We start from the raw sequence: 144179 nt of genomic DNA on the forward strand, positions 1-144179 counted from the left end.
TCATAGAAGCAGAGAATAGAATGGGCTACCAGGGGTTTGGGAAGGGAGAAAAAAAAAGAGGTACAGAGTACCTTGTACTCCTTTAGTCAAAAGGTACAAGGTTTTAGTTACAGAAGATGAAGGAGTCCTAGAGATCTACTACATAGCATAGAGCCTGTAGTTAACGATATAAGATCATAAACTTAAAATTTTGCTAAGAGGGTAGATCTTATAAATGTTATCACATACAAAAAATTAATAAATAAAGAGGACAAGAAACTTTTTGAGGTGATGGGTATGGTTATGGCATAGATTGTGGTGATAGTTTCACAGGTATATACTTCTCTCCAAACTCAACAGGCTATATACATTAAATATGTATAGCTTTTTGTATGCCAATCATACTTCAGTCAAGTTGTTCAAAAAATAAAAATAAAAAATGTGAATCACATCTAAAACACTCATAATCTAACCAAAGTAATACATAAAATTAAGCATCACAATGGACAAAGAAGATGTGGCATATATACACAATGGACTATTACTCAGCCATAAGAAAGAATGAAATCCAGCCATCTGCAATAACATGGATGAACCTAGAGGGCATAATGCTAAGTGAAATAAGTCAGTCAGAGAAAGACAAATACCATATGATTTCACTCATATATGGAATTTAAGGAAAAAAAACAGACAAAGAAAAAAAGAGACCGGAAAAACAAGCTCTTAAATATTGAGAACAAACTGATAGTTGCCAGAGGGGAGGTAGGTGGGGGGATGGTGAAATAGGTGAAGGGGATTAGGAGTACACCTATGATGAGCACTGAGTAATGTATAGATTTGTTGAATCACTATATTGTACACCTAAAAACTAATATAACATTGTGTGTTAATTATATCTGAAAAAAGAAAAGTAAACACCACAGTGGGGAAACATATGGCCATAGATGACTAGTGGTAAGTTTATATATTTGTTTATGTATCTGGAGATCTGGAAGGAGTAGTGGGCTGAATAACTTGGCAGCCAAGTGAATAAGTGGTAGTTGAAGTTATGAGATGAATGAAATATGCTATAAAGAATAATAGTGTGAGATAAGGAGAGCACTAAGGATGGATGGTAGAAGACATCAACATCTTAGGGATGGGGTAGATGAGGAAAAGTGATGTCTTTGAAGGAGACCAAGAAGGAACTGTCCACAAAGCTGGAGGGGTACCAAGGGAGCACGAAGTCACAGAAATCAAGAGAGGAAAGAGTTACAACAGCTGCTAGAGAAAGACCAAGGGAGATAAGGACTGAAATGTTTCCACTGGATCTTGCATTTAGGAGGTCCTGGCAACTTCAGCAAGAAGAGTTACTCCTGAGAGAGAGGTGAGAAAAGAGATTGCCTGAACTTAGGCATTTTTCTAAGAAGGTTGGCTATGAACAGAAGGAGGGTGAGACAATGATGGTAAAGGGGGATGTGGGATGGAAAAGCTTGGGTTTTGTGTTGTGTGTATGTGGGGTGGGGGTGGGGTTAAGGTAGAATAACATGTTCATGTTCAGAGAGGAAAGGGCAATAACAGAGACAGAGATAGAAGTTAAAAGGGGGCAAGGGGGCTAATTGACAAAGCAGGGTCCTGGATAAGGCAAGAGGGGATGAGATCTAGAACACAAATATCCTAGGACTATAAGATGGGTGGTGATACATAACAATTCTCATAGAAAGGCAGGGTTCTATGACTGTAGTAGAATAATAAATCCTAAAGTTGGAGTGGGCTTTAGAACATCTTACTTAGTCAAGTAGTGCGCTAATGTCTCCACTTGATAAATAAGATGGCTGTGGCCAAGAGTCCATAGTTTGCCTACTCATATGATATTATCTTCAGAACTGTATTTAATTTTATTTTTCTAATTTTAAGTAGGCTCCACACCCAGGATGGAGCCCACCATGGGGCTTGAACTCATGACCTTGAGATCAAGACCTGAGCTGAGATCAATGTCGGATGCTTAGCTGACTGAGCCACCCAGGCACCCCCAGAACCATATTTTAAACCTTTGGGTAATAAGATTTCCAATTTTGCCTTCCAGAAAGAACAATACTGCCTAACACAAATCTGTGAAAATAACAGGCTATGCCTTATTTTGCTATTTTTCCGATTCTCTGTAAGAGAACCCACTACTACTTATAAGCACCACTGACTCTTTGGCAGTATATAAAGTAAGAGTCTAGTTGCACTTGGGTGGCTCAGTCAGTTAAGTGTCTGACTCTTGGTTTTGGCTCAGGTCATGATCTCAGGTCCTGGGATCGAGCCCTGCTATGGGCTCTGCACTCAGCACAGGGTCTGCTTGTCCCTCTCCCTTCCCCTCTGCTCTTCCCCCCACCCTCTCTTTTTCTCTCTCTTTTTCTCAAATAAATAAATAAAATCTTTAAAATAAAATAAGAGTCTAGTAAAGAGTTTTTGCTCTCACATTAGACGTGAAGATGTTTACTTTCTTGTTATTGTTATGTATCACTTGTTAAAAATATTATTTTAATAAAAAATAATAACCCCTTTAAAACACTTTTATAGAACCATGGCTATGACCAAAGTTTCTACTCTTCCAAAAAGTTAAAATGTCTTTAAGTCTGTTCCTGACAGATAAATTCAGAAAAGTGACAAGTGGAACTCAAGGTGCCCTTCAAAATTGAGATTGTTATATTGTATGTATACTTTCTAACAGGACTTAATTCCCTTTAAAATACTATCGGTGGTGTGACTCCCCTTCCGATTCAGCATTTTTCATGGGGGTTAGAGAAGTTTTGAGCTAGACTCTGACCATCTCATGCTGATAGACAAGGAGTTTTACCCAGAAAATTGCAGATTATCAGATTATCAGCTGTGGACTCTAATATGTTCCTAATGATTGTGTAAGCAACAATTACGTAACCTTCAAGTGAGGCCATTTGTGAATTGATCATTATCCTGTCCAGCACTCATAGACTATAGTTTTTTGGAGTTTGTTTCCTATTTTTACCCACATTCTACAATCTAAATCTGTCTTCTAAATTATACTTTCAACTAGACATTGGTCAGGGATGGATGACTTCACAGAGGATGGCCAACCAAAGAAACATTTTTCCTTCAATGTCATAGACTTTTCTACACAAGGTGCTGCTTTGAAAAAAGCATCTGTCATCCAACAGACTTTTGTTGTTTACCAGACTTTCAACATCAGGGTATGTGGCTTAAGGATGGGGGTTCAGGTAGGAATAAAAACAAGCAGGGAGGCACTGAGAGGGAAACACAGAGGTTCTACTGCTCTGTGGCACATTGCTCCTAGAATATTATAAAATTCTTGTTAACTTGCTAGTGTGTGACTTACAAAGCAACAACAGCTGAGGTGCACCAGGACACGGTCCCTATTTCTTTAGTATCTGTTCTCCTGACATCACTGAAATGCTGTGATTTTGAAGACATGCCTTGTAGTATGCCCAGCTGTGATAAGAAAGCAGCTGTCCATGCTGGGACATTAGCCCACCCTGGGCTCAAGGGCTCTGACCAGGTCTGACTCTGAAATCTGGTGCTCTCTCCTTGCCCTCAGTGCCCAGTCCCCATGTATCCCACTGGCTCCTGCATTAACCCAGAAATGCATAGCTTGTATCTTTGCATTTTGCTGGGAACTTATTCAGTTTATTTAATAAACTGAATAAATTGGTTGTAAGCAAAAGCAAAACAAAACAAAAACCTGGGGGACCTTTAGCACAGGTACTTTCCCTGGTGCTCCCCTGTGTTCTCCTCTGGTAGGGAGGAGTTCATATATGCAAATCCCTTCATGCTGCCTCTCAGGTGCCCAAAGCCTCCTTCTGAAACCTTGGTTCTCACAACACTCCCATCTTCCTTATTTTTACCTTCCAAATCCTATCAAAATTTACCTGCCCAGTGATTAATCCTTTCTTGTTAGTAGAAAGCTGCCTGATTTTGGATAATAGCTTAATGCTAGGAGATAGAAGGTTTTCTCAGGGATATAACATTTTCATATGAAGGGGCGAGTCTTTAATGATGGCATTTCAGATTCCATGATAAGTCAAAGGAAGAGATTTGCAGATACAGGGATTAAAAACGACTTTGTCTGCCTGGTCTTGCTACTAAACCGAAGAACAAATTAATTGTGGAAGACAAATAAATCATGGAAAGAAAGCAAGATTATTTCAAAACCCCAAAAGAAAGCAAGATTATTTCAAATTGTGGAAAACAAATAAATCATGGAAAGAAAGCAAGATTATTTCCACATCAGTGGGTCAGAGAGCCATTGGCAATTCCGTAGTTTGTATATAGAAATGCCTCTTTCAAATGGCAGGCTTGGAGTTGCTTTCACACAGTACTTCACAAAACAAAATTGATAAAAATGTTAACTGACCCCATTAAAGAATGGGGGGGTTGCTGTTATTGAAAAGTGTTAAACCACTCCTCAGTTTTCCCTCCTAGATGCCAGAAACCTTTGCAGTGAAGAACATATTTATTGAACACCTGTAATGTGCCAGGCATTTGTTAAATCTTTTTGTGACATAAATACAGGATTTTTTTTTCATATGCAAGGTCATATGAAAGTCTTGCGTTTATCTATATTGAAACATAAGTTGTAACACTAGGAATTATCTATATAATCTATGAATGACATTATGCACGTTTATCCTGCATAGGAAGAAAATAATCACTTGACTGTTATATCTTTTCCATATAGCCCAATCATGAAGCAGTGAAAAAAAATCTATGTATTTCCCCTATCCCAAATCATCACATTCCTAAACACACATAGATAAATAGGCTCATCCAGTCATCCCATTTTTATTCATGAATATACTATACAAAGACAGACACAGAGACACTCACTCTATTACATTCTGAAATACCCTCACTTCTCTGTAGAGGTACTGCATATTCACTGAGGTACTTACTCTGTTTACAGACTAATATGACCTGCTGAGAGGAGGCATTGGAAGAAACATCAACCAGAACAATGGCAACTGATTTCACACAAGAAGAACCATTGAAGATCACTGGAGCCTTGTACCTCTGCACTTGGTAGATTACAGAATGACATTCTGATGGATTTGGAATGCTAAAATATTCCAGAGATAAGATTATAAACTCCCCAGTAATTATATCAAGAATCTCATTATCTAATTAAAATTGCAAAAATCTTCCACAAGATTTCTCACAGCTATTTATTTATTTATTTTAAGATTTTATTTATTTATTTGAGAGAGAGCAAATTAGAGAGTGCAAGCAGGGGAGTGGCAGAGGGAGAGGGAGAAGCAGGCTCCCTGCTGAGCAAGAAGCCCAATGCAGGACTCCATCCCAGGACCCAGACGTCTGCACAGACAGCTATTTAAAAAATAAATTCAGATTGGGGGCGCCTGGGTGGCTCAGTTGGTTAAGCGACTGCCTTCAGCTCAGGTCATGATCCTGGAGTGTGGGGATCGAGTCCTGAGTCGTCATCGGGCTCCCTGCTCAGTGGGGGGTCTGCTTCTCCCTCTGGCCCTCCCCTTTCTCAGTCTCTCTCTCTTTCACTCTCTCTCAAATAAATAAATAAAATATTTAATAAAAACAGTTTCATCAAGGTAACCCTGCCTCTTAAGCACGCTCATCAGCTAATACTGAAAATGCCAAGGCCCGCCCCCAGATTTCTGTGAATTTCCTAGGAAGATTCTGATTTTTTTCCTGCTTTCACCACCTTCGTTCAGTTTTGTAATCATCTCATCTTGTGCCTGGTTTGTCTTCTGCACCTGTTGAATCACATGTGGAACTTCTCCCTAGTTTTCAAAAAAACTCAAGCAAATTTGACTGACACTTTAAGGAAGTGGGAGAAATTCCACTTATGGGGGGCGGGGCAATTGAAGCAGTTAGAGCAACAAAAACAACTTTAAGTGAATGTTAGAGTCTTGTTTCTTTTTTTTTTTTAAAGGGAAGGTTGACAGACATCTAGAGCTTTCTGCACAACTGTTGTTGGTGTTTTTTTTTTTAAGATTTATTTATTTATTTATTTGACAGAGAGAGGCACAGTGAGAGAGGGAACACAAGCAGGGGGAGTGGGAGAGGGAGAAGCAGGCCTCCCACAGAGCGAGGAGCCCGATGCGGGGCTCGATCCCAGGACCCTGGGATCATGACCTGAGCCGAAAGCAGACGCTTAACGACTGAGCCACCCAGGCGCCCCTAAAGAGTCTTTTTTCTTCAACTCTTTCTGCCACCCCACCATAAGAAACTCTTGATTGGTTAATTCATTCTTATGGTTTCTCTTTTTCTCCATCACCTCACATTCCTGGTGTCCTCTCTCTTAGATGGTCTCCAGAGAACTTCACATTCTTCTCCCCGTCTTTGGTTCCTACTCCCAAACTCAGCTCTGGGTTGGTGTTTTTGTTTGTTTTTTAATACTCAAATTCATCAAGGTACTCAGCAGAAAAAAACAAAACACACAAAAAACCTCCAACAACCAACTTCCTTTCTTAAGATCCAGCTTCAAAGGAGATGCAATTGTTTTCTTAGTTATGAAAAGTTTGCTAAGGTTAGTAGTTCTAAGCAGTACAGTATATTTCATATCGTTATCAGTCTTAAATCTTTTGGGAAAACAGTGCATGGCTTAGGTATAAAAGAACTACCATATTTTTGCGGGTATTTCATTGTAACAGAAAGGAAATTAACATTTATTGAAAGACTACTATATGTGAAGCACTATATTTATAAATTACAAATTTACTGGACCCCTATCTGGCAGACACTTTTACTTAAGGCATTTACTAGACCTTACCCTCCAGTTTTCCCATCCATGAGACACCTGGACTGTCCCTGGGGACTTTGTGACCATGGTCAGCAACTCCATCCATGCAACTTAATGTTTACAGATAATTGGAGCATCCAATCACTTTTCTCTAAGAGAGTACAAAGATCACCTTACGAGAAAGTTCAGACCTCTTGTTTTGTTTTTTGTAAGACTGGGCCTTTAACTGGTGTTAAAATGTGTATATATAATGTGTTTTAGGATCATGTTCCCTCTTTGACTAGAGGCGTGGCTTCGGAGAATGTTAACTTTTAGCCAGAATTTGAGGGGCTTGAAATCCCTTTTCTAGTCCTAAATCTCCACTCTGAAGAGTAAAATACGTAGTAGGTAACAGGCACAAGAGTCCCTGCTTCCTCCGCGGCGAAGGCCAGGATGCGAATAACACCAGGGTGATCGAACAGGCCCGGACAAACACTGGGCCAACGCGACCAGCGGGAAAGCGCACGGAAGCTCAGTCTAGCCTGGGCCCTGCCCTCGCCGCCCACCCAAAACGTCCTTTTTACCCCTCCCACCTCCCTGGCGTGAGCAAGACTGCGGAAGAGGAAGTAGTCACCGGCGGGCGGGCGCGCGCGGGCGCAGCCCCGCCTCTCCGTGACGTCGAAGACGCGACGCGTCGTAACGCAGTGAAAACTGGGAAAAGGGGATGAGCTGGGCTGGTTTCCGTCGGGCTAGCGAAGGCTAATTCTTCTTCGAGTTGGTGGAAGATGGGCCTTTGGAGAGGAGGCCGGCGTTAGTCAAGCGCGCCTGGCGCCACGGTGAGTGTAGGTCTGGGTCCTGGCCTTTGTTCCTCGGGAAGCCGTCTGCATTGAACGGCTTTTCTTTTCACAACCTGCTCGTCACCGGGGAGACAGGTCCTGTCCGCCGAGAGGGATGGTACAACCCCGAACATAGAATCGGCTTTTAGAGGAAGGGCCCAACCTCGAGTCTTTCCCGCTGCCTCCCCAGGGTTGTGCAGTGAGTTTCGTGTAGTTTTTTCAGGTTTTCCGGTCTTAGAAGGTGGCCTTGACCATCCCTCGTTCTTCAACACCTAAACCCGACTTTGACCTCCTTCCTCTGGCCTCCGTTTTCTGATTTTCTGCTATCGAGCTACAGTCCCAGGCCTTTAATACAGCCCCTCACAGTGTTTCCCAGTACCTTCTTTGTCTCAGTCGAACTTAGTTTTAGTGCAGTCCAAGTATGAGTTTAAAGAACCTATAAGCTCATCAGTTAAAACTATGACTTCCGTAAATAAAAGCTTTTCTTTGCTAAAATGTGGCCTCTCCTAGTTGTGGGACAGGTAAATTTCACCTCCACTCCACCTTGGAAATTTCAGAACCCTGAATCGCAGTGATGTTCATTTATACATAAAGCTGCAGACTACACTTCGGGTTTAATTCTTTTCTCCAGTTCATTCTGTGACCTTGAAGCAAGTCACTTAATCACTAACAAAATATTTACCTGAAGGAATTTAGTATTTCTTAAGCACCCTGAGGGTTTCAGATGAAAGGGATGTTACTGTTTCTGAATCTGCCAGCAGTGTTAGTTTTGTGTATCTTTTGCTGAAGCCATTAAAAATGTCAAGTGGTATTTGTTAAGGAACTGTACCTGTTCTGGGCTTGCTCTGTGGCTTTGCTATGTAAGCAGATTTTGCATTTCAACATTCTGCTTAAGGTTCCCTGATGAATGTCTTTCCTGATGGATTTAGATAGTTTGTCATGACTCCACAGTACTGGGCCATTTTATCTGAAAGGTGATGTAGGTTGTGCTATGCCTTTATCCTATTGCAGTGGCTGCCTTGAAATGTGTATTCTTTTTCTTGTGACACATTGAGTACATCTTTAAAATTAGATAGTAGGAACCTTATAATAGTAAAACAACAGCTTGTTATTAATGACATAAATATGCATTAATTGCACATAAGTGTGTAGGTATGTATTGTATTCTTTGAGAAAGCAATGCATGAGAAAAACTAACAAAAACATTTTAAAGATGTCTCTTTAGTATTTAACTTTATATATTTACGTGACGTTTAATAATCATTATAACTATTTGTTTATTAATATGAACATATTGGGAAAGATCCAAAATGGCTTTTGTAAAGTAAGACAGTTGGAAAATAAATCCAGCACATCAAATTTTTTTCCATAAAATGTCTAGCATTATATTTCATTATGAATTTTTTTACATGAAGATACAGTTATTTTTGTAGAGATTAAAAGAAAAATGTGCCCGTCAAATATGAGTTGTTAACTATATTGGATATACTTAAGGAAACATTTTTTTTTTTTAAATCTTGGTTATTGTCCCAATTACCTATTGATATATAACAAATCACTCCAAACAGAGTAGCTTCAAACTGTTATATTTCTCTGGGCTAACTGGAGTCAGCTGGTTGGTTCTCACTTAGAGTTTCATGCATTTGTGGTCAGATAGGCAGCCAGGGTTGAAGTCATCTGAAAGCTTAACTGAGTTGGACATCCAAGATGGCTCATTTGCATGAATGGCAGTTGATGTTGGCTGGTAGTTCAGCTAGGGATGTCATCTGGAGCGCCTGTGCATGGCCTCTTCATGGGGCTTGGACTTCTCGTAGCATGAGTTTGAGTTTCAAAAGCAAGTATTTGAAGAAACAGAAGTGGAAGCTGTCTCTTAGCTTGAACCCAGAAATTGGCATAGCATTACTTCCAACATTCTCTATTAGAGCAGCCAGAGTCCTCCGTCCCACAGATGATAGACCCCTTCATATTTTGGAGAGAAGAATATCATCTTTAGCCTACCATAATTTTATTGATAAAGTTGTATTAAAGTAATTTTGGATTTAATAGTAGATGCGGAACAGGACACACTTCTGATTTCTTTAACCGTAATATTTTGTATTTTCATGGCACATTATAATTTTCAGAGCATTTTTCTGCAGTCAAATGCTCTACCACTGAGCTATACCCCCTCAGAGCATTTTTCTGTATGGACTTTTTCATTTGATACCTATGAGAACTCTGTAGAAGCAGGTGACTCATTCCCATTTGCAGATGGAGGTAAACTGAGGAGTGGCAGTGGGTGTTGGGGGGAGGATTTAAGGAATTTGCTCAGAGTCATGTGATAATGGAAAGTGAGACTAAGACCTACAATGCTTTCATAATATAAAGCTTATAGTAAATGTTGAAATGTTATAATTAAGCTTATTTGGAATTCCATATTTATCACCATACTAATTCAAGTAAAATCGCACTCAAGTGTAGTGAATAAAGTCAGTGTCTCTAACACATTACAGTTCAGTTTTTCATGGTCCTAAATTCTCTGAAACGTACAAATAATGATGTGAACCTGTATGTCTTTCTAATATAGTGAAATGAAATTGTTACACATTGTAATACCAATTTCAAAACAAAGACCTTAAACAGTTATGGGTCTAGGAATCTTGAACGCTTTATTTTCTCAGTTACAGAATTTTAAAAATGAAAATGATTTCTCATAATTTTTATACCTTGGAAATTATATGACTTAAAATGTTGATTTCAGCTAGAACCTAATTGTCATCTTCGTACCGTTTCACTACTTCTAGTACCATGTTTATATCCATTTTTTATGTCCATGGATCTCTGTCTTGACTGCATGGTAGAATTTACCTGAGGAGCTTTTAAAAAATATCTAGGTGCAAGTCCCATGCTCTGAGATTCTGATTTAACCATTTAGGAGTAGGTTCTGAGCATCGTTATTTTGTTGTTCTGAAGGTGATTCTAATATATGGCTAAGAATGAGAACCATGTCTTTTTTTTTTTTTCTACATACTAAGTATGATCTGGTTCCCTACTCATTTATTTTGCGTATGCTAAAAAAATTAAGGAGATAAGGAGGGAGAGAATGTATGAAATGGATTATGGTTATAAATATAAGTAGACACCTGTTATGGAAAACAGTTACCCTTCAGGTTTTTTTCTAGGAATAGTCTTAATAAAAGCTACAGATTTTGGCATGGTTTGTTAGTACCTATATGATGGTACTTTGCTTTGTATTAACATTGTTAACTTATCTTTCATCTTAAGAGGTAGAAACTTTGTTAGGAGGTATATATATATTTTTTATTTTTTTATTTTTTTTAAAGTAGACTCCATGCCCAGCGTGGAGCCCCACACGGGGCTTGAACTCACGACCCTGAGATCAAGACCTGAGCTGAGATCAAGTCAGACACTTAACCTACTGAGTCACCCGGGCACCCCAGGAGGTATATTCTTTATATTCCCTATAGCTCCTGACACTACACCTTGAATAGATGTAGATACTCTAAATGTTTGCCAAGTAGAAGATAGTTTATATAGTCAATCTTCAGAACTAGGACTAGTTATTTTCCTTTTTTTTTTAGTTTTGTAAGAACTTTATGAAAATTCTTTGAAGTTCTTTTTCTGTGGTGTCCATAATATCGCACTTTCCTGGTTTTTCTTCAATCTGTTTCTTCCTCTTTGGGGAACATTGCCCTTCATCCTCCTCCCCACCAAGCCCTTCAAGTATCTTGTCAGTTGTAGAGAAACAAGATTTCATTTTCTTGTTGATTCATTCTCCTGCTTTTAGTTACTAGTATAAATAATGTCTGTGTTTTTAAAAATATACATAAAAGCCAAAAAAAAAACCAAAAAAAAAAAAAAGAAGAAGAAGAAAGGGCGCCTGGGTGGCTCAGTTGGTTAAGCGACTGCCTTCGGCTCAGGTCATGATCCTGGAGTCCCGGGATCAAGTCCCGCATCGGGCTCCCTGCTCGGCGGGGAGTCTGCTTCTCCCTCTGACCCTCTTCCCTCTCGTGCTCTCTGTCTCTCATTCTCTCTCTCTCAAATAAATAAATAAAATCCTTTAAAATATATATATATATATATATACATAAAAGCCAAGAAAATCAGATTATTTTAAGTCATATCCCAGATAATATATCATTTAAGCATCAATGCTTTGTTACCTCCCAAAACAATAGGGATTATCAAAATTAACGTTAATGCCTTAATAGTTGGTTTAATATTTGTCTGGTCTCTCTGTGGACCTGATCTCTGCTTACATATTTACATCTCTATCAAGGCATCTTTAGATGTTCCTTTTGCATACATGTTTAAAATTTCCTGTGAATCAGTGATCATTATTTGGGAGTAATTTGCCCACCAGGGGACATTCAGCAATGTCTGGAGACATTTTTGGTTGTCACAGCTGGAGGGGGATGAATTACTACTGGCATCTAGTGGGTAGAGGCCAGGGATGCTGCTAAATATCCTGCAATGCACAGGGCAGCCTCCTATAACAAAGTTTTGGGTTCAAAATAAGAATAGTGCCCAGGTTGAGAAATGCTGCTTGTACACTGATCAGTTTTTTAAACTAGTGTTGGTTTGTTGTTGTTGTTGTTGTTAAACAGCACTACCATTCTGTGTGTGTGTACACACAAGAGAAGATTTTCTGTTTCAGTCAGTCTGTTCTGTTACAAAAGCATATTTCTCCCTTTTTGTGTTCTCTTTTGCAATGGCCTGCTGGTTATTCTTATCCAAAGTATTATTCCTTGTTCCTATTTCCTTCAAATCCGTCTTGCATATCCCCACTTTGACCCGACCTCAGGTATCATTTTCCCCTTCAAGAACTGGCTTGTTGCCTGTTGAATAAATTATAAACAATTCTTGATGGCTTCAGAAGCCCTCCATAATATGACTCCATCTCCTTACCTAATATAATTTATTGTTAGCCAACAGTTATTAAGTGTTGACAGTAAGGACTGAGGTCAGTGCTAGGGATCTAGCATGTCAGAGTAGTGACATGTAAAGAAGATATGTACTCGTAATCCCTTGATCAAATTGATTATTTCCCTGTACTCATGGTCCCCAGTTTACAATGGTTTGACCTAGGATTTTTCAACTTTATGATGGTGTAAAAGTGATACACGTTCAGTAGAAACTGTACTTCAGATTTTGAATTTTGATCTTTTCCCAGGCAGCAATATGTGGTACTGGGCAGTGACAGTGAGCCACAGTGCCCAGTCAGCCATGTGATGGTGGGGGTGAGCAACGATAGACTTCCAGCTATTCTGTTTTTCACTTTCAGTATAGTATTCAATAAATTACCTGAAATATTAACACTCTGTAATAAAATAGCTTTGTGATAGATGGTTTTGCCCAACTATTGGCTAAGGAAGTGTCCTGAGCATGTTTAAGGTAGGCTAGGCTAAGCTGTGATGTTTGTTGGATTAGGTGTATTAATGTATTTTTGACTTAATGGTATTTTCAACTTCTTACGGATTTATTGGGACATAACCCCTTCATGAATTGAGAAGGATTTGTAATTCCTATAGTATTCCTTATTTTTCTCATTGCCTTCCCATACTTAATTCCTCATTTTGTGTCTTTGTTCATGTTGGTTTCCTTTTCTGGAATACCCTCCTTTCTCACTCAATTCATAGCTAAATCTTATCCTTAGGGATAGTTCTTGTCTCTGCCTCATCATATCATCATGAGCACTTCATACTTATGAGGGTCTTAAAACCTAGTCATAATTGTCATTTGGTTGAAATAGTATACTAAGGCAATGACATAGATTGTACATACTATAGAATTTAGACCAAGAAATGAACTCCCAATAGCTGGGACCATCAAGGATGAAAGAAGTGGAACTTAAGTTGGTCCTTGAAGGAAGAGGGACCAGCACCAAAGAGAGTGCACTCTAGGCTGGATGAAGCTACACCAAATTTTCTCCTTCTTTTGGGGCACCTGGGTGGCTCAGTTGGTTAAGCAACTGCCTTCGGCTCAGGTCATGATCCCAGGGTCCTGGGATCGAGCCCCACATCAGGCTGCCTGCTCTGCGGGAAGCCTGCTTCTCCCTCTCCCACTCTCCCTGCTTGTGTTCCCTCTCTCGCTGTGTCTCTTTCTGTCAAATAAATAAATAAAAATCTTTTTTTTTTTTTTAAGATTTTTATTTATTTATTTGACATAGTGAGAGAGAGCACAAGCAGGAAGAGCAGCAGAGGGAGAAGCAGGCTCCCTGCTGAGCAAGGAGCCCAATGCAGGACTCCATCCCAGGACCCTGGGATCATGACCTGAGCCGAAGGCAGACCCTTAACCAACTGAGCCACCCAGGCATCCCTGAATAAATAAAAATCTTTAAAAAAAAAAAATGTTCTGCTTTTTTTGACTTCCCAGTGACTGGAGTCACATATTAATATACAGTGTAGCAATTAATTGTTGGCTTATTATTTAATAGGTATTAGTTTGGTCTTGGTAACTAAACTAAGACATTTGGATCAGAAGCTCTGTGTTAGTCTTGAAGCTTGTACCACAGTATAAATTAGTGGACTGCTTTCTTCACAGAAAAGTTCTTGCTGCTAGTGTGCTTAATTGATTTACATCTGTCATAAATTTCTTATTTTATCACAGACTGGTAACAGTTCCCCAGCTGTCTCTGGTCTGTGGGCCACGCTTGAAGTAGCATTGCTCTGCAGAACTTTTACACTTTTTCAGTTGTAACCTATAGTAAGAAATAACATTTTACATTTCAATCCAGTGTTATATGCATACACATACACAACCCAAACTGAAGTTTCATGAAACAATACTTAACCTTACTATATGTGACATGCTCTGATATTTTCTCTTCAATTTTATTTTTTTTAATGCTGATTGTGACCTTATGGATTTGGAAACACTGCCCTTGGGGCACCTGGGTGGCTCACTCGGTTAAGCATCAGACTCTTGGTTTCAGCTCAGGTCATGATCTCAGGGAGGTGGGATCCAGCCTCCGTGTGGAGCTCTGTGCTCAGTGGGGATTCTGCTTGGGATTCTCTCCCTCTCTCTCTCTCCATCTGTTCCTTCTCCCCCTCCCTCCCTCTCTCTTTCTCTGCCTCCCTGTCCCTCTCAAATAAATAAATAAATAAAAACAAAAAAACGCTGCTCTCACACAGTTATTAGCTCAGTGCTAGACATATAGTAGATACTCAGAAAATACCAGAAGTTTTAGCAATGACTAATTCTTAAAAGGGTTGAGCCTTCTTAATACTTTAGGATTACTTTAAAATAGTTCATGATTACTTACTTGTCTGTGGCATTTAAACTAGAATGAGTATAGATTGGATTATGTGAAATTTAAGGCAATCAGAAGATATAATGAGTGCTGTTGCTGTTTAAGGGGAGAAATGGACTGAGATGATGGATGCCCAATGGAGACAAACTTTGCTCTACTTTTAGCATTGCCAAGGACCTAGGCAGTGGCTGGTGTGAAGCCCTAGTTAAGATATCAGGACCAGTTTGAATGACCACAAACCTCAGTCTTCACCTTTTTACTTTTTAGTCTTCACTCTGGTTCAAGTCATCTATCTTTACTCTTTCTCTTTGGAAGAATCAGAAGGCTGTCATAAACAGAGGGGGATACATATGCCTTCCTTCCCCCCCCGCCCTATTTTGTTAACTGATTTTCAGCACTGTCTGGATTTCACTTTTGGAGCATTGCTGTGTGACTAAAGCTGAAGTATTTAATCTTTATCAGATTTACACATCTTAAGAAAATTATTTTTTTAGAAGAACTTTAATTTTTCTCGCATATACTTTGTTTTTATTTTTTAATGCACAATCCTTTTTGAAGCATAACATAGTTTTAATAGATTGTATGTTATATTTAGTTCTAGATATAAACAAATAGGTTCTATAAATTATTTGAGTTCTATACTTATTGAACATTCTTTTATAAGTATCAGTAGGATTGTTACAACAACAAAAACTGCAGCTGCTCTTTTCCTTGTTTTTACTGTTTTAGCCAAAATAAAGAAATTGTGAATTCATTCAGTCATATATTTTATGTCAACCTATTTTGAAATCTTTTTAAAGGCAAAGTGCAGCAGAATGATCAAGAATTTAACACATTATATTTCACGTAGATTTAAGTTGCATGTGTATCCTTCTTTGCTTTCTCATTTGATTAGGGGAAAATACCCTGTACATTGTACTTTGACTTCTGCAGAAATCTGTGATTGTAGAGGCTGAAACAGCAATTAAAGTAAGGCTGTAAGTATTTTTAACACCAGGCATCTTATTTGACAGTGTCACTTATATAATTTTGTAAATGAAAATGAAAACAACTGTGGTCCTTTGATGACATTATCAGAGAAAATTGTTACTTATTTCAGCTGTTCTCAAAAATCATATAAGGACAGGAGAGCCTGACTGGTTCAGGTCAGTAGAATGTGCTGCTCTTGATCTCAGCATTGTAAGTTTGAGCTTCACATTGGATGTAGAGATTACTGAGGGGCACCTGTGTGGCTCAGTCAGTTGAGCTTCTGACTCTTGATTTCAGCTCAGGTCATGATTTCACGGTTGTGAGATAAAGCCCTGTATTGGGCTCCGCACTCAGCATGGAGTCTGTTTGTCCCTCTCTCTGCTCCTTCCCTCTGCTCATGCTTCCTCTCTCCCTCTCTCTAAAATAAATAAATAAAAATCTTAAAAAAAAATAAATCTTTAAAAAAATCAACTAAGGGTAGAAAAGTTAACTTTAAACTGTCAGTAAAAACTTTGTCACTATAATCTTATACCTTCCCTCCATGTGTCTAATCGTTAGCCAAGTCCTCTATCTTTGCAGTGTCTCATGTATCTGCCTCCTTCATTTCCATCTCTCCTGCCCTAGTTCTGACCTTCATCATCTTTCCTTAGGATCATTATCATAGATTACTAGTGTCTTTCTTGTCTTGTCTTTTAAAGCCTAACTCTGTAGCATTTCAGTTTGGATCACATAACTCTTCTTCAGAACCTTATGGTTTTCTATTACGTTTAGAAAACAAAGTAAATGCTTTATTGTGACATTTAAGGTCTTGTATTTTCTGTTCCCAGACTATTTTTTTCAGGCTTTCCTATCTAGTAGCTCCTTGCTCATTCTCTGTATTGGCTAGTTCCTAAAGATGTTCTTTACTCTCGTGGTTTTTTTCCCCTCATACAGTACCTCTTCTCTGTTAAAAACCTTCTCCTACCAAGATTCACGTAAATGTTGTCTTTTCCAAGATCCCTCTAGTCATACTTAATCTTTCTTCTTAATTTGTCTTATTGTATGTTATTTATAACTCTTTAGAGTTAGATATCTTACTGTGTTGTATTACCACTGCTTACAACTTTTTCTTTCACATTAGTTTTTTTAAACTTTTTGGGGAAAGGTATCACATCTAATCTTTGAGTTCCTGGAAGCACAATGTCTTCTATACAGCATGATATCTGTGAATGTTTGAATTGAATTTAACCTTGAGATAGGTAATGGTTTACAATTTTAAGTTACCTAGGTAGCACATGTAGTTTTTATATTAGTTTTTCCAAGAGCCAAGCTTTAAAGGTAAACATGAGAAACAGATTCACCTGAGAGTATATTCTAGACCTTTATTTTAGAAGGTTCAAATCAATAGCTTTCTTTCCCCAGCCAAGAAACCTAACTGTCATGAATCAACAAAATAGACTCTTGACTTTTTGAACATACATTCTGTGGTTAGACCACTAGCACTTGTGACCCAGATAGAGGATAGAATTGGAAAAACAGATACTTTCAGACTGGTACCTGGCTAATCTGCCTAATTCTGGCTTCAGTCCCTTTCTTAGTACACTTAGTAGTATCACCAACAAAAAGTGATTGGGCTTTTGGGGAATTACATTTCAAGAGGTAGCCTGTATCAGGGGAGCAAATACTGGCTTTCTCTTGGTTAAGTAAGCTTCACATCTTAGCTGAACTAGTTGAGGGCAGAAAAGTCAAGAGTAGCTCTTGTTACTGTTATCTTACTGTCTTCTGGCCCTCAATAATAGTCCCACCTCCAATGTCCCCTGCCTGTACCACAGGTTTCCTTAAACACCTTCCCAAAGAGTTAGTTTCTTGACCTTACTTTGCTTCCCCTTAGTCAAATGTATTTCTCCTCAACTGTTGCTTCTTCTTATTTCAGTAGAAATCATGTTTCTGGAGAACCATCCCACTCTATCCCAGCATTCTCTTTTTTATTGCCAGTTTGTTGTTGTTGTTTTAAGTTATCTACAGCCTGCTTCCATTTCTTTATTCCTTAATGCTCATGTTCTTGCTTCCATTCACACCACTGTATGGAAGCTGTCTGTACTCCAAAAGTTTTATGTATCAGGCTCTTCCAATATTCCAAATATATTTTTAAAATCAATATTTAAATATTTAAATAAAAATATTTAAAAACATACATATTTTGTGTTTGCTTGTGTTACCCATACTTCCTAACTTTCACATGTGTCTGGGTATTATCATGTTTGTAAGCAATTGCACATTTTTATTCGTATTTGCATTGTTATACAATATAGTTAATAGTTTTCTTTAAAAATTTTTATGAAATATAAGTATGTTACTTATATTCTTTTATATGTTATAAAGCATTATAGTAAAATGATTACCCTGTGATCACCTTTGAATGTGCCACCCAACTTGAGGAATAAAACCTTATTGGTATCCCTAAAGCTCCTTGTATGTGCCTCCTGATTACATCCTCTGCCTCCCCAGAAATAGAATTTTCTGTTTATCATTTCCTATCTGCCTTTATAGGTTTACTTTATTTGTATCCTTAGGCAATACACTGTTCAATTTAGTTTGTTTTTAAACTTTATACAAATGGTGTATATGCCATACACACCATGTGTATTCCTGTTTTTTCACTCAGAGTTGAGGGGATAAAGCAGGAGGTGAGAATATGGTGGGTGTGGGGAGGAGAGGGTGTTCTCTGGTTAAACTGTTTATCCTGCGACGTCAAGGACCATGTCTTATATACTTGTTGTATCTTTAACACATAGCTTAGTGTTTCTTGCAAATTAAGATACTCAGATGATGCTGTTGTCTCTGTAATTGTGAGGAAATCCAAGGGATCCCTATCATACTCTTTACTTAATGGGTGCTCTTAGCTGGTTTGGTGATGAATTGTTAATGAATTAGATATCTAACTAGAAGGACATATTTAGTGTTTGTTGATCCATTTGGGTGTAATGGTGTGGTCCAGAAGTTTTTTTCCTCTCCTATCACTATAGCTTTAGAGACAGAACACAGCCGGGAGTGAAAAGTGTAGAAAGTACTTATGTATGAAATCATTGTCTCTAAATGCATAGATCTGAAACTACTAAATAAAGTGTTTGGCTAAACATGTTTGTAGACACATAGAGCAAGTATAGGTGGAAAAAAATGAACATTTAAAAAATGTAACATATAGAGAAAAATAGCTAGGTTTGGTGACTAAGAGTGGGTTAATTTCACAGGGTTAGAAGGGATGAGTTTCAAATCACAAAGTATAAAACATGACTCAAATCAAAGCAAATCAGGGCACCTTGGAGTTTCACGTAAGTGAACAGATGCCTTCCCCCCCCCCCCCAAGTTGTACCTTAGCTTTTCAGGATTAGATATTTATGGATGACCATTCATCTAATAAAAGTGAATTGGTAAAATAAAGAGCATTAAGATAGTGAAGTGATAGGGGAAAAAAGTTATAATCTTTTAAATGCATTTATGTAACTACAGGCATACCTTGGAGGCATTATGAGTTCAGTTCCAGACCACTGCAATAGAAGAAAAATCACAATAAAAAGAATCAAATGAATTTTTTTGTTCTGCAGTGTATATAAAAGTTATGTTAACACTGTACTGTAGTCTAGTTAGTGTGTGATAGCATTATGTCTAAAAAAAAATGTACAGTCCTTAATTAAAAAAATACTGTATTGCTGCCTGGGGAGATGGTGGAGTAGGAGGACCCTAAGCGCACCTTGTCCCAGGGGTAGTACTAGATAATGCTCACATCAGCATAAATAACGCAGAAAACAATTTGAAGACTGGCAGAACAAACTTCACAACTAAAGATAGAGAAGAGGCCACATCAAAGATGGTAGGAAGGGCAAAGACACGGTTTGAGAGCAAAATGGCCTGCAGCTGTCTGTGTTGGGGAGGGAACTGGTGGTGAGAAGGGTGAAAAACAGACTTTCACACCAGGGAGCCCACAGGGAAGATGATTCCCCATAACCATTTGCTTTGAAAGTGAGAGGAGCTGCATTTTCAGAGTTCCAACAACCAGTGAGACTTACAGTCTGGAATTTTATTTTATTGTATTTATTTATTTTTTATTTTTTAAAGATTTTATTTATTTATTTGACAGAGAGAGACACAACGAGAGAGGGAACACAAGCAGGGGGAGTGGGAGAGGGAGAAGCAGGCCTCCCGCTGAGCAGGGAGCCTGATGCAGGGCTCGATCCCAGGACCCTGGGATCATGACCTGAGCCGAAGGCAGACGCTTAACGACTGAGCCACCCAGGCACCCCCTCAGCCTGGAATTTTAAAAATCAGCAGGCTTGGTTCTGGAAGAGCCAGGAGGGCATTAGGAAGTGAGTCCCCAACCTTGAAGAGACAGCACAACAAACAGCTTGCAGAGATACAGACTGAAAGCAGTAGTGAAAAATATTGGGGGCAAACAGGAGGGAGAGTAATTTACTCATCTCAGAGTGTGGCCTGGAGAGGCAGGGGATCACGGGGAGACCGCATCAGGAACAAAGGAGCTGGTACATGCCATTTCCTTCCCCTACCACCCAGTATAAACACACTGCCAGCTGCAGGAACCAGCACAGCCACCAACATTCACTACGTAACTTGCATACACCAAGCCCCAGCCCCATGCTTCAGCAGATCTGCCCTTCCCAGTCATACTTGGCTCAGTCCGGGCACTGCAGACCCCACCAACACTTTGTCTCTTGACCCTCGCATTTTGTGGGACCTCAGTTCTGCCGCAGCAGTGGTACATCTCATTTTGCAAGCAGACCACCACACACCTTGTTAAAACACACCCCACCCAGCCTGGACCAAGCCCTGCCTACAACAGGCAAAGAGCCTCTGCTAACAACTGGACTGAAGGAAAAAGAGGCTAGTTTTCAACAATAGAGCACATATAACACACATAGGAGACACTTCCTGAAGCACCAGGCCCTGGGGAACAGGGGACATTGCACACAGGGCACTACAGGACCTCTTCTTCATAAGGCCGTTACTGTGAAGAGCAAGAGATATAGCTGACTTTTTGAAAACACAGAAGCAGACACAGAGAGTTAAACAAAATGAGGAGATAGAGAAATATGTCCCAAAAGAAAGAACAAGACCAAACCACACCAAGAGACCTAAGTAATATGCCTGATAGAAAATTTAAAGTAGGGGCGCCTGGGTGGCTCAGATGGAGCATCTGCCTTCAGCTCAGGTCATGATCCCAGGGTCCTGGGATTGAGCCCTGCATTGGGCTCCCTGCTTGGCAGGGAGCCTGCCTCTCCCTCTCCCTCTACTGTTCCCCCTGCTTGTGCTCTCTTGCTCTCTCTGTCAAATAAATAAATAAAATCTTTTAAAAAAGGAAAAAGAAAATTTAAAGTAATTATCACAGAGATAGTCACTGGACTTGAGAAAAGAGTGGAGGACATCAGTGAGACCCTTAAAGAGAGAAAAAAATCAGATATCAAGAACATAATAAATGAAATTAAAAATACACTTGATAGAATAAGTAGCAGGATAGATGAAGCAGAGAAATGAATTAATGACCTGGAAGACAGAATAATGGAAAGTAATCAAGCTGAGCAAAGTAGAGGAAAGAAAATTTTTTAAATTGAGAAGAGTCTTAAGAACTTGGTGACTCCATCAAAGTGTAATAACATTCACATTATAGGGATCCCAGAAGAAGAAGAGGTAAGGGGGCAGAAAATTTATTTGAAGAAAGACTAGCTGAAAACTTCCCTAATCTGGGGAAGGAAATATATCCAGATCTAGGAGGCACAGAGATTGCCCCCAAAAATTCAGTGCAAGGAGGTCCACCCCAAGACACATGGTAATTAAAAAAGCAAAAAGTAGGGGCACCTGGGTGGCTCAGTCTTTAAGCACCTGCCTTCGGCTGAGGTCATGATCCCAGGGTCCTGGGATTGAGCCCCGCATTGGGCTCCCTGCTCTGTGGGAAGCCTGCTTCTCCCTCTACCACTCCCCCTGCTTGTGTTCCCTCTCTCGCTGTGTCTCTGTCAAATAAATAAATCTCTTTAAAAAAAAAATTAAAAAGCAAAAGGTAGTAATAAAGAAAAAATTTTAAAGCTGCAGAGAAAAGGATAAAAGGGAAACCCCATAAGGCTATCAGCATATTTTGCAGCAGAAACTTTTCAGGCCAGAAGAGAGTGGCATGATATATTCAAAGTCCCAAAAGGAAAAAATCTGCAGCCAACAATACTCTATCCATCAAGACTATCATTCAGAAGAGGAGAGAGAGAGTTTCTCAGACAAAACTGAAGGAGTTCATGAGCACTAAACCAGCCCAACAAGAAATATTAAAGGGAACTCATTGAGTGGAAAGGAAAGACCGTGAGAGTATGAAAAGTAAAAAACAAAAGCAGTAAAAATAAGTATTTCTTTAAAAATCAGTTAAGGGATTCATAAAAATAAATGGATGTAAATTGTCACACCAATATACCTAAAACTTGGGGTGGGAGAGGAGTACGGAATAGATAGGTTCAAACTTAAGCAGTCATCAACTTAATATGAACTGCTATGCAGATGTTATATACAAACCTAATGGTAACCACAAATAAAAAACCAGCAATAGGGCGCCTGGGTGGTTCAGTCAGTTAAGCATCTGCCTTCAGCTCAGGTCATGATCCCAGGGTCCTGGGATCAAGGCCTGCGTCAGGCTCCCTGCTCCGCGGGAAGCCTACTTCTCCCTCTCCCACTCCCCCTGCTTGTGTTCCCTTTCTCGCTGTGTCTCTGTCTGTCAAATAAATAAATAAAATCTTAAAAAACAAAAAAAACAAAAACCAGTAATAGATATGCAAAGAACAAAGGAAAAGGAATCCAAGTATATCACTAAAGAAAGCCAACAAACTATGAAAGAGAGCAAGAGAAGAAAGAATAAGAGAAAAATCTATAAAAACAACCACAAGACAAGTAAAATATCAGTAATTACATATCTATCAATACTTAACTGTGAATGTAAATGGACTAAACACTCTAATCAAAAGTCATAGATAGAGTGGTTAATAAAACAAGGTACATCCAGATGCTGCCTGCAAGAGACTCATTTCAGACCAAAAGACACTTGCAGATTAAAAGTGAGGAGATGGAGAAACATTTACCATGCAGATGGATGCCAAAAGAAAGCCAGGGCAGCAGTACTTTATGTTGGACAAAATAGACTTTAAGACAAGACTATAACAGAGACAGAGACATTAAATAATCACAAAGGGGACAATCCAGCAAGAAGATATAACAATTATAAATACGCACCCAACGTAGGAACTTCCAAATGCATAAAACTGTAGGAAATAATCAGTAGTAACACAGGAACAATAAGGGACTTTAACACCCCATTTGCATCAGTGGACAGATCATCCAAACAAAATCAGCAGAGAAATACTAGTTTTGTTATTATTATTACTATTTTTTTTTTTTTAGCTATTTAATCTCTACACCCAACGTGAGGCTCAAACTCTTGACCCCAAGATCAAGAGTCACCTGCTCTTCCAACTGAGCCAGCCAGACACCCTGGAAATAGTAGCTTTATTTATTTATTTATTTATTTTAAAGATTTTATTTATTTGACAGAGAGAGACACAGCGAGAGAGGGAACACAAGCAGGGGGAGTGGGAGAGGGAGAAGCAGGCTTCCCGCTGAGCCGGGAGCCCGATGCGGGGCTCGATCCCAGGACCCTGGGATCATGACCTGAGCCGAAGGCAGACGCTTAACGACTGAGCCACCGAGGCGCCCCGGAAATAGTAGCTTTAAATGACCACTGGACCAGATGGATTTACCAGATATATTCAGAACATTCCATCCTAAAACATTAGAATACACGTTCTCCACAATAGATCACATATAAATCCACAAAACAAGCCTTAACAAATTCAGGAAGATCAGAGTCATACTATGCATCTTTTCTGACCACAACATTGTGAAACTAGAAATCAACCACAAGAAAAAATCTGCAAAGACCACAAGTATATGGAGGTGAAATAACATGCTACTACGTAATGAGTGGGTCATCCAAAAAAATCAAAGAAGGAATAAAATATTACATGGAGACAAATTAAAATGAAAACAATGATCCAAAATCTTTGGGATGCAGCAAAAGCAGTTCAAAGGGGGAAGTTTATAGCAATACAGGGCTACCTCAAGAAGCAAGAATAATCTCAAACAACCTAACCTTAGAGAAGCTAGAAAAAGGAGCTAGAGAAAGGAGCTAGAGAAAGAAGAACAAACATACTTAAAACCAGCAGAAGGAAGGAAATAACAAAGATTAGAGCAGAAAAAGCAATAGAACAGATCAGTGAAACGAGGAGCTGGCTCTTTGAAAAGATAACAAAATTGGTAAACTGGTCAGACAAAAAAAAAAAAGGAGAGAGTGAACTCAAAAGTATAAATGAAAGAGGAGAAATAACAACACCACAGAAATACAGTTGTAGAGAATATTATGAAAAATTATATGCCAACAAATTGGACAACCCAGAAGAGATGGATAAAATCCTAGAAGCATATAGGCTACCAAAATTAAAGCAGGAAGAGATAGAAAATTTGAACAGACCAGTTAACAGTAAGGAAATTGAGTCAGTAATGAAAAACTCCCAACAAAAGTCCAGGACCAGATGACTTCACAGAATTCTACCAAACATTTGTTTTATTTTTTTAAGATTTTTTATTTATTTATTTGACAGAGACACAGCGAGAGAGAGAACACAAGCAGGGGGAGTGGGAGAGGGAGAAGCAGGCTTCCCACCAAGCAGGGAGCCCGATGCGGGGCTCGATCCCAGGACTGTGGGATCATGACCTGAGCCTAAGGCAGATGGTTAACGACCGAGCCACCCAGGCGCCCCTCTACCAAACATTTAAAGAAACGTTAATACCATTCTTTTCAGACTATTCCAAAAAATAGAAGAGAGAAAAACTTTCAAATTTATTCTGTGAAGCCAGTACCACCCTGATACCAAAACCAGATAAAGACACCACAAAAAAAAGCACTACAGGCCAATATATCCAATGAACATAGATGCAGAAATCCTCAACAAAATATTAGCAAACTGAATCCAAGAATACATCAAAAAAATCATACATCACAATCCAGTGGATTTATTCCCAGGATGCAAGGGTGGTTCAATATTCACAAATCAATCAACATGATGCATCACATCAGTAAAAAGAATGGAAACCATATGGTCATTCCAATAAATATGGCAAAAGCATTTGACGAAGTACAACATCCATTCATAATAAAAACCCTCAATGAAGTAGGTTTAGAGGAAACATACCTCAACATAATAAAGGCCATCTATGAAAAACATAGCTAATATCCATCCTTAATGGGCAAAAACAGAGCCTTCCTCTAAGGTCCAGAACAAGACAAGAATGTCCACTCTCTCCACTTTTATTCAACATAGTACTGGAAGTCCTAGCCACAGAAATTAGGCAACAAAAAGAAATAAAGGCACCCAAATTGATAAGGAAGAAGTAAAACTTTCACTATTTGTAGATGACATGATACTATATATAGAACACCCCAAAGATTTCACCAAAAAAGAACTCGAACTGATAAGTCAGTAAAGTGACAGGATACAAAATCAGTGTACAGAAATCTGTTGGCATTCCTATATGCTAATAATGATGCAGCAGAAAATTAAATTAAGAAAAGAATTCCGTTTACAGTTGCACCAAAACCAATGAAATATCTAGGAATAAGCTTAACCAAGGAGGTGAAAGACCTGTGCTCTGAAAACTATTAAACATTCATGAAAAAAATTGAGGACGACAAAAAGAAATGGAAAGACATTCCATGCACATAGGTTAGAAGAACAAATACTGTTAAAATATCTATACTACCCAAGGCAATCTACAGATTTAATGTAATCTCTATCAAAATACCAACAACATTTTCCATTGAACTAGAGCAAATAATCCTAAAATTTGTATGGTAACACAAAGGACCCCACATAACCAAGGAAATCTTGAAAAAGAAAAAACAAAACTGGAGATACCAGAATTCCAGGCTTCAAGTTATGTTACAAAGCTGTAGTAATCAAAACAGTGTGATACTGTTTTGACAGTAGATTAGTGAACCAGACAGTAGATCAATGGACCAGAATAGAAAACCCAGAAATCAACCCACAATTACATGGTCGATCTTTGACAAAGGAGGCAAGAATATACAGTGGGAAAAAGACAGTCTCTTCAACAAATAGTTTTGGACTATCTGGACAGCTAAATGCTAAAGAATGAAACTGGGCCACTTTCTCTAACCATACACAGAAATAAACTCAAAATGGATTAAAGATCTAAATGTGAGACCTGAAACCATAAAAATCCTAGAAGAGATCACAGGCAGTAATTTCTCTGATATTGGCCATAGCAACATTTTTCTATGTCTCGTGAGGCAAGAGAGAAAAAAGCAAAAATAAACTGTTGAAACTACATCAAAGTAAAAAGCTGCAAAGTAAAGAAGGAAACAAAGGCAACCTACTGAATGGCAGAAGATATTTCCAAATGACATATCCAATAAAGAGTTAGTATCCAAAATATATAAAGAACTCCTACAATCCCACACCCAGAAAACTAATGCAATTAAAAAATGGGTAGAACACATGAGCAGACTTTTCTTCGAAGACATAGATGGCCAACGGACACATGTAAAGATGCTCTGTATCACTTTTCAGGGAAATGCAAATCAAAACTACGATGAGATATCACCTCACACCTGTCAGAATGGCTAAAATCAAAAACACAAGAAACAAGTGTTGGCAAGGATGTGAAGAAAAAGGAACCCTCATGCACTGTTGGTGGGAATGCAAACTGGTACAGCCACTCTGGAGAACAGTTTGGAGGTTCCTCAAAAAGTTAAAAATAGAACTACCCTGTGATCCAGCAATTGCACTACTAGATATTTACCCCCAAAATACAAAAACAATAATTGAAAGGGATACATGCACCTCTTTGTTTATTGCAGCATTATTTACAATAGCCAAATTATGGAATCAACCCAGTGTCCATTGATAGGTGAATGGAAGATGGTGGTATATGTGTGTATATATATATAATGGAGTATTATTCAACCATATAAAAAGAATGAAATCTTGGGATGCCTGGGTGGCTCAGTTGGTTAAGCATCTGACTCTTGATACCCCCTCAGGTCATCATCTCAGGGTCATGAGATTGAGCTCTGCATCAGGCTCCAATCTGAGCATGGAGCCTGTTTAGGATTTTCTCTCTCCTTCTCCCTCTGCCTCCCCCTCACCTCCCCTTCTTTTTTTTTTTTTTTTTAAAGATTTTATTTATTTATTTGAGAGAGAGAATGAGAGACAGAGAGCATGAGAAGGAGGAGGGTCAGAGGGAGAAGCAGACTCCCTGCCGAGCAGGGAGCCTGATGCGGGACTCGATCCCAGGACTCCAGGATCATGATCTGAGCCGAAGGCAGTCGCTTAACCAACTGAGCCACTCAGGCGCCCCCTCCCCTTCTTTTTATTAACTGGTATTATCAATGAGAAAGGGAAATATTTCTTTTTTTTTTTTTTTTAAGATTTTATTTATTTGACAGCACAAGTAGGCAGAGTGGTAGACAGAGGGAGAAGGAGGAGCAGGCTCCCTGCTGAGCAGGGAGCTCGATGTGGGGTTCGATCCCAGGACCCTGGGATCATGACCTGAGCTGAAGGCAGATGCTTAACGACTGAGCCACCCAGGTGCCCCAAAAGGGAAATATTTCTAAATGAAACTTCTATTTGTGATCTATACATTAATGCAGATTTAGCAGTAGAAAAATATGAACGCTCCTAATTCTGTTAATTCCTTTGACAGGAAAATTCTTAATACTTAAGGCAAAGTGATACAATAGTTCATTTAGTTAATGAATATTTAAAAAAATTAATTTATTGATACCTTGAATGTCTTGAATTCCCAAAATGGGTACACAAGATAATTTAAAATTCACTCTTTTTTTTTCAGATTTTATTTTATTTTTGTATTATGTTATGTTAGTCACCATACACTACATCATTAGTTTTTGATGTAGTGTTCCATGATTCATTATTTATGTGTAACACCCAATGCTCATTACAACACGTGCCCTCCTTAGTTTAGGATTTTCATGCTTTTTCATGGTTCACTTGTTTTGTTGTCAAGGAATTATTTGTGTTCGTTTTGTTTCAGAAAAGAACTGCTTTTAATGAAGTATACCATCCATTGTGAAAGTGGAAAAGTAAAGATTATTCATCATGCCTGCTGTGGCTTCAGTTCCTAAAGAACTCTACCTCAGTTCTTCACTAAAAGACCTCAATAAGAAGACAGAAGTTAAACCAGAGAAAATAAGCACAAGGAAGTATGTATCCTTTGCTAGTTTCACTGAATCATATATTAATTCTTAGTTCATTTCCTTATTATTAAGTGTGTTAGTAAGTAGTCAGTTTGAAGTTTATTTGAAAAATGGCATCATCACATGAATAAAGTAAGACCTCCTTAGAGAAGTTCTTAACTTTATCTTGGCAGAATATATTCTGCTAAAATGCATATTTTCTGTTCTCTGGACAGTGTATCAGATTATAAGTTTAAGAGGTAAAGACTACAAGGTTTCTACAAAACTCATTCAGCCACAATTAATGTCTTTTCTTAAAACAGTATAGATAACACTTCTTAATTAAAGATCATTTTTATCCTTGTATATTTCACATATAAGATATTACCCTAGCAGTCTTTCTTTGATTAAAAGAGGAGAAACATGTATTTTTTTGTCTGATATTTAGCAAAGCATCAATTTGTGCCAATTTGACATGAACTTTCAATCTAATGATTTGTTTTATGTGTTTTTATTTTTGAAGACATAGTCTATCTACCTGCTGAGGTAGAGGCTAGAGATGATACTTCACTGATAATGGTTACAAAATCTACTGAGATAAAATATAATAGGGAGGAATTTTGGTATTTACTGAAAGTAATATTGCTAAAAATGGGGTATCAGTAAAATTGTTAACTTGTTGATAGTTTTATCTCTGTTAAGGGACAAAAAAGCAATAGCGGAACTTTTCCTCTAAATTAATTTTGACTGACAAAGGAGAAGATTTGGAGATAAATAAGTAACTATATTATTAATAGAGTTGGAAATAAAAGTTTCAGAAAAAAAGGTGGATTTAGCCAGCCATATATCCCCGACTTGGGGCAAACAGATTTTAGAAATCAGAGAGAAAAGAGGTGTTCCATGGCTCCTCCATAAATGGGAGGCTCTTAAAAAAATGATATATATGATCCCAAATGAACCTATGAAGAGGCATCTGAAAAGACCTATGAATGCACAGGGACATCTTTATGAGTCATTTTCTAAAGGAAATAGAAGGTGGAAAGAAAACAAAACATCAGGGATGAAGAGGAGAGAATAGTAGGAACTTTAAAGACAAAGTCAGAAAAGAAAATCCCAAAATGAACTGACATTTGTATTACAGTGGACAAAATGGGCTTTTAAAAAACAGATCTTTTCAGAGACAGGAAGAATAAGAGAGGGATTGGCCTACTTCTTGAGCTAAGTTGGTAATATTGATGGGATAACAGAGAAAACAGTTCTGTTTTAACTTCTGTTGATGGGGCGCTTGGGTGGCTCAGTCCGTAAAGTGTCCGACTCTTAATTTTGGCTCAGGTCATGATCTCTGGGTCGTGAGGTTGACCCCCATGTTGGACCCTGTGGAGAGTTGGCCCCCCCACCGTGGAGCCTGCTTAAGATTCTCTCCACCACCACCCCCCACCCCCCTGGTTCTTGAGTGCTGGTGCTCTCTAAAATAAATAAATAAAAATTTAAAAATAAATAAAAACTTCTGGGGGCGCCTGGGTGGCTCAGTTGGTTAAGCGACTGCCTTCGGCTCAGGTCATGATCCTGAAGTCCCGGGATCGAGTCCCGCATCGGGCTCCCTGCTCGGCAGGGAGTCTGCTTCTCCCTCTGACCCGCCTCCCTCTCATGCTCTCTGTCTCTCATTCTCTCTCTCTAAAATAAATAAATAAAATCTTTAAAAAAAAATAAAATAAAATAAAAACTTCTGAATGACTTTTAAATAGAAAACAATGGGAAAGATAAAGCCTCTTGAAGCTTTCTGAGATCTTCATCTAATCCTGAGACAAATCAGTTCATTCTAGCAATGTCTGGTTTAGCTCTGGGACCACCCTGATCCCATAGGAAGTGGTGTGTCAGCAGGACTCCCTAAATATACCACAAACTCATGTTTTTGCTATGGCATAGCACTATTCTAAAGAATGATTGAATCCTTTTAGGATTTTTAGCTGTTTCACTATACTCACAGTGGCACTGTGGCCATCTCAGCTTGATCTGCTACATATAAGCTCATGAGATACACATGCATCAGAGTGAAAGAAGTTTAGATAAAAGTTTAGAAAGAAGTTTAGATAAAACTTGCTCCTACTCCTAAGCTCTTCTAGAGAATCTCCTTACTAGCTTTGGTTTGATTTATCTCTATCCTAGGACCGTGATGCCATGCTAGGCAGGGTGTATCTTTGGTCCTAAATATAACTTTGGCCCTGTTCCTTTATGTGGTGTTCTTAGCATGGCCAACTTCATCATTAATCCATGTTTTAGTTGTGGAGCAGATTGAAAATTATAGAAAACAAGAAATACTGCTCTGTATATATGTTTTTGATAAAGCACATTATATATAAACATTAGTACTATAACCGGGTTGCCAAAACTTTAGTCCTCAGTGATTGAATTCCTCTTGCAGAAATGCCTATTTTATTAATTTGCTTTCTAAAGATTGTTAACCAGGCACATGACCTTAGAATGAACGCCACAGAATCCTCAAATATTTTACCAAAGTGGAATTTTAAGATGACTTGTTTTTAGACTTGTTTTAGACTTTAAATCTCTTTTCCTTCCAGCACCAGGGTGCAATTTGGTCATTTTGTAGAAAACTTTAACCAAGTAAAAAGATTGAACTCATGTCTCTTTCCCTGTCCCTAGTTTCTTGGATTTTTAGGTGGGGAGATTTTTACAACATAGTTAGAAAGGGGTGAAGAGAATTGAAAAGTATCTTAACATTAAACATTAACTAAAGATTTTAGCTCCCCTTACTTCAGTACAAATGGTATGGAGTTATGTTCTTTAATCGTAGAGTATGACTATTATATGGCTGCCCAAGGACCACTTATCTCAGGATTATCATAGCAAATCTTTTAAAACTGGGCTCAATGCATTTTGAACACTTTGATGGTATATAAACAACTATTAGGAAGCAGAAGTATATATGTAGGATAGGGGAATTTTCAGGTTGCATCCAAATGTATATGTAACTTGGTGTTAGTTACAAAGTCGTGCAGTCTAAATTATGAAATTCATGTTATCAAGATTCTCTGTAGACCTTAATCATGATTTCCCCCCGCCTGTATGTCAAGTGTTTTAATTATTTTTTTCTCTGATTGAAGTTATGTACAGAGTGCCCTCAAGATCTTCAAGACAGCAGAAGAATGCAGATTAGATCGTGATGAGGAAAAGGCCTATGTACTATATATGAAATATGTGACTGTTTATAATCTTATCAAAAAAAGGCCTGATTTCAAGCAACAGCAGGTACCTTTTATTTCTGCATTTTTATTTGCTAATTTATTTTTGCACAGTAGAGCTATTGATTTCCTCTGAAAGTTTTAACTGATACTGAAATTTAGATCACATTATGCAGCATCAAGTTCAAACTCTTATGCAGATAGAAAAAGCAAACTAAATGTTTAGTTTCTTTTTTTGTAAGTGTATATATGTGGATGTAATCACACTATATACACCTAACTAATTTGCCTTGGGTTAGTACAAGTGTATAGCAATGTACAGACACATAAGTTTTCTGTTACAATAAATGATCACCAGGTCAAGTGCAAGGATTCAGTTTACTCATGCATTAAATAAGAAAAATGTGACTGCAATCTTACTTTCTCAGGATTCAAGGTTTAGTCACTTATTTTGTGTGTGTGTGTTTCGTTGTTTTTATTAACTTTTTTATTTGAGTGTAGTTGACATACAATGTACATTAGTTTCAGGTATACAGCATAGTGATTGGACAAATTTATATATTATGCTATGCTCACCACAAGTGTAGCTACCATCAGTCACCTTACAACACTATTGTAATATCATTGACTACATTCCCTACGTTGTGCCTTTTATCCTTGGAACTTTCCTTCACCCATTTTCCCCATCCCCTACCCCCTCCCTCTGGCAACCATCAGTTTGTTCTCTGAATTTACAGGTATGATTCTATATTTTGTTTGTTTATTTGTTTAGTTTTTTTTAGATTCCACATGTGAGTGAAATCATATGGTATTTGTCTTTCTCAATCTGACTTGTTTCATTTAGCATAATACCCTGTAGGTCCATCCATGTTGTCACAAATTACACAGTCTCATCCTTTTTATGGCTGTGTAATGCTCCTTCGTGTGTGTGTGTGTGTGTGTGTGTGTACACACCACATCTTCCTATTTCATTTGTCAGTCTCTGGTTGGTCAGTCACTTGTTCTTATGTGACAGCTTTTTATATTTGAGTGATATTGTAGCCATATTAAAGAATCAGTTAATATTGATTGCTTCCATTTTTATTTATTATTATTATTATTACTTTTCCTTTTAATCCTTTGAGCAAGTTCCTTTCTTCCACTTTGCTGAAGACATGGGGCGGGGAGGGAAGGTGGGAGAGGTATAAATGGATAAAGAGAACTAATGACTAGGGTAAGTCTTGCTAGAGAAAATGGTTGCATATCAGCTGCACCAGAAATGGGCAAAAGAAGAACATAGCAAATAGGTTAAAGAAATTGGAGGAATATTGTGTTGGTGGTTCCACCAGCAATCTTGCTTCCAGACAATAGCAGCAACCTATACTGCTTATAGATTTCTTACCTGGTTGAGAAACCATTCTTGAATTAATGTTGTTGTTGTTATTGTTCACTGAATTGGCTTGCCTTATTTAAATTGACTTACAGAAGGGAAAAATGTTCTCTTATTCTTTGAAATAACTTTTTTCTTTTTTCAGTGTGACCAATATAATTTCTTTTGGTTGTTGGTTAAGGGATGACTTTAGTGTTTTATTTAACAGGGATAAATCATTGCTGGTATTTCTTTTCACCAGCAAAGTTATGTTAATAATAGTTACAGGGATTTAGATCTAGCTTTGGAAAGGTGACCCCTTACGTTTGGAGGCTCATCCTTCTGTCCACAGATGGCTAGATTGGTCCTATCCTTAGAACATTCTTGGGCATACCTATCTGCAGATACAGAGGTCTGCCCAAATTCAAACAAGTTTCTGCATGCTCTTTGATGGTTTTTATAGTATCTGTTAAAGTGGAATTGCTTTTTTTTTTTAAGATTTTATTTATTTATTTGTCAGAGAGAGAGAGTGAGAGAGCACAAGCAGGGGCGGGTGACAGGCAGAGGGAGAAGCAGGCTCCCCGCTGAGCAGGGAGCCTGACGTGGGACTTGATCACGGTCACTCGATCATGACCTGAGCCAAAGGCAGACGCTTAACCAACTGAGCCACCCAGGCATCCCAAAGCAGAGTTGCTTTTAAAAGAAGTGTAAAAGTGTTTAGTAAAGTAAATATTTTTGAAAGATTTGCAACTTTGGATTACTTGGTAGTTTTGGTGTCTGCTGTTTTGTCTATTGTGGTAGGGCCAATTTTTTATGTATTTACTTTTTGCTGTAGTTTTCTTTCTTTTTTTTTTTTTAAGATTTTATTCATTTGACCAGGGCGGGGAGGGGGGGTGGTGGGTGGCAGGCAGATGCAGAGGGAGAAGCAGAATCCCTGCTGAGCAGGGAGCCGGATGCGGGACTTGATCCCAGGACCTGGGATCATGACCTGAGCAGAAGGCAGATGCTTAACTGACTGAACCACCCAGGCACCCGGACTTTTTGCTGAAGTTTTCTAAGTTAGTGGTTACTTTTTTTTCTTTGAGAAGTTTGGGAGTGTTTTTATAGCTACTTTTTTAACTTGAGAAGATTAGGAGTGAAGTTTAATCGGTAAGAATTTTTTTCCATTTCCACAGAGTATCTATTACATTTCCAAAGGGAGTAGTTGAAAGTTGCAGGAGTTGTTCAGCATAGGAAGCTCTCTGCAAGGGCTCAGGTAACTCAGGCTGATACTTCATACACTGTAGTTCTTTCCTCTGTCCAGGGTACATTTCTGCTTCTGCCTTAGAGCTGTTTTTTGTTGGTGCACCTGGGTGGCTCAGTTGTTAAGTGTCTGCCTTCAGCTCAGGTCATGATCTCAGGGTCCTGGGATCGAGGCCCACATCGGGCTCTCTGCTCCACGGGAAGCCTGCTTCTCCGTCTCCCACTCCCCCTGCTTGTGTTCCCTCTCTCGCTGTGTCTCTCTCTGTCAAATAAATAAAATCTTTAAAAAAAAGAGCTGTTTTTTTGTTTTATTTTATTTAGCCCAACATCTCCAGTGCACTTTAAATGTGTGAAGTGTTAAATTTACTAACTAGGCATTTTCTAGGTTTTACACTTTAAATCGGGTAGGGGCAGAATATAATGTCACTAGTCTTCTTCAGAAACTTGTATCTTTCACTTTTGTTTTACATGAGGGAATATTTAAGATTTAGATAAAACGTTAATTTAGCAAGGTCACTAGTAAAGGACACATTATATTTCTTAGTCATTGAAAAAATCTGTTTATGAACAGTTATTTTCAGGGTTATCTGGAAAGGGAGAAAATATTGAAAATATTAGTGTAGCAAAGTCTAGATAGAATTATATTTTCAAATCTGCATGGTATACATGATAATTAATCCTAAATATTATTGGTAAGCCTTTTTATTTGGGAAATCATGAGACTTGTTTGAATTTTTATGTTCAGGAATAAGAAAGTTCTACGTAGGTAAAGCTGAAAAACATTTTTAGTTGTGTAAGAATTGGGTGTTATTTTTCTATTCTGCCAATTGTCAATACTATTGTAAACTTGAAAATTTTAATTGTGCTCCTTTAAGAGCACAGAGAGAGAGAGAATTATTGATAAAAAACCTCACTAATATTAGGGGAGTGTCTTGTGGAAGTTTGTAACAGGCATGCCCAAACACAAACAATTTTTTCAGGATTTAAACAGGGTTAAGCTGGTCTTACAGGCTGGCTTTTTAATGATTTCATGTCAAAAAATTAATAAAACAAGTCACGGTAATTTTGTTTTTGTGTTTTATTTTTATGAGAGAAATCTTACCATAATGATTAAATTTTGTTTTCTATTAAAAACATACTGCATCAGGACACCTGGGTGGCTCAGTCAGTTAAGCGTCTGCCTTTGGCTCAGGTCATGAAACTGGGGTCCTGGGATTGAGCCCCTCATCGGACTCCCTGCTCAGCGGGGAGCCTGCTTCTCCCTCTGCCTGCCGCTCCTCCTAGTGCTCACTCTCTCTCTGTGACAAATAAATACATACAATCTTAAAAAAAGAAACATATTGCATCAAAAGTCTGGACATTGTGGCAACTGAAATTTTCAGTTGATACAATATTGAAAAAACAATATATTTTTATTGAAATTACATAGTGAAGGGCCTTTTAATTTATTTAGTCTTTATTTAGAAGAATAAGCCTTACCAAAACATGATGTACTTTCATTTATGTACTTTAAGTATTCTCTACACCCAGCATGGGGCTCAAACTCACAACCCGACCCTGAGATCAAGAGTTGCATGTTCTACCTACTGAGCCAGCCAGGAACCCCAAAACATGATCTTCTTTTCGGCTAGATAGACATATGATAGCTGTTATCAATAGGTTTACTCCACCAGCTCTTAGTGACTGCTTCTCAGAGAGCCAATGATGGATATCTAGCCTCTTGGTCTTTCTTTTTATAAATTTTTTATTACTATTTATTACATCATTTGTGATGAACTGTGCTACTACGTTCTGTTTCAGAGTCACACTGACAGGTTGTGGCCAATTAGATAATTAGATCCAAAAATCAGTTAGCTGAGTCTCACTGTGCTACTGTCATGTCCAACCAACCTTGATTTGAAAATATCTCTGATTGCAGGATCTAATGAATGACCTCTTAGAGAAGTTATTTTTCTTAACTTTATTATGCTTGTTAGTAAGTTATGTGCCAAACCTTTTGTGGTTTTTTTTAAAGATTATATTATTAATGATTTATTTCTACCATTTGATTTTTACTCAAGGTTTCCTCAGTGTGAAACTTGGTTTATGTCAAAAGTGTTTTGATTCCAGTTGAGAGGTGGGGCGCTATTATAAAATAAAGGTGGAGGCAAAAACATCTCAGTTTAAAACAAGGAAAACAAAATAAATACCATGCTGTAGGTCAATATACAATTTGCTTGACTGCTTCTGATTCTCGAGAAAAAAACCCTAAGTAACATATTTACAATAGGAAAATATATTTTGCTTCTGAAAGCTTTGCTTTTTGGAACTTATTCATAAATAATAGGAATAGTATTTATTCTTTTTTTCTTTTTTCATTTGAGAGAGAGAGAGAGCTCACAAGCAGGGGGAGAGGCAGAGGGAGAGGGAGAAGCAGACTCTCCGGTGAGCAGGGAGCCCGATGCGGGGCTCGATCCCAGGACCCTGAGATCATGAGCTGAGCCGAAGGCAGACGCTTAACCATCTGAGCCACCCAGGTGCCCCAGTATTTATACTTCTTAAAGGCGTCTTCCAAATAAATAAAATTATTACCTTTTAGGGTTGGTTTTTTTTTTGCAAACTAATGGTATGAAGAGATGTTTTTGAAACATTTGGAGAACAAGTTGTGTGTTGATGTAGGTTAAAAGTTTAAAAAAACACTTCGTTCAGTCATCATCATGTTTTCATCCAGTCTTGCTTTACATAAGCACCGTGATTTTAACGTTTATAGCATTACTGCTGTGTACACTGGCCAGTACGGTTTTCTTATAATTTTAGGACTATTTCCATTCAATACTTGGACTTGGAAACATCAAAAAAGCTATTGAAGAAGCTGAAAGACTCTCTGAAAGCCTTAAACTCAGGTACAGATATTATTATAAAATCTTTAAAAGAACATAAATTTCGAAGATAAAAATAATATTTAGAACTTGTTCATTTATATCTGACCATGCATATGAATCCCAGTTCTTAGAAATAAATCTTATGTTAACTGGAGCACAAAAATTAGAATCTTTTGCCATATTACCTTTATTGTGTTGATGTGTTACTTCATATTTTTTACTAAAAATCTAAAAATGTTTAGAATGATAGATTTTTAAGGTAAGCATTGGTGTAGTACATCAGAGCTTAGGTTCAATTTTTTTCTAATTCTCTGATGGGATTCTTCAGAAAAACGTAATTCCTCATATGCCCCAGGTTGTAATGTGCTACTGGACACTGGTCTTATGGGAATGAAGTATTTACTGTTAGTTTTGAACTAGGCTGCCTAGTTTGCAGTAGCTATGAATGTTTAAAAATAGATCTAATTCTAGTATTTACCATGACTGGCTTACCAGGCTTATGAAGTAATTAGACGTTAAAAACAGTACGTTTCAATTTTTAGTTATTAGTCATTATTTAATGAAAATAAAAAGGGGACTATTTTTCTAAATGATTTTTCACGGTTGGATCAATGAACTATTCTAGTTATATACATCATAGTCTTTACTTAGAAATTATCTTTTAGAATTAATATATTCCCTCTGTCCTTTTCAGAAATTACTAATTTTGGGGCTGGAATATGTTAGGGTGGTTGGTACAATTTAGAATCACCATTCTCTTCCTCCTTTCACCAGTTGATCAACTGAGTAGAACAGAATTTCTCCAAATCTTTGGATTACCCTTTATTGATGTTTCTCTTGGAAAGAGAAGTTTTTCCCTACTTGTATTTACCAAAGATACTCCTTTATCTTTTGGTCATTAAGCCCATTTTCTCACTTATTTGTTGTCTTTACTTTTTTATATTTTGAACTATTTTATAAGTGAATGAGTCTTTAGAGTTCATTTTAAAAGTGTAAGTCCTTTGAAAAAGAAATTGCAGGAGATTTGGAATTTTTAAAGGTTGAAATTAGTGGGAGGGTAAGAACAAAAAGAGCATTAAACAACTTTAACTTGAGAGCATAGTGTTTCTTTTCAAGATTTTTGGGCAATTTGAAATAAATCTACAGAGGGCAAATTTATGAGTTGTGGTTTGTAACAGAACACTGGCAGAGTCAAATTTCAGTTGGAGGGAGAAAGTATGCTGCCATAAAATACCCGACAGTAGGGTACTAATTTTATGGAACTGAAACTCTTTATTTTTCATGATCATGTCAATGAAAGACATCTTGACTTCTTAACTAGATACGAAGAAGCCGAAGTTCAGAAAAAACTTGAAGAAAAGGACAGACAGGAAGAGCAGCTGCAGAAACAGAAAAGGCAGGAAACAGGAAGAGAGGATGGTGGCACATCACCTAAAAGGTCCTTGGAAAATGTAATGGATTCCAGAGACAAAACCCAAAAGGTATTTCAAACATATTCGTGAAGTAAAAAGACTGGTTCTTTTTTCAGATGATTTGCTTAAGGCAAGCTGAGATTACCACTACAATGTACTTTTAGGCAACAAGGGTAAAATTTAATGTGTTTTTATTAGAAATTGAATTAAATATTCTAGCTTCATTTGATTCCAGGTTTCTTTTGGAGCTTTACAGAACTCTGTTCTGTGCATTAATTAGTTGTTTGTTTTTTTTTTTTGCCATTACTATCAACTTGATTAGAGCAGTAGAAAGCATTTGAGCTGAGTTTCGGTCCCATGTCAAGTCTTGCTTCACCCTTCTAGGACTTCATTTCCTCATTGCCAAATAAAGATCTTGAAATAGATGATCTTTAAGGTCTCTTCTTTCTAATAAATGTAATTTACATTGAAAAAGACTTGGTATACTACTAATTTGATGCCCAACCTTATCTGTTTCTAGGGTCTCATACTCTCTCCTTCACTTTTTCTTCCTTTCTGACCATTTCCCTTTCTTCTTCCTCTTTTGTTCCATTTTATTTAGTGACTACTTGTAATCTTGCCACATCATTTGTTTGCCAAATCTGTGACTCAATCTGTACCTGCCAGCTACCACTGTATCTCATTCCTTTCACCTCCTGAGAAACTACTCTTCCTAAAATATAATTTCTTTCTTTTCTTTTGTGTGTGTTTCCTAAAATATAATTTCTTATGCACTGTCAAAATTCATGGAGAGATTTCTGCTTTACTTTTTCTTAAGGATTTTGTAGCTTTCAGCTATCATTTGTATGTGAATCATCATCGGTTTCATTAAGAAATAGTTGTTGAAATACTTGTGACATTGTACTAGGCACTTTGTAAAAAGAAGTGAAGAAATATGGTTTGTTGATTTTAGGAACTCATAATGTAAGATAAATAACACTGCCTTAGGGGGCTGTTCTTTTGTAGGTCAAATGGCTGATACAGGTAAATGACAAGACTTCAAAGAACTAAATGAAAGGGACTTTTAAATCTCTTCAATTTGTTGCCTTTCCAGCAGGAGAGTCAACTACTTTTTATTACTTTTACTTTTGTTTAGCCTGTTTATACTGAAAAAAAGTGTAATTAGACACTCTTACCCAGTGTCAATAACCAACTAACATTTGTCACATTTTGTATCTGCACCTTTCCCCTTTTGCTAGATTATTTCAAAGTAAGTTCCAGAGGGCATATCATTTTACTCCTAAATATTTCAGTGTGCATCTCAAAGAAAGGGACATATTCTTTATAATGACAATGTTATTTTTTCACCTCACAAAATTAACAATAATTCCCTGATATAATCTAATACCCAGTCTATATTTACATTTTCCCACTGTCTCATAATGATATTTTACAGTTGATTTGTTTGAATTAGGATTCAGACAAAGTCTACTCGTAGTCTTCTGATTGTTTGTCTCTTAAGTTGAGCCTCTGTAGTACTCTCTGCTTGAGTCCCCCTTTTCATTTTTTTTTTTATTTCATGCATTTGACTTTTTAATATAGATCAGGTCTGTGAAATGAACCAACCACATTCTGTCTTTATCTGATTGTTTCCTCCTTATAGCATTTAATCTGTAATTCTGTCTTCTATATTTCTTGTAGGCTGGAAGTTCAACCTAGAAGCTTGATAGGATTCAGGTTCAGTTTTTGCTTTTGGCACGAATGCTTCATAGGGGATCCTGTGCACTTCATACTGTATTGTATTAGGAGGCACATTATATACACTTCTTTTTTAATTTTAGTGAAGCTAAAATTGACCACTAGGTCAAGTGTGTAATTGCTTTTTCATCTATAAAATGAGTTAGAACCTTACAGAAATATCCCATGTTGTCTTGGTTAGAAAATACAAATTTGTATTTTTACTGAACTCTGAAAGGAATAGCCAGAATTTTTATTTCATTGTAAGAAATATTTTGTCATTAAATTAAATATTAAATTTCTGTAACAGTCTGTGATTTTATATTATATTTAGCCTTTAACTGAAGGAAATTTCAAGGAAGTGTTGCATGATTCTGATGTTATTTTAGCTGTTTTCTGCTGCCAGATAACCTGATGAAGCCATGACTCTTCATCTGTATTTTAATAAAATGCCAGTACTCCACACACCTGATTTTCTAGGATTTCAGTTTCAGTGAAGTAGTAGAGTTGAATTTTCTGTTTCTATGAAAATTTTTACTTCTATTATAAAGTTGAAACTTTTTTTTTCTGTGAAACAGATAAATGGTGAAAAGAGTGAAAAAAATGAGACCACAGAGAAAGGTAAGTGTATACAGAAATAGGGAGTCCTTGCAGGTTGTTATTGAGATCTTTTAATCTGAATAAGCTTCAGATTTTACATTGTGTTTGTATGTAAGCAAACAATGTTCACATACATTTTGTATGTAAGCTTTATCATTTTTCTTAGTCTGTACAATTACATTGAAAACATGTTTATAATCTGCATATATCGTGGGGAATATTTTTGGTAATATGTAATTAAAAACATCAAAGCCACGGTTTGTACTTTTCAGTGGCTTTTTTTTCAAGCTGTAGTTTAGCATAACGGTTGAGAGCACGACTCCCCAAAGTCAGACTGCCTGGATTTTGAATACTGTCTCCTCCTTTGAATTTCCATGTGATCTTGAGCATGTTACTTAACCTCTCTACCTTAACCCCCATCTGCAAAGTGAGGCTAATAGTATCTATTTTATAAACTTACTGTAAAGATTGAATAAGTTAATATATGTGAAACTCTTCGTGACTTTATATAAGTGAACTTTATAAAAGGATATGTGTATTAGCTATTATGACTTATGACTTTAGTTTGTAGACCTAATTATTTAAAAGTCTTCCCCATTTCCCTCAAAAAAATCTAAACCAGTAATTTGGATGTTATCCATAGGGGGTATTGATACTCCAGTCACAAATATGTGACCTAAACAGCAAAACTCAGACAGTTGCATGAGTTTTCCTCTCTCAGGAAAGGTTCAACTTAAATATCAATTGTATGTAACACTAAAATAAATTCTCTATTTAAAATATTACTGTACAACGGGGAGCCTAGGTGGCCCAGTCAGTTGAGTCAGTTGAGCGTCTGACTCTTGATTTTGGCTTAGGTCATGATCTCAGGGTCATGAGATAAAGCCCTACATCGGGCCTCATGCTCAGCAGGGGAATCTGCTTGAGAGTCTCTCTCTCCCTCTCCCTCTGCCCCTCCCCTGCTCTAGAATAATAAATAAATCTTTTAAAAAAATTAAATATTACCATACAGCAATTTAAAAAATAAACAGTAGGGGCACCTGGGTGGCTCAGCCGTTAAGCATCTGCCTTTGGCTCAGGTCATGATCCCGGGGTCTGGGATCGAGCCCCGCATCGGGCTCCCTGCTCCACGGGAAGCCTGCTTCTCCCTCTCCCACTCCCCCTGCTTGTGTTCCCTCTCTCGTGGTGTCTCTCTCTGTCAAATAAATAAAAATAAAAATAATAAACAATATAGTAAGATATCTTCCTAAAAGCTGTTATTAATTCATTCCAAGATTTGTTTTTATCTATGTTTTTTGTATGTCATCCTGCTTGGGTGTTACTTTTCTAAGTGGTTTGTTCCCAACTTTTTAAGACAATTTTGTTGTCAAAATGATCTTGATGGTTAGAGAGGGAAGTAGGATGGTTATTAGCCAGTGGGTATTTTAGCTTAGGAGATACTGTGACTACGTTCTTCTCACATCTCACTGCCAAAATAGTTCTTTACATTTTAAGCTCCCTTGTAGTAGCTTTTTATTTTTTTAAATCTTTGTTTGCTTGTTAATCTATGTATGCTGTTTATTGATTTTTAAAGTTTTTATTATTGAAGTATAGTTGACCTTGTTGTGCTTTTTAATCTTCCATTGCAGGTGGTAGTAGCTAGAAGAGGAAGATAGCAACATAACAGATACTTATTTTGGCTAAATAGTAAAGGGCTAGAGAGTAAACATTAAGGCTTGGGGGTGAGGGATACTGTCATTCTTTCTGTCTCAGCTAGAAAACAGCCATAGACAATATGTAAACACTTTTCTTCAGCTATGTTCCACTAAAAACAGGTAGCCATAATTTGTCAACTCCTGATGCAGAATACAAATAACAAGCTTTTGGCTTATTACTCTAGGAATACTTGAAAATCTAAATGTTTTTCAAATAGCACCCATAAGACCTCATCAGAGACTTTAAAAAAAATTTAGAACCTGTCAAGAATTTTTGAACCATAGGGGCACCTGGGTGGCTCAGTTGGTTAAGTGACTGCCTTCGGCTCAGGTCATGATCCTGGAGTCCTGAGATCGAGTCCCGCATCGGGCCCCCTGCTTAGCAGGGAGTCTGCTTCTCTCTCTGACCCTCACCCCTGTCATTCTCTCTCTGTCATTCTCTCTCTCTCAAAAATAAATAAAATTAAAAAAAAAATTTTTTTTTGAACCATAGATGTTTCTTCTGGTTGACATTTGTCAAATGATTTAATTATCAAAAAGAGAATAAGAATATTTTCATGAGATACATATATTAATTTCCTTTATTTTATTCCAGCAATAGAGCCAGCACCAGTGTAGTTGTAACCTTAAGAGCAAGTTTTGGTGTTTTAAGCCTTCAGAAACAACATTGAACTAGTTTCTTGATAAATGTCAAAAACACAAATTATATTTAATGGTAGTTTAAAAAATAATAAATAGTATGATGGGATAGCAGGTATATGATACCTAGTACACTTTGCTCTTCTAGAAGAAGAAATGATTGTTCTGTGTTTACTGAACAGAACTAGGTGTTTCTTGTTGCTTATATTGTCTCTCTTGATTCCAAGGAACAGTCACAGCAAAGGAGCTATACACAATGATGATGGATGAAAACATCAGCTTGATTATAATGGATGCTCGAAGAATGCAGGATTATCAGGATTCCCATATTTCAAATTCTCTCAATGTTCCTGAAGAAGCCATCAGTCCAGGGTGAGTCATTGTGTATTTAGGTAAAATGGTTAACTGTGGGTAGTAGTAAATATTATTACTTAGCATCCAAGCTACATATGATAAAGTAGGTTTTTCTCCTCCTGTTGCTCCTTAATGGCAAACTTTACTCTTTCTCTGAAGGGTGGTGTAAAGAACATTCTGGTTTGGCAATTTTCTCCTATTGGTGACATGTGTAATCTTATTAGAAAAGAAATGAAGCTGCCTTTGTGTGCCTTCTCTCCTGAGCTTTTTGTTGACTAGTTTCTCCTATTATTTTCTATTTGTGAGCTTGTGAAGCATATGCACCAAATTGACTAAAATTGTGAACTAATCTTTTTTTATTTTGAAATACCCCATGCTATTATATGTGGTAAAAGAGTACACAAACACTTTTTGGGGGGTGGGGAGGTGGGAAAAGGCAGTATAGCCAAATGATTCAGTAAGCAGATAGACTCTAAAGTCAGACTATATTCAGATCATAACTGTCTCTTATCAGCTACTCTACTTTTGGCCATTGACCTCACCTGTCTAAGCCCATGTTTCCATCTGTAAAATAGGGATAGTAAAACTACCTATTTCAGAAGTTTTGAGACGTTTAAGTGATAAATTTTATACACACACACTTAGCACAGTGGCTGGCACTAGTAAGGACTTACTAAAAAGTTTTTCTTTTTTGATTAGGCTTTAATCTATAAAATAATTTAAACTTACTTGCATGGATCTATCACATATTAAAAACTGTCATAATAGCGAAAGAGCTAAAACTCCATATCAGAGGTATTTTTACTGTTTTGAGTGTTATATAAATTATATAACCTCTCTGGGTCTTAGTTTATGGGATTGGATTAGCTAAAATCTATGGCCCATTTTAAGGTCTAACTTAACATTGAAAAGATATACTTTTTAAATTAGGTAATAAAATTTGTATAGTTTTTGGCACATTGTTGATGCTTGACAAATGTTTGACTTGAAGAATAGGGCGCTTTGTAAATATGCTGTTTAAAAGTGAGACTGGAGTGCTTCGTCTAATCAAGTAAGTGTGAATATATTCCCAGGATTTGAAAAGACAAAATTGTAATTAATCTTTGGATGGTCTAATCTGTAGTAACAGAAAGCTGGTGGTTTTTATTGAGCTTAAGGGTTTCCCAAAATATGAGAAATTTGACTACTGTGAAACTCATGATGAATTTAGGTTGAAAATTAAAGAACAGTGAACTGCATTGCCAAGAAAATTATTCCCCTTTAATTTTTGTTTCAGTCTTTCAGAAGTAATTATAAGAAGTCTCAGTTTGGTGTTAGCATTCCTTTTTAATATTTTCTTATCTCCTTTCTTTGAGAGCAGGCCTCAGAACTTTTCATAGGTAACAGTATCTGCAGCTAGCTGATGATGATTACTATATTCCTTCATTGTCTTTTTTAACATTTTAATACAGCATAGTATACAAACGAAAGTACTCCTAAGTATTTAGCCCAGTGAATTTTCAAAAACTGAACACACCCATTTAACTAACATCTGGACCAGAAATAGAATATTACCATCATTCCAGAAGTGTTTCTTTTTTTTAAATTTATTTAATTTTTTTTTTAAGATTTTATTTATTTATTTGATAGAGACACAGTGAGAGAGAGAACACAAGCAGGGGGAGAGGGAGAGGGAGAAGCAGGCTTCCCGCTGAGCAGGGAGCCTGATGCAGGGCTCTATCCCAGGACTCTGGGATCATGACCTGAGCCAAAGGCAGGCGCTTAACGACTGAGCCACCCAGGTGCCCCTGACAGACAGTGTTTGGCTCTGGGTACCATCTCCACTCCTAACTTCTACTTCCCACTTGTAGCTGACTCTCTTCCTTGTCCCTCCAGAAGCCTTTCATATGCCCTCTGTTAGGTACTACCCATATCCCACCCACCAAAGGGAACCACCAGCTTCTAACCGAACAGATGTATTTTTGTCTGTTTTTGTATTTTATATAAAAGGAAATATACAATCTGTAGTCTTTTATGTCTGGCTTCTTAAACTCAACTTTGTGTTTGTGAGGGCGCCTGTGTGGCTCAGTCAGTTAAGCATCTGCCTTCGGCTCAGGTCATGATTCCGGGGTCCTGGGATCGAGCCCTGTGTTGGGCTCCCTGCTCAGCTGGGAGCCTGCTTCTCCCTCTCCCTCTGCCTGCCGCTCCCCCTTCTTATACTCATTCTCTCTCTCTCTCTCTGTCAAATAAATAAATAAAATCTTAAAAAAAACAAAACCAAAACTTTGTGTTTGTGAAAGTCATCTATATTATTGTGTATAGTTGTGGTTCATTTATGCTCATTGCTGTATGCTGACTATTGTGTGCCTATAACATAATTTCCTGATCGATCTTATTTTTATGATCGTCCTTTATATTAGATATGATGCTGTTTTTCCATGTATATAGGAATATACATTTTCGTGTTAAGTAAAGGATCACTTTCAATTAAGTAATTAAATAATTAAGTTAAAATATTAAATAATAGGCAAGGTAGAGCAAAATTGAAGCAGCTTGTAAAGATGATACATGAAAGACTGAAATTTAGGAAATACTGGTTGATACTATTATTTCCTAAAGTGTTTTTTATAGAATACCGATCTTGAATTTTTAGACAAAGAATATTTAGGCAGATACATCCCTAGAGTCAGAAATAGTCCTTAAGAATATGACATTTCAGTATTTTTCATTCTTTGTTGACTAAACATCCTTCCAATCACTGTGTATCAGGTGAGACTATTATGAGACAATATTTTATATTTCTTCTCTTTTTCTTTATTTTCCTAGAAGATATAGTAACCAGTATTATTATATAGGAATGAGTTTTTTTTTCTTTTAAATCCAAACCATTTTGTCTTGTGAATAAAAGTGCACCAGTCCTGCCTTGCCAGTATCATCACTTAAATATTAAAATGCTAAGGTGCTTTGCTAGGAATAATACGGAGTTCCTTACCTGGAGGAGCAAGTCTGTATTATTCTACTATATTATTCATTCAGTCATTCAGCAGATATTTACTAAGCATTAGTTTACTGTGGGCTGGATTGCTATGGTCTAAGTTCTGGGGCTTAACTATTGAACAAAAATTTTGCTTCACAGAACTTGTATTTAACAGGGAGGTGGGGCAGTGAAACAGACAGTGAAACTTGAGATGTATGCCTGCTACTAGTAAGTGCTATGGACATGGGTGTGTCATGTGTGTACACTGGGATAGGTATTAAAATTTTAATCCAGGGAAGCTTCGCAGCAAAGTTACTACTGAGCAGATCTTGAGGGGATAAGGGAAATGAGTGATGCAGTTATCTGCGGGAAAGGGTTCCAGACAGAAGGGCAGCAGGAGCAGAGGCCCTTAGGCAGGAGAATACTTCGATAACCAGGAACTACAAGGAAGCCAGTGGCTGGCGAGGAGTGGAGTGAGGGGCTAAGTAGTTAGTGATGAGGAGTTGATACAATAGGATTGGGGGGAGGGGCCATGCTGCAGGCCCATTCTCAAGACTTTAGGTACGAACTTTTAACTTGTATGTGAGCAAAAGAGAACATGAACAACATGCTTTAATACAGAGTTGATATTATTCACAGTTGATGATAAGAGGCAGCACCACAAAGCAACTAAGAGCATGGACTTGAACCAGATTGCCTGAGTTTGAATTTGACTTGACTTAGCAGCTGTAACCTTGGGCAGGTTACTTAACATCTTTGTGCCTCCGTTTCTCCATTTATAAAATGGGGATAGTAATGTCTACTTCATAGGATTTGTAGCAAGGATTCAGTGAGATTGGATGAGAACAAAGCATTTAGAATAGTACCTGGCACATAGTAAATGCTCTGTGTGTTTGTTAAATAAACATTTTCGTATTTAGCTATTAATTATATAGGTATACGAGAACTGAAGTATAAATAATGTTACTTAAGTGATCCCCCCAGTTATTTACATATGGCTGAGAGAGATGCTCAAATGGCCCCCTTTTTTGTGAAGGGTCAGAATTGAGTCTATGTCTTTTAGTTTCTAATGATTACTAAAATATATTCCAATGTTATGCAGAGGTGAAGTTGTTAAACATTTTAGGATATTTAATATCCTGATACACAGTTTGACCTTAGAAAGAAATGTTAAAGTTTGCTATGGTGTGATACAGACTAGAAGAAAACTCAGTGACTTATATTAGTATATTAGGACCTCTTGTCTACCTTTGCCCATTAACATTTCAGAGTCACTGCTAGTTGGATTGAAGCAAAACTCCCAGATGATTCTAAAGACACATGGAAGAAGAGGGGGAATGTGGAATATGTGGTACTTCTTGACTGGTTTAGTTCTACAAAAGATTTACAACTTGGAACAACTCTACGGAGTCTGAAAGATGCACTTTTCAAGGTTAGCAAGTTTCCTTGTTTATTGTAATTGTAAGCCTTATTTGGTTGTTAGAAAGGTATATTGACTAGCTGTTTATCTTAAGGATAAGAACATCCATCAGCTTTGGTTGTAGATTTTTTTTTTTTAATTCAGACCCAAAAGACTAGTTTTAAATCACCAACTAATAATAAACTGATCTATATAAAGTAGGATTAGAATTTCCAGGAACATCATAAATTGTCTGAAAAAAGCATTATTTTTTGTTTTAAGAATTAGACTATGGAAAAAAAAAAAAAGAATTAGACTATGAAAACGTAAAAGCAAAGGAAGAAGTTCCTAAAGAGAAAAAGATGGGTTGACTTGATAAAATAAAACTTTTAAGTGTGAAAAAATACCGGAAGATTAGAATGTAGGAGACAAACAGGAAAATATTTGCAACAAATATGGTAGTACAGTTGGCCTTTGAACAAGGCAGGGGTTAGGGGTGCCAACACCCTGCCACAACTTTTGACTTCTCCCAGGTTTTACTACTAATAGCCTACTGTGGGCCAGAGCCTTACTGATACCATAAATAGTCGATTAACATGTATTTTGTATATGTATCATGTATTGTATTCTTACAGTAAAGTAAGCTAGAGAAAAGAAAATGTTATTAAAATCTTAAGAGAAACTACATTTATAGTACTGTACGTATATCTACTGTGCATATATTTATCTGCCCATATAGGCGGATGGGTAGTGTCAGGACAAGGTTGGTGGCAACAGTGGATCTGGCCCTGGAATGGCAATGTTCCGCAGCCTGGTGGCCTCCGCTCAGCAGTGGCAACTGCTGGGTAGGCCTGCAAGTAGCAACGGCACCCCCGAGCACAGTACAGCTGCCCCGTCTGCCTAGAGGTGTACCACCGGCCTGGGGCTGTTGGCAACTGCAGCCGCACATGTGTGTTCTGGCCTCCAGGAACCACCGTGGCGAGTGATCTGCCCCTGGCCAGGGAGGGTCCTAAACCCAAGGAAGACGAGGGCCGGGAGAGGGGAGTGTCAGGGATGCCGGGCTTCCTGGGCAGCACTGTGCTGCCCTCTGGGTGCATTCCTCCACTTCAGCCAGCCTCCTGCCTGCCAGCCTAGGGCTTTCAACCTAACCACTCTGTTGGGACATGGTGACCTATAGCCCTGTCCATTTCGGGGCTGCTGGGGATTGCTGAGGGCTGCTGACAGCCTTGGGAGGTTTCCCCAGGTACTCAGTGGACAGCAGGCACTACCTCTGCACCAGTCACTTTTGATTTGTTTCCATGGAGACTAGGGTGGGCAGTTGTAAATAAATGCCCGTGGCTTTTGCTGTCAACTCAAAAGAAAAAAAAGTGTGTAAGTAGACTTGTGCAGTTCAGACCCATGTTGTTCAACAGCCAACTGTAGTTTAGGACACCTAAAATATGAAGAGCTTTTGCAAATAAAATTATTTAAGATAAAATAGTAAAATAAGTAGTGGACACAGACCTGAATAAGTGACAGAACATAAAAATGGGGGCGCCTGGGTGGCTCAGTTGGTTAAGCGACTGCCTTCAGCTCAGGTCACGATCCTGGAGTCCCTGGATCGAGTCCCACATCGGGCTCCCTGCTTGGCGGGGAGTTTGCTTCTCCCTCTGACCCTCCCCCCTCTCATGTGCTTTCTCTCTCTCAAATAAATAAATAAAATTTAAAAAAAAAAGAACATAAAAATGATCATCTTTCCTGGGAGAAATGCAAATTGAAATAGTGAACGCCATTTTGTTGATTAAATTAACAAAGGTAAAAACGCCCAGTTTAATTTGTTAAATTATTAAACTGATAGCACTGAATGCTGGTAAGATTAAACATAATGTGCTGGTAGGAAGGTCAGTTGATGGAGCATTACTCTTCAGGAGGGCAATCTTAAAGCCTTAAAACAAGTCATGCTTTAAAACAGGGAATTTAGAAATACACCCAAGTATAGATTGCTATATGAAACTGCTAATAATCAATTAGTTTTGACCTACAAAAGTGGCAGTTTCATAAAGGTAAAGGTTTCATAAGGTAAAGATGACATAAATCAGTGTGGAAAAGATGCATTGAAATGAATGGTTTGGGGACAACTGGCTAGCCACTAAGTAAAGAAGGGGGACCCCTACCTTACTTCTTAGATCACAGTATATTCCAAATGGGTCAATGACATAAATATATTGATTGAAACAGGAAATACTAGGAAAAACCATTTGTGGGTGTTTTTTATTATCTTGATCCTAAATCAAGACACTGTAAAGGAAGATCTATATATTTGACTGTGTTAAAAATCCTATAAGTAAAGTAAAAGTCAATCAGGAAAAATAATTGTAACATATATGACAAAGAGCTATTTTTCTTAATATTCAGAGTACCTTCACTATTTACTAAGAAAATAGCAAACTCTACTGAAAAATGGACAAGGGAGATTAGTTATGTCCTAGAGTATCAGTGGTTAATAAATATACTAAAAGATGTGCAGCTTCACTAATAAAAGCTAATTAAAACATGATACCATTTTATGTCTACCAGTTTGGTAAAAATTATAAAGATTTATAATAGGCATTCTCATACAGTATTGGCAAATATATAAATTGGTATTGTCCTTCCGAAGGGCAATTTGGCAGCATCTACCAAACTTTCAATCCAGCAGTTCTAGTTCTAGTAAATTACCCTATAAAAATATATGGATATATATTTTTAAAGGTCATTTAAAGATTAGGAATATATATCAAAAGCCTTAAAATGTTCATGTGCCTTGGCTCAGCAACACCACTTCTGGGGATTTTCCCTAATGGGGTTGATTGGGTGTGTGCATATATAAGGATCTTCAGTGTTTATCTCAGCATTGTTTATAATTAAATGGGGAAAATAACCATAATGTATTCCAATGATTGATTCAGTTTGGGGGTGGTGTGTGTGTGTGTATAAAATAGAATATTATCTGGTCATTACAAATGGTGATATAACTGTTAATAAAAGATGTTCATAAAAGAGAAAAGCAGCAGCATAGAAGTTTCACTGTTTTGTAAAAAATAAAATTTAAAAAATATACGTCTGCATAGAAAACTCTAGGACTAAACCCTAAAATGTTAAAGTGGTATCTCTGGGTGGTTAGATTATGGATGATTTTTATTGTATATGAACTTTTTTTCATGACTTTCTTCTAAGATCATGGATTACTTGTGTGGTTTTAAAAACCTGATCTATCCATTTCTTTCATTCAATGCTGAATTTTGAATTCAGCTCTCATTTTTTATCATTTCAAAGATGAATCTTTAAGAGAGCAGTTTTAAAATTCAAATTCAGTTTTTTGTGTTTTTAACTGTGAAGAGACTGCCGCCATATTAAAAATACTATTTCCTTATTTTATAGTGGGAAAGTAAAACTGTCCTGCGCAATGAGCCTTTGGTTTTAGAAGGAGGCTATGAAAACTGGCTCCTTTGTTATCCTCAGTATACTACAAATGCTAAAGTCACTCCACCCCCACGAGGCAAGAATGAAGAGGTGTCTATCTCATGTATGTATGTGAAAATTTTTGTTTAAAATTGCTTTGGATTAACTTTAAATTATTTATGTTCTCAGGGTAATGTTCTTGGTTGTGTGTGTACTTGTCCTATTGGATAGCAGTTTGTTTTCAGGCATAAAAAATACGAGGTGTCCACAGCCTGGAAGTTAAGTTAATTCTTTAAGATTGTTGTGGTTGTCACCTCATTTACTTTACATTTAACTATTACATATAACATGCATGAGATATGTAAGTACTATTTATGGGGTTTGCTGTTCTTTGAAAAAATATTATTCTTTTGGGGATTTTAGTGGATTTTACTTATCCTTCACTGGAAGAATCAGTTCCTTCTAAACCTACTGCCCAGATGCCACCTCCTTCTGTAGAAGTAAGTGAAAATATAGAAATGATAAATGATCAAGATGAGAGAATGGCACCACTGAACATATCAACTCCAGTTGAGCCAATTGCTGCTTCTAAATCTGATGTTTTACCCATTATTCAGCCAGTGCCTGTTATAAAGAATGTTCCACAGGTATGTTCTTGATTTCTTTTAACTGTATTGTTTCTCTTTTTTTTAATATTATATTAAATGCATAGTATACAAATGAAGTTTTATATATAACCTTTTATATTTTATAAAGAAAAATACCAGTGAAGAGAACTTATATGTTTTGGTTCCTTTTGGCTATAAAAATTTTTCATTATAATTCAGTCCTGTTGCCACAGCAGTATTAGAGTAGATAATTCAAAAGATTTCAAAGCCAGCTAGCAGGCATTTACTACAGGCAGTACCAGTAAAAGATTGTATTACCACAGTAAATATGAACATTTTCAGGGTTTTCTTTTTTTTTTTTAATTTTAAGATTTTATTTATTTATTTGACAGAGAGAGACAGCGAGAGAGGGAACACAAGCAGGGGGAGTGGGAGAGGGAGAAGCAGGCTTCCCGCTGAGCAGGGAGCCCGATGTGGGGGGCTTGATCCCAGGACCCCGGGATCACGACCTGAGCCGAAGGCAGATGCTTAACGACTGAGCCACCCAGGCATCCCCAGGGTTTTCTTGTATATAATTTAACCCGTAGTATTTTCCCAAATAGTTTGGCTTAAAGATGATAGATACGTGATATCAATATTTTGCTTTCAAAATAATACTCTTGTTCCATTTCCTTAGAATTTGATATGTAAATAACATGCATGGTTTTTGTTATTGTTACTTTTGTTATTATTGAAGTTTTATTGCCACACAGTATGATATTAGTTTCAGATGTACAACATAGTAATTAGACATTTATATACATTGCGAAATCATCACCATAAGTCTAGATACCATCTGTCATCAAAGTTATTAAGATATTATTGACTGTATTTTCTATGCTATGCTTTACATCCCTGTGACTTACTTCTTAGCTCTAAGTTTGTACTTCTTAATCCCCTTCACCTATTTCATCCAACCTCCTCAAAACCCTTCCCCCTGGGCAACCACCAGTTTGTTCTCTTTATTTATAAGTCTGTTTCAGTTTTGTTTTGTTTGTCTTGCTTTTTAGATTACACATATTAGTGAAATCATACAGTATCTGTCTTTCTCTGACTTATTTCACTTAGCATAATACCCTTTAGGTCCACCCATGTACTGCAAGTGGTAAGATTTTATTCTTTTTTATGGATGAGTACTGTATCACCATATATATGCCACATGTTCTTTATCTCTTCATCTCTTGATGAACACAAGTTGTTTCCATATCTTAGCTTTGTAAATACTTTTAATTAACATGGGGTGCATATATCTTTTTGAATTAGTGTTTTCATTTTCTTCAGATGAATGGAATTATCAGAAGTGGAATTGCTAGATCATATGGTTCTGTTCTTCATTTTTTGAGGAATTTCCATACTGTTTTCTCTAGCGGCTGCACCAATTTACATTCCCACCAGTGGTGTACCAGATTTCTTTTTCATCACATCCTCACCAACACTTGCTATTTCTGCTCTTTTTTATTTTACCCATTCTGACAGGTGTAAAGTGATACTTGGGAGCACCTGGATGGCTCAGTTGGTTGAGCCTCTGACTCTTGGTTTTGGCTCAGGTTGTGATCCTCAGGGTTGTGGGATCAAGCCCCCCACTGGGCTCCACGCTCAGCATGTACTCTACTTAAGTTTGTCTCTCCCTTCCCACCCTCCCTACCACGTGCTTGCTCGCTCTCTCTCAAAAAAATAATTTTTTTTTTTTTTTGTGATAACCTCATTGTGGTTTTAATTTGCATTTCCCTGATGATTAGTAATGTTGAGCATCTTTTCATGTGTCTCTTGGCTACTGTATGACTTCTTTGGAAAAATGTCTATTTGGGTCCTCTGCCATTATTAAATCAGATTGTTTGGGTTTTTTGGTGTTAAGTTGTATGAGTTTGTTATATATTTTGGATATTAACCCATTATCAAATATGTGATTTGTAAATATATACTACCATTCAGTAGGATACCTTTTCATTTTGTTGATGGTTTCCTTCACTGTGCAAAAGCTTTTTAGTGTGTAAATGAGTCCCATTTGTTTATTTTTGCTTTTGTTGCCCTTGGCTTGGCTGAGGAGACAGATCCAAAAACTATTGCTAGAATCAGTGTCCAAGAATTTACTACCTATTTTTTCTTTTAGTTCTATGGCTTCAGGTCTTACGTCTTGGTCTTTAATACATTTTGAGTTTATTTTCAAATAGATATAAGAAAGTGTGGTCCAATTTCATTCTTTTGCATGTTGCTCTTTAGTCTTTCCAACACCTTTTATTGACTGTCTTGTCCCCATTGTATATTCTTGCGTCCTTTCTCATAGATTAATTGACCATTTAACTCTGGGTTTATTTCTGGGTTCTCTATACTGTTCTACTGATCATGTGTTTTAGTACCAGTACCATACTGTTTTGATTACTGTAGATTTGTAGTGTATCTTGAAATCTGGAATTACAACACCTCCAGCTTTGTTCTTCTTTCTCAGAATTGCTTTGGCTATTGGGGATCTTTTGTGGTTCCATACACATTTTAGGAGTTTTTTTTATAGTTTTGTGAAAAATGGTATTGTTATTTAGATAGATATTGTATTAGATCTGTAGATTGCTTTGGGTAGCATTGATGTTTTAACAATATTAATTCTTCCACTCCACAAGCATGGTATATCTTTGTATTTATCTCATCTTCAATTTCTTTCATCAGTGTCTTAAAAGTTTTTAGAGTACAGGTTTTTTACCTCGTGGTTAAATTTATTCATAAGTATTTTAATCTTTTTGATGCAGCAGAAATAGAATAGTTTCTTCTCTTTGTTATGGTTCATTATTGGTGTGTAGAAACAGAACAAATTTCTGTATATTGATTTTGTATCCTACAACCTTACTGAATTCATTTATTAGTTCTAATAGGTTTTCTGGTGCAGTGTAGGGTTTTCTACATATAGTGTCTTGTGATCTATAGATAGTACCAGTTTCACTTCTTCCTTACCAATTTGGATGCCTTCTCTTTCCTTTTCCTAACTGATTGTTGTGGCTAGGACTTCCGGTGCTATGTTGAACAAAAGTAGAAAGGGTAGGCATCCTTCTCATTCTTATCTTGAGGAAAATATTTCAGCATTTCACTATTGAGTGTGATGTTAGGTGTGGGTTTGTCATGTACTTCCTTATTATGTTGAGGTGTTCGCTATATACCCAGTTTGTTGAGTTTTTAGCATAAAAGGATGATGTATTTTGTCAAATGCTTCTTCTGCATCTACTGAGATGCTCATATGGGTTTTATCCTTCATTTTGTTAATTGATTTGCAAATATTTTTTTTTTAAAGATTTTATTTATTTATTTGACAGAGAGAGACACAGCAGGAGAGGGAACACAAGCAGGGGGAGTGGGAGAGGGAGAAGCGGGCCTCCCGCCGAGCAGGGAGCCCGATGCAGGGCTTGATCCCGGGACTCTGGGATCATGACCTGAGCCGAAGGCAGACGCTTAACAACTAAGCCACCTAGGCGACCCGTTGATTTGCAAATATTGAACCATCCTTGTATCCCTGGAATAAATCCCTCTTGATTGTGGTGCATGATCCTTTTATTAATGTATTGTTGAATTCAGCTTGCTAATATTTTGTTGAAGATTCTTACATGTCAGTTCATCAGGGATGTTGGCCAGTAATGTTCTTTTTTGTAGTGTTTTTGTCTGCTGTTGGTATGAGGGTAATGCTGAGCTTGTACAACGAATTTGGCAGTATTCCTTCCTCTTTGATTTCTTGCAATAGTTTGAGAAGAATAGGTATTAACTCTTCTTTGGTAGAAGTCACATCTGTTCCTGGACTTTGGGTTGATGGGAGTTTTTGATTACTGATTCAATTTCATTGCTAGTACAGGAATACAACAGAGATATTGTGTGTTTCTTTCCAGGCCACCACAATAAAGCAGATATCATGATAAAGCAAGTCCAGTGAATTTTTTGGTTTTCTGGTGCATATAAAAGTTATCTTTACACTGTGTTGTAGTCTATTAAGTGTACAATAGCATTATGACTAAAAAAATAATGTACATATCTTAATTGAAAATACTGCTAAAAATAGTCATTTGACATTTCAGCAAGATGTAATCTTTTTGCTGGTAGAAGGTCTTGCCTGTGTTGATGGCTATTGATTGATAAAGGGTGGTTGCTAAAGTTTGGGGTAGCTGTGGCAATTTCTTAAAATAAGACAACAGTGAAGTTCGCTGTATCTGTTAACTTTCTTTCATGAATGATTCCTTTGTAGTATGCAGTATTATTTGACAGCATTTTCCCCATAATAAAACTTCTTTCGGGGCGCCTGTGTGGCTCAGTCATTAAGCGTCTGCCTTTGGCTCAGGTCATGATCCCAGGGTCCTGGGATCGAGCTCCACATCGGGCTCCCTGCTTGGCGGGGACCCTGCTTCTCCCTCTCCCACTCCCCCTGCTTGTGTTCCTTCTCTCTCTGTGTGTCTCTCTGTCAAATAAATATTTAATAAAAATAAATAAAACTTCTTTCAGAATTGGAGTCCATCCTCTCAAACCCTGCCACTCCTTTATCAACTGAGTTTATGTTATATTCTAAATCCTTTGTTGTCATTTCAACAGTCTTCACAGCTTCTTCCAGTAGATTCCATTTCAAGAAACCACATTCTTTACTCCTCCAAAAGAAGCAACTGTTCATCCGTGCAAGTTTTTTTGTGAGATAGCAGCAATTTAGTCATATCTTCAGGCTCTACTTGTCATTCTAGTTCTCTTGCTATTTCCACCACTTCAGTCTCAAACTCCTCAAAGTCATCCATGAGGCCTGGAATCAATTTCTTCCAAAGTCCTGTTAATGTTGAAATTTTGACATCTTTCTAGGAATCACTAATGTCCTTAACTTGATGTAGAATGGTTTATCCTTTCCAGAAGGTTTTCAGTTGACCTTGCCTCCATCCGTTGTAGGAATCACTAAGCAGTTCTAGCCTCACAAAATGAATTTAAGTAATAAAACTTGAAAGTTATCATGACTTCTTGATCAGGGGGCTGCAGAATGGGTGTTGTGTTAACAGACATGAAAACAAAACAAAACTAAAAACAGGCACAGAAACATTAATGTTTTCAATCAGAACTCTTGGGTTACCAGGTACATTGTCAATGAGCAGGAATATTTTAAAAGGAGTCTTTTTCCTGAGGAGTAGGTCTCAATGTGTGCTTAAAATATTCAGTAAACCATGTTGTAAACAGATGTGCTGTCATCCATGCTTTGTTGTTCCATTGATAGAGCACAGGCAGAGTTAGATGTAGCATCATTCTTAAGAGCCTTAGGATTTTTGGAATGGTCAATGAGCATTGGCTTCAACTGAAAGTCACCAGCTGCACTGACCCCTAACAAGAGAGTCAGCCTGTCTTCTGAAGCCTTGAAGCCAGGTATTGGCTTCTCCTCTCCAGCTATGAAAGTCATAGATGGCATCTTGTCCAATATAAGGCTGTTTCATCTATATTAATCATCTTAGCTAGATCTTCTAGACAACTTGCTGCAGCTTTTACATCATTACGTGCTGCTTCACCTTGAACTTTTATGTTATGGAGACAGCTACTTTCCTTAAATCTCATGACCCAACCTTTGCCAGCATCATTTTTTTTTTTTTTTCCAGCTTCCTCACCTCTCTCAGCCTTCATAGAGTTGAAGAAAGTTAGGGCCTTACTCTGGATTAGGCTTCGATTTGTGGGAATGTTGTGGTTGATTTGGTCTTCTATCCAGTCCACGAAAACTTTCTCATATAAGTAGTAAGTCTGTTTCATTTTCTTATTATTTGTGTGTTCACTGGAATAACACTTAAAATTTTTTTCAAGAATTTCTTTTCATTTTCAGTTTGGCTGTTTGACATAAGGCCTAGCTTTTGGCCTAGCTCAGCTTTTGACATACCTTCCTCATTAAGCTTAATTGTTTTTAGCTTTTGATTTAAAGTGATAGATGTCAGGACGCTTGGGTGGCTCAGTCAGTTAAGCATCCAACTCTTGATTTTGGCTGAGGTCATGATCTCACGGTTGTGAGATCAAGCCCCACGTCGGGCTCCGTGCTCAGGACGAAGTCTGCTTGAGATTATCTCTCCCCTCTCCCCCTGCCCCTCCCCCCCAACACTGTCTCTCTAAAATTAAAAAAAAAAGTCTTTAAATAGGGATGCCTGGGTGGCTCAGTTGGTTAAGCGTCTGCCTTCGGCTCAGGTCATGATCCCAGGGTCCTGGGATCGAGACCCGCATCGGACTCCCTGCTCAGTGGGAAGCCTGCTTCCCTCCCTCTGCCTGCCACTTCCCCTGCTTGTACTCGCGCTCTGTCAAATACATAAATAAAATCTCTAAAAAAAATAATAAAATGATAGATGTGTGACTCTTCCTTTCACTTGAACGCTTAAGAGGCCATTGCAGTGTTATATTCATTGGCCTAATTTCAATATTGTGTCTTGGGGAATAGAGAGGCCCAAGGAGAGGGAGAGAGACTGGGACTGGGGAACAGCTGGTCCATGGAGCAGTCATAACATATGCAACATTTATTAAATTATATGGGTATGGTTCATGGCACTGGAAAAAAATTAAAATAGTAACATCAAAGATCATTGATCACAAATCACTATGACATAAAGTAATAATAAAATGTTTGAAATATTGTGAGAATTACCAAAATGTGACACAGAGACATGAAGTGAGCAAATGCTGTTGGAGGAGTGGAACTAATAGACTTGCTTAAATCAGGGTTGCCAAAACCTTTAGTTTTTAAAAAATATAATATCTGTGAAGTGCATAAAGCAAAGTTCAGTAAAACAAAGTATGCCTGTAATTAAACTGTTGAGATTTTCTTTTCTTCTGATTGAGTCTTAGAAGATTGTATGTTTCAAAGAATTTATCCATTTCTCCTAGGATGTCCCAATTTGTTGGCATATAATTTTTCATAATCTATAATCTTTTGTATTTCTGTGGTGTTGGTTGTTATTTCTTCTTCATTTCTGATTCTGTTTGAGTCCACTCATGTTTTCTTGATGAGTCTGGCTAAGGGTTTATCAGTTTTGTTCATCTCTTCAAAGAAGCAGCTCTTGATTTCATTGATCTTTTTTATTGTTCTTTTACTATTTCATTTATTTCTGCTCTACTTGTTTTATTTCCTTCCTTCTGCTAGTTTGGGGCTTTGTTCTTTTTCTAGTTTATTTAGGTATAAGGTTAGGTATTTTTTTTTTTTAAAGATTTTATTTATTTATTCATGAGAGACAGGGAGAGAGAGAGAGAGAGGCAGAGGCAGAGGGAGAAGCAGGCTCCCTGCTGAGCAGGGAGCCCGATGCGGGACTTGATCCCAGGACTCTGGGATCATGACCTGAGCCGAAAGCAGACGCTTAACCATCTGAGCCACCCAGGTGCCCAGGTTAGGTATTTTTATTTGAGATTTTTCTTGTTTCTTGAGGTAGGCCTATATCTCTGTAGACTTCCGTCTTAGAACTGTTTTTGCTGCATCCCAAAGATTTGGACCACTGTGCTTTCATGTTCATTTGTTTCCATGTATTTTTTAATTTCCTCTTTGATTTCTTGGTTGATCCATTTGTTGTTTAGTAGCTCTTTGTGTTTGTATTCTTTCCAGAGTTTTTCTTATAATTGATTTCTAGTTTCATACTGTTGTGGTTGGAAAAGATGCTTGATATGATTTCAGTCTTCTTAAATGTATTGAGACTTGTTTTGTGGCCTATCATGTGATCTGTTCTGGAGAAGGTTTCATGTACACTTGAAAAGAATGTATACTCTGTTGTTTTGAGACAGAATGTATTGTATATGTCTGTTAGATCAGTGTGGTCTAATGTGTCCTTCAAAGCTACTGTTTCCCTTGTTTATTTTCTGTCTGGATGATCTATCCATTGATGTAAGTATGGTGTTAAAATCCCCTGCTTTTATTATAGTATGATCAGTTTCTTCCTTTCTTTCTGTTAATATTTGCTTTATATATTTAGGTGCTCCTGAGATGGGTGCATAAATATTTAGAATTGTTATATCCTCTTAACTGGATTGATCCCTTTATCATCATAGGATGCCCCTCTTTGTCCTCTTGTTACATACAGTCTCTGTTTTAAAGTCTATTTTGTCTGATAAAAATGTTGCTACCCCAGCTTTTTTTTTTTTTTTTTTTTTTGCTTCCATTTGCATGGACTGTCTTTTTCCATCCCTTCACTTTTACTCTGTATGTGTCTTTAAGTCTGAAGTTTCTTGTAAGCAGAATACTAGATGGGTCTTATTTTTGTTATCCATTCTGCCACCTGTGTGTTTTGATTATAGCACTTAGTCCATTTACATTCAAACTAATTCTTGATGGGTATGTACTTACTACCATTTTGTTAATTTTTTTTATTGTTTTTGTAGTTCTTTTCTGTTCCTTCTCTTGCTCTCTTCCCTTGTGAATTGATGACTTTCTCTAATGTTTTGTTTAGATTCCTTTCTCTTTATTTTTTGTATATCTATTACGGGCTTTTGGTTTTTGGTACATATGTAACACCTTACATATATATAGCAGTTTATTTTAAGTTGGTGGTCACTTAACTTCAGACACATTCTAAAACCATTACATTTTAACTCGTCTCCTCCATATTTTATATTCCTTTTTTTTTTTTAAGATTTATTTATTTAAGAGCAAGAATATGCACTCAAATGGGGAGAGAGGCAGAGGGAGAGAATCTTCAAGCAGACTCCCCACTGAGCGTGACGCCCGACGCAGGGCTCAGTCTCACCACCCATGAGATCACAACCTGAGCTGAAACCAAGAGTCAGACACTTAACTGACAAGGCACCCCTCCACATTTTATATTTCTGACATATTTTACATTTTTTATTTTTATATTTCTTTATTATAAATATACTTGATTTTATTACTTTTGTCATAATCTCCATAGTAGCTTTAGAATTGGTTGATTCCCTACCTTTACTATGTTTGCTTTTACCAGTGACATTTTTTCTTTTAAAATGTTACTTCTAGTTATGGCCTTTTCTTTTCCACTTAACAGGAGTTCCTTTAACCTTTCTTATAAGGCTCATTTAGTGATGATGAACTCCTTTAACTTTTGTTTGTCTGGGAAACTCTCTCTTATTTAATTCTGAGTGGTAACCTTGCCAGGTAGAATATTCTTGGTTATTCGCTTTTCCTTTCTACAATTTGAATATATCATGACAATCCCTTCTGGCCTGCAAAGTTTCTGCTGAAAAATCAGCTAAGAGCCTGATAGGGTTTCCTTTATAGGTAAGTTTTTGCTTCCCTCTAGCTGCTTTTAAAATTCTCTTTATCTTTTTTTATAAAGATTTTATTTGTATGAGAGAGAGAGAGAGCACAAGCAGGCAGAGGGGCAGAGGGAGAAGTAGACTCCCTGCTGAACAGGGAGCCCAATGCAGGGCTCAATCCCAGGACCTTGAGATCATGACCTGAGCTGAAGGCGGATGCTCAATCAACTAAGCCACCCGGGTGCCCCAATTCTCTTATCTTTAACCTTTGACATATTAATTATTATGTCTTAATGCATATCTCTTTGTTTTCATCTTGTTTTGGGTTCTGTGCTTTCTAGACCTGGATTGTCTGTTTTCTCCTCTAGGTTAGGAAAGTTTTCAGCTATATTTTTTCATATAAGTTTTCTGCCCCTCTTTCCCTTCTCCTTCTGGTACCCCTGTAATGCAAAAAATATTAGTACACTTGATATTGTCCTAGTCATCTCTTAAACTACCCTCTTTTGTTTAAGTTCTTTTTTCTTTTTTTTGTTCAACTTGAGTGATTTCCACTATTCTGTCTTCCAGATCACTGATATGTTCTGCATCTTTTAACCTGCTCTTGATTCCCTCTAGTGTATTTTTCATTTTACTTGCTTTTATTCTTCAGCTCTGATTGGCTCTTTTTTATATTTTCTACTTCTTTGATGAAGTTCTTAGTGCATTCATCCATTCTTCCAAGTTCAGTGAATATCATTATGACCATTACGTTGAACTCTTTTTCAGGTAGATTGCTTATCTCTGGTTCTTTTTCCGAGGCTTTATCTTGTTGTTTTGTTTTCAGCCTATACCTTTGTCTCCTCATTTTGCTTGACTCTCTGTGTTTCTCTGTTAGATAGGTCAGCTGCATCTCCCAGTCTTAAAGGAGTGGCCTTATGTAGAAGGTGCCCTGTGGGGCCCAGATGTGCAATCTCCCCCTCGTCACCAGAACCAGGGCACCCCATGCCCTTCTGATGTGGTTAGGTCGAGACTGCTATAGGGATACTGGTGGGCAGGACTAGTTCCTGGTGCAGATGGCCGAGAGGCCCAATCACAACTGTTCGGGCATGCTGTTGGGTAGAACTGACAGCTTCCCCACCCCAGCAGGGGCTGCTGTCTTGTCTTAGGCTGCCTGCCAGGTGTGGCTGAGCAGGAACCACTTTGGATGGGCACCTGCCAGAGTATGCACATTGGGCAGGGCTGATCCATAGGGGAATACCTGGTGGGGTGAATGGTCATAGCAGGGCACATGAAGAGTGTCAGAAGTGGTGCCTACAAGCACTTCCACTCCTGGAGAACATCCCTATAGATCCCTGCCCTTCCTGGACTTACCTTAAAATTAGTTAATAACTTTCCTTCACATATGGCCCAGGTGCTTTTCAAGCTGTTGCCTCTGTGTTGGGTCTGGGAACAAGTGAGTTTGTAGCCTGGCCCTTTAAAAGCAGATTCTCAGGGTCCTGTAGCCCTCTTGCTATCCTGGAGATACACCCCATTGATTTTCATGTCCAGACATTATGGGGGCTCATCTTTTCTATACAGGTCCCTTGGGTAGGGGTGCCTAATGTAGGACTTAAACCCCTTGCTCCTCAGGGGGGACCTCCACATTTGTAATTACTCCAACCATTTGTATATTTCTGTATCAGGTGTGTGGATGCTGACTAGACTGTGCCTCTGCCCCTCCTACCTGTCTGAACGTGGCTTTTTATTTCTATTTTTGGTTGTGGAAGAGCTGTTTTGCTAGTATTCAGGTCATTCTCAGAGAGTTTGTCATATTTAGTTGTAGTTTTGGTGTGTCTGTGAAAGGAGGTGAGCTCAAGATCTTCCTACTCCACCATCTTGATCCCTTCTCTGACAGGCATGTTTTAGCAATAATTATTTAAATGATTTTAAATAACCAATACGTTACAATAAAAATGCAGCTTTTTTCCTCTGCATTTTACTCAAAGGAAGGTAAACTCATTCTCCCCTATGAATTTTCCAATGAGATTTTTTATAGCATTCATTTTTAATTTTTTTTCAGATACAGTTCAACAGTATTTCACATTTGAAGTGGATGCCATTTGATTGGTGCAACAGGCTATGAATAGAAAACTTAAGTCATTTTTTTGTTATGAAATGAGATGGTTCATTTCTTTTTTTTTAAGGTCTTCAGCTCTAAATATTTCGGACTAAATCTTAAGACTGAACAGTATTTGATTAGGCAACTTTTCTTAAAACATAAATTTAAGAAATTGAAAAAAGCTTATGTTATTGTACTTCCTTTAAACTTAATCAACATGTTACTTGAATCATAATCCTCTTGTTACTTTCTGAGATATGTGCAATTTGTCTAACATATTTTGAGGATTTTTTATGTGAAAGACAACATGAAGGTTTACAAATATGATTAAGCTATGGATTCTCTCTGATGTTTAGAAGGAGAGACTTATACAAAGGCAGCCAAAATATAAGGTAGAATGTCATAATCGTTCTAATAGTCACTGGAGCATGAGCAAGGAGAGAAATTTTGACTGAGGGTATCAGAGAGGTCTTCATGGAAGAGGCAGTATTTTTTCTGGGTGGTAAGAGTACAGTAGGATTTGAGGATTAAAGAGACAAGTAGATTTTGTGACTAAAGGAACAAAGCTTGCTCTGGGACCAATGAGTAGTTTTGACATGCTTGAACACTGCTCTCTATGGTCTGTCTAGGTGAGTGTGATAGTAGATAAGATCGGAAAGATGGGCAAGAGTCATCAAGAGATACTTGGATCAAATTGGAGTTATCCTGTAGGCACAAGGAAACTTAAAGAATTAAAGTTGAAAGTAACATTATCATAGTTTTGCTTTTAAAACTAGGGGGGAAATGGATTGAGTTGTTAAAATGGAAACAGAAACATTTATTTTAGATCCTAGCCACCTTTTATTACCGTTATCCTCATAGTGGTTCTTCCTACTTCATTCTCAAATGTGGAAAAGACGAGGAGGGAATAGATTTTTAAAGTGAAGAGGCAAAAAGAGAAGTGAAGAGCAAAGGAGTGATTTCTTCACTAAATTCTTCCTATGGTATTATTTTCTAGTTGCAGAATGTACAATATGTTTTGTAAGAACACCATGCAAGTTGTTACTGGCAGATATTCTTTTAAGTTTTTATACTTGTTTCAGTAAATTGTATTCTCAAGAAATATGTTAGGGGTTGGCGTTTTCTCGCCCCAACCTTCGCCAGAGGGGCTGCAGCATCATGACAGGCCCTGAAGCAAGGCGGCGAGTGGCTTCCTGCGCCGCGGGGCTGGGGGGCTGGGGGGGAGCGCGGACGGAGGGGGATGAGGAGGCAGCCACCCTCCCGGAGCAGCCGGAGCTTGAGCACGAGCCTGAGGCCGCGAGCGGCGTGAGCGCGGGGCTCCCGGGGGCCCGGAGCGCGCACAAGGTGCACCTGCCGTCCTCCCGGACTGCTAGGAGCCACGGGAGGAGCCAGCGCCCGGCGAGAAGCCCAAGAGGAGGTGCCGGCAGAAGCTAAAGAAGTACGGCAAGAATGTTGGGAAGGTCATCACCAAAGGAAGCCAGTACGTGGTCATCAACCTGCAGGGCTTCGACGTGGTCTACTCCGCCCCATTCGGAGGAGCCATCAGCGTGGTCTGGTTCCTCCGCTAATGGGAGCTGCGGGGGCAGACACACAAAAATGGATGGAAGTTCTGCTCTGGGAGCTGTGCCAATCCCGGACCATTTCAGACCTGAACCCACAAAATCCTTGGAGGAAAACAATGTCTTTCTTTGTTGAATTGGATGAATGGAACATCCCTGCCCATCCATTGAGCTTTTCATGACTCTAGGACACAGGTGGCTCTGATGGACGGCCCAGCAGAGAATTAGGCCCACGTTAGGTTTGGGATTATAGTGTGCTAACACAGAAGCCTTCACGTTGAGGTGGCACGGGGCTGGCATGGAGGCAGATGCTTCACAGACGGGAGCACTCTGGGTGGGTAGCGGAGTGGTGATTACAAAGGGGAAGAGGGACTTTGACCTGGACTAAGATGATTTGTTATGTTCTGGAAAGGTCACCCTGACATGGCACTCACAGCCTTGGCTGCCTCTGTTCTGGGGGCAGCAGAGGAGCTGTTTGTCAGTCTCGTGCCCCAGCTCCTTCCTCCACCCCTTTGTCACCTGGAGTTTAATTATGGGCTTGAGAAGAAGGAAGGAAGGAAAATCTCTCTGAAGGTTGTGATACTTTGTTGATGACCTGTGTGACTATATAAAGCAGATAAAGCTTGTGATTCACCCCCACCCCCACCCCCGTGACACGAATGTGCAGCTGGCGGTGAGGGAAGGAGGGAGTTCAGACGCAGGCCAGGTGGGTTCAAGAGGTCGCTTGAGCAAGTGCTCCTGTTGCACCCAGGCCGTCCCAGTCTGGCTTTGTGTTTGGAGCTGCCAGGCACCATCGCCTCCTGACAGCCGTTCAGCGCCTCTACGCCAAGCCACCGAAGGCACTTCGTCTTGGGAGAGAGGGAGACGCTACGCTTGGAAAGAAAGTGTGTGATTTAGAGAAGAAGCCAGGAAGTAGGAGACAGGTGTGCTGGAAGTCGAAACAAGAAAGATGGTGGATAGGAGGAGTGGAAGTATGGGAGCCAGGTCTGGTTTATCAGCCCTGGGAAATCTTAGGTGGGTGGGCTTTCAGCTCCGGGTAGGGACCAGGGATGCTGGGTGACTAGGGTGCTTTAAATCCCTCCGAAGCCCAGAGCTCTCACTGACTGCCTTTGTAGCATCCTTTCTTCTTTGGTGCTGCCAAGTTTGTCTGCATCTCACCTGGATTCAGAGATCAGCACCGCATGGGTCCTGGGCTGGACGCTCTGCCAGGACGACCCAGAGACTGTCCTTGGACCATTGGCCAGCGAGGTGAAAGAAAGAGGAGGCTCCTCTTACCTCTTAACATACCCCTCTGCCAACGCCTGTGATAGGCCACCCTTCCGACTATTTCCAGAATATCCAGAAGTCCAAATAGTTGTTGCTGATCAGGCTGTAGGGTGGGTAGCAGCACATGCATGTTGCCCTAAGTTCCCCAGGCCTTGCAAAGGAGGCCTCAGTGCCCACTGGTCAAGCCAACCAGGTGGCACCAGGATGTGGAGAAGCTGGGTGGGGAAGACAGACAAATGGACAGAAAAAGGAACTGGTGTAGGAGAGACTTGTAGCTAGACATTCTGGAGGCTCATGTTGAAGATGAACTTGGATACAGTTCTGCATCATTAATATTTGTGAGGAAAAGAGAAAACAAACAAACGAAGGAAGAAAGGAAGGAAGGGGAAGAAAGATAGATGTTTGGGTCACTTCTAACAATTTTGTAGGGTTAGTATGCTATTAAATTGAGGTAATAAACATTTAACTCGTTAATTAGTAACTTACCTGTTTTGAAAGTTGTTGTGGAATATTTTACTCATTTCCTCGGCAACATATTAATTTACTATGTGTCAGGCACCAGTCTTTTTTTTTTTTTTTTTTAAGATTTTATTTATTTATTTGAGAGAGAGAGAATGAGAGACAGAGAACATGAGAGGGAGGAGGGTCAGAGGGAGAAGCAGACTCCCTGCCGAGCAGGGAGCCCGATGCGGGACTCGATCCTGGGACTCCAGGATCATGACCTGAGCCGAAGGCAGTCGCTTAACCAACTGAGCCACCCAGGCGCCCCAGGCACCAGTCTTTACCCTTCTGGAGCTTATATTCTAGGAGGGAAGAAAGATTTTAAACACGTAATTAATAGTTATTTAATCAGGATCCCAATAAGTACTATGAGGGGAAAGAATAGAGTATTAGGACAGCATATATCAGGGGACTTGGCTGTTTTGGGGATTTAGGAAGTCTTTCCTAAGGGAGAGATATTTAAGCCACAACCTAAAGTTGTAGTAGGCATTCTCTAGATGAACAGCTGGTATAAAAGCCTGAGTTGGAAAGAAGCATGGCATCTTTGAGGAATTAAAAAGGCAGGGATGGGGGTGGGAACATGGTATGTCTGGTGTGTAGATTAGTCTAAGATTAGAGAGATGGGCAGAGGTGGGACTTTGAGGCCACACAGGGCCATACAGGCATGGTAAGGATTTTAGATGTCATCTGAGTAGAGTGAGTAGCTATTTAAAATAGGGTTTTAGAGGCGCCTGGGTGGCTCAGTCGTTAAGCATCTGCCTTCGGCTCAGGTCATGATCCCAAGGTCCTGGGACTGAGCCTGATATCAGGCTTGCTGCTCAGTGGGGAGCCTGCTTCTCCCTCTCCCTCTGCTGCTCCCCCCTGCCTGTACTCTCTCTCTCTCCTTCTCTCACTTTCTCTCCTACTCTTTGTCAAATAAAATCTTTTAAAAAAATAAAATAGGGTTTTACATACATGAGGAATATGGTCATATTTGTTTTAAAATGAATACTCTGGCTACAGTGTGGAAAGAGATTAGAAGGGAAGCAAGAAAAGAGATGGGGCAACTAGTTAGAAACAGTGTAGGGAGGATGTTGGCATGGACTTGGTTGGTGCTAGTGGATTGGGACAGATGGAGGAAGAAAATCATCAGACTGCGTAAAGGTAGGGGGAAGGCACATGAAACTCAGTTTTCTGTGTAAGCTACTGTTTGGATAGTGGTTACATCCATGAGGTAAGGACCATATTTGTAGGGGGAATATCATGTAATCAATTTTGGTCATGTTAGGTTTGTGGTATATATGTGAGACACTGACATGGAGATACTGAGTAGGCAGTTGGATATGTGGAAATGGAACTTAAATTTAGGTATGGCCAGGTCTAGGTTTTATGTTTTAGATTAACTCTTCCAAATACAAAACATATCATGGTATATTGAAAGTATGGAATCAAGAGGAAGTAAGTGCCAAGTGCCTTATGAGAAATCTTGACAGACACAAATAGATGCTCTGGCACATGTTGTCTCCACAAAGTGATGGTTCTTTTACAACAACTTGATTTCAAGAACTGAGGTTACATTCTTGGATTTTGACAAAAATATGTTTTGCCCTGTTTTTGTTGATATAGATTGATCGTACTAAAAAACCAGCAGTCAAATTGCCTGAAGATCATAGGATAAAATCTGAAAATAAAGATCACGAGCAACAGTCTCCTCAGGATGGAAAAGTTGTTCCTGATCGTTCCACAAAGCCAGTATTTCCCCCTGCAACTGCCATGTTAACAGATGAAGAAAAAGCTCGTATTCATGCAGAAACCGCTCTTCTAATGGAGAAAAACAGACAAGAAAAAGAACTTCGAGAAAGGCAGCAAGAAGAACAGAAAGAGAAACTGAGGAGAGAGGAACAAGAACAAAAAGCCAGAAAGAAACAAGAAGCTGAAGAAAATGAAATCACAGAAAAGCAACAGAACGCAAAAGAAGAAATGGAAAAGAGAGAAAGTGAACAGGCCAAGAAAGAAGATAAAGAAACTTCAGCAAAGAGAGGCAGAGAAATAACAGGAGTAAAAAGACAAAGTAAAAGTGAACATGAAACTACCGATGCCAAGAAATCTGCAGAAGATAGGGGCAAGAGGTGTCCCACCCCAGAACTGCAGAAAAAGGCAGTGGGAGATGTGCCCCATGCCTCTGTGGCAGGAGATTCAAATTCAGGCAAGGTAAGCAGAAACAAACAGTACAAACTGCCAAGTGTGAAATAAATTATTAGATAAAAAGATGACACCAGGGGCATTCCATAAATAGGACAGACCTTTCAAGTAATTTTCTAGTGGGTGATAGATTTGTACTGATCCATCTCCATTTGCTTGCCTACTCTCCTTTGGTTGACTGGGAATGGGATTGCTTTTTTGTCTGTGAAATGCAATGTATTTTTAGCAATTGAGATAACTAACACACATTCTTCATTTTTATATGGGAGCTATGATCAGTGTGGAGGAGTTAGGTGCCAAATATGTATATGATAGAGTTTGTATCTGCTTAGGATATGTCCAAAATCAGTGACATCTAAATGGCCCAACATCTCTCTTTGTGTATATTGATTTTAGTGGTCATGTCTATGTCATTTTGTTTGTTGCTTCATCTAATCAGTAATATTGGCAATAATCCCATTAATGTTGCCTTTTTCTGCCCTTGGCTATTCCCCAAAATAGATTCCCATAATTTTGGGGAACATTTTTCATTGTTATTCTTCTTTAACCAAATGATATCATATGTGCTTTTATTTTTTTTTCCTGTTTTATACAATTAACAATGCCTTTCCCTTTTGAACAACAAATAAGTTTTTATAATAGCAGGAACAGTTACGGCCCTTTTTACATACACGTAAATGGAAATACATTTTTGGTAGTGTGAAAATGACTTCGGATAGAAGGCAAAATACCATCTTTACAGAACGTCAACCTTTATAACTTCTGAAACAGCAGTTCAGGCATAGACCAAAATTAACAATTCATATAAATGGCACACTTACCCAGAGAACACTTACCTAATAACCTTAACTATCAAAAATAAAGCTCTCTGGGCACCTGGTGGCTCAGTCGGTTGAGAGTCCAACTCTTGGTTTTGGCTCAGGTCATGATCTCTGGGTCATGAGATTGAGTCCCACGTTGGGCTCTGCGCTGGGCATGAAGCCTGCATGAGATTCTCTCTCTCCCTCTCCCTCAGCCCCTCCCCCACCCCACTCACATTTGTGCTTGCTCTCAAAAAAAAAATATATATATATATATACACACACACACACCTCCTACAAAAGCCTTCTAAACACCTAAAGTTAGAGAACTGAAGCCCATGTACTAAAATGCTCTCACTTTATTCATGGGAGACTCAGAATTGTTGAGCTATTACAATTTAAATATTATTCATTGAGTAGCTATTACACACCAAGTATTTTTCCTGCATTATCTTATCTTTCTAATGATAAGTCCATGAGGTATTGCATTTACAAATAAAGTTAAAGCTTGGAGGTTAAGTAATTTGCCTAAGAGCCCATATGCAGTAAGATTCCAAAGCCACTTCCTTTCTATCTTGCTTCACTTAGAGGCAGACAGTCATAAGAACTGAAAGCATTCATGTTTCTGGGGTCTTTTAGTATAGGTGCCAAATACAAACCTAAATAGCCCTACAAATCTAGCCCTGAGATTATCACATTAGTCTTTGATGTTTCCTGTAATATATAACACATTGAAAAAAAGTTAAGATTATATATATATATATATATATATATATATATATATATATATATTACATATTGTAAGCTCTTTTAAAAGTAGGCAAAATATGTAATTTATTCTGGAATTTTATTAAAATTGTCACAAATACTTAGAAGTTTTTACTTTACTGTAGTTATTTTTTAAATAAACTATAAAATTAAAGTGAATTTTTAAAGGAACCTATGATAGATTTTAAGAGGATTTAAAATGGATTTTGTACTTTTGAATATTGTTCTATATGAATATCCCATAATCTCTTCATTCACTTCAATATGTTCATTTTGGGAGAACATGACCACTTTGAAGGCAACCAAATCATGTGCGATTACAATAAAAGGACTGTTCAAAAGAGGTCATGGTGAATATACACCGATGACCAGCAACTTACACTTAGCTATGTATCATGAATCTATCCACAGTGATTGGCACACTTCCCTCCCCCCACGCCATTGATTCATCAGTTTCTTTTCTTCTTTACCTTTAGTGTTAGGAAATCCCACATGGGCTCTGTCACCTTTAATGAAAAATATCTACTTTGACAATAAAACTGAATAAACTTTTCAGAGGTCTCATTTTTTTTCCTCCTTTTATATTTTCAGTCTGATGGATTTACTTGTATTAGCTAGTGATTGACAGGCAAGTTTATATTGGAGGACAGTTAAAGTTTTCTTTCACTTCTGAAATTTTAATAACTTTACAGCCTGTTAAGATTAAAGGACAACCAGAAAGTGGAATTCTAAAGACTGGAACTTTTAGAGAGAATACAGAAGACACTGAAAGAAATAAAGTAAGTAGTAGTTTATTGGGTAGGGGGAAACACATGAATTATAACTATGTGGTTGTCTTTACCATGTCGTCATCCTCCATCTTAAGATCTGCTTTCTGAGGAAATCTTTGCTATCTTCCATAGCTGTGTTTTTGTTTGTTTTTACATGACTGAGCCATTTATATGCTAAAAGGAGTAGATGTTTGTCTTCCTGTTTAAAGTACAATGGTATACTCATTTTATGAAATTAGAAAATACCTAGGCCTTACTACATGATCCAGCAATTCTACTTCTAGGTATATATCCCAAAAAAATTGAAAGCAGGGTCTGGAAGAGATATTTACACACCTGTGTTCATAGCACTATTATTCACAATAGCCTAATAGCCAAAAGATGGAAGCAATATCCATCCACAGATGAGTATATAAATAAATGTGGTATATACATACAATGGTGTATTATTCAGCCTTTTTAAAAAGGAAGGAAATTTGTGACACATGCTACAACGTAGATGAATCTTCAGAACATTTTGCAAGTGAAATTAGCCAGTCACAGACAAATACAGTGTGATTCCATTTATATAGGGTGGTTGCCAGGTGGATGGGGGAAGTGGAGAGTTGTTTAAATGGGTGCAGAGTTTCAGTTTTGCAAGATGAAGAGATTTCTTGAAATTGGTTGCACAACCAATTAAGCAAATATGCTTAATATCACTAACCTATATATTTAAAAATGGTTAAGATGACAAATTTTGTTTTATGTGTACTTCATCACAATTTTTGAAATATTTAGGTCTTATAAGACATCTTTGCCTTTGTTTTTATTTTGAGTTTTATTGAGGTATAATTTGCATACCATAAAATCCACCCATTTTTAGTTTACATTTCAGTGATTTCAGTTCAGAGTTGTGAAACAACTATTAACTCAATCCAGTTTTAGAAAATTTTCATCATAGTGCCCAATTGTAGTCACTCCTTGTTTTTATCCTAAAGCCACAGGCAACCATGATCTATCTGTCTCCATAGCTACTAGGTCTCTTCTGGGCATATCATTTAAATGTAGTGTTGTGTGTATGTGTGTGTGTGTGTGTGTGTGTGTGTATATATGTATAGTCTTTAGCATTTGTCTTTAGTATAATTTTTTGAGATTCATCCATGTTGTAATGTGTATCAGTAGTTTATTCCTTTGTATTTGCTGAATAGTATTCCCTTATGCAGATATACCACATTTTATTCATTCACCAGTTAATGGATATTTGGATTGCTTCTGCTTCTTTTGGGCTATCATGAATAATGCTGCTGTGAACATTTGCATACAAATCTTTGTGTGGAAATAGGTTTTCATTTCTTTTGGATTGATACCGAGCAGTGAAACTGTCTTTTTGTTTTTTTAAGGAAACTTTAAAAACCACCATCATTATGGGCTTGTGCGTACACACATTTCCTTTTCCCTTGCTGGAAATATTTGGACTTCGAGACCACGTAGGATTCTTCGTTTTTAAATTTGATTTTAAAAATATTAAGGGCAGCCAACACAAGGCTTTTTGGTTTTTTGGACAGGTAGCTTAAGTCTGTATATGGCACAATTGATTTTTTTTTTTTTTTGTAACTAGGCTCGAGAGCCTTTGACAAGAGCACGAAGTGAAGAAATGGGGAGGATCGTACCAGGACTGCCTTCAGGCTGGGCCAAGGTAAAACTCAAAATTAGCACATAAATAAATAATATGGTCATGTCCTTATCTAAAAAGCTTTTGTTGTTGTTGTTGTTTATTCTACAACCTCTCTAATGCAGAGTCAATTCTGTTTTTTCATAATGGAGGACATAGCTCATTTCCCTAATTACAGAATTAGAGCGGGGTTAGATTTCTCAATATATCCAATCTGAGATTCTGGCTACAATATATGAGCATTTTTGGCATTGTCATTTAGAAACAGTTTATTTAATACCTAAAGTTCTTTGGAAGTTTTATTATAGAAGTGATTATTACCATCTTATCAAATTATTTTAATCCAAAAGTAAATTTAGCAGTGGAATACTTCTGAGTGACTTTTTTGGTTTGTAATGGTCATTGTTTTTTGACCTGTTTTGTTTTTTTGTTTCTTTTCCATCTAAGTTTCTTGACCCAATCACTGGAACTTTTCGTTATTATCATTCACCCACCAACACTGTTCATATGTATCCACCGGAAATGGCTCCTTCATCTGCACCTCCTTCCACCCCTCCAACTCATAAAGCCAAGCCACAGATTCCTACTGAGCGGGATAGGGAACCGTCCAAACTGAAGCGCTCCTACTCCTCCCCAGATATAACCCAGGCCATTCAAGAGGAAGAGAAGAGGAAGCCAGCAGTAACTCCAACAGTTAATCGGGAAAACAAGTAAGTTTATTCTAAATCTTAGAACTAGAATAATCTATTTGAAAACTTCTACTCTAAACATACAAGTTTATTAATACCAGGGAGTCAGAAATTTCTGAGGATGGCTGTATCAGCCATTGTTATTTAGCACAGAAAAAAAAGAATGGATTAAATTCCTTGGTTTTTATCCCAAGTGCTAACTTAAATATATCAGGGAAGATTATCATAATACGTATTAATGTAGATATAAAAGAATATACATTATTATATTTTAGGGTAGCATGGTATAGACTAGAAGTTTTTCATAAACCTCCATGGTCCCTAAATTTCTCTTTAAGGACCATAATCTATAGGATTGTTGAGTTTATCTTGTTGCACCTAATTCCGAACTTTTTTTTTAACTTCACCCGTACTGTGGAAGCAAATTTAAATAGTATTAAAATAACAGGTATTGTGTGTATCAGCTCCTAATCCTTACTCTGCTCTGTTTTTCTTCATTGCATTTCTGCTATTCACAAGTAGTGAATGATCAGTAGGTTCAATTATTTTTCCCAAACCAGTATCTCATTTAGATATGTTCCTGGTGTGATCCCTCCAGTGCTCTTGACTTATGATTGATAGGATTATGGGGAGATAATTGTCAAATCTACTTATCACTTCTAATCTTTACTTTTAGGGGGAGGGGTATAGATGGAAGTACAAATAAATGGGTTTATATTAGGGCTCACTATTAAAACTGGTAAGGTTTAATTCCTTCTTGAATCATCATTCTTATTAAAGTTTAATTTGAAGACTTAAAGTTTTTGAAAACAATCACACATGCAGTTTATGTATTTTTATGTGTTCAACAGAGGAGTACATGAATGCATACACCAGAGCACATGTAAAGAAAAGCTGAAACAGTTTAATCTGTTCTTAATATTCCTTTCAGGGGTGGAAGTGTGCTTAGGATCAATAATAAAAAGATCAGTTAAGATTTTTCTTAATGCTATAGCAGTTCTAGAAGCTCTGCATGTAAGTCAAATACACTAAGTAACAAAAGTCTTAAAGACATTCTCTAGTCCAGTGCTGTTCAGTATGGTAGTGGTTATTTAGAATTGTAGCAAGTGTAACTAAGGAGCTGCATTTTTAGTTTAAAATTTAAATAGCTACCTGTGGCCAGGGGCTACCACATTTGTCAGCACACCTCTGGGTTTCAGGTAATAGTACCCAAATAATCCCTGCCTCTTTTGATATCTGTTCCACATAATAAGCTTTTTATTCTTTGGCATTCTGGTTGAGCTCAACATTTGGTAATGCTAAACTTCCTAGGATTATTTAAAGGAATTTGAAAGAACCTTCTCTACCAGAAGACTGCCTGTTCATGAGAAGCCAGGGAATCTATCTCAAGGTGTAAGAACCATAGACCCACATAAGAGGTTAAAGATACTTGTTACAAGGCGCCTGGGTGGCTCAGTCGTTAAGTGTCTGCCTTCAGCTCAGGTCATGATCCCAGGGTCCTGGGATTGAGCCCCGCGTTGGGCTCCCTGCTCTGTGGGAAGCCTGTTTTCCCTGTCCCACTCCCCCTGCTTGTGTTCCCTCTTTCGCTCGGTCAAAAAAAACAAAATCTTACTTTAAAAAAAAAAAAAACAACTTGTTTCTTGGGAGGATCACAGAATATAACCGGTGTTACCTAGATAATAAATGTCTTGTAAAACCCAGTACCTTATGACTTATTAACTATTTACAAGATTACTGTGTCCTCTGGTACCAGTGCTGGAGTTTGTTAATTTCAGATGCTATGCATTTTAAGACATTGTGTACATTTTTTCTTCCTCAGGCCCACATGCTACCCTAAAGCTGAGATCACTAGGCTTTCTGCTTCTCAGATTCGGAACCTCAATCCTGTTTTTGGAGGATCTGGACCAGCTCTCACTGGACTTCGTAATTTAGGAAATACTTGTTATATGAACTCAATACTGCAGTGCCTATGTAATGCTCCACATTTGGCTGATTATTTCAACCGAAACTGTTACCAGGATGATATTAACAGGTAAAGAAGTTTCATACTGGTTACAATATAGTATTAAAAGGTTGATCTAACCACACTTCCTTACCACCCAGCTCCAGAGAAGTCAAATGAGGAAAGGGGAAAAAATATCTTTATTCTTAAGAGAAATTTGAGAAAAGCCTTCTCTGATTGGTAAAGGACAGACAGGAGAGGAGCAGTGCAAGAAGGCAGAACCTCAGTCATCAGCTGGAGCCTGTTGAAGAGGAGGAGTTCGCAGCCCAAAAGAAGCAAGTTGGCAGGGTATAATCAAAGTAAGATTCAGATGAGGATTTAGTAATAAACCTGTGAATAAGTACTTCAGTGTTGGGTTACAGTATGTGAAGAATTTAATGTTGACCTCAAGAACCCACTGTACCTTGACTTTCAAAAACTTGCTTTTTTTTTCGTAACTTTATTTGCAAAGGTCAAATTTGTTGGGGCATAAAGGTGAAGTGGCTGAAGAATTTGGCATAATTATGAAAGCCCTGTGGACCGGACAGTATAGGTATATCAGTCCCAAAGACTTTAAAATCACCATTGGGAAGATCAATGACCAATTTGCAGGATATAGCCAGCAAGATTCACAAGAACTGCTTCTGTTCCTAATGGATGGTCTCCATGAAGATCTAAATAAAGTAAGAAATTTGATTTTTCTAAGTTATAAAGGCTCTTTAGGGTTGCTCAACACTGTAATTTTTATAGCAATTTAAAATTATAGTTAGTGATTGTTCAGTGCTAGTTTTCAAATCTCGTGACTTTGTATTAAGGCAGGGAACTATAAAACAAATATATCTGATAGGTCTAATATTTTAAAAGAAATACATAATTTAGGGCGCCTGGGTGGCTCACTCGTTAAGCGTCTGCCTTCGGCTCAGGTCATGATCCCGGGGTCCTGGGATCGAGTCCCGCATTGGGCTCCCTGCTCGGCAGGAAGCCTGCTTCTCCCTCTCCCACTCCCCCTGCTTGTGTTCCTGCTCTCGCTGTCTCTCTCTCTCTGTCAAATAAATAAATAAAATCTTTTTAAAAAAATAAAAAATAAATACATAATTTATAATTGCTTACTAAAATGGTAGGTTGTATTGTGAGAAATTTTAAATATTGAAATAGTTGTTAGAGATAACTTTGTGACCACATGTATGTGAAAGTAAATTTAAACACAAAATTTATAAAAGATTAGCTGTATACCACCTGAACATCTTTATTATTGTTTATATATTTTATATATATCATTTTTATTTTTCTTTTCCTAAAATAAGCATTCCCACATGTAACCAGAGGACTCATGTGAATAGTTACTGAGGCATGGATCTCTGATACCTTTGTTGTTACCACTGAACATATATGTATATTATATATACACACACACACGTGTGTATAAATACGTATTTTGTGTGTATGTGTATGTGACTATATATAAAGTATATGTGTATCCATCCATGGAGCCTCGGACAACAAATAAATTCTGTCTAGTTGTAGCCCTAATTCCCAGATAGCCTCTCTTTTCAAAAGCAAAATTTTCAACATAAAAAAATAAAATACATGTTTATTTAAATTTTTAATTCCAGTTAATATTAGTTTCAGGTATACAATATAGTGACTTCCATACATCACCCGGTGCTCATCATGACAAGCGCACTCCTTAATCCCCATCCCTTAAGAAAATGTATTTTATTAATTTCTGTTTAATAAGTCCTACAAAGCGCCTGGGTGGCTCACTTGGTTAAGCATTCGACTCTTGGTTTCGACTCAGGTCATGATTTCGTGGTTGTGGGATCGAGCCCCACACTGGGCTCTGTGCTCAGTGCAGAGGCTGCTTCAGATTCTCTCTCCCTGTCTTTCACACTCTCTTTCTCAAATAAGTAAAATCTTTAATAAATTAATTAAAATAAATCATACCCTTCTGATAAAGTAGGGTTGGGGGGTGAGGATTTTTGGCTAGAATTTTTTTGTAGTACTTAATGAGATTAGAACTCCTTCATGAAAGGAAGAAGTGTTTCTAAATCTACAACATGTATGCCATATATTCTTTCAATTTTATATTTAAATTTCGACTTTGAGATATTAATATAAATTTTAATATTAATCTTATTTCCAGGCTGATAATCGGAAGAGACATAAAGAAGAAAATAATGATCACCTTGATGACTTTAAAGCTGCAGAACATGCTTGGCAGAAACACAAGCAGCTCAATGAATCTATTATTGTTGCACTTTTTCAGGGTCAGTTCAAATCCACGGTACAGTGCCTCACCTGTCACAAAAAGTCTAGGACATTTGAGGCCTTCATGTACTTGTCTCTACCCTTAGCTTCTACAAGTAAATGTACATTACAGGTAAGCTCAAAGGAAAATGATTTGTTGAATAAAAGCTGTTTATGCATACAAACATATACTTTATTCAGTAACTTCTGCTCTTCACCCCTATGAACGTTTTATAGGTAAAATTCCCACATACATTTTGTTTTAATTATGTGTGTGTATAGTAGAAAAAATTAAAGATTTTTTTTAGTTTCCCTTTTTTTTTTTTTTTAAAGATTTTATTTATTTATTTACTTGAGAGAGAGAGTGCACAGGAGATGGGGGAGAGTCAGAGGGAGAAGCAGACTCCCTGCTGAGCAGGGAGCCCAACGCGGGGCTCGATCCCAGGACTCCAGGATCATGACCTGAGCCGAAGGCAGTCGCTTAACCAACTGAGCCACCCAGGCGCCCCAAAGTTTTCCTTTTTAAAACATATTTTCCTATTAAATATTCTTTCAGCATTAAATGTTTTTTTAAAGTTTGCACTTTGAAGTTTGAAAATCGTATAGTGATTTTAATTTAGGTTCACTTTTATAAGAATTTGCTCTACCTGGGGATCAAATAGCCTGTTTTCCTCACAACAGTGTAATTTAGCTAGCTTGTTGATACCTTTGTGTTTGCTTCCTTGAGAATGTCCTTTCTTCCAGCAAGACTTCCGGAGGCAGCAGGTAGAGCGCAGACACGCAGGACTGCTTCCCTCCGCCCCTGGCAGCGCTCACCACACACTGCACTCTTGTTACTGTCAGCGCTCCCCTCTGGGCGCGCCCCTAGGTCATAAACTTTACGAGCAGAATAACTTCTCGAGTAGATGCCCAGTGATACTGTGAAGAAATGAATTAATGAGTAACTACTACTTGGTTTTGCCTCCAGGATTGCCTTAGATTATTTTCCAAAGAAGAGAAGCTCACAGATAACAATCGGTTTTACTGCAGTCACTGCAGAACTCGACGGGATTCTTTAAAAAAGATAGAAATCTGGAAGTTGCCACCTGTGCTTTTAGTGCATCTGAAACGGTAAAGGAAACAAATTTTTCTACAATAGTAGATGAAGGAATTCTAAGTCCTTCATTTTAAGTCATTTTGTTGTATTGCCTGCTAAGGATGCATTACAAAGGAAGATTATCTCAGGGAAATAAGGCAGAAATGAGAGACTCTAGTTCCTTACCTTAGTGTTTGCAATGACAGAGCAAAATGATAACATGACTCTTTCATGTAATTTCATCTTTAAAAAAAAATGCAATTTAATTATTGCATTTCAAATATAGAAATTTCTATCACTCTTTCATGTAATTTCATCTTTAAAAAAAATGAAATTTAATTATTGCATTTCAAATATAGAAATTTCACATCATTATAAAACATCAAATGAAAATGTATTTACACAGAACAGAAATGATTAGCCAATAAAATTTATCAAACAGTAAACTAAAAAAAGAATCCTGTGCTGAAGATGAAATATAGAATGTTTTAAAGAATTATTTTAGAGCGAGTATGCCCATGTGGAGGCAAAGTCTGAGAAGTTTGAGAGTCTCAGACTCCGTGCTGAGCACAGAGCCCGACGCAGGGCTAGACCTCATGATCTGAGATCACGACCTGAGCTGAAGAGTCGGGCATTTAACCAACCGTGGCACCCAGGCGCTCCTGAAACATAGGAGGTTTTTTAAATGTAGTCTTAAAGATGTTAAGGATGCCATTGTTGGGTGCAGACATTTTTGTCCAGATTTTTCCCTGGACCTGACCCTGTAATAGAAGGAATAATAGCAGATAGTTGTAAACATGTCCCAGGTCTTCCGATTTTTTTTTTTTTTTTGTCTCTATATATAATCTATCCATGGAGTGATAACTATGAGTCATTATTTTGAAGAACTTTTTAAGCTTAATCTTTTTATTGAGAACTGTAATTTTTGTTTCAAAGAATATTTAATTCGTTTCATTTTGTATTATTGGAGATTCTTTGGCAGTTACTATAATTTCAACATTGATGTGTTCACATTCCTCGTGTAAATTTTCTAACAAGCTTGTTTACAGTTTTTTTTCTTGAAGATTGTAGAGGTATAATAAACATTCTATAAATGATTACATATTTAATATAAATGGTTCAGAATTCAGTTTTTGAAAATTAACTCTGAAATAATATAATAATATGTAATATTACTGTATATATTATAACATACCAATATTTTGGTGTTTAAAGGAGCAGAGTATGTCAGGACAGTGGAATGCCACTGCAGTTTTCCCCTGCTATGCAAAAAGAGTATTCCTGTGAGATCTTTCGTAAGCCAAAATGGTAAAAAGCAAAGAAGCAGTTACCATTAATTTATATGGAAAATCTTTGAACATTTCCAGACCCCAAAAATAACCTTCTCTTGGGCTTTTCTGATACCTTAGGGACACATCTTGCTAACACAGATGCCACCAGACAATTCAGAGCTGTGGCGGCTTGATGCTGAGTATTCCAGGCAGGAGCTTGGTGATACCTGGTGGTACCGCTCTCGCTGCTCGCCAGGGTGCCTGCCGCCTCCTCCAGCTTAGTGCAAAACATGCTGCCGAATGCTGTTGGCACTTTTCACCTTTTTTCTTAAAAGCAGAAATCCTCTTCAGATTTCTTTTGGTTAGCAAAAACAGGTACTAATACAAGTCTTCCCTAAAACGAAGCAGTGTCACGCAGTGTCACGTCTGTGTGCTCGCAGTTTCCAGCTCCAGTGTCCCCAGCAGTACAGTCTTAAACGTATAGAGCAGCTCTCCTCAGTCTTCTGTACTTGTGTGGTGACTAGCATTGTCAACATGGGACTTCATAGCTTGTTACCTTTGTAGACTCATCTAACAGTTCTAGCTGGCTTAGGGCTCAAGGGACCAAGGTAGGACTCTGTCTCTACGACCCTTAGCTGTTTGACTTAGGGCAAGTCATTTCATATCTGTGTGCCTCAGTTTTCTCGTTTGTAAGGTGGAAATGAAGCCAAATGTCTTTACAGGTCCTTCCACTACTGAAATTCTGAGTGTGTTTGAAATGGTTTATGGTCCTGGCTAAAAATCTAGAATGTTAAGGAATGAATTAGAGTCCTTCTGATATTTTTGGTCTGTTGGTATAATTGCTGTCATGTTTTGCTCTGCAGTTTTTCCTACGATGGCAGGTGGAAACAAAAATTACAGACCTCTGTGGACTTCCCGTTAGAAAATCTTGACTTGGCACAGTATGTTATTGGTCCAAAGAACAATTTGAAGAAATATAATTTGTTTTCTGTTTCAGTAAGTATCTTGAACTAGAAATTTTCATATTTTGCTTAGAAAAAGTTTCAAGTGGTTCCTTACTATATAGGAAAACAGAGCTTTGAATTATTTAAAATATGTTGAATATGTTGATAATTTCAGTTTGAACTGATTTTCAATCTCGTTTGGCACAGAATCACTACGGTGGGCTGGATGGAGGCCACTACACTGCCTATTGTAAAAATGCAGCAAGACAGCGGTGGTTTAAATTCGATGATCATGAAGTTTCTGATATCTCTGTTTCTTCTGTGAAGTCTTCGGCAGCTTATATCCTCTTTTATACTTCATTGGGACCACGAGCAACTGACGTAGCCACATAAGGAGAAGTAGGTTATAAGCTAGTTCTCTTTTAAGAAGCTGAGCAACACAACTCTTGACATACTTACAAAGATACTGGCTAGCTATAGCTGGCCCTTTAGAGGAATTCTAGGACAGTGGGAGCTGTGTTACTATCACCATATATTTTAGGTCAGTGCTATTATCGAAAAATTGACTAATATGTAACAAGTATCGCAGTAAGCACTCCTTACAGGTACCATTTATTTCCAAACCTTTATAGTTTGCTCCAAAGTTAAGGTAATTAACTAGCTAAGCATTATTATTCTATAGCATTCTATTCTAAAAACCATTATACCCTTTATTTTCCTTTTCACTGTATGGCCTTTTCACATTTCTAAATCCCAGCTTGATCTATGAATACTCTAGAATGATGTAAAGCAGATAGGAATGTATGTGTATATATTTATTGCACACTTGCACATCAAATCAATGTACATAGTATAATATGTGGTCCTTTTGTGAAGCCTAGAACTCAGAGGATTGTTTTTCTTTTGGCCTATTCTGAGTAACTGCAGTGCTTTCTTAGGGAAATGACAGGGCAAAGCTATTTTTTTGTTGGCTTTGGGCTGTATTTGTGCACTAAATCTTTATTCTAAAAAAAAAAAAAATGGAAACTTTTCTTTAATTTTTTAAAATGAGAATTTTCATTTACACCTACATTAAAATCTTAATGAGAAAAATAATTTAAAACCCTGTAAGTGTTCTGTCTTTAATTTTATATTAGCAAACCATTTTATACACACACACACACACGATCCTACTATATTGACTTAATATTTAGTTCATTTACCCTGTTATATTAGGACCCGACTTTACTCTGCCTTCAACTTGATCCAAAACTACATAGGATTCTCAGAGTTGGGAGTCAGAATTAAAATAGAAAGGGATAGGAATCAGACATGACTGCAAAGTGAACTGCATTAAGAACCACACCTTTACAAAATGATGTATTCAAAGAGAGAGAGGAGCTTAGAATTTATTATTACCTCATGGACTCAGGTGCTATAGATGAAATAAATAAAAACTCTCCATATAAAAATAAGATTGTAAAAGGTACTTCTGAATGGACTGTCAGGGAGAGGATGAAAGGATGGGTTTTGAATTGTGAGGTTGGCAGCCTTTCATGTTCTGCAGTTGGTCTAAGAGACTTATTAGAGTTCTTGGCTAAATTGTCTGATCAATGAAATATTTTAAATCATATTCTAAGGTCACAGAGCCACTTGAACAAAACTTACTTTGGTTCAAGTAAGGGTGCAGACATTTGGTGGATATATGTAATTGAGATACTCTATGATAAAGAATTCACCTTAATAAACATTGAATTTTGAAGCCTGAAATTGATACATAATTTGCAGTGATTTGAAGGTCCCCATCGATTAACATTTCATTATTTTCATGCTGCCTTTTTTGGTAGGCCCAGACCTATCTTCTTTGGTAGAGGCTTATCATATAAAAGGGTACACAATATACAAGACTTAAAAATGTCAGTGATGCAAATAAGTTGCAAGAGTTTAATGACAAAGCAAAACTTAAGTACCAGTTTCTGATTGCTTGTTTTGCAATTTTCAGGAAATAGCATTTTTCCTAGCTCTTACGTTTTTTTATAGGTATAGAAAAGGGCTGGCAGCTATAGAACAGGAGATAGGCTGTAGCAGTTTGAACTGAAGTATCTGGAATCTCACTGACTCGTGTGTCATCAAAGCTATACCAGGCCTGGGTCACTGAGTTCTTGCAGAAAGCAGTGTAGTGGCCACCATCCAGGTCACCGAAGTGGTTCTAGGGGAAGAAGGAATGTCGGACTTAGTATTCACATGCAAATAATTCTATTGGAACAAAAAAGATAGGGCCAAGAATATTTTTCATAATTGTCCCTTACGCTAAGTTAAAAGGAAGTAGTAATACTGTTAAATCCTACATATGGCCTAACTGCTATATTATTTTTCATTCATTGAACTGCTTATATATTGGGCCCATTGACTATGTAAAGAGCCCGTGAATGAAATAGGATAGTATTTGGCAGCATCGAATATCATTGAATGCTGAGCACCTGCTACACATAGACTATTAAAGATTAAAGGAAATTGTAAAATAAGAAAAGTGCTCTTTCCTAAATGAGCTTACAGTTTAATTTTGAAGATAGGCTAAGGAGAGACATGAAAAAAAGACAACGTTGGGACAAGACGTTTCAACAACTGCATATTGCTACAACACAATCTGAGGAGCTTGGGCAGCAACAACCCCCTTAGTCATGTAGCATCCAAAGAAGAACCTGTTCCATTCTCTTTTTCCCCATGTCTTTCCTAACCCAGTAAAGGAATGTTTGAAACATGCTGGAGAACCCCACTTCTCAGCAGATGGATGATGTAGAGCAGAGGTAACAAACCGGTTGCCCTTGGGCCAAATGCAGCCTGTTTTTGCGTGGCCTGGGAGTTAAGAATGCATTTCATATTTTGTATGGTTGAAAAAATAAAAATATTTTGTGACGTGAAAATTACATAAAACTCAAATTTCAGTAAATAAAGTTTTATGAGGACACAGCCATGCTCATTCGTTTCGTTACTCAGTGGCTGCTTTCAGAATACAACAGTAAAGCTGAATAGTTGCAAAAGAGACCATATGGCCCATGAAGCCTAAAATATTTACTATCTGGCCTTTTACAGAGTAAGTTTGCTGACCCCTGGTATAGAGGAAAGGTTTTATTTTTTTATTTTATTTTTTTTATTTATTTATTTGTCAGGACAAGCAGGGTAGCGGCAGGGAGAGGGAGAAGCAGGCTTGCCCATGAGCAGAGAACCCAATGCGGGGCTTGATCCCAGGATTCTGGGATCATGATCTGAGCTGAAGGCAGATGCTTAACCCACTGAGCCACCCAGGCGTCCCAGGAGATGGATTTTTATAATCATTTCTGACTGAATTCAGCTCTAATACTGCACAATGACCTTAAGAAAATTATTTAAACCTTCTGAGCTTTAATTTCCCCATCTGTGAAAATGGGGTAATAAGACACGTCTTATACAGCAGTTATCCGGTATCTTTGGTATTACAGAACTAGCACATAGGCGGTACTTACTAAATGTTCCCTTAGACCTTCATTTTCCCTACCTCTCACGTTACATGTTACAAAAATATCTCAAAGCTGACACTTAAAAGATCCAAGCTCTAGTCCTGGTCCTTGCCCTGTGACCTTAAGCTGACATGCTTCAGCTTCCTTATTTATAAAATGGTGCCCATGATAGTATGATGTAATTGGAGAAAAAGACATTTGGTGGATATGTAGTATCCAGAAGACGAAGTATTCTTGTTCTGAATGGATCAAACTAATCACAGCTAGAGTATTATGTTCAGTTTGGATAACTATGTAAAAAAAAATTTTTGACATAATAGAAGGTAAAGCATCTTTCTAGACTTAAATTTCAACAGTTAATGGCAGACAATTTGCGTGAAAGCCTTAGTTACAAAACTAAGGAAAGTTGGATAAACTTGGTAAACACACTTTGAAATGCATGGCTGATACTAAAAGATTTTATAGTGAGAGTAATCCCCAGGGGCCAAAAATAGGAAATAAAAGAATAGCCAGATACATGGTTGATACCATGACTGCCTGGGCATAAAGACAGTTCCTGGTCCCTGGAACTAGGGTGCCCGGATTTCAAAGGTTCCACATGCACAAGAGGTAAAGTCTTAGGTTTCTGCAAGGCGAGGCATTGAATTGGGAGCCACACACATAGCCAGGATTCTTAAAGAGACTCACCCTCAGTAAAGAATAAACTAGTACTTGTCTTAGCTTATGCTCTTGGTGCAGAGACGGTCATTCCTGGAATTTGTTACCACAGACTTACTGGAGATTCAAAATTACACTACCTACATGGCCTCAGAAGCCTGTGAATTTATTCTGGGGGTTATTTTGAGAATTATTTGGGTGGCACTTGGCAAAAGGAAAGAGAATTACATTCTGTTTCTGGAGAGGTGTGCCTAATTCAGGCTGAATGGGATACACACATATAAAACCGCAGTGATGTTCAGCTCACAGTTCAGAATTACAGAACACACATGGAAACAACCCCCATGAGTAAAAGTCAGAAGGCAATAAATGGCATGATTAACAACCCCTCCCGAGGACTTTAGATAATAGATTTACCAAATAAAGACTCCAAAACCATGTTTAAACTGATCAACAGGGGCGCCTGGATGGCTCAGTCGTTGGGCGTCTGCCTTCGGCTCAGGTCATGATCCCAGGATCCTGGGATCGAATCCCGCATCAGGCTCCCTGCTCTGTGGGAAGTCTGCTTCCCCCTCTCCCAGTCCCCCTGCTTGTGTTCCCTCTTTCGCTGTGTCTCTATCAAATAAATAAATAATCTTTAAAAAAAAAAGTGATAGACAAGGGCGCCTGGATGGCTCAGTCAGTTAAGTGGCTGCCTTCAGTTCAGGTCATGATCCCGGGATCCTGGGATTGAGCCCCACATCGGGCTCCCTGCTCAGTGGGGAGCCTGCTTCTTTCTCTTCCTCAGCCTGCAGCTCCCCCTGCTTGTGCTCTCTGTCAAATAAATGAATGAAATCTTTAAAAAAATAAAATAAAAAATAAAGTGATAGATACTTAAGGAAGCTAACAAAAAACTAAAGAAACTTCCAGAAGTGAAAAATACTTAAAAATTCAGTATAAAAAAGTTGGTGTAGAAATTAAATAGTACATAGAATTCGCGAGACAATGAATAAACTATAAAAATGAAACTAAGGAAATTATCCTGAACGCAGTAGTGATGAAAAATTGAATAAGAAGATTCAGTGTATGCCTAGAAGTTCTAAAAGAAAAGAGTGTATTATAGGAGCAAGACCATATTAAAAGTGTTAATAATGACTGGAAACTATTAATAAAAGTCATGAATCTTCAAATTTGGGAAATAAAACAAACCAAGGGTAAATAAACTGCAGAACAACAAAAGCAAAGAAAAAAATCTTAAAAGCAACCAGAAAGAAAAGACAACCCACATTTCTGCAGAAACTTTACAGGCCAGAAGGGATTGTCCTGATATCCTCAAAATGCTGAAAGGAAAAAACCTGCAGTGAAGAATACTCCACCCAGCAAGGTTATCATTCAGAAGTGAAAGGGAGATGAGGTGCTCGCTTCGGCACTGCATATAGTAAACACTGCAGCATGACAGAGAAGTTTAGCATGGCCTCTGCATGAGGATGACAGGCAAATTCATTAGAGAGAGTTTCCCCAAACAAAGGTGAAAGGAGTTCATCCCCACTAAACCGGCCTTACAAGCAAGGTTAGAGACTTAAGTGAAAAAAGGCCATAAACTAGAAGAAAATTATGAAAGGAAAAATTTTCACAGGTAAAAAAGCAAACACACAGGAAAGGTGGTAGATCAATCACTAAGCTAGAATAAAGGTTAAAACACGAAAGTAGTATAAATTATATTTATATCTAAATTATATCTACAAAAATTAAGGAATATCAAAAAGATGTAAAATAGGACATGGATATACATAAAACTTGGAGTAAAATGTGCTTTTAGAATGTATTCAAACTTAACCATCACAACTTAATATAGACTGCTATATACAGGGACGCCTGGGTGGCTCAGTCGTTAAGCGTCTGCCTTCGGCTCAGGTCATGATCCCAGGGTCCTGGGATCAAGCCCCACATCAGGCTCCCATCTCTGCGGGAAGCCTGCTTCTCCCTCTCTCACTCTCCCTGCTTGTGTTCCCTCTCTTGTTGTGTCTCTATCAAATAAAATCTTTAAAAAAAAAAAAAAGACTGCTATATACATAGGATGTTATATATGAACCTCGTGGTAACCACAAACCAAAAACTTAGGATACACAAAAAATAAAGGAGTCCAAGCCTAACACTGAATAAAGTCAGAGAGCAAGAGAAGAAGAAAGGAATAGAGAGGAACTACAAAACAATCAGAAAGCAATTTAAAAAAATTGCAATAAGTACATACCTATTGACACTTCAAATGGAAATGCGCTATATGATCCAATCAAAAGACAGCATGACTGAATGGATGAAAAATAAGCCCCATCTATAGGCTGCCTAACAAGAGTCTCACCTCAGACCTAAAGACACAGAATGAGGCGCCTGGCTCAGTCGGTATAGTGTGTGACTCTTGATCTCAAGGTTGTAGGTTTGAGCCCCATGTTGGGTGTAGAGATTACTTAAAAATAAAATCTAGGGGCGCCTGGGTGGCTCAGTCGGTTAAGCGTCTGCCTTCGGCTCAGGTCATGATCCCAGGGTCCTGGGATCGAGCCCCGCATCGGGCTCCCTGCTCAGCAGGGAGTCTGCTTCTCCCTCTCCCACTCCCCCTGCTTGTGTTCCCTCTCTCACTGTGTCTGTCAAGTAAAATCTTCAACAAAATAAATAAATAAATAAATCTAAAAAAAAACAAAACAAAAACAAAAACAAAGTGAAGGGATGGAGAAAGATATTCCTTGTAAATGAAAACAAAAAAGTCTGGGGTGGCAATACTTGTATCAGACAAAGAGACAAGGAAGGGCTTTACCTAATAAGAGATTAATCAAACAAGAGGACATAACAATTGTCAATATCTATATACCCAGTAGAGGAGCAACCAGATATATAAAGCAAACATTAAAGGGAGTCAGAGAGGATGGTGATTGGAGGATCCTGAGCTCACCTCAACCCCCCAGACACAATGAGATAACAGCTACATCTATACAATGAACTCTAAAAATGACCTGAAGACAAGAAGAACAGACCTACCACAGTTAATCTAGAGAGAGGCCACATCAAAAAGGGTGGGAGGTATGGAGACAATCAACCCCTGGCAGGACTAACCACAAACAGGAGGGACACCACAAGCACAGAGAAGGGAGAGGATCAGACCCCACACCAGGCACCCCTAGCACTGGGGACGTGTCCTGGGAAGATGAGTTCCTAACATCTGGCTTTGAGAACCAGTGCGGATTCACTTTGGGAGCTTCAAAAATCAGTGGGACTTAATGCTAGGAGAGCCAGACGGAAATGGGAATCTGAGTCCTCGCCCTTAAAGAACCAGAATAAAAAACAATTCAGCCAGGGGAGATCTGATCCAAGATGGTGATGTAGAAAGACTCTGAATTCACTTTCTCCACAGAACACACCAAATTACATCTATTTATAAAGCAACTCCTCTTGAAGAAGAACTGAGGGCCAACTGAACAGCTTTTGTACAACAGAAGAACAGCAAAAGAGAACAGCAAGAGAAATGGAGACCCAGTAATGAAGGGTCTGTGGGGAGGGATAGTACTGAGGACCAGGAACAGATTCCTATCCTTGGGCACAGGAAAAAAACAAAAACAAAAACAAAAACAGCAGTTTAAGAGAGCAACCAGCATGTAAAAGAGCCAGCCCTAAAATTCTGCCGAACAGCAGGGTTGCTGCTAGAACACTTTCCGGGTGGGAGGGGCTGATGGACACAATTTATGCTGCCTTCCACCCTGACAGCATAGACCAGTGCACAGTCCAGGCACCCTAACCGGCCTGTCCCCAGGCCTAGCCCATACCAGCCCCAGCTGTCCCACCAAGGTGACCACAGCCAGTACATACTGGGAACCCCCCCTGGTTAGCGCTCACAATAGCTCTAGCATTTATGCCAAGGTGACAGGCGCAAAGCATGCTGGAATACTCCAGGCCCACACCACTTCAGATAACAGTGAAGGAATCAATCCAACAAGAGGACATAACAATTGTAAATACCTATGCACCCAACAGTGGAGTACCTAAATATATAAAGCAAATATTAACAGACATAAAGAAATAAATTGATAATAATACAATAATAGTAGAGAACCTTAAAACCCCACTTACATCAATGGACAGATCATCCAGGAAGGAAAAAAAAAAAAAAAAATCAATAAGGAAACCATGTCTTTGAATGAAACATTAGACAGATGGACATAACAGATATATACAAACATACCATACAAAAACAGAATACATCTTCAAGTACATACAGAATATTCTCAAGAATAGATCATATGATAGGCCACAAAAAAATGGCAGTAAATTTAAGAAGATTGAAACCATACCATGCATCTTTTCAGACTACAACAGTGTAAAATTAGAAATCAATCACAAGAAAAAAACTGGAAAAAACACAAAACATGGGGAGGCTAATAAACATGATACTAAACAACCAATAGGTCAATGAAGCAATCAAAGTTACAAAGAAAAAAATACATGAAAACACAAATGGTCCAAAATCTTTGGGATGCAGCAAAAGCAGTTCTAAGAGGGAAGTTTATAGTAATACAGGCCTGCCTCAAGGAACAAGAAAAACCTCAAATAAACAACCTAACTTTACATCTAAAGGAATTAGAAAAATAACAAAGCCCAAGGTTAGTAGAAGGAAGAAAACAGTAAAGATCAGAGCAGAAATAAAGGTATAGAGATTTTTTTAAAATAGAAAAAAAATTAATGAAACCAAGAGCTGGTTCCTTGAAAAGATAAAATTGATGAACCCTTAGCCAGATTCATCAAGAAAATAAGAGAACGGACCCAAATAAATAAAATGAGAAATGAAAGAAGAGGAGTAACAACCAACATGACAGAAATACAAAAGGTTATAAGAAAATATTATAAAAAATTATATACCAACAAATTAGACAACCTAGAAGAAATGGATACATTCCTAGAAACATAATCTTCCAAAATTGAATCAGGAGGAAATAGAAAACCTGAAGAGACCAGTTTCTAGTAACAAAAGTGACCTAGTGTTCAAAAATCTACCAAAGGGGCACCTGGGTGGCTCAGTTGGTTGAATATCTGCCTTCAGCTCAGGTCGTGATCTCCAGGCCCTGCATCTGGCTCCCTGCTCAGCAGGAATCTGCTTCTCCCTCTGCCTCTCCCCGCTGCTTGTGTTTACACGTGTGCTCTCACTCAAATGAATAAATAAAATCTTCAAAAAAAACCAAAAAACAAACAAACAAAAAAAAACCTACCAAAAAAAGAAGTTCCAGACCAGATTGCTTCACAGGGGAATTCTGCCCAACATTTAAAGAAGAGTAATACCCATTCTTCTCAAACTATTCCAAAAAAAAATAGAAGAGGAAGGAAAGCTTCCAAATTTATTCTATGAAGCCAGGATCATCCTAATACCAAAACAAAAGTCACCACAAAAATGCTATAGGCCAATATCCCTGATGAACATAGAGGCAAAAATCCTCCACAAAATAGCACCTCGGTGGCTCAGCTGGTTAAGCACCTGCCTTCGGCCCAGGTCATGACCTGGGGGGCCTGGGATCAAGTCCTGCATCGGGCTCCCTGTTCAGTGGGGAGCCTGCTTCTCCCTCTCCCTCTGCCCTTCCCCCGACCCCCCCAACACTTGTCCTTCCTTGCACTCTCATGCTCTCTCTCTCAAATAAGTAAATAAGATCTTTTTAAACAATCCTCCACAAAATATGAAACTGCTTTCAACTACACGTTAAAGGATTATTCACCATGCTCACTTCAACAGCACATATACTAAAATTGGAATGATAAAAAAAATAAAATAAAATAAAATAAAATAAAATAAAATTGGAATGATAGAGATTCGCATGGCCCCTGCGTCAGAATGACATTCAAATTTGTGACAATTTGTATACTGAAAAAAAAAAATCATTCACCACAATCAAGGTGAATTTATTCTGGAGATGCAAGGATGGTTTAATATTTGCAAATCAATAAACATGATACACTACATCAACAAAACAAAGCATAAAAATCACATGATCACCTCCATAGATGCAGAAAAAGCATTTGGCAAAGTACAACATCCATTCATTTTAAAGTCTCAGTAAAGTGGGTTTAGAAGGAACATACCTCAATATAATAAAGGCCATATATGACAAATCCATAGCTAACATTCAATGGTGAAAAACAGAACTTTTCCTCCAAAATCAGGAACAAGACAAGGATGCCCACTCTCACTTTTATTCAACATAATACTGGAAGTCTTAGCTATAGCAAGCAGACAACAAAAAGAGAAAAAAAGAGGCATCCGTATTGGTAAAGAAGTTAAACTGTCACTCTTTGCAGATGACATGATAGTCTACATAGACAATCCTAATAACGTCACCAAAAAACTACTAGAATAAATGAATTCAGTAAAGTTACAGGATACAAAATTAATACCCAGAGGGCTGGGGAGATGGTGGAGTAGAAGGACCCTAAGTTGGCCTCATCCCACAGATCCATCTAGATAACACCCATATCAGCACAAATCACCTAGCAAACAACCCAAAGACTGCCAGAACAAACTCCGCAACTCAAGACAGGAAAGAGGCCACATGGAGGAAGGTAGGAAGGGTGAAGATGTGGTCTGGGAGCAAAGCAGATGGCACTGCGAAGGGCGGAAAACAGACCTTCACACTGGGGAGCCCATAAACGGGGAGGACGAATCTCTGTAATATTTGCCTTTTATAGTGACAGGGGCTGAATTTCGTGAGTACTTAACATCTGCAGGGCTTGCCTGGAATTTTAAAAAGCATCGGGCTTGGCCCTGGGAGAGACTGGAGGACGTTAGGAAGCAGAGTCCCCGCCCTCTAAAGAGACAGTGGGATAAACAGCCTGTGCAGATACTGTGTAGAACCAGCAGTTTGGAAAAGGCCTGGGGCAGTCGGGAGGGCGAGGGATTTGCTCATCTCGGAGTGTGGCCTGGAGAGGCAGGGATCACAGGGAGACCACTTCAGGAAGAGAGGAGTTGGCAGGCGCAGTTTTCCTCCCTTGTGTCCCCCCCACACACCCCCGCATGAGCAATGGCCGCCTGCGGGACAGAGCACAGCACCGACACTCCTAATGTGCTTGCATCAAGCCCCAACCCCTGACGCTTGGGCAGATCTGTCCTTCCCAGGCCTGCTCACGTCAGTCCTGGCCCTGCGGCCCCTTCCCCCAAAAGACCAGTACAAACCTGTTAGCACCACATCGCTGAACTGCAGGTCTCGGGGGACATCACTTCCAGCAGTGGTGGGGCAGGTCTCCTTTTGCAAGCAGACCACCACACACCTCAGGGCCCACAACAGGCAAAGACAGCCTCTGCAGACACTGGACTGAAGGAAAAAGAGGCCATGATTCCACAGCACAACATACATAGGACACACTCCTGACACGCGAGGTCCTAGGGGACAGGGGACACTGCTGCGGGGCACTACAGGACCTCTTCTTCACAGAACTATTTCCATTAAGAGCAAGAGAAGTAGCTGACTTCCCTAACAGAGAATTAAATGGACACAGAGAGTTAGACAGAATGAAGAGACAGAGAAACGTCTCCCAAATGAAAGATCAGGACCAAACCACAGAAAGAGACCAAAGTGAAATGGATACAAGTGATATGCCTGATAAGAGAACTTAAGTAATGATCTCAAAGATACTCACTGGACTTAAGAGTGGAGGGCATCAGTGAGACCCTTAACACAGAGATAAAAAACAAAAAAGGATATCAGCTAGTTCTTTGTTTTTACTCAAAAAGCATATCCCTTTTATAGTTCGTGCAGTCTGTGAGCAAAACTTTTCAGTACGTGTGTATATCCCTTTAATAATTGCAGCAGGTTAGGATTAGGAATTCCCTACTTCCTCATTTTCTTATAGGTTTTAAATTTCCAACCTGTTAAGTGAATTTGTAGACCAAATTCCAAAGAAACTTTTTGTGTAGTTGGTTCTTGTAAAATGTGTTTGGTAAACAAACTCATAAGAGTGTTTTAGTATTTATTAAAAGGCTGACCGTTTCCTACAGGAAGGTAAGAAAACATAGGTTTTCTTATATAAAGTTGTGTGACAGGGCATCTTCTTTGCTTCCAGGGATTGGGATGGGGTCACTAGGGATTCAGATCCTGGCAGAACGGTCAGCTTTATTCTGACATAATTCTGAGGGTAAGATATGTAAATGATAAAATGATTTGGTTAGCATTTTAGCAATGCTTCAAAGTGTTTTTGTTTATTTTCTAGACTAAATGTCAGGTTGGTATGAAGTAAAAACATCTAATGGTTAATTTCCCGTTTGTGTTTTATGTTCTTGAATACTTTTGTTGTTGTTGTTGTTATTTACGGAGATTTAAAAATCATTGTACTTTGGTCAGAAAAATAATAAATATAGCTTATAAATATTAAAAAAAGAACAAGTCAGAGATGAAGAACACAATAAATGAAATTAAAAATACACTTGATGGCATAAATAGCATGCTAGATGAAGCAGAGGAACAAATTAATGATCTGGAAGGCAGAGTAATGGAAAGTAACCAAGCTGAGCAAAGAAGAGAAAAGCAAATTACTTAAATTGAGAATAGTCTCAGGGAACTCGGTGACTCCATCAAGTATAACAACATCCACATTATAGGGATCTCAGAAGAAATAGAAATAAGGGGGCAGAAAATTCATGTGAAGAAATAATAGCTGAAAACTTCCTTAATCTGGGGAAGGACACAGATATCCAGGTCCAGGAGGCACAGAGATTCCCACCAAAATTCAATGCAAGGAAGTCCACACCAAGACACAAGGTAATTAAAATGGCAAAAAGTAGTGATAACAAGGTTTTTTAAAGAAAAAGAAGACAGTTACATACAAGTGAATCCCCATAAGGCTGTAAGCTAATTTTTCAGCAGGAACTTTGACTATCTCATGTCACCCCCCTCTGGTGTGCAAAGTGCTGAAAAGGAAACTCTACAGGCAAGAATACTCTATCCAGCAAGGCTATCATTCAAAAGAGAAGGAGAGATAGAGAGTTTCTCAGACAAAAACTGAAGGAGTTCAGGACCACTAAACCAGCCCTACAAGAAATATTAAAGGGGACACTTTGAATGGAAAGAAAGACCATCAGTGAGAGTATGAAAAGTAAAAAACACAAAAGCAGTAAAAATAAATATTTCTGTAAATCAATCAAGGGACTCATAAAATAAAAGGATGCAAAATAAGACACCATATACCTAAAACATGGGGGGCAGAGAAGTAAAGAATGGGATTAAACTAAGTGACCATCAACTTAATATACACTGCTATTTGCAGAAGATGTTATATACAAAACTAATGGTAACCATGAATCAAAAACAATGATGTATATGCAACGAATAAAGAAAAAAGAATCCAAGTATATCAAAGAAAGCCAACAAAACATGAAAGAGAGCAAGAAAGGATCAGAGAATACCTACAGAAACAACTACAAACCAAGTAACAAAATAGCAATAAATACATATCTATCAATAATTACTTTGAATATAAATGGACTGAATGCTCCAGTCAAAAGACATGAGATGACAGCGTGGATTTAAAAAAAAAAAAAAAAAAAGACCCATCTATATGCTGCCTACAAGAGACTCATTTCAGACCAAGAGAGACCTGCAGATTGAAAGTGGGGTGTGGGGGTGGATGGGATGCAGAAATATTTATCATGCAAATGGATGCCAAAAGAAATCTGGGGTAGCAGTACTTACATCAGACAAAATAGATTTTTTTTTAAATAATTAATTAATTTATTTATTTGAGAGAGAGAGCACACACAGAGGGAGAGAGAGAAGCAGACTCCCCACTGAGCAGGGAACCCGATCCCAGGACCCTGAGGTAATGACCTGAGCCAAAGGCGGATGCTTAACCAACTGAGCCACCCAGGTGCCCCACAAAATAGACTTTAAAACAAAGACTGTAGGGCGCCTGGGTGGCTCAGTTGGTTAAGCGACTGCCTTCAGCTCAGGCCATGATCCCACAGTCCTGGGATCGAGTCCCGCATCAGGCTCCCTGCTCTGCGGGGAGCCTGCTTCTCCCTCTCCCACTCCCCCTGCTTGTGTTCCCTCTCTCGCTGTGTCTCTCTCTGTCAAATAAATAAATAAAATCTTTAAAAAAAAACCAAACAGACTGTAACAGGACACAAAGAAGGACACTACATAAAAATAAAGGGGACAATCCAACAAGAGGCTATTAATAATTGTACATATTTATACACCCAACATAGAAGCACCTAAATACATAAAACAGTTAATAACAAACATAAAGGAACTAATTGATAATAATATAATAATAGTAAAGGACTTTAACACCCCTCTTACATCAATGGACACATTATCTAAACAGAAAATCAACAAGAAAACAATGGCTTTGAATGATGACACAATGGACCAGATGGATTCACCAGATATATTCAAACATTCCATCCTAAGACATCAGACTACACATTCTTTTCAAGTACACAAGGAACATTCTCCATAATAGATCACATGTTAGGCCACAAAACAAGTCTTGACAAATTCAAGAAGATCAAAGCATACCATGCATCTTTTCTGACCACAACGCTATCAAACTAGAAATTAACAAGAAAGACTCTGGAAAGAGCACAAATACGTGGAAGTTAAATAACATGCTAGTACACACTGAGTGGGTCAACCAAGAAATCAAAGAAATAAAAAGTTACATGGAAACAAATGAATATGAAAACAAAATGATCTAAAATCTTTGGGATGCAACAAAAGCAGTTCTAAGAGGGAAGTTTATAGCGCTACAGGGCTACCTCAAGAAGCAAGAAAAAGCTCAAAAACCTAACTTTAGGCCGAAAGGAGCTAGAAAAAGAAGAACAAGTACAACCCCAAAACAGCAGAAGGAGGGAAATAATAAAGATTAGAGCAGAAATAAATGATAAACTAAAAAAACAATAGGACAGAACAATGAAACCAGGTGCTGATTCTTTGAAAAGATAACATAATTGATAAACCTCTAGCAAGACTCATTGAAAAAAAGATAGAACCAAATACTAACAAAAGAGGAGAAATAACACCACAGAAATACAAACAATTGTAACAGAATATTATGAAAAATCTATATGCCAACAAATTGGACAGCATAGAAGAAATGGATAAATATCTAGAAACATATAACCTACCAAAGCTAAAGAAGAAGAAATAGAAAATTTGAACAGATCCATCACCAGCAATGAAATTGAAGCAGTAACCAAAAAACTCCCCAAAAAACTGAAGTCCAGGACCAGATGGCTTCACAGGTGAATTCTACCAAACATGTAAAGAAGAGCTAATGTCATTCTTCTTGAACTAGTCCAAAAAATCCAAGAGGAAGGAAAATGTCCAAATTCATTCTATGAGACCAGTATCACCTTGATACCAAAATCAGATTAAAACACACACACACACACACACACAGAACTACAGGCCAATATCTTTCATGAATATAGATCCAAAAATCCCCAACAAAATATTAGCAAACCAAATCAAACAGCTTATTAAAAAAATCATTTACCACAAACAAGTGGGATTTATTTTTTTTTTTTAAGATTTTATTATTTGACAGAGAGAGAGCACAAGTAGGCAGAGCGGCAGGCAGAGGGAGAGGGAGAAGCAGGCTCTCTACTGAGCAGGGAGCCTGATGTGGGGCATCATCACAGGACCCTGGGATCATGACCTGAGCTGAAGGCAGACGCTTAACCAACTGAGCCATCCAGGCGCCCCACAAGTGGGATTTCATATTAGGATGCAAGGGTGGTTCAATATTTACAAAACAATGTGATACATTTCATTAATAAGATAAACAATAAAAACCGTATGATCATTCCAATAGATATAGAAAAAGCGTTTGACAAAGTACAATATTCATTCATGATAAAAACACTCTGCAAAGTAGGTCTAGAGGGAACAATAATCTTAACATAATAAATGCCATAAATGAAAACCCAGAGTCAGCATCATTCTCAGTGGGGACAACCTGAGAGTTTTCCCCCTAAGATCAGGAACAAGACAAGAATGTCCACTCTCACCACTTTTATTCAACATAGTACTGGAAGTCCTAGCCACAGAAATTAGACAACATAAAGAAATAAAAGTCATCCAAATTTGTAAGGAAGAAGTAAAACTCTGCAGATGACATGTAGAAAACCCTAATCACTCAAAAAACTAAAGACCAAAAAGCTACTAGAACTGATAAATGATTTCAGTAAAGTTGCAGGATATAAAATCAATGTACAGAAATCTGTTGCATTCCTATACACTAATAATGAGGCAGAATACAGTGAAATTAAGAAAACAATTCCATTTACAATTGCACCAGAACTATAAAATATCTAGGAATAAACTTAACCAAAGAGGTGAAAGACCTGTACTCTGAAAACTATAAAACACTGATGAAAGAAATTTAAGACAATGCAAAGAAATGGAAAGACATTCCATGCTCATGGATTAGAAGAACAAATATTGCTAAAATGTCTATGCTACCTAGAATAAGCTATACATTCAATGCAATTCCTATCAAAATACCATCAACTTTTTTCACAGAGTTGGAAGAAATAATCCTAAAATTTGTATGGAACCAGAAAAGACCCCGAATAACCAAAGGAATGTTGAAAAAGAAAACCAAAGCTGGTGTCATCACAATCCCAGACTTCAAGCTCTATTACAAAGCTGTAATCATCAAGACAGTCTGGTACTGGCACAAAAAGAGACACATAGATCGATGGAAGAGAATAGAGAGCCCAGAAATGGACCCTCAACTCTAAGGTCAACTAATCTTTGACAAAACAGGAAAGAATATCCAATGGAAAAAAGAGAGGCTCTTCAACAAATAATGTTGGGAAAACTAGACAGCCACATGCAGAATGAAACTGGCCCATTTCCTTACACCACACACACAAAAATAGACTCAAAATGGATGAAAGACCTAAATGTGAGACAGGAATCCATCAAAATCCTAGAGGAGAACACAGGCAGCAACCTCTGTGACCTCAGCCAAGGCAACTTCTTGCTGGACACGTCTCCAAAGGCAAGGAAACAAAGGTAAAAATGAACTCTTGGGACTTCATCAAGATAAAAAGCTTTTGCACAGCAAAGGAAACAGTCAACAAAACCAAAAGACAACCAACAGAATGGGAGAAGATATTTGCAAATGACATATCAGAGAAAGGGCTAGTATCCAAAATCTATAAAGAACTTATCAAACTCAATACCCAAAGAACAAATAATCCAATCAAGAAAAGGGCAGAAGACATGAACAGACATTTCTGCAAAGATGACATCCAAATGGCCAACAGACACATGAAAATGTGCTCAACATCACTCAGTATCAGGCAAATACAAATCAAAACCTCAGTGAGATACAATCTCACACCAGTCAGGATGGCTAAAATTAACAAGTCAGGAAACGACAGATGTTGGCGGGGATGCGGAGAAAAGGAAACCCTCCTACACTGTTGGTGGGAATGCAAGCTGGTGCAGCCACTCTGGAAAACAGTATGGAGGTTCCTCAAAAAGTTGAAAATGAAAAAAAAAAAAGAAAAAGTTGAAAATGGAGCTACCCTACAATCCAGCAATTGCACTACTAGGGATTTACCCAAAGATACAGATGTAAAATGAAGGGGCACCTGCACCCCAATGTTTATAGCAGCAATGTTCACAATAGCCAAACTATAGAAAAAGCCCAGATGTCCAATGACAGATGAATGGATAAAGAAGATGTGGCATAGAGATGCCTGGGTGGCTTAGTCGGTTAGGCAGCTGCCTTTGGCTCAGGTCATGATCCCAGGGTCCTGGGATTGAGTCCCGCATCGGGCTCCTTGCTCAGCAGGGAGCCTGCTTCTCCCTCTTCTTCTCTGCTCCCCCTGCTTCTGCTCTCGCTCTCTTACAAATAAATAAAATCTTTAAAAAAAGATACACACACACACACAATTGAATACTACTCAGCTATCAAAAAAATGAAATCTTGCCATTTGCAACGACGTGGATGGAACTAGAGGGTATTATGCTAAGCAAAATGAGTCAATCAGAGAAAGACAAGTATCACATGATCTCACTCATCTGTGGAATTTAAAAAACAAAACAGAGGATCATGGGGAAGGGAGGAAAAAAATAAAACAAGACGAAATCAGAGAGGGAGAAAAACCATAAGAGACTCTTAATCATAGGAAACAAATTGAGCGCTGCTGGAGGGGAGGGGAGTGGGGGGATGGGGTAACTGGGTGATGGACATTAAGGAGGGCATGTGATGTAATGAGTACTGGGTATTTTATAAGACTGATGAATCACTGGCCTCTACCTCTGAAACTAATAATACATTACATGTTAATTAATTGAATTTAAATAAAAATTTTAAAAATAATGACCAAATAGTATTTATCCCAGCAATGCAAGTGTAGTAAAATTAGAAAATCTTTAAATGTAATTGACCATATTAACAGATTATAAAGGATTCAGGAAAACCATAGCATCTCAATTATTGTTGGAAAAAAAGTTTAATGAAATTCAATACCTTTACAAACATGCACAAAACTGTTAGCAAAACCAGAATAGAAGGAACAATCCATACCCTGATAAAGTGTAGCTACTAAAAAGCTACAGCAAGCATCATTGTTAATTGTTCTCTTTAAAATGAAGGAAAAAAAGATTCCAATACAGTTCTTTCAACCATCAATTAGTCAAACAAACAACAGTAGAGATAGCTTTGAATAACACAAGTTTAACTTCCATGACATAAGGAAGCTGGATCCTAATAAATAGAAATACACAAGCCTCAACACATGTAAAAGAATTTGTCTTATACAGATCATAATCTTTTAACACAATAAAACTAGCAGTCAATGCAAAAAAGATATATAATACAAAAATAATATGGTTCAGGGAGCAGAGTGGGTCAGGTATTATAGGTGAGTTGATAGCTCATCTATAATGCTGGGTAATGGATGCATTAGGGTTCCTTATATTGTCCTCTCTATTTTGTGTTTGAAGGGTTCTATAATTAAAAAGGTGGTAGGCAGTGAAAATACTTTCTAGAGAAACATCTGTAGTTTTAAATGCTTATATGTGAAAGAACAGACTGAATGTTAATGAACTAAGCTCCCAGTTTAAAACAGTAAGAGAATGAACCCAAGAAAAGTGGAAAAAGATAATAAAATTAGAAGATCAATGAACCACAAAACAAAGATATAAGGAGAATCAAAAAATCAAAAGTTGGTTCTTTGAAAAGACTTCAACAATATAGACATTAATAAGATAGATCAAGAAAAAAATACAAAGCAATGGTAAAATTAGTACATTATTTAGTACATAAAATTAGTACATTATTTAGTACATAAAATTAGAAATGAAAAAAAGGTACAGATATCTAAAGATCCAGCAGAAATTTTAAATTTGGGGGGGGGGCACCTGGGTGGCTTAGTCATTAAGCGTCTGCCTTCAGCTCAGGTCATGATCCCGGGGTCCTGGGATCGAGTCCCACATCGGGCTGCCTGCTCAGCGGGAAGCCTGCTTCTCCCTCTCCCACTCCCCCTGCTTGTGTTCCTGCTCTTGTTCTCTCTCTCTCTCTCTGAGAAAGAAAAAGAACATTTTTTTAAAATTTTTTTTAAGATTTTATTTATTTGCGAGAGAGAGAATGAGAGACAGAGAGCATGAGAGGGAGGAGGATCAGAGGGAGAAGCAGACTCCCTGCTGAGCAGGGAGCCTGATGTGGGACTCGATCCCGGGACTCCAGGATCATGACCTGAGCCAAAGGCAGTCGCTTAACCAACTGAGCCACCCAGGCACCCGAAAAAGAAAATTTTTTAACACCCTAAAAAAGTTATGCCAGAAAACTGAACACTCTGATGAAATGGACAAATACTCAGAAAATTCTAACTTATCAAACGGATGGAAGAAGAAAATACAAAGCCTGTATAGACCTACAAGCATTAAAGAAATTGTACCAGGAGTTAACAATCACCCCTCAAAGGGAAGTGCATGCCCAGGTGGGCTTACAGGTGAGTTCTATCAATCCTTCAAGAAACTTACCACAGCCTTACACAAACTTCTGTACAAAAGGAAGAAAAGCTCCTCTAACTCATGAGTTCAGTTTAACCTTGATACTTGTACTAGACAAAGGGTATAAGGAAGAAAAGCAGAGATAACGCTCATTCAAGAGATTATTGCAAAATCCTAAAGTGTGGTAAACCAAATCAAGCAAAATACATCTCAGATAATAATGACCAAACAGTATTTACCCCAGCAGTACAAGGGTAGTAAAAGTAAAGGGAAGTTAGAACATCTATAAATATAATTCAACATATGAACAGATTAAAAAGGGTTCAGGAGGGCCATTTCTCAATTATTGTACAGACAAAGATTTAATAAAATTCACTACCTTTACAAACATGCACAAAAAGTGTTAGCAAAACCAAAATAGAAGGAAGTATCAATAACCTGATTAAGTATCGCTACTAAAACACAGCAAGCATAATCCTTGACTATTCCCTTTAAAAATGAAGAAAAAAGGGGTACTCACTCAAGATAGCGATGTAGAATCGTGCGCTCACCTCCTCCCAGGGACTCACCAAAAACCAACAGGGCTTGCATCCGTGAGACCCACAAGGCTATAACAAGCTATAACGGCTCTTCAAGTGTTCAGACTCACCTGTCCCAGGGTGCAACACAGAGGCAGCCAATTGAGAGGTGCCCAGGCTTTACGTGAATGAGGCTCATCTGCTAATTTTAGAGCACTGGCCTGCGTTAAGGGCAGGCATCTAATTCAGCACACATGGGGAGTCCTGCAGGCCTGTGGGAGCCATCTTCACATCCCCCTCTGCCATGCTCCAGAGTGCTAACGTCTCCCAGAGTGGAGCTGGTTTCTGTGAATGCCATCCAAGGGATTCCCCATAACTGCCTAGCTCTGGTGGCCGGGGGAGCTTGTGTTCCTGGGTCCTACAGGATTACAACAATCAGAGAGACAGTTCCTGGCAAGCTATCACCCCCAAGACACTGGACAGACAGCAGAATGAGACACACCCCCAGTCTTTCTGTGAAAGAGGCCTATTTGCTTGTCCTGGGGCTTCATGAAGCCCGAGGAGAAGGCTTTAGGTTTGGCACACCTAGACGAGGGGCCAACAGAGGTGCTGTCGAGGCTCTAGGCTGGTAGATGCCATCTTTGTGTTCTCCCTCTGCCTTGCTACAACTTACTGGTATCTCCCACAAGGGAGGTTTTACATTCATCTGGGGTCCTGATTTTTCTGACTGTGGCCCAAGGAACACCTCCAGATTGCCTTGGCTTTGGTGGTCAGCAAGCCTTTATGCATGTGGTCCCACAGAACTGTATGTATATATTGGCATACTTTAAAAGCTGCTGCCTGAGGGCCTGTTTTCCAGTATGTCTAAATCTAGCTGCTGACCAAGATCCTCCCTTTTGGGACATTTAACACACCCTCAACTACTGGAAACCATCAAAAATAAAATAGGCTGCTTGGACAACACAAAGGGTTGACGGCATGAATGAACGTTGCATAATTTTGAGTGATAAGAGCCAGACACAAAAGAGTACATGCTGTATGATCCTATTTCCATAAAGCACAAAAGCTGGCAAAACCTACCCTGTCAGGAGTCAGTGGTTTGCCTGACTAGAATTGGGCGCAAGGCTAGTTAGGATATTAGTGATGGCCTACTTGAACTGTATTCTGGTTCCATGGGTCAGTCCACTTTTTGAAAATTCATTGAGTTTTACATTTGTGATATGGCTTTTTCTACGTATGTATGTTTTACTTCAATAAAAAGTTTACTTTTTTAAAAAAATGAAGAAATAGGGGCACCTGGGTGGCTCAGTCAGTTCAGCGTCTGCCTTCAGCTCAGGTCATGATCCCAGGACCCTGGGATCAAGCCCCGCATAGGGCTCCCTGCTCTGCAGGGAGCCTGCTTCTCCCTCTGCCCCTGCCTCTCTCTCTGTCTCTCATGAATAAATATTTAAAAAAAAAAAAGAAAAGAAACAAATTATTAGTATCTTATACAAACTGTGCTGAACAGAATAGAATGGCCAATGCCTTTTATGAGGCTAGAATAAGGCCCAAAACAAAAACAAGAAGACAGTATGAGAAAGTTAGATTAGTTTCTCAATTGCAAAAATAAATACAAAAATGTAAAAACACTTTTAGCCAAAAAAAAAAAAAAAAAACTCAGGTAGAAAATCAATGTCATTTGCTATGTTAATAAAGGAAAGATTTAGGTAAGATATCCTTAAAATGTCATCTGGGAAAACATACACACATACACACAGATATCTATATATAAACAAAGTTTCATGTGTCAGCATATGGCAATGCATTCTATAAAACCGTAAAAGCAAAATACTGGCAACACCTAAGTGCCCAGCAACAGGAGAAACAATAAATAGATACAATGGATTACTAAAAGCGGTTACAATGACTGTACTAAAGCTAATGTATCATGTGGATGAATATAAAAATAACATGAGGGGAAAAAGTCACAGAAGAATATGTCCAGTATGATACCATATGTATAAAACATGCAAAACAATCCTACATAGCATGTATAGACACATACATGCGTCACAAAGTATGAAAGAGTGCATAGAAATAATACACCCCAAATTCAGAACAGTGGTTACAACAGGGAGTGGAAGGCAGTGGGATCATTAAACATACACACAATTTTATCTAGGATATTTTATTCTTTTTTTTTTAAGATTTTATTTATTTATTTGAGAGAGAGAGAATGAGAGACAGAGAGCATGAGAGGGGGTAGGGTCAGAGGGAGAAGCAGGCTCCCTGCTGAGCGGGGAGCCCGATGCGGGACTTGATCCCCGGACCCTGGGATCATGACCTGAGCCAAAGGCAGTCGTTTAACCAACTGAGCCACCCAGGCGCCCCTAGGATATTTTATTCTTAACATTGGTGGAGGGTAATGTGAATACTTACTGTGTTTTCTGTTCCTGAAATATTTCAAAATTTTAAAGTCTTTTTTTAATTTTTTTTTTAAGATTTTATTTATTTATTTGACAGAGAGAGAGAGAGCACAAGTAGGCAGAGTGGCAGGCAGAGGGAGAGGGAGAAGCAGACTCCCCGCCGAACAGGGAGCCCTTAGATGGCTTGATCCCAGGACCTGGGGATCATGACCCAAGCCGAAGGCAGATGCCCAACTGACTAAGCCACCCAGGCATCCCTAAAAAGTCTTTCTAAAAACCAATCACTTGAAGAGGGTTGAAGGAAGTAAATACTGTTAGCATATGTTTGCTACTTTCAAATATTTGAAGGAACATCATGTATAAGAAAAAAAAAAAGAATGTTTCATTTTGCTAACATGTATGTACAAGTATTTAACTGTAAAGCCACATACATACTGTTATCTGTATGTTATTATACTATATATTGTTGTAACTCTATGTTATTACTGTTATTACTACAAAGCACAGAATTAGGACAAACAAGAAATTACAGGAGGAAGGCAGATATATATTAACTATTAGAGGCAGCATAATGGAGTAATGAGAACGGGACTGTCTGGGGGGTCAGCATGCCTCGCTTCAGACCTTGGCTCTGCCCTTTGTAGGCGATATGAGTGAGGCAGATTATTGAACCCCTCTGTGCTGTTCTCCAGCCTGTAAAATGGGGATAATAATAGTGCTTACCTCACAGGGCTATATAAGGATTAAATGATTCTTTGCAAAGTGCTTAGAACGGTGCCCGGTACATAGCAAGCCCTATACGTTTGTAAAATAAATCAAACAAACCTGGCAGGTAAAGAGCCCACCTTGTAAAGCAGTAAGCTCTTCTTCAAGGGCTCCTGCAAAGGCTGGGAATATATCGGTTTGGGGTCTAGCACACTTCTCAAACTCCAATATGCATTCGGATCACGTGGAGATCTTGCTAAAATCCATGTTCTGAGTCAGTAAGCCTCGGGGGGAGCCTGAAAATCTTTACTTCGGAGAGGTGGTGCCAGGGCTCCTGCCGACTACAGCTTGAGGAGCAGAACTCAAGGCCTTTCCCTGTGGCCGGACATCATAGCTTCAAAGATGCTTAGTTCTTATTGCCAGTCCATCATCAACTGACAGTTGATTCTAAATTCTAAATTCTAAATCTATTTCTCTTTCAAAACCAACTTTTGGCCCCTCAATTAGCTGATAATAATTTAAACACTAAAAGGATTACAAATTTTTTTTTTTTTAAGATTTTATTTATTTATTTGACAGAGAGAGACACAGCGAGAAAGGGAACACGAGCAGGGGGAGTGGGAGCGGGAGAAGCAGGCTTCCCGCCGAGCAGGGAGCCCGATGTGGGGCTCGATCCCAGGACCCTGGGATCATGACCTGAGCCGAAGGCAGACGCTTAACCGACTGAGCCAGCCAGGCATCCCAGGATTACAAATTTATAGGAGGCTTGGGGTGACTCTATACAAATGTTTATCTTCCCTTAATGTAGGTAATTACATACTTTTTTTTTTTTTTAAGATTTATTTATTTATTTGACACAGAGAGAGAGACAGCTACAGTGGGAACACAAGCAGGGGGAGCAGGAGAGAAGCAGGCTTCTGGCTGAGCAGGGAGCCCCATGCGGGGCTCGATCCCAGGACCCTGGGATCATGACCTGAGCCAAAGGCAGACGCTTAAGGACTGAGCCACTCAGGTGCCCCCATACTTTTTTTTTTTAAAACAAATTCAGCTTTCTGTCTTTTGGATTTTCTTAAAGAAGAAACACATAATGAGAAATGTAAACAGTGAAATACAGGGGAGGCGGTTCCTGTGTCATTTTGGAATCCACAGTAGAGTCTAAATTTGATGTGATAGAGAGGAGGATGTCACTTTAGATCTCCAGTAGGGAAGTGAGAGAAGGAAAAGCTCCTGTGAGGGCAGGATAAATGAGAAAGAAGGGGAATGTCAAGGCTTGAAGTAAGAAGGAAAAATAAAGGAGGATCATTTTTTAAAGTTTGAAGGTATGGTTGAGATGTGAAAGAGGTTAAAGAGTGGGACTAACATTTTATAATGTATTAATTCAACAAGCTGAATAGGCAGATGAGACTTGGGTGTATCAGAGGATCCTGGCGAAGCATATGGGCTCTGGTGGGAGCCCTCCCATCTGCTGTGCGCCCTGCTGGACCTCCAGGTTCTAAAGACTGTTAACACCATGATCCAGAATGGAAACCCGGAGAATGGCTTCGTGCTTGGGGCTGTTTGACGTTGTGGGGAGTTCTGGGTGATTTGGTCTGAATTATACTCCGTGCTTTCTTTCCTTCAGGGAATCCTCAATAATGATGGTTGACTTAGAACCAAAGGAAACCCCCCCAGAGTTTCCTTAGGACTAGATGCACACAGGCAGTGACTCCTCTGGGACTATTCCATGTGGAGTGTCAGGGGGCTTTGGCCATAAGTGGCTCATGAATATTCAACATAAAGCTATCGATACTAACTTCTGCTGCCCCCATAGCCTAATTTGCAAATGCCCCCAGATCTGAAATAACCAATGAGTGGAGGGAAAGTGAGGAGTCCAGGGACAGGACATTTTATTTTTCCATTATTCTACCATTTGAAGTCAACACAGAAAGTTCCAGGCTCTATATTTTGCCTTAAAAAGAATATAGGAGAAGTGAGGGAAAGATGAGAGTAGGCATTCAAGTAGATAATGCTACAGTTTTCTTTAAATTTGTGCTATTTTAAATAGTATTTTACTCACCACCACTGCACAGAGGTTATATTTAGGGTGTTTCCGAAAAACTGGACAAATGTAAGGAGTAAGGTCCAAGTTAATGAGTGGGTAATGAATATCTGTTCTCAATTTCCTTTTCATTGTACCCAGAATGTCAAATCTGGAGAGAGAATAAATGTGCGAAATATAAAGTAAGTTTGTAAACCACTCGTGAATGAAGTCTACATACCTTGGTAAATTCCAACTACAGTTAAAAGTAACTTCTTGGAAAGAATTTGGCACAGACCTGTACATAATTTTTTTCTTATCTATGTATGTATAATATGCACATCCACAAACATCACCCGAAATGAGACTGGGTGTGCCAGGGGTGTGGGTCAGGGGGTGAGATGGTACAGAGTCAATCCTGTGAGAGAAGATGGAGACAAAGCCAGGCTTGGCATCAGGGAGTAGAAATCACATTGACTGACTCAGCTTTTCCTTATCTTGATTTTAGCACATGTTGTCTCGGCAGTGTCCTGTTTCCCAGCTCTGAGGTTTTAATATATCTTTAATAAGATAAAATTCTCTGAAAATCTTGTCACATTCTCTATTTGCTATATAGATCAGCAGTTCCCAAATCTGAACTCATATGAGAATGACCCTGGAGCTTTTTAAAAAATGAATTATGGTGGCACCTGGGCGGCTCAGTCAGTTAAGCTTCTAACTCATGGTTTTGGCACAGGTCATGATCTCAGGGTTGGGAGATTGAGCCCCACGTTGCACTCTGAGCTGGATGTGGAATCTGCTTAAGATGCTCTCTCTCTCTCCCTTTCCCTCTGCCTCTACCCCTCTAAATAAATAAATAAACAAACAAACAAACAAATAAATAAATAAATGTTCATGGCCCCCCCAAGTGTTAGTATGAGAAAAAAAAATGTTTAAATATATAAAAATGGGGAAGGATTGTTCTAGATTAAGAGACAAAAGAGACAGCCAAATGCAGGGTATGACCCTCAAATGGATACTGGATTAGAAGTTATGAAAGGCATTTTTAAGATGAGGGAATTTAGACATGGACTGGATCTTAGGTGATGGGAAATTATTAAATTTCTAGAGCATGATAATGGTGTTGTGATTATGTAGAAGAATGTCCTTGTACTCAGGTGATACATGCTGAAGTATGTGTGTATGTATGTATGTATTTCTTTATTTTAAAGATTTTATTTATTTATTTATTTGACAAAGAGACAGAGAGCACAAGTAGGCAGAGTGGCAGGCAGAGGGAGAGGGAGAAGCAGGCTCCCTGCAGAGCAAGGAGCCCAATGTGGGGCTCGATCCCAGGACCCTGGTATCATGACCTGAGCCAAACGCAGCTGCTTAACCGACTGAGCCACCCAGGTGCCCCTTTGCTGAAGTATTTAAGCATGAAATGCCATGGTGTTTGCTTCTTACTTCAGATGTTCAGCTAATAAAATGGAAGGGATGAAGGAAAGGAGGGAGGGAGGTGGAGAGAGACAGACAGAGGGAAAGGAAATGTGGCAAAGTGTCACCAATACTAATGAAGATTCTATGGCATATGGATATTTATTATATATCCTTTCAATTTTTCTGTAGATTTGAAGGTTTTTTAAATAAAAATGGGGGGGGCGCCTGGGTGGCTCAGTCGGTTAAGCATCTTGCCTTCAGCTCAGGTCATGATCTCAGGGTACTGGGATCGAGTCCCACATCGGACTCCCTGCTCAGTGGGAGTCTTCTTCTCCTTCTCCTTCTCCCTCTTCCCCTGCTCCTGTTCTCTCTCTCTCTCTCAAATAAATAAATAAAAATCTTTTTTTAAAAGACCACATTAAAAAAATAATAAAAATAAAATAAAATAAAATAAAAATGGGGTATTAAAAAATTAAAATCATGATGCTTAGAATTCACCTCAAACCTGTGGAATCAGAATTCCCAAGGGCGGGGCCAGGGAATTTATTTTTTAAAGAGCCCTCGAAGGAAGTGCCAAATGTCCATCAATGGACCAATAAAAAAGCAAAATATGATATAGACACAATGGAATATTACTCAGTTCATAAGAAGAAATGAACTTCCAGTACACATCAAACATGGATGAACATTGAAAACATATTCTAAGTGAAATGGGCCAGTAAAAAGGACAAACATCGTATGATTCCATGTACACGAAGCACCTAGAATAGGCAAGTTTATAGACACAGAAAGTAGATTAGAGATTATCAGGGGCTGCGGGGGGAGGAGCAATGGGGAATTATGGCTTAATGGTTGCAGACTTTTTCTTTGGAGCAATGAAAAAGTTTTAGAAGTGATTGTCACACAACATTGTGAATGTAATGAATGCCAATGAATTAAACACTTAAAATGGTTGGGGGTTGAAAATGGTAGAAAGGGGTCATGACACAAAGAACTTGGGAAGCCTCTAGAAGCTGGAAAGGGAAGGCATCAGATTCTTCTCTAGAAAGGAATGCAGCCCTACAGACACTTTGATTTTAGCCTTGTGGAAACCCACATTAGACTTTTAACTACCAAACTGTAAGGTGACCACCAAAAACGTTAAAATGCCAAGATTGTTGGGAAGGTAGCGGAATAGGAGGATCCAAAGATCATGTCATTCCCTGGACACACACCTAGATAACAGCCACATCAGAGCAACTAACTCAGAAAATGACCCAAAGCCTGGCATTCTAGACTCTCCACAGTTAACTGTAGAGAGGAGGCCACAGGGAAAAGGGTAAGAGGGGTGGAGTCCCAGCAGGGAACCGAACTTTCCAGGAGACTAACCACACATGGGAGGGACACCACATACACAAACACAGAGGACCACCCTCCACACCAGGCTCCCCAGACACAGGGGCCTGCACTGGGAAGATGAGTCCACACAATATTTGGCTTTGAAAACAAAAAAAAAGCCAACTACTGATGGGGAGAAGATATTTGCAAGTAATTTATCCAATACAGGATTAGTATCCAAAATATATAAAGAACGTATACAACTCACCCAAAAAAACAAATAATCCAGGGACTCTGGCTGGCTCAGTCAGTAGAGCATGGGAGTCTTGGTCTCAGGGTAGAGTTTACTTAAAACAAAACAAAACAAAACAAAATAATCCCATTAAAAAAGGGCAGAGGACCTGAAGAAACATTTCTCCAAAGAAGACATCCAGATGGCCAACAGACACATGAAAAGGTGCTCAACATCACTCATCATCAGAGAAATGCAAATCAAAACCCCGGTAAGATATCACCTCACACCTGCCAGAATGGTTAAAATAAAAAAATATAAGAAATAACAAATGTTGGTGAGGATGTGGAGAAAAAGAAACCCTCATATGCTATTGGTGGAAATGCAAACTGGTGCAGCCACTAGGGAAAACAGTATGGAGGTTCCTCAAAAAATTAAAAATAGAACTACCATATGAACCAGTAATTCCTCTACTGGGTATTTACCCAAAGAAAACAAAAACATTAATTTGAAAAGATATATGTACCCCTATATTTATTGCAGCATTATTTCCAATAGCCAAGATATGGAAGCAACCTTAGTGTCTATCAGTAGATGAATGGATAAAGACGTATCGTGATGAACATTGAGTAATTATAGAATTGCCGAACCACTATATTGTACACCTGAAAGTAATATAACACTCTTAGAGTTCAATAAAAAAAGTTAAAATGGCAGATTTTATGTTACATACATTTTATCACAGATTAAAAATTAATGTAATATACTGAATACCATTGAATTATACACTTTATTTACTTATTTTTATTTATTTATTTTAGAGAGAGAGAACATGCATGAGCAGGAGGAGCAGAGGGAGAGAGCATCTCAAGCAGACTCCAGAGCTTGGCCCCGACAACGGGTCTCGATCCCAAAATCCTAAGATCCCGACCTGAGCCAACACCAACAGACGCTTAACCGACTGAACCACCCAGACGCCCCTGAATTGTACAACTTAAATGGGTCAATTGCATGGTATGTGAATTATATCTTGATAAAGCAATTCAAAAAAAAATCTCACAAAACGTCAAAATCCATACCTTTTTAAGTGAAAGATAATTATTTTTGGTGCTTTGGAAATACTGGCCCTTACAGCTGTTTCTTGCTTGGTTTCACAGAAGGAACAGTGAATTTGGTTATTCCAGGTCAGTGTGTCTTGTTGAAAAAACCACTGGAGACAGTCCTATGGAGGAAAACCGCATTTGGTGACTACATTGGATCAAGTGCAGCCTGGGCTCTGTTTACAGTAGAACTTTGCAACAGCCGTGGAAATGTGATCCTCAGTGCTTTCCTCAAAGTCAACATATGCAGGAGGTCCCAGCGTCACAAGCTGTTGCCTAGACAGGTGTAAAATCTACCTGACGAAGGAGGGGCTTCTTTTTCACTCAGTTACTGAAATGGATCCGAGTGCCCATCTCACTTCCAGTCTCTGGATCAGCATTTTAACCTTTGTGGTTTATTTCAGAATAATACTGACTGTGCCGTTTCCACCAACCAAGTCAGGCAACTGTTTTGTTACTCCTCTCATCACAGAAGCGATCCAGAGACTGAAAAATGACCATGGGCGGTGTCTGGGGGTGACCCATAATAAAGACAGCAGGACAGACAGAATTTGATTCTGTGCACAGAAGCCACCGTGAGTGTGGCCAGGCCCCCCCGCTCGGCAAACCGCCAGCCTGAAGAGGAAGGTGAGCACAGATCCTGTGTTCGGTACATGCCAGCACCTCAGAGTCTTGGGAATTTGTTTCCCGTCATCTTTAGCAATTTAACCTGAGAACAAAGCCCACTCCTAAATAAGTAGTAGGATTCCGTTCTCCAATTCTGGCATGTGAAAACTTTTTGCAGCTGTGCTTTCATAATTTAGGTAGAAAATATAAATGGGTATTCTGCAAGGGAACTTATTGCTCCCTGCCTTCTAGCTGTCCCGTCTTCTACCGCCACTCCAATTTACAGATGGTGAAGAAAATTCAAGAGGTAAATTCTCAATACGCACCAAGCCATCTCGGTAGAATGAATAAAGCCCACAGGTCATTTCAGTTTTACACTGAGGCTCTTTTAATGAGTACATTTAGAAATACAACCGAATTCACAGTCACTTTTGGCTGTATGTCGCTTTTCTATAAAATGTTGTCATCATGGGCTTCCAGTGACAAAGCAGCACCCTCATGATAGGCAATGTAGGAAACCTGAGAAGTGGTATCCAGGAGCAAGGATCGCTACCTGAAGAGAGCACTCGTATTCAGATGGAATGGGGAGAGAGAGGACGGTGAAGACTTCGTTCTTGTAGGTGCAGCTCTCACACTTCAGACACATGATGCTGTAGTTGAGCTGCCCTTCAAACAGTTGCGTGATGATGGAGGACTCACTGGCTATCACCTTCCTGCAGCATCTTGGAATAGACCCTTTCTCGTATGATCTTCTTCGACGGTACTGAATCAAAGGAACAAATTAGCCCCGAATCAACTCTTGGTTATCAAAAAAAGCTTTTAATAGGATGACTTGATTTTTTTTCTATTAGAATGATACATTGCTACCAGAAACCAGTTAGTTTTGGATTCAACAATGCATAGAATAAGGTCTTCTTAAGAGTACGTATTAAGTGGGGCGCTTGGGTGGCTCAGTCGGGTCAGCGTCCGACTCTTGCTTTCAGCTCAGGTCATAATCTCACCGTCGTGAGATCCAGCCTGTCGTGGAGCCCCAGCGAGGTTCCATGGTAGGCTCTGCATGGGGCTCTGCGCTCAGTAGGGAGTCTGCTTGAGATTCTCTCCCTCTGCCCCTCCCCCCTCATGCTCTCTAAATAAATAAATCCTTTTAAAAAAGGTATATATTAAGTTTGATTTCTGATCACTCAGTTATTTTCCTCCTTAAGTGAAGCTGAGGAAAGATGACATGCTAACCCTGTGACAACACATGTCCGTGCCCCAGAAGCCAGCAGCCTGTGATAACGTGATGTGGGGTCCTAGAGGCAGTTCCTCCTGGGAAGAGGGTGGGTAAGCATTTGAACTAGCTTTCAGTCATGCAAACTGATGGAGGAATAAAATGAAGAAATCTGTCCTCCCTCCAGTCCCTTCAGATTTAGCCTCTTCTGCTTTTATTGTTAGAAAACACTTTTTTTAAAAGAGCAAATCTTAAATTCTTAAGGCAGCCCAAGTTAGCCTTGCAGCGTGGTTTGAATCTAGCTCATGTTGAGGGGTACCATTTCTGGGGGTGCAGGCTGACTTCTCGGTGCTTGACTGGCCTCACTAGACTGGACATTTGGAAGACACATTAGCCCCCAGCCAGCTCCACTTTGGAGCTGTGCACTCTGCTCCCCTTTGTCTTGCTGCTTTCATCAGGCTCTGCCGCCAAGGTCTTCCACCTGATAGTCCTCTGATGCCCCTAATTCCAACTTCGGTCTTGGGAATGAGAAAGCTATTTATTTCAGATTGGCTGCAGATGAGGACCTAAGTGATTTTACTGACCACCACCCTACCCTTTGGCTAAAAAAAAAAAAAAAAAAAAAGTGTTGCTGTGAATATCTTAGTAGCAGTAAAAATGAAAAATGGAACTGAGGATTACAGACGAGAATGATTAATGGCTATCGTTTGTGATCTTTTGCTAAAGCATTTCCTGGATGGGAAGTATGAGGTAAGCTAACATCAGCACAAGGACCCTGAATAAAACCAAGGACCTATCTTTGGAGAGTATGTGACTCAGATCAAAGCTGAAGGCAATGAGTCTTACAAAGAAAAGTAAAACCCTTCGTAACTGGTGATCTCATGTTTCATTAAATGTTGTATGTCCTGATCTGGTGAAAAACTCTGGTTTGGAATGTTCGGCATGAAGATGAAACTTTGCAGTATTTAGGTCTGTCCTTTAATACCCAGCTTCATATTTTTTTGGTTTGTAGTTACCAAGAGCATGTATTTTAAGTTGTAAAGCTCTGTATGTTTTATCTCATGAGGTACATATTTTTATTTAAAAAAATGAGATTTTCACTTTAAGAAAACTAGTCTGTGCAGATGTTATTTGCAAAGGGGAATAGATTAGTGGTTCCCACACCTGTTGATCACTGGCAACACCATGTGAGCTTTCCCAAAGGACAGCCCAAGACATTCTAATTCAGTAACACCGGAGTGAGGGGCTTAGGATGTGTGTCGTGATTCTGATGATTATTTGGTAAATACAGACCAATTCAAATACTAACTTGAGTGTGCCCCACGGTACCCCCGCACCTGTGCTTGGCAGAGAGGGGGCAATATTGACAGATCAGACCAAAGAATGAAAAACGAAAGTTGCTGATAGAGCTGAAGGGTCTTATTTCAAAGGCTATTAATTCTACTTACCTTTTTCAGAGCTTCATGAAGTTCATTCAGGACATAAATCAAGAATTCCTGAGCATCTTGCTGTGTCTCTTTCGTAAATGCTGGGTAGAGGTTGCCAAGAGCCGACCGAAATATTTCTGGTGAGACACATTCTGAGTCTCCAAGCCACATGTCTGTCATCACATAGGCAAAAGCTGTCGCGACCTCACTGCAATCTCTTGGAAGAGGGACAGAGAATGTTTCTGGCTGATTTAATGACAGGGAGGCACCGAAAAACTCAAGCATGTGGCATCAGACCAAAACCAATTCTCCCTTTCTTAGGCGACCTTCCCACGTTGTTATTCACCCTAGCAATTGTCTCTGGGGGGGCCTCTGGGCTCGTGTTTAAGCCCGGAGGAGGGACTTCACTGGGCTCCTTCCCTCACCTGGCCCTGGGGGAGCAGGGAGTGGGGGCTGGGCAGCAGGGAACACAAATGGTCTTACTTTTGAAGAGCAGTAATGTACTTTCCCGAGAGAAAGTATTCCACCAGCGGCGAGATGCTGCCGAGACACTGTAAGATGGCGTTCATGTAGCACGTGTTGCCCAAGTTCCGCAGGCCCGTCACTCCCTGGAAATGGGGCTGGTTCTCATCAGCCTCGTTCACGGGACAGGTATCATAGTGATCTGTGCACTCTGCGCTGTGTTGGTGCCATGTGGGAAGAAAGGAAAGCATTTTGAGCGAGCAGATTATGTGCCCATGACAATAAGGCACCCTCAAGCTCATGCCACAGAGAGTTCGCAGTGAGACTTCTGTTGAATACATTTCCGACCAGAGACAGAAGTATTCGAACTCGAGGTTTAAAATCACATCACTTATTCTGGATCTCTGAACAGGGCCTGCAGCCGAAGAAGCAGAGGTAAATATTTCTTCCTGAAACCAGGGCAAGAGAACAGAAAATATTGGCCTTTCAGAGACCTAGAATTGCTTGGCTAAAAATGCAAATTTCCCTCTAAGTACTAAAGTATTGGGGCCTCTGGGTGGCTCAGTTACTTAAACATCTGACTCTTGATTTCAGCTCAATTCACGGTCTTGGGGTCATGAGATTGAGCCCCATGTGGGGCTCTGCACTCAGCAGGGAGTCCGCTTCTCCCTCTCCCTCTGACCACACACACTCTCTCTCTCTCTAAAATAAATAAATCTTAAATAAATAAATACCAAAGTATTTCTTTTTTGGACAAATAATTTAATTATTTTTAGTAGTAACAGTAATTGCAATAAATAGTAGTTAATAATAACAATAGCTATCATTTAAGGAGCTTGGCCCAAACTTAAGTAGTTAATATGCACTTTCCCACTTAATTCTTTCAACAGTTTTATGGGGTAGGTATAATTGTTTTTAAACCCTGTTTTACAGGGGAGAGATCACATTTAAATGGTTTAGTCATTTGCCTACGATATATATATTATGTGCAGTGGCATGTGGAGAGAAGGAATATCGTACCTACCTACCTATCGAGTTATTTGGATTTATATATCATATATTAACAGTGTGTGTGTACATATTAAGGGCATATGCACATGCTAAGAGCATATATACATCTATTAAGAGCACAACTATGTATGTATATTACATACACCTGTGATATACATTTTCTGATGTCATATATTACATACACACATGTGTTCTTAGAAACACACACATGTACAGAGAGAGAGCAAGAGCATAGACTTTGTAAAGAATAGATCTTCGTTTAAATCCTGACCCTGCCGCTTCCTAGTTACATGACCTGGAACTCTCATCTATAAAAACAGGAAAAATGCTCCCTTATAGGATGGTGGGAGGATTAGATTAAGTGATGCGAGGCCTGTGGCACAGATTACATAGTTAATAAATGGGAACTTAAACATATTTTTGATTAAGTGACTGATGTAGGATGTCCTAAACAGGAAGCTATGGAGTTCGAGAGTCCTGTGCACAGGCCAGCCCGGAGCGGAGGAGAACCTGCAGGTGCCCAGGGAGGCCTCCTCTGACCACACACAGCTTCCTTTTGTCATTTGGCTATGGCTCAAGGCAGCCCAGCATCTTGGTCCTTTATGACTTTTCTTCCCTTGTGCAGGATCTAAAACTGGGTCTCCATGAAACCATTACCTCACCTCAGTACCTCCATTTGCAATTTTGCCGGTTTGAAAAGTGTTCACTATTACCAGATGGTCATTTTCATGTTTGTTTTCTGATGTCATCAGAGGCCCCGCACGGTCCCTCGTTAGGGGCGTCTATTGCCTAGATATCAAATATGTAACTTCCCTTCCTTGTGGGGGACCTCCACAGGGTCAAACCCGAGGGAACCCTTCCAAAGGAGGCATGTACCCCCAACTCCTTTGCCAGCCCCCTGGCCCCCTCCCGGAATTCTCGAGAAAGCTGTAGTAGAGTGGCTCACAGGACATAGTAGATGCCGAAGTCATCTGCAGGGAGGGGCCGCTGCGAAGTCATTTTAGTGAGACCACGTTGGACTTTCACTTCTACTCGGGAGCTACATCGAATCCTTTTAACTTCATTTCTCCAAGCCTGTTACTTAGGCTCTTTTGTTTGTAATCAACAGTGTATATGTTTCTCTCCCCTTTCAGTAGCTGCAGACTGATTTCTCTCTGTACTTCAGGTACATTCCCACTTGGATTTCCCATGCATCATAATCACTTCCATTCACCCTCAAGATTCTAGCATGTTGCCACGAGAGACCATTACTCAGCTGCTTAAAAACTTTAAAAGCATTAGATTTCAGGGGCGCCTGGGTGGCTCAGTCAGTTGAGCACCTGACTCTTGGTTTCGGCTCAGATCGTGATCTCAGGGTCCTGGGATCCAGCCCTGCAACCGATTCTGAGCTGGGCATGAGGCCTGCTTAAGATTTTCTCTCTCCCTCTCCCTCTGCAACTCACGCCCCTCAAAAAAAAAAAGTATTACATTTCAGAGAATGAACTGAACATACAACCTCTCTTCCTCCATCACTCAGTTTTTCTTGAATATATACATTACACACATACATAGAAGATTTACCTCCACATAGTCCATTCTGGCAACCCTGCCCTCTTTGGGCACCCATCCCCACTCCCGGGGATCACACCACTCCTAGGATCCCAAGGGAGTATTTCTCACCCTGGGAAGGGAAACAGTTGGATTTTGCTGCTTCTAAAGCACATAGCATTGGGATAGACTGGAGTCTTTCTCTTCACAGCCACCCACTATAGTCCAAAGGGGGTGTAGACACACACACACACGCATCCGACTAGGGTCACCAGGGCAATATGAATAAAGTGTACATCATAGAAGGATTTATAAGCTGAGAAGTAGCAAAGAACACATGAGCTCCTGAGCTCTCATTTTTTTCACTGAGAACTGTCCTTAAGAAGGCGCGTTGGTGAAGAGGGCCCCTCCCCACCCCCCCGCACTATTTAGATCAAAAGGGGTCAGAGAGTAGGTACAACCGTGGAGCCTCGAAAGCAACCTGGTCAGGAAGTGGTCTTGTTAGAAAGGGGAGCCTCTGCAGCTCAAAGCTGCTACCCGCTTGTTCTTTCTTGGAGTGAACTCAGAATCTGTAGGGAGTGGGTGAAGAAAGAGCCTTTAGGGCCAATCCAATTTATCTTTTCTCAGCTCTGCATCAAGTAAAATGAATGAGGTTATGAAAGAAAAAACTCTTCAAAAATATAAATGTCAGGAAAGATAAAGAAGGCTGAGAACCATTGCAGATTAAAAAATAAACTGGAGGGACGCCTGAGTGGCTAGGTCGGCTGAGCATCTTGTTCGGGTCATGATCTCAGGGTCGTGAGATTGAGCCCTGCATTGGGCTCCGTGCTGCGAGCATGGAGCCTGCTTGAGGTTCTCTCTCTCCCTCTCTCTCTCTGCCCCTTCCTTCCTGCTCACTCTCTCTCAAAAAAACAAAAAACAAAACCAAAAAAACTAGAGAAGCAAGACAATTACATATAATACCAAATCCTGGGTAGGACCCTGGATCAGGATAAAAACATTGCTATAAAAGGACATTATTGGGACAATTGATAAAATCTGAATAGGATTATATATGAATAGTTTTGCCTCGATGTTGAATCTTCTGATTTTTATAAGATGGTATCCTGTTTATGAAAGAGAATGTCCTTTCTCTTAGGAAATACACGCCGACGGATTTAGGGCTTTATAAAGGGGCCTGATCTATGCAAACTGCTCTGAAATGGTTCATGGAAACACAGAGACACAAACACACATGAGGAAAGGAGGGAAGGCGGTAACATGATAAAGTACAAACGCAGCAAATGCAGTTGGATGTCAGCAATGGGTGAGCCTGGGTGAGGGCCAACGAGTTCTTTGTACGATTCCTGCGACGCTTCTCTAAGTGTGGAATGATCTCACACTAAAAAGTCCAAAGAAACAAGAATGTAGTAAATGTAATTTTTATATGGATTTATCTCCAGGATAGAGTGCTGGTAAGCCATAAAGGCAAGGTTCTGAAGAGTCCACTTATCTCCAAGTGCATTTATGCTCAGGCAACACGGACACATTAAGAACGATCATTCTTTGATGCCTGTGTGAGGGATCCTGGCAACCAGAGGTGCTGAGTCTTACAGCTATTTTGTATTTGTGGTCTATTAACAAAGGGGTTTCATGAAGTCACCTCAGTGGTGATTCTGCAGGACGTGAATCCTGTCACCCTGCTCCTCCTTCGGCCAGTGAACTTCTCCCAAATACTTCAGTTTCTCATCGGTGGAGTTTTGTTAAAATTTCATTCTATGATTGATAACGCTTATAGGTAAAAACACAACTCATACTCATATGTTGATATTATATCCAGGGACCTTTCTAAACTCAAAGTCTAATTTTTATATAGGTTCTTTGGATTTTCTACAAACATTAAAGTCATCTGCAGAAAAAAATCAGTTTTATTTTTTCCTTACCAATCCTTACGCTTTTTATTTCTTACCCTTTGAACTAGCTAGCACCTCCAGTAAAATGTTGAACAGAAGTGGGGATAGTAGTCATCCTTAGCTCACTCCTGAACTAACAAGGAAAGCTTTGAATAATTCATCAGTAAGTATGATGTTTGCTAAGGGCATAGTGTTGTTGTTGTAGTTGTAGTTGTTGTTGTTCTTTAGAGGGGGAGGGGCCGAGAGAGAGAACGTGAGAGGGGGAGGGGCCGAGAGAAAAAGAAAGAGAGAAAGAGAGAGAGAGTGGGGAGGGGCAGAGAGAGAGAGAGAGAATCTTAAGCAGGCTCCACATCCAGCACAAGGCCTGATGTGGGGCTTGATCTCAAGACTCTGAGATCACGACCTGAGCAGAAATCGAGAGCTGGACGCTTAACCAACGGAGCCACCCAGGCGCCCCGAAAGGCATAGTTTTTTTGAGAGTTGTAATCATGAACAGACATTGAGTGTGATCAGGTTTTTCTATATCTTTTGAGGTAATCATGAGATTTTTCTTCTTTAGTCTGTTGTTGTGGTTAATAATTGATGATGGTCATATATTAAACCAGTCTTCTATTCCTCAGATAAACATCTTGTTAGTGATGTAGTATCATTTTCATGAATTGCTGCTTTCTATTTATTAATCTTTTGTTCAAGAATTTTGTATCTATGTTCATGAGTAAAACAACCTTTGTAGTAGTGTTCTGTGCTGTGTAAAAAATTATCACAAATTTAGTGCACTGTTTAAAACAACACACGTTGATTATCTCATAGTTTCTATAGGTCAGAGTCCAGGTATGGCTGAGCTGGAATCACATGTTACATTCACTTGTCATCTCTCTTTAGGGTCCTTCATCCTGAAACAGTTCTTATGCATTTCCTTGACTTTCAAGAACTTGACACTTTTTTTTTTTTTTAAAGATTTTGTTTATTTGACAGATACAGAGATAGTGAGAGCAGGAACACAAGCAGCGGGCAGTGGAAGAGGGAGAAGCAGGCTTCCCGCCGAGCAGGGAGCCCGATGCGGGGCTCGATCCCACGGTCCTGGGATCATGACCTGAGCCGAAGGCAGACACTTAACCATCTGAACCACCCAGGTGCCCCTCCTTGTCCTTTTAGAAAGGAACAATTCCAAACTCTTTATTTGCTACTTTTCTCTTTCCAGCTAAAAACGGATGTGTTAGTGTTTCTTGGAAAACTTGGTTCTAAGAAAATTAACTCAGAAATGTCTCTTAGTAGTTAAGAGTGGTCAAGGGCACAAGCTTTGGAGTTAGACCTATGTTCATGTCCCAACTGCGCCACTTCTATAGTTTCAAAATGGGGATAATCATAGTACCCAGCCTCATAAGATTATAGTGAGGATTAAATGAGATAATTACTGAAAAAGTACTTATTTGTTCAATCTGGCACAAAGTGAGTACTCAAGTATAGCAACTGTTACTATTATAAATCATTGTTTCTTCATATAAAAGCAGTGTGCTTTTGCAAATTTTCAAAAATTTTGGAAATATTACTTTTAAAAAAATTTTATTCATTTATTTGAGAGCAAGATAGCGAGCAAGAGTACCAGCAGGGGTCAGGGAGAGGGAGAAGCAGGCTCCCCACTGAGCAGGGAGCCTGATGCAGCGCTCGATCCCAGGACCCTGGGATCACGACCTGAGCCAAAGGCAGACGCCCAACGACTGAGCCACCCAAGCGCCCCTGAATCTTAATATTTAAAAATATTTTATTCTAGTTTACTTTAAAATTTTCTACCACGTATAAATATTTGCCAGCATGTATTTGAATTTGTGTATTTTATGAATATTTATTTGATTGCGTCTTTTATCTCATGTCTTCCTATTTAGATCTTATCTTTCCTTTTGCTTGAGTATATCCTTGATTGACATTTTCCAAGAAAATGGTGAACTTTCTGGGAATGCCATCACATGGCTGGGTTCAAAGTCCTCCCTTTCTCCTAATAGTATTGCTTTCCTACCTCCTGGATACTGTATGACAGGTGAGAATTCTTTTGTCAATCTGATTGTTTCTTTTGTAAACATTATTATTATTATTTGCTATTTATTTGCAGAGTTACTAAACTGTGGCATGAAGTAGGTAACTTTTATTTATTTCCTCCTTTCTAGGTCTTGCATTAAATAGTGGTTGCATCTCATTCATTAATCCAGAAAATATTTACTGTGCATCTACTTCATGTCAGTCACTGTGCTACATGCTTAATAGGATAAAATATAAATCTTTACCTTCAAATAGCTTACAATCTATTGATCACTCGGATTTAGTCTGTGCTTTCAACTCTTACCAAATATTTTCTATTGTTTTGACTTTCTTACATGTGTTATGATTGAGCACTCGTATGGTTACTTTATTTGAATTATCTTGATGTTTTAGCTTTACATTTGTGCTCACAGCTACTTTTTTAAGATTTTATTTGTCAGAGAGAGAGATAGCACAAGCAGAGGGAGTGGCAGGCAGAGGGAGAAGCAGGCTCCCCGCCTCAGCAAGGAGCCCGACGCAGGACTCAATCCCAGGACCCTTGGATCATGACCCGAGCCAAAGGCAGACTCTTAACCGACTGAGCCACCCAGGTGTCCCCCAGAGCTACTTTTTACATCCTTTTTTCTAACTTCATTCTTAAAGTGAATTCTAAAAGTGCCTTCAAAAAATGAAAATGGAACAGACTTAAGCACTTGGATGCAAATTATACACATCCACATATCTCATAAGCATGTGCTCATATTTCAACTATACTAACAAGAAACTACAAGATGGCAAGTTCTTTGTAGAGGGAAAAATCACTCTCAGAATGTTCTCTATTCTCCGTCATGTCCTCCTCTCTTCACTGGAATTCCCAAGGAAAGACACCATGAACAAACCTATTACTTGAGTACCTTTACGTGCTAAGTACTTAACTCCCTGCACCTTCACAACAATGTGAGATCAGTATTATCAGAGAGGCTTGCTCAATTAGCTGGTTACTCATGGCTAAGGGGCGGAGCAAGAAAATGAGTCTAAGTCTATCCAGTTCCATTTTGCATTGCAGTGTATACACAGTAGCTACAGAATTGAAAGACCCTTAGACATAAGACTTATCAGTACTACATTCTTATTGCCAGATTTTTTTTAAAAGGTATTACTTATTTGACAGAGAGAGACACAGTGAGAGAGGGAATACAAGCAGGGGGAGCGGGAGAGGGAGAAGCAGGCTTCCCGCTGAGCAGGGAGCCCGATGCGGGGCTCGATCCCAGGACCCTGGGATCATGACCTGAGCCGGAGGCATAGGCTTAGCAACTGAGCGACCCAGGCGCCCCTGCCAGATAATATTCTATTGTATAGATTTATGTTTTACTTTTGGGTTGTTCCCATTTTTTGGCTATTATCAATAATGCTGCTATGAACATTCATGTACAAGGTTTTGTATAGACATATTTTCATTTTCTTGGGTATATACCCAGGGGAAAAATTGCTGTCATGTGGACTCTGTTTAACCTTTTGAGAAACTGTCAGACTGTTTTCCAGAGGAGTGACACTACTTAAATCCCCACCAGCAATAGATAAGCATTCCAATTTCTCCATATCCTTGCCAACACCTGCTATCATCTTTTTCATTCTAGCCATCCCAGTGGGGATGAAGTGACATTTTATTATAGTTTTGAATTTCCCTGACGGCTAATGATGTAGAGACTCTTTTCATGTTTATTGACTACTCATATATCTTTGGAGAAAAGTCTATTCACATCCTTTGCCCAGTTTTAAATTGGGATGTCTCTTTATTACTTAATTAAGCTCTTTATACAAGTCCTTTATCAGATATATTACTTGCAAAAATTTTCTTCCATCCTATGAGTTGTCTTTTTGTTGACAGTGTACTTTTTTTTGAAAGATTTTATTAGAGAGAGTGAGAGAGGGCATGAGCGGGGGGGGGGGGGGGGGGGGGGGAGGGGAGACCCCGGAGGGGGCAGAGGGAGAAGCAGACTCCCAGCTGAGCAGCAAGCCCAACACGGGGCTTGATCCCAGAACCCTGGGATCACGACCTGAGCCAAAGGCAGACGCTTAACTGACTGAGCCACCCAGGCGTCCCAAATTATGAAAGTTTTGAAAGTACCTGCGGACCCTCAGGGTTTGCAGTCCATTTCAAGAACCACTGACCTAGGGACGCCTGGGTGGCTCAGTCGGTTAAGCGTCTGCCTTCGGCTCAGGTCATGATCCCAGGGTCCTGTGATTGAGTCCCGCATCGGGCTCCCTGCTCCGCAGGGAGCCTGCTTCTCCCTCTGCCTCTGTCTCTCTCTCTCATGAATAAATAAATAAAATCTTAAAAAAAAAAAAAAAGAACCACCGACCTAATTAATAGATCTAGTTAATGCCCATCAAAGAGACAACCAAGGGCGCCTGGGTGGCTCAGTTGGTTAAGCGACTGCCTTCGGCTCAGGTCATGATCCCGGAGTCCTGGGATCGAGTCCCACATCGGGCTCCCGGCTCAGCGGGGAGCCTGCTTCTCCCTCTGACCTTATCCCCTCTCATGCTGTTTCTCTCTCTCTCAAATAAATAAATAAATAAATAATCTTAAAAAAAAAAAAAAAGACAACCAACACTGTGTTTCCTAATATAAGTATACACCACCAGCAATGACACATTCTTGACAAAAATTCAATCTTGAATTTAACCAAGCCTCTAAACCTAACAGTTTATGGCATACTCGAGAAACAGAAACATGTAAAATGGCACCTAAGGGAAATAATCAGCAAAACCCTGAATGTGGGAAACTTTTTAGAACCTATGATTGGGTTCTTTAAAAAATAAACTAGGTGTTGGTGGGGGGAAGGGAATGGCAGGAGAAGCCTATATATTGAAACTTTAAAGACAAATCAAGCAACTCTTATAATAAATCTCAACTGGGTCCTGACTGAACCAAATTATAAAAAAATTTTTTTAGAATGATACTGATATTAAGAAACTTAATTTTTTAGGTGTGAATATAACACAGTTCTTATATTTTAGAAACATATACTAAGGCATTTATAATTAAAATGAAAGAGAAGTTCCATTGATGCAGACTGCATAGAAATCCCGAGAAAAAAACAGCAAAGGAGAGGGCTACACGTGGGGTGGGGCAGCACATAAAAGAAAGCAGTGTTGACTGGTGCTCTTTATTGTGGACTGGAGTATGCAGCTTTTCTGAAGAATAACCATGTCCTCTCCCTCCCTGCTTCCTGCCCATGACCACTAAGGCAGAATCATGGACCCCAGTTGGAAACTCTGCTTTGAGGAATTTCCAAAGAGTGCAGAAGAAAAACGTATTCCAGAGAGGTTCAAAACCATAACTTGGGATTTTACCTAAGGAAAAGCTCACAGATGGTGTAATATTGGAAATTCTGTGATACTTCTTCAACACATTATTTATTGAGCATCTGTATTCGATGTTACACATGCCAGCAAGGCACTAAGGAGAATACAAAAATAAGTAAGACAGCTCTCAGTTGGTAACACAGACCAAGTTTTCAGAGACACACTGGTTGAGAGGCTTCACTCCAGTACATAATTGCTAGGCATTTAATTTAATTAAGTGCCAGTTGTTACAGACCTGAGGGTCCAGGTTCCTCAAATACAGATACCTTGTGTGAAACCTAGCTAGGAAACAATGAGAGCAGATCTGGTAAATAAGGAGGATCACAAAAATCCCTGCCTGTAGATTCATCCTTTTCTGCAAGTAATTACTTGATCTGAGTGGTAAGTGGCTATTTATTGGGTACTCTTGCCTTGATTGTCCACTTAAACACACTGTGATCTATCTTCCTCAAGACAAAGTTTTATTGCAGAAAACCATTAAAAAAATTTTTTTAGCGGTGTGCCTATCACAAATCACATACTATGCAAGGTGTTGGGTGCTACAGGAGTGAAAAATCTGAAGGGTCCTTTCCTCTGCGAAGCGTATAATCTAAAGGGGTAAAAAGGATGAAACTATGAAACATAGTTCAACTTAAGTGTGGGAAATGAGGGTAATTTTTATATTTTTCTTTACATGTTCCATTACAACCAACATGCATTACTTTTAAAATAATGATGGCTCGGGGCGCCTGGGTGGCTCAGTCGTTAAGCGTCTGACTTCAGCTCAGGTCATGATCCCGGGGTCCTGGGATCGAGCCCCGCATTGGGCTCCCTGCTCCGCGGGAAGCCTGCTTCTCCCTCTGCCACTCCCCCTGCTTGTGTTCCCTCTCTCGCTGTGTCTCTGTCAAATAAATAAAATCTTAAAAAAAAAAAAATAATAATGATGGCTCATATATACCAGACGGATGAAAACATTATCAGAGAACATCTGCAGATGTTTTAAGAAGTAATTTGGTAAAGAGAGCTTTGTTCTCAGTAGGATGAGACTGAAAAGAAAATGTTAAAGAGAATAAGCAAGGTGACACTTTTGGACCAGAGTAATAATGATGAAATTCAGTAATCTAAAGAAAGATCACACTTCTTTGGAATGAGAAATGTGGTTTTCAGGTAAACTGTTACTCTCCAGAATTAGCAAAGAAAAGTTATGGAGTAGATTTATTTTAGAAAAGCAACCAGGAACTGGTACAGAAATGAATCATCATTATGCTTGAAAGTCAACATGAGGCTCATGAGTGTACAAAAAAGCGAGTCTTCCTGAGTTTGAATCCTAGTACTGCTATGTACTAATTATAAGAATCTTAGGAGGGGCGCCTGGGTGGCTCAGTTGGTTAAGCGACTGCCTTCAGCTCAGGTCATGATCCTGGAGTCCCGGGATCGAGTCCCGCATCGGGCTCCCTGCTTGGCAGGGAGTCTGCTTCTCCCTCTGACCCTCCTCCCTCTCATGCTCTCTGTCTCTCATTCTCGCTCTCTCAAGTAAATAAAATCTTAAAAAAAAAAAAAAATCTTAGGAAAGTGACTTTACCTAATGCTTTTATTTTCTAATTGGCAAAACATGATAATAATAGCTATTTCATAAGATTGTTTTAAGGATTAAATGGGTCAACATATGTAAAGTACTTAGAGTAATGCCTGGCACATATTAAGTACTACATAAATGTTCACTACTATTATCATCTAGTGAAAATAATCAACATAAAATTACACATAGTGATGACCCATATCCCATATTCTGACATAACAAGAAACAGGTTAAAAAAAAAAAGAGGAGGGGTGTCTGGGTGGCTCAGTTGGTTAAGCATACGACTCTTAATTTCAGCTCATGATCTCGGGGTCGTGGGATCAAGCCCCATGTCAGGCTCCATGCTCATCGGGGAGTCTGCTTGAGATTCTCTCCCTCTGCCCCTCCCCTGGCTTACACACGCACGCTCTCTCTAAAAATAAATCTTGAATAAAAGAGAGAAACAGGCGGAAACCAAGACCACTTTGAACAATATACAGGACAGGATATGAAAAGGCTTAGGTGTACAAGATAGTTCATTTAAAAAAAATGATCCTCTGAAAACAAACAAAAAAACCACAAAACACTGAAAACATAAGATAATTTTTCAGAATGATTAAACTCAAACATCTGTAAACAAGAATAAATTTATTTAATTTCTTTTAAAGATTTTATGATATACAAAATGTATATAGTATAATATCTTTAATACACTTTTTCTTTCTCCCTCCCTTTAATATTAAAACACTATTTAAACAGCTTATCTCTTCTTGCCTTGTCTGTATCTATGAGATACACTACTGAATACAAGTTAAGATTTACACTGCTCCTTCCTAAATAAAAATTAAAATTAGTACCTAGGAAACAAACAAAAAGAAAAAAAAACAAAGCATAAAACTTCAGTCAGATGAAAGCTTTTCTTGTTGTTGAGTATTCAACAATATCTGGGGCAGTTAAATTACATTTTATTGGCATAAAGTTACATTGCAATCTCCCGACATCACATAATGATAATCCAACTCAATTTCTTAAATAAGTACCATAAACAATACTCATGTTCAGATGTTCTTACACAATTTTAAATATATGCAAGAATTTATGTTTACATTCTGATTTGATATACTGGCCAATAAAATCTTTGGAGAAGTATGTAGCTTCCAGGTTGTCACTATAGATAGAGACAGGGAAAAAGCACTTTTTTTTTTTTTTTTTTTTTTTACAAGGTAACTTCTCTTGAACAGTGAGTTAAGTTTCTCCTCCGGTATATTTAGGTTATACCAGTCTACCATGGCTTTCTTCTACTTAATAAGGACTTGATAAAACAATGTTAAAAAAAAAAAAAACAACTAATACTTCTGCACAATTTGGGCTCTATTTAACCAAAAAACTGCCTCCATCTTTAAATATGGAGCCTAATCCTGATTCATAAAGCCCCTCTTAGAAAACGGTTTTCAGCTCAGGGTTCTTGTATCCCTACGGACCTCCAATAACAAGTCATCTCCTTTCCCATGGCCAACTAGTGACATCACCAGTGAACACACTAAAACACACTGAGGAAGACGTCTGCCATTGAACCAAAAGGCTGGATGATTTCTTCATTTCACCAGCTGAATGGCAGTAAACCAGCTGCCAATAAAATCTGCACAGACACTTAACTTTGGTTAATGGTATTGCACCACATGAGAGAGGGTATCACCCTCATCAGAACAAAGTCAAATGAAATCTTCTGCTAAAAAGAGCCCTTTAAAAAGTTACAAATACTAATTTTCCTTTACCTTTAGAATTTAACAGCTACCAGCTGTATCCTATAGGGAGTTCCTGACTGACTACTTTAATCAGGTCAAAAGAATATTGACCTTTTCACTGTGCCAGAATTAGCATGTTCATTTGCACACACTTTTCTCTATTACCAAACAATTTCCTCCTGAAGGAAAAATGACAAGGTAACATTTTTATGAGGTGTAGGCAAAACCAATGATTAATATTATAACATCAGACGAATAGAATTAGTTGATTCTGATTCTTTGGTGGAATTTCCAGGCTGAAGAGTCAAATCTGAAGGCTCATCCTGAGGAAACAGAATTTTATCAGGTGTATAGTCATTCCTCTTCAGATCTATATTCACACCCCCAACAAAAAAAGAAAAGAAAGTCAGTATTTCATAGAAATGAAAAATTAACATTTTCTAAATCAATTTTCCTCTAAATGTGCCAGATCTGTATTCTAGCAGGTTATTTTAAATCCCAAAGTCACAAAATTTACACATATAAAAATGAAATCATTCATTCAACAAATAAGTATTATAATAGTTCTGACCATGAGTCAATAAACTCATTAAGAGTGGAAACATAGTAATAAGCAAGGCAGACAAAGGTCCTTGCCCTCATGGAGCTTATATTCTTGTGGATGAAGAAAAACAAACAGAAAAATAACAGAATTGCGTAGTAACAAGTGTTTTGAAGCAAACAGTATGAGGAGGGCCAGATAGAAGATAATATAAGCTGATTTTTTAAGGCTGGGCAGAAGAGGCACAGGAGGTAATATCTGAGTGAAGACCTGAATATTAAGAAATGACTCAAAGCTCCAACAAGTGTGTTCTAGGTAGAGGGAAGGTTAACTGCAGGCTGTAAAAAGGAAACAGACGTGGTGTTTCCTAAAAACAGCAAGAAGAAAGCATGTAGTAACTGAGGGGGGGTGACTAGTAGAAAATGGCGTCAAGCAGCAGTTTATAGCCAAGGGTTATCAAAATATAGTCAGTGAGCAAATCTCAATAGTTTTATCTGTTTACAGATTGTCTCTATTTCTGCACTACCATGGTACAGCCAGGTAGCTGTGACAAAGGCCATATGGTCCACAAAGCCTAAAATATTTTACTACCTTGCCTTTTACAGCAAAGTTGTTGACCCCTGATCTATGGGATGCAAGCTTTGGTAAGGTATTAAGCTGACGGTATTAAGTAGTGTTAAAGGAGGAACATAAGCAAATTAAGTGACTATTCTGATTGTCATGTGAAGTCCTGTCAAGGGCGTTTAGCAAGAACACCAGAAACGAATGGTGGCAATGAGGATTAAAAGAAATGGATGAATTCTAGGAAGATTTCAGAATCAGAGTAGACAGAGTTTGACAGATTAGCTATTAAAGGTGAGAGAAGAAAAACCAATCAGCTTTTAGGCTTTGAGCCTGATCAACTGGGTAAACATTAATGAGATAGGGAAATGCAGGGGTGGGAATTGAAAGTCAAGAGTTCTGGAATGGACATATTATTAAGATGCTGTAAGGTATTCCAGTAGAGATGCAGGAAACTGAATACAGAAACAGGAGCTCAGGAAAGACAATGTCTTTAGTTAAATTTGATACTGTCAGTATTTGGATTATGTTTATAGCTATGGGATAGGATGAAATCACTTTGGGAGTTATGGACAATAGCTGCAGAATTGGAAAACAATGCAGCAGTATCAAATTTAACTTAAAACTAACCACAGTCCCACATATATCCATATGCTTCTTTATCTCCATATAAAAATAGAACTGCCATTCAGAATATGAACTGTTTGAGTGACAGCCTGTATTCAATGATCCAAATACGTATTGCTACTGTATGAGTAAGTTTTGATAAATTTTAAATTCAAGATTGTGCCACTCTGGCCTTAGGGAATGCAAATTAATTTGTAGCTGTACTGTACACCAAGAACAATGGAAAGAAACCCAATTATAATTCAAGCCCTGAAAATGTTAACCTATGGTGTAACCATGGACAAATCATGTGACGTCTAATGCTATGTTCTGGAAAATGACAGATTTCGACTGTATTGCTTTTAAGGCCTCTTTCAAGCTATAAAATCCTGATTATATTAATAATTTTTAAAATAGATACACTATACTTAAAATATTGGATCCAAATGATATATAATTTATACGTAATTATAAATAATATAACTTATTATATTATATAATAACCAAATAAAAATTGTATCTAGGCTGCCTGATCAATTCACCACTGTTATGTTCTAATTTTGGCTAAAATGGACTAAGCATATTCAATTCTATCTTTTCCACAGATTACAAGTAAAAACCCTTCACATAAACATAAAACCACTATCTGAGATTCCTGAAAAGTAAGAGCAGACCTGTTGAGAAAGGGGATCAAAACTTGAAGAATGACCGAGATTGGTGGTGAGTTTCCCAGGGTTTTTTTCTCCTCTCTTATTTCCAGGCTTAGAATTATAGATAGCTTGATCTCAAAAATGTACAGTGAGCTAGGACAACAGAAAAAGCTCTAGGATTTTCTGGCCAGAGGATCAGGAAGGAGGACTCTGTGGGATAGAGAATCTTGAGGGGACTGCCCTCTTTCTTATTTTTTCTTTTTGCTCCTCTGGCTGTTACCTAAGACAAGCACCAGTCATGGAGAGGGACTCAGGATGATGGCAGCTGAGCAAGCACCTACAATTCCAAGAGAAAAACCCTTCTCTGGGACCACAAGAACTTAATTTTATGATTCAAAAAGTTTTTCTCTTTTTCCTTGACCCTTAGCACCAGAAATGGACTCAGTTGAAGGAAATGTGTGACAGTAAGGGAGGCCCCACAATCCCAGCTTTCTAATCAGAGTACCCCATCTGTCTCCTGCCCCTCCACCCTGCCCAAAAAAGATGCCCTTGAGAATCATAAAGTATGGAAGAAATCATGGAATGGAAGAAAATGGAGAGGGGCACCCTAAATTTGTATATGAAATCCCAAGTTCACCCTCAAGTGGCACACATGTGGGAAGACAGGATAGGCTTTGAAGACTAACCTATGGTGCAGACCTCCAGTCAGTTCCCAGACTTGATTATGATTGATGCGTAGTGAGAGAGATCTGAGTAATACTGCAAAGGCTTTGAAACCCAAACTGACATTGGAATCACAGCTACAAAAGGTAGACTGGGACTTGAAATTGAGCTTAACTGAGCTGCCTACTAACACAATTAAACAACAAAAATTGACACTCTCTAAAATATTTTTAATAAGACCCAGAATCTCATAATACTCAAAATATCCAGCTAAAATTACTGGAGATACAAAGAACTAGAAACATCTCAAAGATTCTCAAAGAAAAAGACAAGACATGCCAACCTCAAGATTACTCAGATGGAATGATCAAAGACTTTAAAACCAGCTATTATAACCACACCTCATGACGCAGGGCAAACAGACCTGAGATGAATGGAAAAACAAGTTTTCAGCAGAGAAATAATCAGTTTAAAAAGAACCAAAAAAAAGTTATAGGGCTGAAAAATATAACTGAAACAACAAAATCCAGTACATGGGCTTAAAAAAGCAGAATGAAGAAATGAAGAATAAGGAAAGAGTCCATGAATTTGATAGGTCAATAGAAATTATCCAATCTAAACAACAAATAAAAAATAATTTTTATGGAAAAAAATCAGAGACTCAGGTCCCTGGGAAACAATATCAAAAAGTCTAATATTCTTATTATGGGAGCTCCAGAAAGAGATGAAAAGAAATTGATGTAGAACAAATATTTGAAGAACAGCTAAAAACTCCCCAAATTTGATAAAAATCATAAATTTGCAAATTCAAGAAGCTAAGTAAACCTGAACCAAGATAAACTCAGAGAAAGCTATAACCAGACATTTCAGAATCGAACTGCTAAAAATCCAAATTTTGAAAAGAGCTGTAAGATTATAATGACACATCACATATAGGGGAAGAACAATTCAAATGACTGTGGAATTTTCATCAGAGGTAACAGAGGCCAGAGACAGAACACTTTCCAAGCCCTGAAAGAAAAGAGTATCGACCTAAAATTCTAGAACCAGTAAAAATATCCTTCAAGGGGCGCCTGGGTGGCTCAGTTGGTTAAGCGACTGCCTTCGGCTCAGGTCATGATCCTGGAGTCCCGGGATCGAGTCCCGCATCGGGCTCCCTGCTCGGCAGGGAGTCTGCTTCTCCCTCTGACCCTCCCCCCTCTCATGTGCTCTCTCTCATTCTCTCTCAAATAAATAAATAAAATCTTTAAAAAAAAAAAATATCCTTCAAGAACAAAAGAAAACACACACATTCTTGATAAGAAAAACTAAGAGCAACCACTAAAAAACTAAATATAGAGATAAAACAGAATACTGAAACAGAAAAAGGGGGTGGAAACAAACAAAAAAACCAAATCAGAAGCGTCAATCAGAAAACAATAAAACAAGATCTAAATCTAACCACATCAATAATTACATTAAATGTAAAAAGTCTGAAACACCAGTTAAAAATGGAAACTGTTAAGTTAAAAGCAAACAAAAAAAACCCAAATTAAACCTCAGATCCAACTATATGCTTGGATCCCACTTTTTTTTTTAAAGAAACCCACTTTAAATACAATTAACATGTCTAAGTTAAAAGAATGGGAAAAGATATCTGATAAAACCATTTATCAAAAACTAGCTGTGTTATGTTAGTATCAGACAAGGTATGTTAATATCAAAGTAGACTTCTCAGAACAAGGAAAATTACCATGGCATTCCATAATGATAAAAAGAATCAATTCACCAAGAAGACATACAACTGTAAATGTGTATGTACCTAAGGACAAAACTTCAAAACACATTAAGAAAAAAACTGATAGGGACACCTGGGTGGCTCAGTTGTTAAGCGTCTGCCTTCGGCTCAGGTCGTGATCCCAGGGTCCTGGGATCGAGCCCCACATCGGGCTCCCTGCTCCATGGGAAGCCTGCTTCTCCCTCTCCCACTCCCCCTGCTTGTGTTCCCTCTCTGGCTGTGCCTCTGTCAAACAAATAAAATCTTAAAAAAAACCAAAAAACTGACAGAACTGAAAAGCAACACAGACAAATCCACAACTGTACTTTAAAGACCTCCTTTCTAAGTAATCAACAGAACAAGGAGACAAAACATCAAGGATATAAAAAACCTAAACATTATCAAAAAACATTCCTTAATTAGCATTTATAGAATACTCCATCCAACACTGTAATATTCTCTTCAAGTGCATATGCAATATTCACACAGAAACTACATCCTTTTAAGGTTAAAAAAACTTTTAAAATTGAAATCATACAAAGTATGCTCTCTTGGAATTAAATTAAAAAAATCAATAACAGAAAGATATTTGGAAAATTTACACATATTTGAGAACTAGGAAAGACACTTCTAAATAATCCCCGGGTCAAAGAGAAATAAGAAAATAAAAAGGTCAAGAAAAATAAGAAATATTTTAAATAAAATAAAACCAAAAGTAAAATATACCAAAACTTATGGGATGCAGTCAGTGTAATTCTTAAAGAGAAATTTATAGCAGTAAATGTTTTGTTAGAAAAGGTCTCAAATCTCCCAAAGATACAAATGTAGTGATCTGAAGGGGCACGTGCACCCCAATGTTTATAGCAGCAATGTCCACAACAGCCAAACATCGGAAAGAGCGCAGATGTCCATCAACAGATGAATGGATAAAGAAGATGTGGTGTATATATATACACAATGGAATATTATGTAGCCATCAAAAAAGGGGAAATCTTATCATTTGCAACGACTTGGATGGAATTAGAGGGTATTATGCTAAGCGAAATAAGTCAATCAGAGAAAGATAATTATCATATGATCTCACTAATATGTGGAATTTGAGAAACAAGGCAGAGGATCATAGGGGAAGAAAGGAAAAAATGAAACAAGACGAAACCAGAGAGGGAGACAAACTATAAGAGACTCTTAATCTCAGGAAACAAACTAAAAACCAAAAAAAAAAAAAATCTCAGGAAACAAACTGAGGGTTGCTGGAGTGGAGGGGGGTGAAAGGATGGGGTGGCTGGGTGATGAACACTGGGGAAGATATGTGTTGTGGTGAGTGCTGTCTATTGTGTAAGACTGATGAATCACAGACCTGTACCCCTGAAACAAATAATACATTATATGTTAATAAAAAATAAGATTATTAATTATTAAGATATATAAATAATCCTATGCCCATAAATTTGACAATTTAAACAAACCAATTCCTTGAAAGACACAACTAAAACTCACTAAAAAAAAAAACGGATAAGCCCAATAGTCCTAAAGCTACTTAAAAAATTAAACTTATTTAAAACAATCTGACAAAGAACTTTAGACTGAGATGGTTTCACTAGACAATTCTAGCAAACATTTAAGACGGGGAGAGTATCAATTCTATACAAGCTACTCCCCAAAACAGAAGAGGTGTGAAAACTTCTAACTTATTTTTAAGGTCAATAGTATCCTGATACCAAAAGAAAGACAATACAAGGAAAAACAAACACAGACCAATATTATCTATGAACTCAGATGCAAAAAGCCTCAACAAAATATGAGCAGAGTCCAACAATACATAAAAAAGTAGTTTGTCCTGAATGTATAACTGGTTCAACATTTCAAAAATCAATGTAATACAATCTAATATTAACCTATTAAAGAAGAAAAAACAAATGACCATATAATAGATGCCGAAAAAAATCTGACAAAATTACACACCCATTCAGGATAAACATTTTCAAGAAACAAGTAGAAGAAAATGTTCTCAACCTAATAAAGTGCATCTACAAAACCCTTACAAGCTAACATCATGTTAATGGTGGAGGACTGAACACTTTCCCTTTAAGATTGGGAACAAAGCAGATTCTACTTTCGCTATTCCTATTCAACACTGTACTGGAATTCCTTGCCAGTGCAAAGAGTCAAGTAAAAGAAATAACAAGGGTCGCCTGGGTGGCTCAGTCAGTTAAGCGTCTGCCTTCACCTCAGGTCATGATCTCAGGGTCCTGAGATGGAGTCCTGCATCGGGCTCCCTGCTCAGTGCGGAACCTGCTTCTCCCTCTGCCTTCTGCTCCCTCTGCTTGTACTCTCTCTCTGACAAATAAAATCTTAAAAAAAAAAAAAAAAAAAAAAGAAATACAAGGTATATAGGTTGGAAAGGAAGTAATATAACTACTATCCACACAGAAAATTTCAGGGAGTTTACAAAACAAAACAAAAACAACTCCAAAATTAAGTGAGTTTAGAAAGGTTGCAGGATACAAAGTCAATAAACAACAACAACAAAAAACAAACATAAAAATTAATGGTATTTCTATATACTCACAATGAACAATTAAAAAGTTAAAAAATGCTTACTATATGCCTGGCACTGTTCTAAGTACTTCACAAATACCAACTTATCTAATCCTCAAACAAACAAGCAAACAAAAACTACGCCTCTATAATGTAGGTATTTTATGGAGCCATGCAGTTTGGTTCTAACTATTGCATTATTGGTCATAATGACAGGGACTTTAAAAAATACAGCTCAAGGGTGAGTCCCAAGGACCTGTAATTTTTAAAAAGTTCCACAGGGGATGCTGATGCACACCAAAGGGTGAGAACCACTGGTTTGTGCTACAACTTAGATTCAATCATAATTTATAATTCTTTAAATATAACAATGAAATTACAAATCTGAGAGAATATATCTATTCCTGCTTCATGGAATACTCTTTCCCCAACTCTGCCAGGCTACCTTGTAAATCTACTTAACCTTCAATTTTAGGCAATCTGTCAGTTCCCCAGGTAGCATTCCCCAACCTCTTAAGTTTGTGTTAAGTGATTTGCTTACCTGTTCTATTTCTTTTATTTGGCATTTATACAGTCCTATAACTCCCTGTTAATCCTGTCAGTATTCAAGACTAAATTCCATGGAAGGCATTTATTCACTACTATGTTGTCAACATCTAGCACAATTCTTGGCATCCAACAGACACATAATAAATATATATTAAATCAATGAACTTTGTATTTTTGTAAGTAATCAAAGAAAGCATAGATCCATTTGTAAAATAATGTGTATCTGTGCCCTCCGTCTTATGAAGTATTGTAGTAACCAAATTTCCTAAAAATTTATACATTATACTGGTTAAGAAAATGTTTACCTGGAAGTTTAAGCTTTCTACAACAAGAATTACAGTGATGTTTTGCTCTGAAGTTTTTTATTGCATCTTCACCTAGATTTGCTGGGCCAAAAACCATATCACAGGATCTATGGAATTGGTAGTTTAAAAAAAAAAAAAAAGGCATTTTATGCAAACAGAAATGTAGAATTTGAAATTATAAAATATCTTAATGAAATTATTAAAATTTATTACCTCTTTTCTTCTGCTTTAATAACAGATGGGTCAGTCAAATTTTCACCCACACCTTGATATGTATATATAAAAAAAGACAATTTATATGATTGATATAAACATTGACATCTGCATAATAGAAAGTCATGAGAGATTCTATAGCATCATCAACCTATATTATATGATGTTAAATTATTCAAGACTGTAGTTTTTCTCTCTTGTTATTTCATAACCTGACTTACGACCTTAACACTGCATCAAAGACAAACAGAGCTCCTACAACAGGAACAGAGTTAATTGTCAGAGTTGGTAGATAGGCAGGTGAACTCCCGATGGCACTTGCTTGTGATGCAACAGGGAGAGTTGCAAATAAACATCTCCTTACGGATAAGGTCTACATGATCCCCCCCCTTTTAAGATTTATTATTTATTTGAGAGAGAGAGAGCGAGCAAGTGCAAGCAGAGGGAGGAGGAGAGGGAGAGAGAATCCTCAAGCAGACTCCCCACTGAGCGCAGAGCCGGATGCGGGGCTTGATCTCATGACCTGAGCCGAAATCAAGAGTTGGATGCTTAACCAACTGAGACACCCAGGTGCCCCTCCCCCCTTTTCAACTTAGTTAAGCAAAGAACAATTAGGTACATGAAAGCATAATTTATAGGCCATTTTAAAAGTGTTTTGGATTTTTAAAACTCATACACTAACACATGAATATACTTCTTGCAAAAGATTCAGGTTACATAAAGAATAAGATTGTAAACATCTTCCTTCACCTTCATCCTTCGCCAGAGGTATTAAAAGTGTGGTTAAATATTTTCAGTCTCTCTTAATCTATTTATTCACATAAAGAAAGAATACCTACCGACCTACTACTAAACAGATTGGCAAAGATTAAGAATATTCAGTACTGGAGGGGCACCTGGGTAGCACACTCAGTTAAGCATCCGACTCTTGGTTTCTGCTCAGGTCCTGATCTCAGAATTGTGAGATCGAGCCCCATGCCCCTGTTGGCTCCATGCTCAGTGCAGAGTCTGCTTGACTCTTTCTCCTTCTCCCACTGCCCCTCCCCTCTGCTCTCTCTCTAAAATAAGTAAATAAATCCTTAAAAAAAAAAAAAAGAATATTCAGTACTGGAGTCTTTGGAGAAAGGGGCACTCACATACAGTGTTACGTATGAATTCCTGTAACCTTTTAGAAAAGTAACTCAGCAATAGCTATTAAAATTGCACTCATCTAGGGGCACCCGGATGGCTCAGTTGGTTAAACGTCTACTTTCAGCTCAGGTCATGATCTCAGAGTCCTGGGATTGAATCCTGCACTGGGCTCCCTGCTCAGCGGGGAGTCTGCTTCTCCCTCTGTCCCCCCTCTGTCCCCCACCCTGTCCCCTGCTCGTGCTCTCTCTCTCTCAAAAATAAATAAAATCTTTTTTAAAAATTGCACTCATCTCTTCTTACTAAGCCAATTCAAGAATCTACATTATGGAAATAAAAGTAGCAGTACATGAGTATGTTTGTTGCAGCAATGTTTGTAGTAGCAAAAAAGAAAAAAAAGAGAGAAAATCATGATATACTGTTAGAAAAAAAACAAGTGCTTATATGGCATCAACCCAGTTGGAGGAAAACCACAACACAAAACAAAATGATTAAAAATGAGGAAGAAAGGGGTAGCTCAGCTGGTTAAGCATCCAACTCTGGATTTCAGCTCAGGTCATGATCTCAGCGTTGTGAGACTGAGCCCCGAGTTGGGCTCCACACTGGGGATGGAGCCTGCTGAAGATCCTCTCTCTCCCTCTGCTTCTCCCAACTTGTGCTCTCTCTTTAAAAAAAAAAAAAAAAAAAGCACCTCTATTTGTGTATTTGTCTTCATAGAGGTAGAGATACAGTAAAGATAGGAAAACTGTTCCTTATGTATTTCTATATTGTTTAACTTGTCTGTAGTAATTGTGTCAAATATTCCTATGAAAAATGGCTCCAGGAACATATTAATGATGTAAAGAACATCACAACTACTTAGCTTATTGAAAAGAACTCCCACCATTCATTCATTTATCTATCTATCTATCTTTTATTTATTTATTTATTTAAAGTAAGCTTTACTCTCAATGGGGGGCTTGCACTCACGATGCTGAGATCAAGAGTTGCCAAGTCCTAGGGTGCCTGGGTGGCTAAGTTGGTTAAGTGTCCACCTTCAGCTCAGGTCATGATCTCAGGGTCCTGGGATGGAGGTCTGTGTCAGACTCCCTGCTCAGCAGGGAGTCTGCTTCCCTCTCCTTCTGCCCCTCCCCCGCTTGTACTCTCTCTCTCTCTCAAATAAATAAAATCTTAAAAAAAAAAAAAAAAGAGTCACAAACCCTACTAAATGACCCAGCCAGGGACACTAACTCCCATCTTTTAAATTAACAGTTCAGACAAAATCAGTTTGGCTTTACCTCCTATGCATATTTGAAGACAGTTAGATGATACTTATTTAAGAATAAACTTTAAGGGCGCCTGGGTGGCTCAGTTGGTTAAGCGACTGCCTTCGGCTCAGGTCATGATCCTGGAGTTCCTGGATCGAGTCCCGCATCGGGCTCCCTGCTCGGCAGGGAGCCTGCTTCTGCCTCTGACCCTCCCCCGTCTCATGTGCTCTCTCTCTCTCATTCTCTCTCTCTCAAATAAATAAATAAAATCTTTATAAAAAAAAAAAAAAAAGAAGAAGAAACTTTAAGATCCTTTTTACTTAACTGGATTGACCCATCTAATAATATACTGTTGTCACTATATATACACCACTAAATCATTTATATAAAATGATGAACTACTGAATAAAGGATGGTTATTTTTACACAGATTTTCTTTCTTGAGCTTGAATCAATGCCATTAAAAAGCACAATCCTTGATATCTGTGACTATGTATATAACAAAAAAAAGTCATCAAGTGATAAACATTCTAAATAATCGTCTTTATGTGATTATGAAATCTGGTCTGTGTTGACACTGAAACTAAGGCTGCTCTTTAGGGAAAAAAATTATGGAAGCTATAATGTGAAAGTACCACTCAGAAAGAGTTGGCAACTTGCTCAATTTTACCTTCCTTTGACCCAGACATTACTCTAAGCAAATTTGCCTTCATCCAAGCCACAATTTCCTTTTCTTCCCCCTTTTACCTGTATGACAGTCTGTCTACAAAAATGGTTATGATCAGTTTTTCCTTCTTTGTATACATGCTACGCTACTCATGGAGTACAGAATCCATTCCCCACCTCTTGAATCTGGGCTGTCCTTATTATCTGCCTTGATCATAAAATGTGGAGGAAGAGATCTGGGCCAGTTCTGGACCTAGACCTAAGAGTTACTGCTTTCTCTCTGGAGGAAGCTAGCTGATATGTAAAAGTGTAACTACCTGAAACTACCATGCTATGAGAAAGCCCTGTTAATTAGCCATGTGGAGAGATCGCGCGGTGAACTGAGGGATTCAAATGTCAAGTGAACAGAAACCTCAGACAACTGCCTCCAGCAAGCTGTCCATGCTTACTCTCCAGCCATTCACACCCTCTGAGGGGACAGCAGAGATGAGCCATCCCCACTATGTTCCATCCAAATTCCTGAACCAAAGAACTGTAAGCAAATAAAATGGTTGTTTTAATCCACTAAATATTTAGGAAGTTTGGTTCACAATAATAGATAATATAAACACCAGGAACAACAGAAATACTTGTTACTGTTTCAAAAAAGTCTTTATAATTTTAAAAGACTGAGACTACAAGGGCGCCTAGGTGGCTCAGTCAGTTAAGCATCTGCCTTTGGCTCAGATCATGATCCCAGGGATCCTGGGATTGAGCCCCACATCGGGCTCTCTGGTCGGAGGGGAGCCTGTTTCTCCCTCTCCTGCCGTTCCCCCTGCTTGTGCTGCCAAATAAATAAATGAAATCTTAAAAACAAAACACAACACATCTAAGAGTAGAATAATGGTTTGCATGTGTTTTTGCTTATTAAAATATCTGTATTGCCTAAATAACAATTAAGATAGCAAGATCCCACTGTTCAGGGCCCTGATGGCTATATGCTATGGCTGTTACTTGCTTTTTTAACAGCTTCTACTGACCCACGTTTTTACCTATCTGTAAGTTAGCGGATTTCTGTATATCATTCATAAAATATGACTAGATAAGAATCTACTTACAATTTCACTTTAGCAATACTTTAATAAATTTACCTTGTAAATCAAGTACCAGTAACTCCCCTCTTGTATATTCGTAAGTCCAGTGGCTAAAGGCTAGCATGATCTCTTCCAGTGTATTAGTTGGAATAATCTCATCACCATTATTATTATTGTATTTTCTAAATTCTCCAGTCATACATTCTTCCACAGCAAACCACTGTCCTGCTGAATGGCAATACAGCAGGAAAACTTCAAGGAACCTTATGAAAAATAGTTATAGATATTACTAGCAGTTTTGTTAATAAAATTTTAATTGAGCTTTAAAATGGGTAAATAATTAAATATTCAGCATTAACAATGAAGGTCAAAAGATCTCAAGAAAAATTTCAAGATTTACCTTGGAGAATATGGTATGGATTTGGGTTTCATTTGGTTGAAGGCAAATGTGAGCTTCTGTGCTGCTCTCTGTTGTTGAATTTCCTATAGAACAACAATAAAAACACAAAAAAACCCTGTTAACACTGAAACTAAGTTCTTATTTGGTTTAACATACTTTAGAAGTGAAAACATGAACCTCAAATAATGTTCCACTGTTTAGCATTCACTAGCACTTACTCTGAGACAGAGATGCAGAACTGTATCTTCTTTATAAATACTTGACCATGTGTTAACCACCTCAGGAAGAAAAGATTTGATAATATAAAGATGACCTGATTTGAGGATATCATGTTCTGACCAGGTACACTGTACTTTGACAGCTCTCCGTAAACCGCCTCCCATCTCCTCTTTACTTAAAAACTCTATTTTGGCACAGAGGCCGAGCTGCGACCATGAAGACATGCTGTTATTCAGTATACTGGGTGAACTCTCTTCCAAGCGATACACTGTGACAGGCTCACCTGCAGGATGAATGGACACATTCTGAGGTCAAATTATGACTCTTAAAATGACAAAGTAGACGAAAAATTAGCAGGTATCTTTTGTTAAGATTAAGTAAGGAACAGAAAATGAATTGGATAAAGTTGTAATTTTATAAAGGAAGTTTATAAGGGCAGCAAATGCTCAGAAATCAAGAATCTACTAATATCTCTAAATTCATGTGTATTTAGTAATGATAAGCTTTTTTGAAATTATGAACATTTTCAAGAAAAACTTTAAGAAAGCAACTGTTCCACAAACCCTGTGATGTCAATTTATCTATGCTTTCTTTACTAGACAATGGGTTAAGACACTTTCTGAATTAGAATACACTATTACTTCTGGATATGCCAGAAATAGAGAAATCTAATACTTCTGATGATTCCTTCTATTTAAAACATACCTGACTCCCGCTAATTAAAATTTATATGAAATTGACACTTAATGTGACCCTTCTTTCTGTCACCACCTATGTTCTATACAATAGTTAAAAATCACAATATTGGGGCGCCTGGGTGGCTCAGTCGTTAAGCGTCTGCCTTTGACTCAGGTCATGATCCCAGGGTCCTAGGATCGAGCTCCACATCAGGCTGTCTGCTCAGAGGGAAGCCTGCTTCTCCCTCTCCCATTCCCCCTGCTTGTGCTCCCTCTCTCGCCGTGTCTCTTTGTCAAATAAATAAAATCTTCAAAAAAAAAAAAAATCACAATATTAATAAAAGGCTTATTTTCCCCTTCATTTCTTTACTTTTTGGATTTACCTCTTGGAGGCACAGGTGTAAATGGAATGCTCTGGGATAATCTCATCAAATTATTTCTTTCCACAGCTGCACAAAAATGAGAGAAAAATAATGAAATCTCTAAAAGCTCAAAATATTGTTAAGATTTTATTTTAAATAGTACTGACCTGAGTAGTAGTAATTTGTATCCATAACTGGTTTAAATGGGGAAGCGAGACCTAAAATGGCAAATAAACAAATGAAACACTTTTAAAAGTACTAATGTGGCATAAATTTTTGCTTATTCTCGTATAATCATCCTAAGTTCCTTCATGTAAGCTCTCTTCACCAAAACAGAAAAAACAAGTAATAAAATATATTCATCATGTGTTTGCTATATTACTCTTTTTCATTATGCCAGATTAGTCCTAACTGTGCACTCAGATACCTGAAAGGGAAAAAAAGTACACATCTGACACTCTCCTGTCATGAACTGTATTCTTCCTATACTCCCATGCTCAAAAAGAAAAATATCTTTTAGTTTTCAACCTTTAGGAGGTGGGGCCTTGTAGCCAAGTAACCATTTTAGTGGACTGACCATAAGAAGATGAACTCTGGAATGTGAAACATACCCAAAAAAAACCCTGCTCCATATTTAAATGTATTTGATGACTTTCACTTTTTTTTTTTTTTAAGATTTTATTTATTTATTTGAGAGAGAGAATGAGAGACAGAGAGCATGAGAGGGAGGAGGGTCAGAGGGAGAAGCAGACTCCCTGCCGAGCAGGGAGCCCGATGCGGGACTCGATCCCGGGACTCCAGGATCATGACCTGAGCCGAAGGCAGTCGCTTAACCAACTGAGCCACCCAGGCGCCCCGACTTTCACTTTTTAACTATAATAATAAGAATGGCGAATAAATTGAATCTGCTATGTGTTAAGTTTATAGAATATGAATGAAAAAGAACTTATTGTCTTGCAAGAGAAGGAAATCAGTTTTAATACGTGTAGTAAGTATAAAATATACACATGTATACATGATGTATATATGCTAACAGGACTATAGAGGAGGGGTACCAAATGCCTCCTGCTTGAAGAAAGGTTGAAGAATGTCTCAGAAAAGAGAAGGGCGAAAAGAGTGTAGTTTGGAAGGCAGTGGTGTGGTCAGGGCAACATCTGCAAAGGCATGGAATTGTTAAAGTGCATGCTATACTTGAGAAACTGCAAGTTGTTTAGTATGACTAGAACAGCAGTTTTCAATACTAATTTTATATATAAATATTATATATTATATAAATTTATAATAAATACAAATCAGAATCACCTGTGGGGCTTTTTCAATGTGTACCTACCCAGATCTCATTCCAAAATACTCTAATTCTGTAGCTATGTGTCAGCATTAAGTGATTCTCCACAAGAACTTGGATATGCAACCAAGACTGCAAATTAATGAGCAAGGGTAGAGGCATGCCTATAGGAGGTAAAGTTACAGAATCAGGGAATGCCAAATTGTTAGGAACCAAATATGCCACGCTAAGAAAGGAATGACAGAGGGGAAAATGTAAAGCAGAAGAGCATCAGTCTGGTGGCAGAACAGTAGACAGAATGGAAGGGAGGCTAACTGGCACAAGTCTAAAAAACCTACGTGGCAGTAACTACTAAATGCGAATATACACATACCCTACCACCCAGAAGTCCATTCCTAGGTACATGCCCAACAGAAAATACATGTTTACCAAACAACATGAACAAGAATGCTCATAACAATACTATTCATAATAATCATACAGTGGAAGCTACTGAAATGCCCATCAAATAACAGAATGGATAAACTCAATATATTCACACAAGGAAATACTGTGTAGTAATGAGAATGCACCAACTACCACTATACACAAAAATATTGATGAATCTCATAAACATATGTTAGGAGGAAAAGCCAGACAAAAAGTATATACTTTATGATTCCATATACACAGACAAAACTAATACACTGTGTTATTTAGGGGGAGAGGTTACAACAAGAGGACATGAGGAGCTGTTTTGTGATCTGGGTGCTGATTACATTGGTATGAGTTACTCACCTAGTGAGAATTCACTGAGGTGGAGGCTTAGCTCTACTTTTTTTGTATGCATGTTATACACTTCAGTAAAAGGTTTAAAAAATGATGAAGGGGTAAACGGAAAGCAGAAGCAGGATGTACAGTGGACGATGGATTCTAGAGATATTTAAGAGGTAAATACAACAGGACTTTGTGAGTGCAAGGTCAAGGGGGTCAAAAGTAACTCCTTCTTAGGTTTGACCTGACTGAAAGAGTATCATTCACTAAAACAGGGACTATAAAGGAAAGAGCAGGCTAGGTCACAGGGATGAAGGGGGGTGGGGTGACAGTAAAGACATGATATCATTTACATGGTGAGTTCATGTATTTGTGAAGCTGCTATACTGAAGAGAAACTAGCTGAGGGAAGAAATTTTTACTAACTTGGCTCTTTCAAACATGCAGCCTAAAGTTTCTTAGCTAGGATAATGTGGTATTTGCTATAAAAGATCATATGTAATCCTCATTTTTTCACATTAAATCTACCACATGGACTCACCATTTAATGTTCCTTCTTCAGATGGCCTAAAGAAAACCAAAAAATCTAAGTTGTGACACAACTTTTGTTTTGGCTACCACATACTTTTTTATTTTGTAAAGTTATTACGATTATTTAATAGAACACTATTAAAGTAATTCTGAGATTCAGACTCACTTTTGTTTGGATATATGCCATTTCCCTTAGGCCAATGCCAAATGCATACATGGATATGAATGTCAATATACATACACTTTATCAACAACTTGTACCCCCAATTTATGCTTACATAAATATTATCAGTAGTTTGCTGCCAAATTGAAGGTTCTAGTACTAATAAAGTAAAATATTCCATGACTTC

The 144179-nt window shown here is 38.5% G+C and overlaps 3 protein-coding genes and 1 pseudogene across 9 annotated transcripts in view; 2 read left to right on the forward strand and 2 right to left on the reverse strand.

Moving 5' to 3' along the window:
* The first annotated feature begins 7397 nt into the window (after positions 1 to 7397).
* On the forward strand, positions 7398 to 82723 carry USP8 (ubiquitin specific peptidase 8). 5 transcript variants are annotated; one of them, XM_034994653.1, is made up of 20 exons: positions 7399 to 7527; positions 27902 to 28070; positions 31166 to 31310; positions 36630 to 36715; positions 38016 to 38175; positions 40401 to 40443; positions 42983 to 43127; positions 47335 to 47497; positions 50864 to 51008; positions 51308 to 51531; positions 67717 to 68301; positions 70553 to 70639; positions 72228 to 72305; positions 72729 to 72991; positions 74790 to 75002; positions 75424 to 75634; positions 77095 to 77331; positions 78166 to 78308; positions 80408 to 80540; positions 80696 to 82723. In XM_034994653.1, the coding sequence occupies exons 2-20, from the start codon at positions 27967 to 27969 to the stop codon at positions 80879 to 80881; spliced, it is 3351 nt and encodes a 1116-aa protein (XP_034850544.1). In that variant the 5' UTR covers positions 7399 to 7527; positions 27902 to 27966; the 3' UTR covers positions 80882 to 82723. The 5 variants fall into 5 exon arrangements, with proteins under 5 accessions (XP_034850548.1, XP_034850544.1, XP_034850547.1 ...); XM_034994654.1 differs by lacking the exon at positions 7399 to 7527 and adding an exon at positions 10908 to 10970; XM_034994655.1 differs by lacking the exon at positions 7399 to 7527 and adding an exon at positions 15479 to 15756.
* On the reverse strand, positions 82485 to 116820 carry USP50 (ubiquitin specific peptidase 50). The gene is made up of 7 exons (XM_034994612.1): positions 115971 to 116820; positions 114035 to 114229; positions 113573 to 113768; positions 111468 to 111677; positions 110288 to 110430; positions 106280 to 106412; positions 82485 to 82676 (listed from the first exon to the last, which is right to left on the reverse strand). Exons 1-7 carry the CDS (start codon positions 116021 to 116023, stop codon positions 82485 to 82487), a joined length of 1122 nt encoding a protein of 373 aa, XP_034850503.1. The 5' UTR covers positions 116024 to 116820.
* LOC118003772 lies at positions 86017 to 86117 on the forward strand (annotated as a pseudogene).
* A 9391-nt stretch (positions 116821 to 126211) lies between the features above and the next one.
* TRPM7 (transient receptor potential cation channel subfamily M member 7) overlaps positions 126212 to 144179 on the reverse strand; it is a 118449-nt gene continuing 100481 nt past the window's right edge. For 2 of the 3 annotated variants that reach the window (XM_034994277.1, XM_034994276.1), the window contains exons 31-39: positions 143840 to 143865; positions 141429 to 141479; positions 141283 to 141348; positions 140222 to 140505; positions 140004 to 140086; positions 139661 to 139866; positions 135490 to 135541; positions 135277 to 135383; positions 126732 to 127477 (exon numbers count right to left, since the gene is read on the reverse strand). In XM_034994277.1, coding sequence (XP_034850168.1) covers positions 127347 to 127477; positions 135277 to 135383; positions 135490 to 135541; positions 139661 to 139866; positions 140004 to 140086; positions 140222 to 140505; positions 141283 to 141348; positions 141429 to 141479; positions 143840 to 143865 — 1006 coding nt within the window. In that variant the 3' untranslated portion in view covers positions 126732 to 127346. Of the gene's footprint in view, positions 127478 to 135276; positions 135384 to 135489; positions 135542 to 139660; positions 139867 to 140003; positions 140087 to 140221; positions 140506 to 141282; positions 141349 to 141428; positions 141480 to 143839; positions 143866 to 144179 lie in introns of all 3 variants that reach the window. The other variant, XM_034994275.1, reaches the window with a different exon arrangement.

Source organism: Mirounga leonina, unplaced genomic scaffold (assembly GCF_011800145.1).
Source record: "Mirounga leonina isolate KUSES-001 unplaced genomic scaffold, KU_Mleo_1.0 Mir_91, whole genome shotgun sequence".
Lineage (NCBI taxonomy): Eukaryota > Metazoa > Chordata > Mammalia > Carnivora > Phocidae > Mirounga > Mirounga leonina.

Excerpts from the sequence above, each read along its gene's own strand:
- USP8 (XM_034994653.1), top strand. The coding sequence starts at position 27,967 with ATGCCTGCTGTGGCTTCAGTTCCTAAAGAACTCTACCTCAGTTCTTCA. Across the intron at positions 36,716-38,015 it reads TCTGAAAGCCTTAAACTCAG|ATACGAAGAAGCCGAAGTTC; the intron begins GTACAGATATTA and ends CTTCTTAACTAG. Across the intron at positions 40,444-42,982 it reads AAATGAGACCACAGAGAAAG|GAACAGTCACAGCAAAGGAG; the intron begins GTAAGTGTATAC and ends CTTGATTCCAAG.
- USP50 (XM_034994612.1), bottom strand. The coding sequence starts at position 116,023 with ATGACTTCGCAGCGGCCCCTCCCTGCAGATGACTTCGGCATCTACTAT. Across the intron at positions 113,769-114,034 it reads TACATTACTGCTCTTCAAAA|AGATTGCAGTGAGGTCGCGA; the intron begins GTAAGACCATTT and ends CCCTCTTCCAAG. Across the intron at positions 111,678-113,572 it reads TTCATGAAGCTCTGAAAAAG|TACCGTCGAAGAAGATCATA; the intron begins GTAAGTAGAATT and ends CCTTTGATTCAG.